General features: G+C 37.4%; 2 protein-coding genes, 1 long non-coding RNA gene and 1 pseudogene across 6 annotated transcripts; 3 read left to right on the forward strand and 1 right to left on the reverse strand.

Annotated features, from left to right (window-relative positions):
• The first annotated feature begins 5,673 nt into the window (after positions 1-5,673).
• On the forward strand, positions 5,674-32,503 carry LOC132269581 (glyoxylate/succinic semialdehyde reductase 1-like). 2 transcript variants are annotated; one of them, XM_059770817.1, is made up of 9 exons: positions 5,674-5,827; positions 6,671-6,836; positions 15,642-15,752; positions 15,847-15,948; positions 17,072-17,173; positions 28,973-29,088; positions 31,370-31,448; positions 31,526-31,696; positions 32,042-32,503. In XM_059770817.1, exons 2-9 carry the CDS (start codon positions 6,729-6,731, stop codon positions 32,138-32,140), a joined length of 888 nt encoding a protein of 295 aa, XP_059626800.1. In that variant the 5' UTR covers positions 5,674-5,827; positions 6,671-6,728; the 3' UTR covers positions 32,141-32,503. The 2 variants fall into 2 exon arrangements, with proteins under 2 accessions (XP_059626800.1, XP_059626801.1); XM_059770818.1 differs by lacking the exon at positions 15,642-15,752.
• Positions 32,504-36,702: 4,199 nt separating this feature from the next.
• Positions 36,703-51,855, forward strand: LOC132269582 (uncharacterized). 3 transcript variants are annotated; one of them, XM_059770819.1, is made up of 3 exons: positions 36,703-36,872; positions 37,695-37,860; positions 40,998-43,620. In XM_059770819.1, the coding sequence occupies exon 3, from the start codon at positions 41,794-41,796 to the stop codon at positions 42,763-42,765; it is 972 nt and encodes a 323-aa protein (XP_059626802.1). In that variant the 5' UTR covers positions 36,703-36,872; positions 37,695-37,860; positions 40,998-41,793; the 3' UTR covers positions 42,766-43,620. The 3 variants fall into 3 exon arrangements, 1 of the variants encoding a protein (XP_059626802.1); XR_009469535.1 differs by adding an exon at positions 46,010-51,855 and having other exon boundaries at positions 36,705-37,860; positions 40,998-41,240; XR_009469536.1 differs by having other exon boundaries at positions 36,705-37,860; positions 40,998-41,240; positions 43,265-43,620.
• A 51,521-nt stretch (positions 51,856-103,376) lies between these two features.
• Positions 103,377-109,187, forward strand: LOC132268439 (uncharacterized). The gene is made up of 2 exons (XR_009469296.1): positions 103,377-103,597; positions 108,127-109,187. It is a non-coding gene; the product is annotated as an uncharacterized LOC132268439 (long non-coding RNA).
• LOC132272042 (small nucleolar RNA R71) lies at positions 104,603-104,702 on the reverse strand (annotated as a pseudogene).
• Positions 109,188-144,179: the final 34,992 nt, after the last annotated feature.

Consider the following 144,179-nt stretch of genomic DNA (forward strand, 5'->3'; position numbering starts at 1 on the left):
CTATTGAGATGGGTGTTATCTGGGATAGAATTGCTACAGAGCTAATGCTTAGATGAATATTTGGTATTGTTAAATTAATGATGAGATGGCTCTTATCCGGGATAGAATTATTACGAAACTCATGATTGGATAAATATTTTGTTAGTTGATGCTATGACATTTTGCATTATTTGATTATATTAAATGGGTTGTTATTTTGTTAGTTGATACTTAATACAATGTAGTATTTTATATACGACATGAATTAATGAATTATTTGATTATATTGAATGAGTTGTTTGTATATGTCATGTTAGATTATTTGATTATACTGAAAGGGTTGTTTGTATGTGTTTATGAATGAGTTAGATAAAAAATAATAATAATAATTAAAAAAAAAAACATGTTAACTACTTTATGTTACCAAACACTCCAAAAAAACACTCAATTCATGGGCAAAATAGTTATTTTAGCATTAGAAGAGCTTCAACAAATGATTTGCCAAACATACATTGAAAACTCTTCTGGCCTTAAAAGCTCTTCTAAAATACAGTTCCAAACAATGACAGATAAGCTAAATAGAAGTGATAACTTATGATTCTCTTTTTCTTCTACTTACTACTCTCCTGAAGACTCAACAACAATAACGTTGCCTATCATAGGCACTGACAACGAGGATGACCGGATCAAATAAAGTCTCGGAAAGCAAACTGGGAGCTTATTAGAGGATGTTTATCGCCACCTATTTTCATGGCTTTAGATGATGTTGGAGATCGTTCATTCGAGCTACCACAACTCGCTAATGGTCCCAGAGCATTGACGATACAATCAACATTGTGTATGCTTCAAGTTGAAAAGGGCTTTGTTACTAAAGTTATTCTCAGAAGATACAATAAAAAAAGGTACAACCCATCTCTACCTTTCTTCTTGATATCATTATACACAAATGGTCATACTATGGAAAATTTTGGTTTAATTATTTCTATGGTAACTTGGTAAATTTTCAATACAATTCCATCTGGTCTTCGAAGTGTATGCTTTTTAATTGTGAAATAATTGGGAATGGGATTCTAACAAGTGCTTTTCCCGCTCTGTTATTTTTCCCTTACCATTTCTGTATATTGTTTTGGATTGGATTGGTTGTGTAAATTTCTAATATATATAATGAGCCATTAAGCTAACGAGGTCAAATTTCTAGATTTGAGACTTATTAATATTTAATGTATGAGTGAGATTAAATTGGTCAAACTTTATCAAAAATAACTTTAATCATATTAAAAAATTTTAGTTGGTGAATATCTTGTTCTATCAATTTGCTATTCCTATCTATAAATGAACACACCCTCATACTCGAGGCTTTTAGTAACCGACATAGAAGTTACAACTACATCCAGCTAGATTACTTCATTAGGACTCTTTCAAGCCACCAAAATTGATTGGGCGACTTTCTACAATTATCTTGAATTACATAGTAATCTTAACAATTAATTCTATTTCAGTTGACATATTAAAGTGATTACTCTTGTACAACTGTTTATTTATTATTATTTTGCTAACCTGCCAAAATAGGAGAGAACAAGGGCAGTCCGGCGCGCATGACAAACAAGAAGTTTGAGCAAGTTGACCCACGATTTTCCATATAATATTCTTGCAAAGTGGTTCATTTATCAAAGAAATTTAATTTGTCCGTCAAAAGCTACTCATTCCAAGAAATATCCCTTGCTCATATCCATTAGCAGATTCAAGGGATTCTAATATATTGCGGTGAATCATATATTATCAAACAGCTAGTTACAGTAATTTTTGGGGTCCAACAGAACACAAAATGGCAATAGTGAGCAACAGTGATCCATGATCCAAGGTTTGCCCTTATTCTCCATTGGATCCAACCGTTGTGAATCATTTGGTCAAACTGAGCTTCATCATCCAACGGCATATATATAACCGTTGTGGATAGACTCAAAGGTTTGAGCCTCTGTCCTCGGTCCTCTGCGCTTCATATATATATATATATAAGTGTGTGCAAGCTGAATAGTGCAAATAAAAATGGTGTTGTTGAAATAATATGTGAACAGATGCATAGGGGTCTAACGGATATAAAACACAGTGCCTCTAACGATTCAGTGATACAAATATATGTATATACGGTGTGCTTGATTGAAAAAGATAAAAGAGAGATATAGAGAGTGAAGTGCCCAAAGCTTAAAAGAAATATCATACGGTGCTTCAACGATTTCATCTCATCTCTAGTTGATTGGTCATAGAGCAAAGAACATTGGCGTCCATGGCAAATCAGTGTGACCAGAAGCTTCAATGTCCGATCCGACCAGAAAATTTCAACAAAGACCCAACCGGACCCAAAACCCATATTGAGCTTTGATATATATATTTAGTCTCTGAAGATAGGTATATATATAAAAGTCGAGAGAAGGCCAAGAGATTGGTGTGCTTCCAAGATGAAATTTCGGTGAGTTTGAGTTCAGTTCGGGTGAGCTATAGTTCCAGTTCCGGTGAGCTTTAGTTCCAGTCCGAAGAGCTTCAGTTATCAACTCTTCTCGTTTCAACAATAGCCCCAAAAAATATCCAACAGCTCCGGCAAACTCCTAACGGAAACTGTTTGAACCTATCTGAAATTCCATTAAAGATCGGGCCGAAAGCTTAACATCATCCCTCTGTTTACTCTGGGGTCTTCGTCTCCATCGAAATCTACAACCAAGGATATTAATTTTTGGCATGGACATGAGAACATAGAAAAGTTCAGATTAAACTCTTTGGGCTGATCTTTGTTGTTTTCTATCAATAATCTTTTGATTTATTTGCCCATGGTTTTCCATGTCACGAAACTGTTCGTTTGGGTAATAGCAAGGAGGAGAAAGCGTTTTCCGATAAGAGGAAGAGACGTTACCGCCCCATCAACAACGACTAAGCGGAGAAAGGGAATCAGTCATGCCACAAATCGTTTTCCCCGTGAAGTACTGATTGGCATACTTCCTACCATGCGAGGCAAGTCTCTGTTGCAATTGAGTACTTAGAAAGAAAAGTCTCTCGTCTTAGAATGATGGTTAAGGATTTGACAGATACATTGACCTAGGATTCTTCTTGTCTTATCTTGGACAGCTCTTACGAGCTAAGGTTAGGGGTGTGAGTATTTCCATGTAATTTCTTGCATTGGTGCAATCATAAGCAACTTTATATTAAATTTTAAGTTTGATTGGTTTTTACATTTGTTTCTACCATGTGTTATTAAAACATGAAAGAATACTATATCCAAAATCTACTGACTCGGATTGTCATAGAACTATATGATTCGTTTCTATGATCCCTTAACAAAGTTGTTCCTTGTTGATGGATCCACAAGGTCAAGCCATAACAATGTGAGGATTTTTCTTGGTGTATTGAAAAAGGAATATGCATCTTTAAAGTTTATGTGCTTCTCTTTCGGTAAATAATTTTTTTATAAAAACATAGAAATGCATTACTCCTCCTGCTCTTCCTGAAACTGACAATTATCATCCTGAAACCCAGGCATTTGCTGTCCTTTCTCCATTTGCTGACGCCACAAGCATTCCTGCTGCCTACATGCCGCTCTCCTCTATCGACTGAAGTATGGGCTGGAGTCTTTCATTGATGAAGAGTAAAAGACTAGTGAATTGCGCTTTTCCTTGGCCCTCAAGACATAAATTAATGGTTTTCTAAGTATTTTATTAGACCAATTTCAACTTAGGGCCCCATACAGGCACCAGTGGAGATGCGAAAGCTGAGGAATCAGATTCAACAATTACTCAGTCAGGGGTCTGTGGACTACTTTATAATGCTAACAAGGCGAGTGTGACCTTTGCAGATTTTTAAACTTTCTTTTTCAAACTTGACCCTAATTCTATTATTTGAATCAGTTAAATTGACATCCTTAAATACTAATTTCAATAAAAATAAGGGTCACGAAAGGACTAGAGAAAAAGAGAAAGCATTCAGACGTTGATTTGGAGAGAGAAGATGAATGTGAACTGACAACGTGGTTACTTTAGGGTTACTATCCCACGGGTCACGAAATTGTTGTCAAGACTGTACAAGAAAAGAGCATGATTTCTGAACATGAGAAAGTCTGTGCTAATAGAATTGCTGAATTGGAAGAGATCTTATGTTCAATTCAATGATTTGTAGTTAGTTAAAGGAGGGAGAAATCAAACCTAAAATCAATAGGTGGGGGCACTTTAGACTTGACCCTTTTATCATTCGGACAACACCGCTACACTTAGTTAAAGGTCTTATGTTAATGCTCAGAAATTATGCCGCCGTACTTGCGCAAACCACCCCCCATTGGCTTTCTTTCAAGCCCCTTTGCCGACCAAACCTAGATCTGGCATTGACAACCCAAAAGATGAAGGTGAAAGTCGATCTTCTCAATCAGCATCGCACATGGTTCCCGTAGTGCAGCCACAGAACATGGAGAGAATATCCTTAATTCAATGCTTCGTGTTAGAACATGAAAAGTCTTGAAAAAGAAAAGCGCGACCAATTTCCCCAATGAAGCCTCTTACTGAAACTCATCGAGAAATCACTCTACACAGATTATTATACTATGTTTGTTGATTTATATATATATATATATATATATATATATATAAATATCACAATCTCTTCGCCAGAGCAAAAAGAAAGTGATTGCAACTATGGATGACTACATGTGATTACAACATGAAAGTCTCCATATTATTGGAATATATATGATTATAATGTGATTTCAACTGCGTCATGTGATTGCAACCATAAGGTGACGAGTTATTAATGAGCAAAAAGTGATCGCAATTAAATATGGTACATGTGATTACAACCATGGAAGGCTATTTGCAATTACAAATGGAATGCTTAAGGTGATTTGTTGGTATATGATTGGTTTTCAATTCATGTATTAAAAGGGCCGAGCTGAATGAAGGTCATAATTATGGTACTTTGTATTAAAAGAGGTCAAAATTAAAGTGCCACTATTATAAAGGCCTGACTTGAATGAATTTCGTAATTATCATTTCTCGTATTAAAATGGGTCAAAATTAAAGTGTCTCGTACCATAAGAGTCTGAACTGTATGAAAGTCGTAATTATTGTCTCTTGTATTAAAAGAGGTCGAAATTAAAGTGTCCCATTCCTCTCCTATGTTCCTCTCTCTTCTCTCTTTCCTCCCCTCCCTGCCTAAAAAAAAATTAAATTGTAAGTCTTAAAATAAAAAATTTAATTAATATTATTGATTAAGTGTACAGTGACTTTTTCCAAAGAAAAAAAAGAAAAAAAAAAATTTGTAATGCTTGAAATAAAAAAATGAATGTAAGAACAAATTACACAGTATTAAAATTTTCTTAGCCATGGATGTTAGGAAAGTAAAAATTTGCAAAAGTAAAAAAAAAGAATAAAAATAATAAAAAAAAAGTTTAAAATGGGTTAATCCAGTTTATGACTCATTATTGATGAATTGAGAATGAATTAATGACCCATTAACATCCAACCCATTCCAAACTCGCCCAAATCCAACTGATTGCCACCTCTATTTATGGCCAAGATACCAGTCTTCTGAAATTTTTTTTTTTGGTGTGAATTGAAAGTTTTTATGTTCCGTAGTAAAGAAAAATAAACGGTCCGGTTTACAATGCAAAAATACCATTTTGTCCCCATAACTTATTTTATAACGTGTACTCAACTTAGAAAAACCTAGTACTTCTTCATAAGTTGTATAGCCGCTTCTAGAGAGTTGATCAGAAAAGCGATCACTGCTTCTCGCCAATCTCCGATCAGTGCCATCTTGGATTTCCGGTCTGTTCTGCTCCGACAATCTCCTTCTCCGATTAGTGAACCCGTCTGTAAGTTCTTATTTTTGTTCCGATCATCAGCATCTCCGATTAGTGAACCCATCTGTAAATCCTTATTTCTTTTTGCTACAAATCCTTATTTCTTTTTGCTTAGTTAGTCAAAATGATTAATTAATTTGAATAAAACTTGACTTCTGTGTTCTTATCAATGATTGAAGGAAAAAATGAAAAAGGATTCCAATTTGGCCTCTTAAATTGAATGAGCGGACTAGAATTAGGAGTATTCTAATATTTACTTTCTACCCTACTATCTATTAGTGTTGTTCTTGTAGTGTATAAAGTCGTACTCTATAATAAAGTTAAAGATAGTATTATGTAGATATCAATTCCATATATGGAATTGTAATCTACATAGTATCCAATTATATTTCTTTGGTACATCTATTTGTTCCGATCAATCTAAGATAATCTACAGGGAACTCTTATTCTTATGGTTCTAATTCCTAGATTTTTTTTTTTTTTTTCCAACATGAATCCCAATTTTTTTTTTTTAGCATTACGAAGGAAAAAAAATAAAAATAAATTTTTTTAGCATTAGGAAGAAAAAAAAAGAAGTCTTAAGTTCTTATTTTTGTTCCGATTAGTGAACCCATCTGTAAATCCTTATTTCTTTTTGCTCTTCTGAACGATCTGAACTGGCAAAAAAGGCAAAAAAGGCAGGGGGAAATAACTGTAAAACGCATATCAGGAACGACAATGATCTTTATCTATAATAAATAAAGAATGTGTAATGAAATAAGAAATCACTATCTTTGTTTTGTTGTATTGCAATGTTTTGTCATTGTGAGTGAAAAGTGTACTATGGTTATTTTATTGTATATGGCATCGGTACAGAGAGGATTTAAAGCAGTGCAGAGAGCATTGCCCACACCAAGACTGAAGAAAAATAAAAATGGAGGAAATTGGGTTTTTAGGGTTGGGAAACATGGGGAAGGCCATGTCCATAACCTTGCTCTGCCATGGCGTTAATGTGACTGTATGGAACCGGACCCATTCTAAGGTACCCTCTTTCTCTCTATCTCTCTATATACACATGTATGCATGTATTTGTATATTTTTGTATGCTTGGACGTGGATGGTGAGTTCTGTTGTTGCATTTGATGTTACTTGGCGCGAAACATTTGAAATTTATGTGTTTTCTGCCCTGAGTTTTGAAATAGAGGCTTTGCCTATTCCATTATTTTTATAAAGGAACTGTTAGCAATATCCTAAGGCTGCGGACATCTAAACCCCCAGACCCCTCAATGGAGGGAGACTTTAATTGATAGCAATATTCTGTCTGCAGTTTCCTGATTATCCATTTTGCTGAAAGTTCTTACATTGCTGTTCTTCCCCAAGAAGGAAATAGATTCTTCAACGTACTGGTTAATTTGTTAACGTGACTGTAACCATTTTAACTTAAATTAAAATGTTAAGTTTTCTTGTTTGAGTTTTAACATTAAAATGTTTGACTTTTCTTGCATGAGCTTTAATTTAATAATTAAAAAAAGAAAAGAAAATCACAGACAATTTTCAAAATTTGTCAAACATTTACCTCAGTCAAGAGTAATGAATGATGAATACGTTGTAGATAGAAATTGGAAAAATAAATGCACCAATGAGGAAGATTGACACGATCCACGTTGAGATTAATTAGGGAAGGGAAAGTACTAAAAGTTTGAGATATTTAAGAAAAATATGATAGCATGTGGTTCTATTGAATTTGTAGCATTAAATAGACTGAATAGTGAAGCAAGTTGTCATGTAATTGAACCCAAACTATTGAGTCATAGCTTTGTTGAGGCTGGGTTGGGTAACGTCTTCTTTAATTTGAAATATACAATACCTGCCCCATGAAAAGCAGTCACCTACGTGAATTATACCGAAAACAAGGATAGAATTCTCAATTTAATCAAAATTCATGCCCCTGGCAATTACCCCCAACTTCAAATTTAATTAAATTCCTGAAGGAAACTGCAATGTTTTTATTATTATTTTTCTATAAAATATAAATTCAAGTAAGTTGTGAGTTAATTGTCTACACCACTTATTAGCGGTCCAATACTCTCTTGGAAATCCACTATCATAGGTATGTTGTTTGTAATTATTTGTATTTGTCTGCACCACATACCTTGGCAGGAAGTCTCTATGTGCATGTGTGTGGTGCACACTCGCATTATTCTGTCAGTTTCAATTGTCTAATATCGACAACTTTTAACTGTCTTTTCCTCCACAGTAACGACAAATATTTTCTAATTGGAGGTGATTCTGCTCCAGCTTAATGTGTCAAGATCTCTTAAACAAGTCACTCCATAAAACGAATGCCGGTTGCCCTCATATTTTTTTCTTCCTTTTCGGCCCAAGTTTGTTCTTACCTTTTCCATTGCTTGCCACTTGGCTGAATTGAATCCTTTTCTTCTTAGCTTGATTACAGATTTCAATTGAGATTTAGTTGGTGAGAAATGTACTATGCTAGGGTAACTTCTATAGAAAGCGTCAGTCCTTCTATTCTGGCGGGTGGTCTCAGGTGTAGGAATAGTAGATGTCATGGGAAGGATCAAAGTCTGTTGGATAACTTGAGATAGCCATTACTTGACTAAATCAGGATATTCAGAGAAAGTAGTCCCTCTGGATTCGGCCATAGAGTCTGTCTCATCTTCCTCTAAAAGGCGATTTGAGGCCATAGAAGCAAGTGGATTGAATTCTACGTCTAAAATATTAAAATTCTTGGAATTTGTGCTCAAATTTGGTAAGAGAGTGAAAAGAGTTCAACTGCTTCTGAAAATGAGACCAAAAAAAAACATTGTTTAAACATATGGGAAGAAAAAGCTGAAACAAGGCATCAGCGGCATCTACTACATCCGCAGGTAAGGCAAAACAACTCGTCTCACGAGGGAAGAAAGAGGGAAACATAGTTTTTTTCGATGATCGTCAACACCACCGGCAACCATAGATCGGCAACGACTGCGATTTGGTTTGAATGGTAAATTGATCAGCGATGTCGACGAAGAGGGGGAAAAGCAGGATCTAGAGGTAGGATTTTTCTTTTTTGTGATGGGTTATAGATTTTTCTATGTCGATCTGTTCTTCTGGAATTTTATTGAGAATGAAGTCTTTTCAAGTGATTGCAAAGTTACCAAGTCTCTTACTGGGGGGTAATGTGAAGTCAGCGGTACCATATAGGGGACCATCACTGTACATTGATGCGGCGTCTGTTGAAGGGAGAAGAGATATGCTTGTCTTTTTTGGTAGGGTGTTTTGACAAAGAGGTGGGGGGATGTGATAGAATAGAGGAATGGGCGGCGTGGGTGTGGAATTGTTCATGTAGGGTGGGCGTGACACCATTATCCGACTCTCTCTTTTTGTTTTGGTTCCCATCTTCATCGGAGGCTAAACGGGTGCTGAAGGAAGGAAGACGTCAGTGGGAATCTGCTACCCTGGAAATTGATATTTGGTCCTTTAGGGTTGGATGTACCGGAGTGCTTAAGGAGAGAGGAGTGAAGAGGATCTGGCTGTTTGGGCTTCCACTCCATCTTTGGTGTTATGATCTTTTCGTTGAAGTAGGGAATTTATGTGGAGGCTTTGTGAGTGCTGAGGCTGATGAAACAAGAGATGCGGAGAGTGTGCGGATTACAGTGAGGGTTGGATCAGATTGTCAGAAGGTGGTTATACATGGCAATAGCTTCTGTTACAGAGTTTCGGTATGGGAGGAGGTTTCGCCGGAGCTCACTCCCACAACGGAAAGTTTGGAAGGAAGTAAAGGGGTTTTTCTTATGAAAGAGGAAAAATGGTACAGAATTCTAAGCAAAGGGGTGAAAGGTGCTCTTGAAATCCAAGAATGGCTAAAGGAACGGGAGTTACAGCAAACTGTGAAGTTCGTGGGAGGAAGACGACGAGGAGGATAAGCGCTGGACATGAGTGTGCAGAACAATAGGAGATAGGTTACATGTGGTGAGCGGCGATTGGCTCATTCAGATCGCACAACCGTGTCAAAGCAGGGGAATCACGTGGTGGTTTAGCCACATTTAAGGGAGATAATTTAAGTGGAAAAATGGGTTGGAGCACCGTGGGGAGGACCAGATTTGAGCCCATAGGGTACTGGGCTAAAGTTCATTGCCCTACTGAAAGAACGGGCCAGAGGAGACAAGGGCAGACTCGCGGGGATGGGCCTTCTCCTTTGGGTCTGAAAGGACAAATGTTTAGCAAGGCTCATCTCATTGGGCCGAGAGTTGAGGGAGGGAGAGATGAGACACATGGGCTGCTAGGGTTTAATTCTTTTGGGCCACTGAGGGATGATTGTGATGATGGGATTACTGAGGCCCATGAGGGGGTTATTTTGAAAGGCCTGGATCAATATGGCTACAATTTAAGGGCTTTTCGCAATTTGACAGAGAATGGTTTGGAAAAGGAAGCTTCGGCTTCGATGGTGGTCAACGATGGGGCTGATTTCGCATCTTCACAGAGGAGCACAAGCGAAGGGGAACCAAATCATGGGGCAAAGGGCAGACAGGGGTTCAAGAAGGTGCGTAAGGAAGGGGGAAGAAGAAGTGCCAGGGGACGTGGTTTCAGAGTTTATGTTCTTCTTTCTGATAGATCGGAGGTGTCGGTGATGAAAGTAAGAGATCAAGGTCAAGGAAGGGAGGATAAGCAAGTGAGAAAGCCGAGGGATGTATCAAAGGAGTGGCGTCCGGCAAGTGGAAACTCAGATTTTTCTGGGGATTTATGTGGTAGGGAGGTTGTTACAGACGATTAAGGTTACATACGGGGACGGGCAACGAAGATTCTGGATAATAACCAGGGTGGAGCCGGATCTTTTCGTCTGGGTTCCCAATCAGTCGGGCCGAAGCTTGTCGGGACTGATTCTGGGCCTGGGTTGACCACTTTTTTAAATCAAATGACCGGGCCTCTGTTAGGGCCCAAAAAATAGCCTTTCTGCTTCTTTTTTCTGTTTTGGAGCCCATGTGTCAAAAATGGGTATGTTTGAATAATGAGCTGATTGTCTCACAGAAGGCTTGGGCTCATGCTGACACCAGAGATGGCTCGGATATCTTGGCGAAGACGGTGAGGCATGATGATGGTTGTTGGGAGTGCGATAGTAATAGCTCTGGTACTGGGTCGGTATTGGAATGTGGTCCTGAACATAGGAAATCGAAGCATCTTAGAAGGTACAATGGGAGAAGATCTCGAAAGGAGAAGCAAAAATGGGTTAGTAGGGATGATATCCATACTCATCCGGGTAAGTCTTCCTATCATCAATCTCGGAGCATTCTTTCTGCTCCTCCTTCTTCTTCTTCTACCCCTTCTCGTAGGGTGTCGAGGAGGGGTGGAGGAGAAGCTGCTGATGGGAAGTTGGAGTGGAATGAGGTGTTGTCTCTGGTGACAGAAGGGACTGTGGAAGGGGTAATGGTTCATGCAGGTTCGAATTTTTTTTTTGGGGGGGGGGGGGGGGGGGGGGTGCACTATAGAGAACAAAGAGACCACAGAAGAGGTCTTCACGTAGAATGTTGAGGAGGGAGTTACGGCATGTGTGGGAAGAGATATGACATTCCGGCTAAGCACTGAGGCGGCATTAGTGTTGGTGAAGGAATTGCGGGATTATAAAGGTTTGAAGGGTTTGAACCGACATCTGATCTCCGACTCTTATTCTGTGTAGGAGATGATGCAGAAAGGGATTTTGGTACACCGGTAGGTAGCATGGGCAAAGATTTTTCAATCAAGGAGGTCCGAGACATGCTGGAGGTTGTTGATGGTGTCAATAGCAGCTCAATGGTTCCATGGGAGGAGATAGAGGTGATGGAGATGATACATCCATTAGCTGAGATTCGACCGGATGGGACACTTATGGAGTTCTCTACTTCAGGGGGTGAGGATAGAGGAGTGGAGTGGGTTAAGAATAATATCAATAGTGTAAGCAGTATGCTTGGCGTATCTTTTGAACCTAATGAGGAGCAGACGTGTCTTTTGTTACATACAATTGCTAAAGGGAAGACAACCTGGGTGGATCACTGCAGGGAGAGCGGAGTTAGGAAGAAGTTTAGGACATCCCCATGGGGAGGGGGGAGGGGGGAGGGAGATTCGGGGTCTGATTTCTAATGTGAACTATGATTAGAAGATGGAGGAGGGGCAGGGAAGGAGCAGAGAAAAGGGTAGAGGGAGACAGTTAGGGTAGGGGTTTTCTTCTGGTTTTAAATGAAGTGTCGAATCATATCATGGAATGTCCGTGGGCTAAATGACTTGGATAAGGGGAAGGTGGTGAAAATGGCTGCTAGGAAATGGGGGGCTCATGTGCTTTGTTTGCGGGAAACGAAGATGGTGACTGTTTTGGATACGGTGGTTCGGAGTTTGTGGGGCGGGAGGTTTATTGATTGGGAAGCTTTGAATGATGTTAGGACGTGAAGGGGAATTTTGGTGATGTGGGATAAAAGATGGGAAGGGTGTAGGGAATCCGAGTTATACTCTAGCCGGTAAACTCAGGGCTTTGAAGCTGGAGCTTAAAAAGTGGAATAAGGATGTGTATGGAAATTTGGAATGGAGGAAGGGTAGAGCTTTAACTGAGTTTGTAGAGATTAACCGGTAGGAAGGTGTGAGTGGTATTGATGAGGGACAGAGAGGCAGGAAGGTTGTGTGCCAAGCAGAGCTTGTTGAGATCGCCTGTTTGGAAGAGATATCCTGGACACAAAAATGTAGGGCGTTATGGCTAAAGGAAGGAGACAGGAATGCTAAGTTTTTTCATCGTATTGCCAATGCCAATAGGAGGGGTAATCATATTGGGAGGATCACTGTTAATGGGGAGCTTCTTGTTAGGGAGGAGGATGTGCACATAAGGATTGTTGGTTTTTATCAAGGTTTGTTTTCAGAGCCGGGTGTTTGGAGACCTTGCTTGGATGGTCTTCAGTTTGATTCTATATCTGATATCTCTAGAGAGGGGTTGGAGAGTCCATTTTTTGAAGAAGAAGTGCTGAAGGTGTTAAGAAGTTGTATTGGAGACAAAGCTCCAGGCCCGGACGGTTTGACAATGCGTTTCCTTTTGGAGAGTTGGGAGGTGGGCAGGGGTGAGGTGATGGGTACTTTTCATGCTTTTCACATGCAGGGGAGGTTTGAGAAATCCCTGAATGCTTCTTTTATTGTTCTTATTCCGAAGAAAGGGGGTGCCTCTGATGTGAAGGACTTTAGGCCTATTAGTTTGTTGGGGATGTATTTATAAACTGATAGCTAAAGTCCTAGCCTTGAGGTTGAGGGAGGTTTTGGATGATGTTGTTTTGGAGTCGTAGAATGCCTTCATAGGAGGTCGCCAGATTCTTGATTCAGTGCTTATAGCCAGTGAGTGTGTGGATGCTAGGCTGAGAAGCGGTATTCTGGTGGTTCTCTGCAAGCTTGATGTGGAAAAAGCTTATGATCATGTGAGGTGGAATTTTTTGTTATACATGTTGGAGAGATTGGGTTTCGGGGTGAGATGGAGGAGATGGATTGAATTTTATATCTCTTCAGCGAGATTTTTGGTTTTAGTGAATAGGTCTCCGACGGGCTTTTTCAGCAGCTCAGGGGACTGTGTCAAGGGGATCCTTTGTCCCCGTTTTTGTTCATTATTGTGATGGAAGCTCTTAGTAGGTTAATGGGGAGGGCTGTGGAGTTAGGATTTATCAGGGGCTTCAGGGAGGGGTAAGGTTTGGATATTTCTTATTTGTTGTTTGCGGACGATACTCTGGTCTTCTGTGAGGCTGAGGAATCCCAGCTGAGGTATCTAAGAGCAGTGTTGATATGTTTTCAAGCAGTTTCGGTGTTGAAAGTCAATGTGGGGAAGAGTGCTTTGATTTCGGTAGGGGAGGTACCAGATATGGAGAGGTTGGCTTCGGTTCTTGGATGTGGGGTTTACTCTTTTCCGATTTCTTATTTAGGCATGCCTTTGGGGGTTTCTTCTAGGACGGTGGGTGCTTTGGATCAAGTGGTTGCAAGGGTGGAAAGAAGGCTTGCAGGGTGGAAAAAGCAGTATCTATCAAAAGGTGGGAGGATCACCCTGTTGAAGAGTTCTCTGTCGAACATTCCTACTTACTTCCTTTCCCTGTTCTAGATTTCGTCCTTGGTTGCTGATTCTATTGAGAGACTTCAGAGGAACTTCTTGTGGGGAGGATCTGTGGAGGAGTTCAAGTTTCACCTTGTTAGGTGGGAGCAGGTGTGTAGGCCCAGCCAGTCCAGGGGACTAGGCTGTAGGAGAATTGGGCCTTTCAATATGGCCTTGGTAGGGAAGTGGTTGTGGAGGCTTGGTTTGGAGCGGCATAGATTATGGAGGAGAGTTCTGGTTGGTCGCTTTAGGGAGGAGGCCGGGGGGTGGGTTTCATGTGTGGTCTCGAATCCCCGCCGGGGGGGGGGGGGGGGGGGGGGGAGGTGTTTGGAGGTCTGGAAAGCTATTCAGAAGGGGTGGAATGAATTCTCCAAACGTAATAGATTCAGAGTTCAGGATGGAAGAGAGATTTGTTTCTGGAAGGATTGGTGGTGTGGATATCGTACTCTTGCTTGCTTATTTCCGAGTCTGTTCTAGATTATTGTGGATAGACATGCCTCGGTTGCTGACTGTTGTCGGCTTGATGATGGGAGGACGACTTACTTATCCCCAAAAAAAAAAAAAAGATAATGGGAGGACAACTTGGGATGTACGTTTTCGCAGATCTGTTCAGGATTGGGACTTGGGATGTACGTTTTCGCAGATCTGTTTAGGATTGGGAGTTGGTTGAAGTGTACAGTTTTCTAGAACTTTTGTATCGACAGGAGATGCGGGGTGAAGGAAGGGATGTTTTGGTTTGGATTCCCTCATATCGGGGCACTTTTTCAGTGAGATCTTTCTTTGTGTGCCTTTCTGTTTCAGCAGGGAGATTTCCGTGGAAGGCTGTGTGGAAATCCAAAGTGCTGCCTAAAGTGGCCTTCTTTACGTGGATTGCGGTGTGGGGTAAGATTTTGACGCTTGACAATTTGAGGAGGAGAAAGCTGATCATTGTAAATCGGTGCTACATGTGTAATCATTATGGTGAGTCGGTGGATCACTTTCTCTTGCACTGTTCAATGGCCATGGATTGTTGGAATCTTTTTTTGGGCCTATTCGGAGTTGCGTGGGTCATGCCTAGATCTACGAGAGAGTTGATTGAGGCTTGGAGTGGGGTGGTGGTAGGCCCCCAACCCAGAGGGTATTGGAGGATGGTGCCTTTGTGTCTGTGGAGGGAGCACAATAGTAAGAGCTTTTGAAGGAAAGGAGACCTTGATTGCATCTCTCAAGTATAGTATTTTGTCCTCTCTTGTTTTCTGGGGATTGGGTAGATATTGTGGCTCCTCTGAGGAGTTCATTGATTTTCTGTCTTCCTTGGCGCCTTAGGGCCTTTTGTATTTGGGATGCGTTCCCCTTTTGAACGCTTTTAATATAATCTTACTTATCAAAAAAAATAAATTAAACACTCATTTACCAATTGGTGGTGTGTAGCTTTTGTGATTCTTGTCCAATTAAAATTTTTAATTTAACTTTTGATGCATAGCTAATACTCCGTGATTACTTGCAACCATGAGGTTGCAATTTAGTAACTTTTCAAGGGGACAGTGCATGTCCCACGTCCCCTCAAAAATTTCTACTCTCCAAAAAGGACATTTTTTTTTTTTGGGACAGAGGGAGTGATTATCTGCAACCATGAGTCATATGCACTTTGATCTGTGGTTTTTGACTCAGCGGGTTGAAGTGTGACCAACTTAATCAAGCAATTGGCATTATTTATTTATTTAATTTTTTCCCTGTTTTTGTCATTTTTGAAGCAAAGCCTTTTGTCCTCAAACCACCTTCTGATTTCAGTGTGATGAGCTGTTGGATTATGGAGCTTCAGTAGCTAAAACCGCTGCAGCAGTAGTTAAGAAGTGCAAGTATACCATTGCGATGTTGTCTGATCCTTCTGCAGCTCTTTCTGTTAGTAATTCAGGTTGGTATTTTCTAAAATAAACATTTTAACTGACCTTATTGAATTTCCCTTTTTTTTTTTTTTTTTTTGCTTTTTGCTTAGGTGGTTTTTGATAAAGGCGGTGTTCTTGAGCAGATTTGCAAAGGAAAAGGTTACATTGACATGTCAACTGTTGATGCTGACACGTCTTCAAAGATCAGCGAGGTTGACTTGCCTGCCATTATTACTGCTTCCTTTTCCTTGTTTAATTGTCTTGCTTTCTATTCACTGTATTTATACCTTTGCTACAAAATATGGCGATTGTAAATGCTTATATTAAAATTTTTAGATCAACATTTTCTAGATTAAAAAATGCATCCACAAGCTAAAAGGATATCTGCTCTTTCATGTCCAAGATGATATCAGTTAAACTAAGTGGGGAGGCATATATATAATAGAAGTACTTTTCTTGAACATAAATTTTTTGGAACCATGCATTTAAATTTCTTTTTAAATAAGGTGGTTGTAAATACTTATATTATATCTTGTAGCTCAATGGTTTTAAATTTCTAAAAAGACTAAAATGCATCCACAAGCCAAAAGGATATCTGCTCTTTCCTATCCAAGATGATATCAGTTGAACTGAGGCATATTTGGAGGAAGTGCTGTTCCTAAACATTTTTTGTTTTTTTGGTACCATGCATATAACTTTCTCTTGAAATAAGGCGATTGTAAATACTTGTATTAAAATTTGTAGCTCAACGTCTTTAAGTTTCTAAAATGCTTGCACAAACCAAAAGGATATCTGCTCTTTTGTATCCAAGAAGATATCAGTTAAACTAAGGAGAGGCATATTTAGACAAAGTACTGTTCTTAACATAAAATTTTTGGCCCCATGCATTTAACTTTCCTTCTTTTAAATATTAATTTTTCTGAATTTGGACCTTAATGCTTATTTATTTCTTTTTTCTTTTCTTTTCTTTCGCCAATTACCTTCCCCCACCCAAAAAAAAGTAAAAAAAGAGAGAAAAGGATCAGTTTGATCCTATCAAACACGTGACAATAGATGGGTTGATAGTTCTCATGAAATCATATATAAGGAGTTTTTTGATCATCAATGGTATCCTCTTTTGTTGTTGATGAGCTGTTTGCTGAAGATCAACAGTATTTGCAATATCAGAAGCATTTTGGAATGGATTTTACGACACTTGATGTACCTAAATTTTTTATTGCAGAAGTTTACACGAAAAAATGATGTTTGTTTAGAATAAAGTAAAACAGAAAAGAAAAAGGAACCTTTATATGTGGAACTGATAGTCTGATACTTGCATGATTCTGATATATACAGGCAATCACGTCGAAAGGTGGTTCTTTTCTTGAAGCTCCAGTTTCAGGTAGCAGAAAGCTTGCCGAAGATGGTGAATTGGTAATTCTTGCTGCTGGGGTGAAGGTAAATTTACTTTCAGCTTTACAGATGCAGTTTGTAGGATTAGTATTTGTAGGCTTACTATGTTGCCTTTTGTCTTTTACTTTTCCTTTTTGATCGAAATACATATTGAGAAACTAAAGGAAGAACAATCATCAACATGACCAGGTGAGCATGGGAGATGGCCTAAATTTGTTGCCCAAGCAGTAACCTCCAAGTGTACATCATATATGTGGGATGACGTGTTATCTGTCAAATTTTGTTGTTCAATCATTCACCAAGTATTTGTTTTTGAGCAATTTACTATGTAAACTAAGAAGATCATTTCTAGTAATATTCTCTTACCAATAAAGTCAAAACACGATGAAAAGGAAATACAAAAGGTGTCTTTTTCAGTGCTAAACATTAAACTGCAAATTTGGTAATACTTTTTTCGAATTAATATAGGTGACTGACAGTCCAACTAGTAGCTATATTGTTATCCTATTTTAAAATTTCCCTATAGACTGCAAGTAACTTTTAAATAACCATATATTCTAGGGTTGGGTAAATTGGGATAGTTGGTTTCCAACACCTAGAAGAGCTTGGGTAAAAAAAAAAATTAGTTTACAAAGAGGTTCCGAATATTAAGAAGGAGGCTGTCTGGCTATATGTAAGCGGGCAGCGCTCCTTAAAAAAGTTATGTATTTGGATTTTTCGGGAATGGTCTGAGGAGACATTGTTTATGGTCTGAGGAGACCTTTTGATTTATTAATAGAATTTGTGGTGTTTTTGGAGTTCTTTTTATTGTCGTGTGACAGATTATGACAGATTTAGGGTCCTCGACTGTTAATTCTCTTGGCTCACGTTCAGTGGGTGGTGGTGCCATTTTTCCCCACCAACTCATCAGAAAATCCAGGACTTCAAATCACCACAGTGAAGTTGGATGGTTCCAACTATTTGATTTGGGCACAGTCTGCCAAGATGTTCATTGGTGGCAAAGGCAAGATTGGTTATATTACTTGTTCTGAGAAAGAGCCAGCTGAGTCAGAGAAGGCATATCCACAGTGGTTTGCAGATAACGCTATGGTTATGTCTTGGCTAGTCAATTCGATGCAACCAAACATAGCTGTTGGCTATGTTTATGAAGACTGCTAAGTAGATTTGGGATTCAGTTCAACGCATTTATTCTCAGACGCAGAATACTGCACGAATTTTCCAGCTGGGGCGAGATATCACCAGGATTTCTAAAGGTGACTTGATAGTTTCAGGTTACATCGCCAAGCTTCGCGCTATTTGGGAGGAGATGTCATACTATGATTCCTTCCACTCTTGGAAGGATCCAGATGATGCAGTTTTATATGTAGGAATTGTGGAGAAGAATCGAGCGTTTCAGTTTCTTGCCGGGTTGAACGACGAGTTTGAGTATGCTCGTGTTCATTTAGTGGGCTTATCTTCATTCCCTACTCTTGAGGATGCATATTTCTAAGTGTTGTCAGATGAGAGCCGCCAGACTCATCCATTAAGTGTTACTTCTGTTGATCGTTCTGCTATGGCAGTTCGGATTCCCAACCTTTCAGCAACTTCACCATCTGAGTCAGTTAAGAGCACTACCACCGGTCCTCCTCTTGGACGACAACATAGACGGTGTGACCATTGCGGAAAAATTGGTCACATCAACTCTCGTTGTTATGCTCTACATGGATGTCCACCGCAACAGAAACATCAACCTTGATCCTCTGCACATTCTGTTACACAACCAGTCTCGTTGTCAACTCCTGACAACCCTGCCTCTACATCTTCTGCCACAGTTACCTTGACTCAAGTTGATTTGGACAAGTTCAAGCAATTCTTCAACCAAATGGAGGCATCATCTCAGCCAACCTCCACTTATGCCCACTCAGGTACTATTGCGTCTGCACATAGCGTATCTACATCTTCAACACCTTGGATCATTGATTCTGGTGCTTCAGACAATATTACTGGTATGTCCTCACTCTTCCAATCTTATATTATCTGCTCTGGCCAACGCAAGGTCCGCCTTGCGGATGGCTCTCCATCTTCCATTGCTGGGAAGGGTCACATATCAGTTACTCCTTCATTAACTTTGTCAAATACACTTCATGTTCCAAAGTTGACTACAAATCTTATTTCTGTTAGTAGTGTTACCAAACAATTAAATTGTAGCGTAACGTTCTTTCCCTCTCATTGTATTTTTCAGGATCTGGTGTCGAAACGAACGATTGGCAGTGGGCGTGAAGTGGACGGTTTATACTTGTTGGATGCTCCTTTGTCACCTCAAGCACATTCAGCTTCATTTTCTAATATTGTTTCATCTAATAAAGCCCAGCTTATGTGTTGGCACATGCGTTTAGGACATATTTCTTTTGGTTATTTGAAACATTTATTTCCTTCCTTATTTTGTAACGTGGCAGTGTCAGATTTATCTTGTGAAACATGTCATCTGGCTAAACATGTTCGTTCCAATTATCCTGCTAGTAGTAATAAATCTGCTTTAAACCTTTTGATCTTGTTCATTCAGATGTGTGGGGTCCTTGTCCAATTACTTCTAGTCTTGAATTTCGATATTTCGTGGTGTTCATTGATGATCATAGTCGTGTTACTTGGGTTTATCTTATGAAAACCAACAATGAGGTATACACCATTTTTAAAAATTTTATGACAATGGTTCAGACTCAATATGGTCGTATCATTAAAAAATTCCGATCTGACCAGGGTACATAGTACACTTATGGGGAGGTACAACAGTTACGTACAGAATTTGGGATTGAGCATCAGCTGGCTGATGTTAAAACTCCTCAACAGAATGGTTGTTCTGAGAGAAAGAATTGCCACATCCTTGACTTAGCCAGAGCAATCTGCATTGGCATGAATGTTCCCCAGTCATTTTGGGGAGATGCAGTTCTTACCGCTGTTTACATCATTAATAGGACTCCTTCTAGGATTCTTAACTTTGCAGCCCCACTCTCAATCTTACATCCCAATTCATCTCTATTTTTGATTCCTCCGCGAGTCTTCGGGTGTGTGCTTTGTCCAGCAGTTGCGGCAAACTCGTACAAAGCTTGACCCCAAGGCTTTGAAAAGTGTGTTTTTGGGCTATTCTCACTCTCAAAAAGGTTATAGGTGTTACCATCCTCCTAGTCGTCTGCGGTTTATATCCATGGATGTTTCTTTCTTTGAGCATACACCATACTATAGTGGTTCAGTTGGTTCTCAGAGTGAATGGTTCCCATTGAATATAATGGATGATCACCTTCTTTTGTCTTCAACTCCTCTACCATTACCTGTTTCTTCTTCCATAATTCCTCCTCGTGGTACCCCTCTAGCAGGGGGAATTGTTCCTTTTTCACAGGTTTATAGTCGGAGACAACAGTTACAAGCTTCTACTCCCACGATCGACTGCCTTGTTCCTTCGGCACCAGCTCCGCCTTCTCAAGCTATTGTTTCGCTTGATGATCGCCCCATTGCTCTTCGAAAGGATAAACGTTCTTGTACTTACCCTATTTCTAATTTTGTTTCTGATTATGCTCTCTCACCCTCCTATCGGAGTTTTCTTGTTTCTGTTGCCTCGGTTCCAGTTCCTTCCAGTGTTGCAGATGCACTAGCACAACCTCAATGGCGTGATGCTATGACTGAAGAACTACAAGCATTTGAGAAAAATCAGACTTGGGATATGGCTCCGCTTCCTATTGGTCGAAAGGCTGTGGGTTGTCGTTGGGTGTTTACAGTTAAGCATAATCCAGGTGGGTCAGTTGCTCTTTACAAGGCCTGATTGGTTGCTAAGGGTTATGCTCAGACTTCTGGCATAGATTATCAAGAGACTTTTGCCCCTGTTGCCAAGATGAATACCATCCGTGGATTATTTTCCGTTGCTGCAATTCGATCTTGGCCTCTATTTCAATTAGATGTCAAGAAGGCCTTTCTTAATGGTGATTTGCAGGAGGAGGTGTACATGGTTCCTCCTCCGGGCTTTCGTTCTCCTGCTCATTCTGGTATGGTATATCATCTTCGTCGTTCTCTATATGGCCTCAAGCAGTCTCCTCGAGCTTGGTCTGATCGCTTTGGCACTGCTATGCTCAAGTTTGGTTTCCATCAAAGTGCAGATGATATTATTCTTACCGACGATGATACTACCGGAATTAATGAGGTTAAGAGCTATCTTGGCCGTCAGTTTGAGATTAAGGATCTTGGTCCTCTACAGTACTTCTTGGGCATTGAGGTGGCGCGCTCCAAGACTGGCATTTTCATCTCTCAACGCAAGTATGTTCTTGACTTGCTTTCTGCTTCTGGTCAGCTTGGCGCTCCGATTGAGCATAATCATCAGTTGGCTGATTATGAGGGGGAGTTGTTGTCAGATATTGGTCAGTATCGACGACTTGTGGGGAAGCTCATCTATTTATCCATGACTCGACCTGACATTGCTTATGCCGTGAGTGTCGTGAGTCAATTCATGCACTCTCCTCGTGCCCCAAACCTTGATGCAGCTATTCGGATTCTTCGCTACTTAAAAGGGTGTCCAGGCCGTGGTATTTTGTTTGCTAATCATGGTCACTTACGTGTTGAGGCTTGGACAGATGTTGATTATGCAGGATTAATTTCAGATAGGAGGTCTACTTCAGGTTATTGTACCATTATTGGTGGTAACTTGGTTACTTGGTGCAGTAAGAAGCAGGATGTTGTCTCTCGATCTAGTGCAAAGGCAGAGTATAGGGTTATGGCTCTTGGGGTAGGTGAGTTGCTTTGGCTAAAAACCTTGATGACAGACTTGTGCCTTCCAGTGTCGCTTCCATTCTCACTTTACTGCGACAAGAAGTCTGCCATTAGCATAGCAGCAAATCCCGTTCAGCATGACAGGACTAAGCATATAGAAGTGGACCGTCACAGTATTTGATAGAAGATCATCTCTGGTCAAATTTGCACTCCATTTGTCACAATCTCTCAGCAGCTTGCAGACATTCTTACAAAGGGCGTCAGCAAGATTGTGTTTGAGAATGCATTGTCCAAGTTGGACGTTTCAGATATTCACGTACCAACTTGAGGGGGAGTGTTAGCATTTACGATACCACGATTTATGGTATAACTTACCATAATAGCAGCGATTTGACTATGCATATAATAGTATATATATGATACCACGATTTATGGTATGACTTACCATAATAGCAGAGATTTGACTATGCTATAGAATATGCCATAGAATATGCTTTAGAATAAGTTGTGATTTGATTTTGATTTGATTTAGTTTCCTTTTTTGTAATATGAGCATGTACTCATTTTATCTATAAATACTAGAGCTGTGAATGAGTAACTCATCTCATTCAAGCCTTTACGTAATTCTCTCTTTTCTCTTCTTTTTATATATTTCTACTATAAGAGACCTAGGGTATAATCTTTCCTGGCACATTGAAGTACGTAAAACGAAGTATTACGTTTACAACTGTTGGCTTTGTTGTTTATTTCTCCCAGTCTCTCTTCTTCTTCAATTTTTTTAATAAAGAAAAAGTGTTTTGGAAATGTGCCACGCGGCCTTGTTCTATTGTTTTTCTTCACCTTCTTTTTTGGGTTTGTGCATGTTCAACAAGCTTTGTCATGCATTTTTTTTGTTCTCTTGATTTTCTTCCCTTTAAAAGTAGTGAACAAGTTGGTAATATTCTATAATTCTCAATTAGTATCTTTTGGATCTTAAATAAGCATAGTTTACACTTAGCTATCCTAAATTTTTTGATCACTTTTTTATGACAAGCTTGGTCAAAAGAAGAGTTAAGAGCATGGAGTGCCTGGTCCAATATTTCCAGAATCCCATTACCTAGTTGAAACAAAACAAAATGCTCAATCATGCCCAGTGTTGAGGGGTCTTGTCCCATATCGGATCTAAATGTGAAACAGATTGAGTATATATGGACTGGGTGGTAGCACCACCTAGTCGCTTAATGATGGGGAACGGGTTATGATTCGAATACTTGAGTTGCACATGTTTCAACATTACTTTTGGAGAAGAGCCCTGGAGGTTGTTGGGGGTTTGGAAGGCCATTCGGAATGGGTGGAACTAATTCTCTAAACATATCAGATTCAGAGTTCAGGATGGCAAGGATATTTGTTTTTGGGAGGATATTTGGTGTGGAGATCGTACCTTAGCTTGGGCATTCCCTAGATTGTTCCGGATTGCGTTGCATAGACATGTTTTGGTTGCTGACCGGTATCGGCTTCATAGCGGGAGGACGACCTGGGATGTTTCTATTAGGAGATCTGTTCAGGATTGGGAGCTAGATGATGTCTACGGCTTTTTGGAGCTGCTGTACAGCCAAGAGATTCGTGGTGAAGGTAGGGACTCTCTTGCCTGGATCTCTTCTTCTCGGGGTACATTTACTGTGAGATATTTCTTTGGTTGTCTCTCGGATTCAGCTTGGATGTTTCCGTGGAAGACCGTGTGGGGCTCCAAGGCACCACTTAAAGTGGCTTTCTTTACTTGGGCGGCGGTGTGGGGCAAGATCTTAACCATTGACGATTTGAGGAGGAGAAACCATTGTTTTGCTAATTGGTGTTACATGTGTAAGCATAATGGAGAATCGGTGAATCTTCTTCTTTTGCATTGTCCAATGGCTTTTGATTGTTGGAGTCTCTTATTGTGCCTTTTCGAGGTCATGTTGGTCATGCGTGGTTCTACGAGAGGGTTGATGGAGGCTTGGAGAGGGGGCTGCGTGGGTCCTCAGGCTAGAGGTTTTTGGAGAATGGCGCTCTTGTGTCTTTGGTGATGTTTGTGGAGGGAGCGTAATAGTAGAGCCTTTGAAGGAGTGGAATCTTCTATTGGCGTCCTTAAGTCCTCTATTATTAGTTCCCTTTGCTTTCGGGGCTCGGGTAGGCAGTGCTTTGCTCTCGACGCCATGATAGATTTCTTGGCTTCTTTGGCGGCTTAATGTTTGCTTTTTGCTCTTTTTGTTTTTATTTGTATTCGGGATGCGTTCCCCTTTTGAATGTATTCTATGAATTCTCTTATCAAAAAAAAAAAAAAAAAATATTACTTTTGGAGAAGAGGGAAAGAGAAATAAAATTGGGGATTTTAGTAATTTAGGGTTTTTATTTATGATTATTGTTATTTTTATCATGTTTGAATTTCAGGGTTATTTTGGTATTTTTATGTTTTAGGGTTTGTTTTATAATTTGCCTATTTAAAGGCTCCTTTGTAATTTGAGAACTCAGTTTTTGAGAATTATGGAATTATTACGTGAGTTTGCAAACTCTCCTCTCTTTGTATCTCTTCTCCCTCGTGTTCTTGTTGTTCTTAATCCCTCTGTCTATCTATCCTACCTCATTCAGTCTATTTTCTCACCTCCTTCGTCTAGCCTTATCTTCTCATTCTCATCCCCTTCTTTCTTTCTAGTTACTATAAGATAGCGTCAGTTGGTATCAGAGCAAAACGATCAAGTTCATCGGTGCAAAGTATCCAAGTAACTAGTGATCACAATCACCAAATCACCACAGCCATTACAAGTACCAAAACAAGAAACCCCTTCAGCCCTAAACCATTTAATTAGTTACTGTTCACGATCCCATATACTCTTTCCATCAACCCCCAAAACCCAAGCAAGCCTACTGCCTTCAACTTCACCCATAACCTAGTTGAAAACCATTATCAAACCCCAACCTGAAGATCCACAAAACCCAAAGCCCACTCCACAAAACGAATCGCTGGAATCGCTTCTGTATCAGTTTGGTAGCACTTGAACAATCACGTTGTCTAAAAAAAATTAATAAGAAAACATCACAGATCGTTATTTCCAAAGTTCTCTCTTGTCACCGTCACCATAGTTCGCCGTTGAGAATTTTTTATCCTGTATATCTGCTATATCTTTAGCCAAGAATATCTGCGATATCTTTGTACTTGATTTTGGGGTCAAAGAATTCAGTGTGTGATTTTGGTAAGTCAAATTTGGTTATTATCAGTATTGCCACTTCAGCACAGAATTTAGTGATTGATCTTGGAAAATCAACTTTGGATTATTGCAATCTTTGAGATCGTTATTGTTACCAAAATTTCAACCTCACTGATTTTGGGAAACTCAACTTTGGATTATTGCAATCTTTGCAATAGTTAGTTGTCACCAAAATTTCAGCGCTACTGATTTTGTAAAGTCAACTTTGGGTTATTGCAATCTTTGTAATCCTTATTGTCACCAAAATTTCAGCGCTATTGAATTTGGAAAGTCAAATTTGGATTATCCCGTCTGGTTTGGAAAGTTCAGATTTGAGTTTGGAAAGGATATATTTTGTTTGCCTTATAAAACAGATTTGACCAAACTCAAATTTAAATTAGTCAAATCCAGCCCATTTCAGGAAGTAGCAGATTGAGTATTCAGGCCCAAGCTTAGCCTGGTTCAGAAGATCTGACCTCAGACCAAATTTCAGAGCCACAGACCAAATTTCAAAGCCGCAACAGAATAGTTCAGCCTGTTCAGCAGTAGACTGAACAAAAAAAAACTTCAGAAAAATATTTGGAGCAGGATTTCTCTCTCATACAACTTGCAGAGCTACTTCCAAGCATCCACGGACACTCAAATCTTACTTTGTAAAGGTACACATACTTCATTGAGAATTGTTACAAGTGCTTTTATGTGTTTGTTGAAGTCTATAAATTTGCAAAAGGTCCTTGAATTTGAACCATTGATTGTGTTGATTGGCCTTTTACTACACTTTCCTCCAGTTCCTGCGATCACCAATACTGCCCCTAATTTTCATCATCTTGCATCAGTTCTCACAACCAAGTTTGCAGTATTCAACATGACTGACTTTATTTGCATTTTTGTTTCTTATGTGAGCATTGCAATAAGTCATAATTTGGTTTACTTAATTTAATTTGGGTCATATATTGGCAATTCTTTCCTAACAAATGTCATACCCACATTGTCGTCCCATTGAGACCACCATGGCCATTTAAGACGTGTCCAAGGCCTCACTCGCAATGGAATTGAGAATCCACAGAATAGAGCATGCCATGAGTGATATAAATGAGTCACTCAACCAACTCCGTGAGAACTTGGCATATATACATACTAGGGGTGACACATTTGCTTCTCCAACACCTCATCACCATTATCATGTCAAGTCCATGGACCACCATCATGACATTTTCTTTAGTCCAAAATCATCCAGAAGCCTAAGCATTCCATCTCTTCTTATAGGGAAAAATGATTGGAAGCACGCATACATATTTTGCATATTTCTTAAATGTACGGAAAAAGTTCGTCAAATCATCATTGACAAAGAAGTTCGATAAATGCTGTGTCTAAATCAGGTGTTCTTAGAATGAGACTTCAACCCGAGCCTCACCTGCATCCATATAAGATAGACTGGGTAAATGAGACATCTTTAACAGTCTTAGAAAGATGTCTGGTCTCTGTTAAAATGGGTGACTATTTCAATAAAATATGGTGTGACGTCCTACCTACGGAAGTAGCCCATATAGTACTTGGTCACCCATGGATTTGTGATTTAAGTGTAACTCATTGTTATAGAGAGAACGCCTATAGCTTCAAGTTAAATCCCGCAAAGCCATTTGAAAAGGACTCTAAGGCACAATATAGGCCCTCTCCTCAGCCTTGGGTTGATGAACTCATGTTAACAAGAAAAATGTTGGAAGGAATTTTTCAGGTTCCATCTAAAAATGTGTTCAAATGTCAACCTCCTAAATCTAATGTCCCACATAAGCCCATTTTAGATAATCATGTAGAGGAAGTTAGCATTCATGACACACACACTTCCATTGTTTCAGATAGGGATGTTAAATACAAAAGCCAATTTTGGAAAATACTTTGGGCATCTTTGGACACTAGTTTGAAATTTTCCTTTGCATTTTGTCCTCAAATTGACATAAAAAAATGTGGTGGTTAATCGTGCTCTTGGAAAGTTGGTTAATTATCTTGTAAGGGTGCCCTTAAACAATTCGGACTTTTTGTTATCTGCCATGGAGTTTGCATATAATAGCTTGGCTAATTGGTGTGCTGACAATTGCTCTTTTGGGATTATATATGGGATTTTCCTTCGCCAGCCCATTAACTTTATTTTGCTGCCTCCACATCCTTGGTTCATTTAAAATCTCTGATTCCTTTGTTGAGTATGCCCATGAGTTTCATGCCGATATAAGACGTCAAATTATTTTGAGTAATAAAAATTATGAATTTATTGCATATGCTCATATTAGGAATCAAAAATTTATTGAAGGACATGCACACCCACTATCTTTTCCTAATAACTCCTTCCAGCAGTTACTTGCCCAAGGGATTGGACCTTTTCAAATCATCCATTTATCTGGACCTTATGCATATTTATTTGACTTGACATTGGATAATAGTATTAGTTCAATTTTTCATTTGGAGTATTTAATGCCTAACCGAGGTACTTTTGAGCCTCTTGTGTTGTTGGCTTCTGTTTCTGCAGGTGAAATTGCATTTTCTTCAGCGGCAACACTTGTCCTCCCATCATGTCTGCTATCACATTTGAATTGGATTAAGGATATTATTAATCCCTCCGTCTATCTATCCTACCTCATTCGATCTGATTTCTCAACTCCTTCGTCTATTTTCTCAACTCCTTCGTCTATCCTCATCTTATCGTATCTTTTCATTCTCATCCCCTTCTTTCTTTCTAGTTACTATAAGCTACTACTTGTCCTGCGTCACTTAAGCAATTGAGTCGGACCGTAATTAATATATTGTTACTACAAAATTAATTCCATTCCATGAAACTTTAAGAACCTTGTTTGAAACTTGGGTACTGCTATTGTTAGTTTTCTTGTGAATAAACATTTTTAAGTAGACTATAGGTTTTGCCTTTTGAAAGTGAAAATGAGATCTAAAAAAAAATGAACACCAAGGCACTTACCTATATATAAGTTGATTTTTTAACACAACTATACATGTTGGCATGCTCAGAGAAGGACATTAGCAGTCATTGCTATTAAGTCTTGTGTTCAATGCAGGCTGCAAACATCAACGGGTTGGTGGCCTAGCAGTATTAGGCCCTTACTTCCCAAAGGGAGGTTTCAATCTTTAGTGGAGGCATGTGTGTGAGTACCAACTATGTGGGAAAAAAAAAAAAAAAAAATGCAAGCTGCAAACATTCTATGTTATTTTGGGGTGCATGGTGTCTGGTTCGGTACCGTTCCAAGCTGAATCGGAACCGAACCGATTCTAACGGCTCCTTAAAAATTGTAACCGGAACCATTAAGGTTTGAAACCGAACTGTGAAAGACTGGTTCATTTCTCTTCCGAACAACAATTCTTTTACTTCAAAAGAAAAAAAACTCAACATCTCTTTACCCCAACCACATGAATTTGTCTTATCAAAGAAAATACCAAGCTTAAACAACAAATGATCAATAATAAACCTCGCAATCAAGAAATAAAATATATTTGTAATCTAAAATCAAATGAGCTATTATTAATTTTTGTGAGACAAATATGAAATTTAGAAGATAAAAAACCCTTTGAGAGTAGCCTTGACATTGTGTGTAATCTAAAAAAACATATTATAGTGTACTTGTTTGTAGATTTATCTTCGTGGCAATTGCTATATTATTGTTTATTAATATTGTAATATATGCATATATATATATATATATTGTTCAAAGTCCATTGGAACCGAACCGTAAACTAAATATATATATATATATATTTAGTTTACGGTTCGGTTCCAATGGACTTTGAACAGGAAACGGAAACCGGAAGTGAACTGTAAAAGAAAAGAACTGAAGCAACGGTTCGGTACAGTTCGAACGGTTCTTTGTGCACCGATAATGCTATTGTCATCTCCGCTTATTTGTAATTGCAGGCACTGTATGAGGAAGCACACTCTCTTTTTGATATCATGGGGAAGAAGACATTTTTCCTTGGGCATGTTGGAAATGGAGCAAAAACGAAACTTCTTGTGAACATGTTAATGGGGAGGTAATAATTCATTTTTGCATGAAGGATATTTCTGAATTAGAGTGTTCTCTTCAGCATTTCCCACTTTCCAGATCAAGAAAACCGTTTCAGAATGTATATTTTGACGACTGAACATTGCCTATTTTGTTTGGGTAGATTAAAATTAAATAATGATGTTATGTGTGAGATTTTTTCCCATATATACATTTTTATTCTATATTCTGAAATGCTAAGAGCACTAGTATATATTGTTAGGTACATAAATAGATAAGGCAAAATTTCAAAATAGCCCCCCAGACTTTCACCATATGAGCAAAATACCACCCTTGGACAAATTAGTGGGCAAATCACTCATAGTAGTTCCAAAAGTGAGCAACTTGCTCCCCTGGCAGAGACCTCTGGCCACTTTCCGTCCAACTGTTGCATCACGTGACCTGTACTTTTGTATAATGCCAATATTGCCGTTCAATATGACCGTTGTACCCCTCTGTCTAATCCACCTTCTTCCTTCTATATTTTAGTACCTGCTCTCTCTCTCTCTCTCCCTCTCCAACTGACTGCTAAACAAAAATTTGCAATAAAATTTACACTTTTGGTCACTCCCCTCCCTCTTTGGTTGGTCCTATGTTGACTTACACATAGCCATTCGCAGGGATATATACCCAAATTCTCTTATTAATTGCCCTCTTCCTTTTCTTGGGATACTTGTATAGAAACCCAACCTTGCTTGCTAATACTAAGTAATTAAGGGTATGTCAATTTAAATATATATAGATATATCTGTATTTCACAATTCATCTTCTTCGCTACGGGTTGTAAATCTTCACACACTGGCCTACATTGATTTTTGAATGGTGTTATATATATATATATATATATGTATGTATGTATGTATGTATGTATGTATTACCGTTAAAAAATATATAATTATATATATATATATGTATTTATATATATGATCATCTGTCAATAAAAGGCCAAACTACTGAATAAATGCACTTGAAAATTTTGGAAGATGTAGTTCCCAGTACAAAAGCATACTTCAAAGGGTGAAAGAAAAAAAGACAATTCCGTGTCACAGTAAGAAACAATTCAAAAAAAAAAAAAATTTAATTTTACTTGGTAGTTTGGTTAATTTGCATTTTCGTCGGAAGGAAAATGGCCGGAGGTCTTTGCGGGGGGCAAGTTGCTCTCTTTTGAAACTACTATCAGTGATTTTCTCACTTTTTTTGTCCAAGGGGGTATTGTGTTCATATGAGGAAAGTCTGGCCGCCGGGGTGGGGGATTAAACTAGCAATTTGTATCGGCTCCCCGTGTTGTTGATGAAGAACCTTTCATCTACCATTTAATTTTTGTCTTGTACATTTTTATATGGAAATATATCAATCAAATTCATGAATGAAATCTCTGTCCACTAGTTTTTGTGCTACTTGATTTTGGCTTATCCCTTCACTTTTAGAGAGACCACTTTTAGTCTCATTTGGTAATTTGGCTTCTTTTATGGTGGCACCTGTTCGTTCATTTTTTTTTAAGCGAAACCTTTGGAAGGGTTATATTTAGTTTCATAATATCTACTTTCAAACTTCTTGTATGCTCTCGCTAGAATAACTACTTCCTATGAATCTGTACCCGTGTGTCCTGGAGCATCTTTACATATGATTCCTTGTGCACTGCTTTTTTCTACTTGGCACGAGATTCGTCTCTTTTTATTCATAGTTTATTCATATCTATATGAGCTGTGAGTTTCTTATCAGCCACCATTTCTGTTGTTTGTTACATGTCTGAAAACTTTTGGAGTGGTGAAAGTCTACCATATCCTTTTGCCCCAACTATACATAATCTTAAAATGTCAAGCATCTTATTCAGTTCATTTTCACACCCTGGGGCTTCTCTTTGTTAGGGATATTAGAAAAGATATCTTAAGTAACTTGAATCTTCCCACTGCAAGAGGGTAACAGAACCTCCTTTTGGTGGGCAATTTTTTTAAGATCTCGCTTAAGTTGGAAAGCTTATAATAATCTTATTTTCTCTCATCTGGATTTGGAAGGAATCCCCTTCAGCCGTCAGTGCCCCACTGTCTTCCATTATATACTATGTTACACGCTTCTATGCTATGCTAATCTGACATGTGAATCTAGTCTGTTTGTGCGAGAAAATAATTCTGAAATTCCTTTTGGTTTCAGAAAAGTGACATGCTTATTGCAAATGGTTGAATTCTACTTTATCAAGATGTTTAAAAAATATCACAGCATGGTCATGGGCTTTGTTTGTTAAATTGTAACAGTAGTTGAATTCTTTGCAGTGTGTTGGCTGCATTTTCAGAGGGAGTTTTACTGGCTGAAAAAAGTGAATTGGACCCTGAATCTATTCTCAACGCATTGGTGAGATGGCGTACTAGAATCTTTATTTAGATGTCTATTGTTGTTTAGCTAACTCTTGATATGTTGCTTTCTTGCAGGACCAAGGTAGATTTGCTAATCCATTGTTATTGACAAAAGGAATCTCCATGATTGAAAGTAGTTACTCTCACGCATTTCCTCTGGAACAGCAATTGAAGGATATGAGGTTGTCTCTAGCCCTTGCGAATGAGAAAGCAGTATCAATGGATGTGGCAGCTGTTGCCAATGAGGTAAGATTTTTCCTTCACCTCTGTACCTGCACCCAAATGTTATGCTGACTGTGACAAAGAAAAAGACTAACCCAAGGTCTATTATATATCCTTATAACTGATCAAGAAAAGCTTCAATGCATGAAGCAGGGGTGGCAACTTTTTACCCCACCTTAGATTAGGTGACCCTAAAGTAAACCTGATTTTGTTTGGACCCATTGATTCAGTGGGTTTATAAAATAACTGCAAAAATCACTTATCAAAAAAAAAAAAAAAAAAATAACTGCAAAAATCCCTCAAATCTTGCTGGTTATGGAAGTGTTTACATAGCTCTCTGATGATTGAATTCACACATTCATCATGTAGGCATTCGAGAAAGCCAGCAGCATGGGTTTTGGGGGCTTTGATTTTTCAGCTGTGCACGAGGCGGTGAAGGACCTATCGATACGACGCCATATAGATTAAGCATGATGGCTGTTATAAAACTTCTTTGGTGATTATGGAAGCCAAAGCTGTGCGTTCCATCTAAAAAGTACTTCCGTGATGATAACGACGACGTGCTTCTAATGAATTGCAAACGCTTACAACTAGTGAAAATTTGAACTGTTCTGCTGGTTGGAACAGTAAAAATTGCAGTAACAAATAACAAATATGAAATGTATCATGTGCTTTGTTTTAGTTTTGGTTGCAAACGTTTCTTTTTGTGTGCGTATTAAACCAACCTAAGAGACAAATAAATATAGGCAGTCCTTGGTTTTGTTGGTCTATGCCCCATGTATGTTTGCTCTTTTAATGTCAATTGCAAGTGTCTGCTTGACTCTTTCTGCATGATCAATTTCTACTAAATTATCTACTGCACTTCAAACATTGCATAAGCGGGTATACTAACAGTGACTATGAGCACCGGTGTCAAGTCATGTGCTTTGTCATGTGCCATCAATTTTAGATTGTTCTAGTCATCTGATAATGTTATTGCAATCCTCGTTGTGCTAATGTAATGTTTGAATTCAAAGGGCAACGGTCATATGTCAAATGTTGCCGACATTTTGAGTGAGAAAGGCTCCCTTTTGTGAGCTGTAGCGGTCAGAAAAAGGATACGGAATGTGCTGTCATAGCTGGCATCCTTGGCATCCTTATCCACTTGAGTCATCATCTTCAAACTATACGGGGGGTTCATCATCTGAACAAAAATTTAAGCAAGACATATTGAGAGCTACATCTTTTTAGAAACATTGTTGAGTGAACTGTGAATATTTACTAAAAGCAAGAATGACATGAGATCTATATGAATTATTTGCTGAGCTCTGCTGTACTCTCTGTCGAAGGAGAGGCCTAATAGAGCTCCGAGGTATCTTCACTTTGATCTTGAGCTAAAAAATGGTTTGAGCAAGTCGTGTTTCAGTGCCTGAAGCTGCAGAATCTATTTTCCGAAGACCTACCCACTGCAGCCCATTTTCACTTGTCAAACCAGATTACCGAGTTGTAAAAGCTGTTGTGTGCTTCATCTTCCACAGAACCGAGTTCCCTTGCTGCTCTTCATTTAAAATCCATCATGGCAAGTGTAAAACACTTGATAGAAACCATTTCAGCTGGATTCAAGCATGGACAGGTTGAACATCCTTCACATCTTCTATTCCTCTGTGCTGAATAAGCTGGAGTTGAACAAGCCCCGTTGCCAGTTTCTCTGATCTTGTTTTGCTTTCCATTCATATTTTATAGCCAAAGAACTTTGTATTCAATATATGTCCACTGTATTGTGAGTGTTTGCAAGAGACTCGTTCAAGCAAAAGTGTTGTGGCTATAAAATATATATTTTTTTCCTAGTTGGTATTTACACACACATGCCTGACCTTTTTTTGAGAAGTAGGGGTTTGATACCGTTAGGCCACAGGCCTGTTAGTGTTGTGGCTATAAAATATGAATATGGGTGTGTGCTTGAGAGTGTGATGACTGAGCGTGTAATCTCTTTAAAGCTTACATAGTGGATTGAGGGTGAGCACCATACCTCCAAGGTTTTTTAACCTCACATTAAGGTTTTATCTTGTAAAAAAAACTCAATGTCGAATGGGAACCCTACGTCAAACATTTGGTGGAAATTAGGGTTTCAACTTGAGCTGCATAGTTAACTACTTCAGTGCTAGTTTACTACTTAATTGGTAGTACTTTCACTTCACTCATACAGACTGAGTAGTCACTCGGATAAAGAATTTAGAGAACCAATTCACCCCTTCCCGTTTACATCAGGTTTACTATGTGGCTTTGGACAAACATGTGCTTCTTCACGGAGACATTGTTCAATAGCCTTAGTTCAGATATTGTTCAATAACAAGAAAAATATTGGATGTACGGAACAATAAGAAGACAATAACGGATGCATAGAGCCTTAATACTTTTAACATCAGCTACAACATGAGAAAAAAGAGCAGCCAAATTCGGCATATACTTATGCGAAAAGGTAGACACTTACAAGAATATAATAAAAGGAAATGTTGTTGAAAAAGAATTAATCCTTATGAAAAAATGCCTATTCATAAAATAGTCTTCTGTAGTCCTGCTGAAAAAAAAAAAAAAATCTGTAAGCATAAGGATATTAAAAAAACCTAATGAAAAAAATGCCTATTCATAAAATAGTCTTCTAGAGTCCGGCGAAAAAAAAAAAAAAAAATCTGTAAGCATAAGGATGATCACTGATTCTCTTTTATTGTCAGCGAATCATCTCCATCGTATTGGAGGCTACAAAATGAAGTTCGGTCTTTTTTTATTAGATTTTTTGAAGCGGAAATTGTTAAAAAAAGAAAAAAAAGAAAAAGAGATAACCGTAAAGGCGATCATTACTGATTCTCTTTTATTTATAGAGGACCATCTCCATCGAGGCTGCGGAACAGAGCTTGAAGGAGGTTCACTCCTTTTCACTTTATGAATTCAATTATAGATCTCAGTTTCCTATCCCAACCTGTTGACCCTATGGAAAAGAATAAGAGTAGTCATAGGATATAAGCTTGCTTGGTTGTCAGTGTTGAAAGAGATTGAAAGAGATGTTGTGGTCGCGGCGATTGGTTTTGGTCACGAAGAGATTGTGTTGGTGGGTCTCCGGACGAGAGAGAGCATTACAAGTACACAAGGAATGACTAAGGGCATAAATGACACTTCATGTTCTTAGATATTTGCAACACAAATATATTATTATTATTATAATATAGGGATCGAGCATTTAGCACCCCTATAATGCAAATAGCTCAAATAATAAGTTCTCAAAACTTAATTAAGTTTATTTTAAGGACAAATAAGAACCTTCCTTCAATTGATCAATTAATTAGGGATAATAAAAATATTAAAATTCTCTTTCTACAATAAATAAAAATAATAATAAAATTCAGTTAATGTTAAATTAACATTATATCCACCATTTAAACGACCCTGTTTTGGAATAACACATAACTCACCCTATATGATTTCTCATTCACTCGCTCACAAACCCTAATGTGTAATACGCCTCTCCGCCTCTCCTCCTCTTCTTCTGCGTGTGTTGTAACTTTGGGATTTCGCATTTGTAGGATCTGTTTATGTGTATGATTTCGACCATGTGCGTCCTCATGTTTGTAGTTTGTTTGATTTCAACACCAAAATTGAGACTTTTGTCTGTTTGATGTTCGTAAAGATAAACTAGGGGTTTTGTTTTGTTTGATTCCGACTATGTGAGTCCTTTGTGTTTGTAGTTTGTTTGATTTCAACACCAAAATTGAGACTTTTTTCTGTTTGGTGTTTGTAAAGATAAACTAGGGTTTTGTTTTATTTGATTCCGACTATGTGGGTCCTTTGTGTTTGTAGTTTGTTTGATTTCAACACCAAAATTGAGACTTTTGTCTGTTTGGTGTTTGTAAAGATAAACTAAGCTTTTGTTTTGTTTGATTCCGACCATGTGGGTCCTTTGTGTTTGTTCTTTGTTCGATTTCATATAAACAATCTATGTTTTTTCTTTGTTTATTGTTTGTAAAGCTTACAATTTTGTCATGGGTCCAAGTTTTAGAAAGTTAGGGTTTATTTATTACGATGTAGTGGACCACATTCGAATCTGACAAGTGATTAATTTGATTAGGGATATTTAATTTAGTTTTTAATTTGGTTTATGTGCTTTTTATTAACGTGATTAGAGTTTTGTATGCGATTAATCATTGATTGTGCATGTAAGTTTTTTGTCCCTACATTTTTTTGTCGCGATCTATGTTTTCTGGGCTTCGTAATGATCTATTTTTTTGTCATTATCTATTTTATTATTTAGTAAATTATTTTATTAAATAATTACGTATTTTATTTTATTATTTAAAAAATTATTTTATTATTTTATCTATAAATAATTAAATAGGTAATTTATCTGATAATTTTGAAACATTTTAATTAAATTTTAATTAAAAAATTACCTTTTTAATTTTAATTGATAATTTATTTTATTAAATTATTTTTTAAAATAATTAATTATTTTATTTTAATTATTTTAATAATGATTTGAAACATCTTTATTGAATTTTAATTAAACAATTACTTTTTTAAAAAACATTTTTATTGGATTTTGTTTTTAATAAAAAATATCATTAAACACCTGATGATCCATATCTAATTAAAGCACCTAATGATTCCTTCCTTCTGTCTTATAAAAAAAGAAAAAAAGAAAAAAAAATTGTAATGCTTGAAATAAAAAAATGAACGTAAGAACAAATTACTGAGTATTAAATTTTTTCTTAGCCATAGAAAGTAAAAATATGCAAAAGTGAAAAAAAAAAAAAAAAAGGGGTTATAATGGGTTAATCCATTTTGGCTCATTATTGATGGAATGAGATTGAATAATTGATCCATTAATATCCAACCCATTCCAAACCCGCCCTAATTCACTCATTTGCCACCTCCACTTATGGCCAAGATATCATTTTGGGGGTGAATTGAGAGTTTTTATGTGCCGCAGTAGAAAAGGATTAAACGGTCCAGTTTACAATGCAAAAATACCATTTTGCCCTCATAACTTATTTTATAGCATGTACTCAACTTAGAAACCCTAAATACTTCTTCACAAGTTGTATAGCCGCTTCTAGAGAGTTGATCAGTGAAGCGATCACTGCTTCTCGCCAATCTCCAATCAGTGCCATCTTGGATTTCCGGTCTGTTCTGCTCCGACCATCTCCTTCTCCGATTAATGAACCCATCTGTAAGTTCTTATTTTTGTTCCGATCATCACCATCTCCGATTGGTGAACCCATCTGCAAATCCTTGTTTCTTTTTGCTACAAATCCTTATTTCTTTTTTCTAGTCAGTCAAAATGATTAATTAATTTGAATAAAACTTGACTTCTGTGTTCTTAAATTGAATGAGCGGACTAGAATTAGCAGTATTCTAATATTTACCTTCTACCCTACTATCTATTAGTGTTGTTATTGTAGTGTATAAAGTCGTACTCTATAATAAAGAAGATAGGATTATGTAGATATCAATTCCATATATGGAATTGGAATCTACATAGTATCCAATTCTATTTCTTTGGTACATCTATTTGTTCCGATCAATCTAAGATAATGTACAGGTAACTCTTATTCTTATGGTTCTAATTCCTAGATTTTTTATTATTTCCAACTTGAATCCCAATTTTTTTTTAGCATTACGAAGAAAAAAAAAACATTAAATTATTATTTTTTTTATTTTTTACTTTTTTAGCATTAGGAAGAAAAAAAAAAAAAAAAAAAAAAAAAAAAACTAAGTTCTTATTTTTGTTCTGATTAGTGAACCCATCTGCAAATCCTTATTTCTTTTTGTTCTTCTGAACGATCTGAACTGGGAAAAAAAGGCAAAAAAAGGCAGGGGAAATAACTGTAAAACGCATATCAGGAACGACAATGATCTTTATCTATAGTAAATAAAGAATTGTGTAATCAAATAAGATATCACTATCTTTGTTTTGTTGTATCACAATGTTTTGTCATTGTGAGTGAAAAGTGTACTATGGTTATTTTATTTGTATATGGCATCGGTACAGAGAGGATTTAAAGCAGTGCAGAGATCATTGCCCACACCAAAACTGAAGAACAATAAAAATGGTGGAAATTGGGTTTTTAGGGTTGAGAATCATGGGGAAGGCCGTGTCCATAACCTTGCTCCGCCATGGCGTTAAGGTGACTGTATGGAACCGGACCCATTCTAAGGTACCCTCTTTCTCTCTATCTCTCTATATACATATGTATGCATGTATTTGTATATTTTTGTATGCTTGGACGTGGACAGTGAGTTCTGTTGTTGCATTTGATGTTACTTGGCGCGAAACATTTGAAATTGATGTGTTTTCTGCCCTGAGTTTTGAAATAGAGGTGTTGCCTATTCCATTATTTTTATAAAGGAACTGTCAGCAATATCCTAAGGCTGCGGACATCTAAACCCCCAGACCCCTCAATGGAGGGAGACTTTAATTGATAGCAATATTTTGTCTGCAGTTTCTTGATAACCCATTTTGCTGAAAGTTCTTACATTGCTGTTCTTCCCCGAGAAGGAAATATATTCTTCAACATACTGGTTAATTTGGTAACGTGCCTGTAACCATTTTAACTTAAATTAAAATGTTAAGTTTTCTTGTATGAGTTTTAACATTAAATTGTTTGACTTTTCTTGTAAGAGCTTTAACTTAATAATTAAAAAAAGAAAAATAAATCAAAGACAATTTTCAAAATTTGTCAACATTTACCTTAAGTCACATAATGCGGGAGCGGGAGCGAAAATGCGAGCGCGAGAGCGCCAATATCCAAAATACTTGAGAGCGGGAGCGTCTCGAGAGCGTCTATATTATTATTATTAATATATATATATATATATATATATATATATATATATATATATATATATTCTTTTTTTTTTTCTTTCCTAAATTATATATATTTAAGCTCTTTAATTTTAAAACCCATAGAAGGAGTATTATTCTACATCTAAAAGTTTAACCCTTATTATTCTAAGTTCGGCTCGATAAGCATTATTTCATTAATAAGGCCCAATGTAGTATAATTGTTCTCAACCCATCATCCAAATAAAACTTTATCCAATGTACTAGTATAATTGGTTTCCTTACCCTAAAACCTGAAACTAAAACCAGCGGCAAAGTCCTCCTCTGCAAATCAATCCCACCGTGACCATTGCATAATTCGCCGGCAGCACCAGCCCGCTTCATGCCAGTCACACAACTCACTCTATGTCTTTCATGGATCTGGTCACGTTGTATCTCTCTTAAATCTTAAGGTGAAGCATCGAAAGGTTTGATTTCTTCTTAAAAAATTGATTTATTCTTTCTTATTTCTTGTCAGAGATGGAGGAGCTAGGTCAGATTTCATGAAAGAAACGTTGATTTTTTGCATCGGTTATGCTTCGACAGTACATGTTGAATGGGAATGATTTGAATTAGCGTTCCAAAACATGAGTTCGCGAATTCTCAAAATGAATTTGCGAATTCCCAAAAATGAGTTCGCGAATTCCTGCCGAATCCGCTTTCAATTCGGAAATTCGTGCTCGGAACGCAAATCGCCGACCTTCTTTCGCGAATCGTGTGTCTTAGCATTTACCTCAGTCAAGAGTAATGAATGATGAATACGTTGTAGATAGAAATTGGAAAAATAAATGCACCAATGAGGAAGATTGACACGATCCACATCGAGATTAATTAGGGAAGGGAAAGTATTAAAAGTTTGAGATATTTAAGAAAAATATGATAGCATGTGGTTCTATTGAATTTGTAGCATTAAATAGACTGGAGGTGTGGGGGTTTGGAAGGCCATTCGGAATGGGTGGAACGAATTCTCTAAACATATCAGATTCAGAGTTCAGGATGGCAGGGATATTCGTGGTTTTTGGGAGGATATTTGGTGTGGAGGTCGTACCTTAGCTTGGGCATTCCCTAGATTGTTCCGGATTGCATTGGATAGGCATGTTTCGGTTGCTGACCGATATCGGCTTGATAGCGGGAGGACGACCTGGGATGTTTCTATTCGGAGATCTATTCAGGACTGGGAGTTGGATGATGTCAACGGTTTTTTGGAGCTGCTGTACAACCAAGAGATTCATGGTGAAGGTAGGGACTCTCTTGCCTGGATCTCTTCTTCTCGGGGTACGTTTACTGGGAGATATTTCTTTGGTTGTCTCTCGGATTCAGCTTGGATGTTTCCGTGGAAGGCAGTGTGGCGCCGCTTAAAGTGGCTTTCTTTACTTGGACGGTGGTGTAGGGAAAGATCTCGACCATTGACAATTTGAGGAGGAGAAGCCATTGTTTTGCTGATTGGTGTTACATGTGTAAGCGTAATGGAGAATCGGTGAATCATCTTCTTTTGCATTCTCCAGTGGCTTTTGATTGTTGGAGTCTCTTATTGGGCCTTTTCGGGATCATGTTGGTCATGCGTGGTTCTACGAGAGGGTTGATGGAGGCTTGGAGAGGGGGCTGCGTGGGTCCTCAGGCTAGAGGTTTTTGGAGAATGGCGCCCTTGTGTCTTTGGTGATCTTTGTGGAGGGAGCGTAATAGTAGATCCTTTGAAGGAGAGGAATCTTCTATTGGCGTCCTTAAGTCATCTATTATTAGTCCCTTTTTCTTTTGGGGCTCGGGTAGGCAGTGCTTTGCTCCCGACGCCATGATAGATTTCTTGGCTTCTTTGGTGGCTTAATGTTTGCTTTTTGCTCTTTTTGTTTTTATTTGTATTCATGCGTTCCCCTTTTGAATGGGAAAGGGAAATAAAATTGGGGATTTTAGTAATTTAGGGTTTTTATTTATGCTTATTGTTATTTTTATCATGCTTGAATTTCAGGGTTATTTTGGTATTTTTATGTTTTAGGGTTTGTTTTATAATCTGCTATATCTTTAGCCTAGAATATCTGCTATATCTTCGTACTTGATTTTGGGGTCAAAGAATTCGTGTGTGATTTTGGTAAGTCAAGTTTGGTTATTGTCGGTATCGCCACTTCAGCACAGAATTCAGGGATTGATTTTGGAAAATCAACTTTGGATTATTGCAATCTTTGAGATCGTTATTGTTACCAAAATTTCAATGCCACTGATTTTGGGAAACTCAACTTTGGATTATTGCAATCTTTGCAATAGTTAGTTGTCACCAAAATTTCAGCGCTACTGATTTTGGAAAGTAAACGTGGGGTTATTGCAAATTTCAACGCTATTGATTTTGGAAAGTCAACTTTGGATTATCCCGTCTGGTTTGGAAAGTTCAGATTTGAGTTTGGAAAGGATATATTTTGTTTGCCTTATAAAACAGATTTGACCAAACTCAAATTTAAATTAGTCAAATGCTGCCCATTTCAGGAAGTAGCAGATTGAGTATTCAGGCCCAAGCCTAGCCTGGTTCAGAAGATCTGACATCAGACCAAATTTCAGAGCCACAGACAAAATTTCAAAGCCACAACAGAATAGTTCAGCCTGTTCAGCAGTAGACTGAAAAAAAAAAAAAAAAACTTCAGAAAAGTATTTGGAGCAGGATTTCTCTCTCATACACCTTGCAGAGCTACTTCCAAGCATCCACGGACACTCAAATCGGACTTGGTAAAGGTACACATACTTCATTGAGAATTGTTCCAAGTACTTTTATGTGTTTGTTGAAGTCTATAAATTTGCAAAAGGTCTTTGAATTAGAACCATTGATTGTGTTGATTGGCCTTTTACTACACTTTCCTCCAGTTCTGCCATCACCAATACTGCCCCTAATTTTCATCTTCTTGCATTAGTTCTCATAATTAAGTTTGCAGTATTCAACATGACTTGCTTTATTTGCATTTTTGTTTCTTATGTGAGCATTGCAATAAGTCATAATTTGGTTTACTTAATTCAATTTGGGTCATATATTGGCAAATCTTTCCTAACAAATGTCATACCCACATTGTCGTCCCATTGAGACCACCATGGCCATTTAAGATGTGTCCAAAGCCTCACTCGCAATGGAATTGAGAATCCACAGAATAGAGCATGCCATGAGTGATATAAATGAGTCACTCAACCAACTCCGTGAGAACTTGGCATATATGCATACAAGGGGTGACACATTTACTTCTCCAACACTTGACATGACACTAGGAATAATCATCACAATTATCATGTCAAGTCCATGGACCACCATCATGACATTTTCTTTAGTCCAAAATCATCCAGAAGCCTAAGCAGCATTCCATCTCTTCTTCTGGGGAAAAATGATTGGAAGCATGCATACATATTTTGCACATTTCTTAAATGTAGGGAAAAAGTTTGTCAAATCATCATTGACAAAGGAAGTTCGATAAATGCTGTGTCTAAATCAGGTGTTCTTAGAATGAGACTTCAACCCGAGCCTCACCTGCATCCATATAAGATAGACTGGGTAAATGAGACATCTTTGATAGTCTTAGAAAGACGTCTGGTCCCTATTAAAATGGGTGACTACTTCGATAAAATATGGTGTGACGTCCTACCTACGGAAGTAGCCCATATAGTACTTGGTCACCCATGGATTTGTGATTTAAGTGTAACTCATTGCTATAGAGAGAGTACCTATAGCTTCCAGTATAATGGCAAAAATATCAAGTTAAATCCCGCAAAGCCATTTGAAAAGGACTCTAAGGCACAATATAGGCCATCTCCTCAGCCTTGGGTTGATGAACTCATGTTAACAAGAAAAATGTCGAAAGGAATTTTTCAGGTTCCATCTAAAAATGTGTTTAAATGTCAACCTCCTAAATCTAATGTACCACATCAGCCCATTTTAGATAATCATGTAGAGGAAGTTAGCATTCATGACACACACACTTCCATTGTTTCAGATAGGGATGTTAAATACAAAAGCCAATTTTGGAAAATACTTTGGGCATCTTTGGACACTAGTTTGAAATTTTCCTTTGCATTTTGTCCTCAAATTGACACAAAAAATGAGGTTGTTAATCGTGCTCTAGGAAAGTTGGTTAATTATCTTGTAAGGGCGCCCTTGAACAATTCGTACTTTTTGTTATCTGCCATGGAGTTTGCATATAATAGCTTGGCTAATTGGTGCGCTGACAATTTGCTCTTTTGGGATTATATATGGGATTTTCCTTCGCCAACCCATTGACTTTATTTTGCTGCCTCCACATCCTTGTTCATTTAAAATCTTTGATTCCTTTGTTGAGTATGCCCATGAGCTTCATGCCGATATAATACGACAAATTATTTTGAGTAATAAAAATTATGAATTTATTGCATATGCTTATATTAGGAATCAAAAATTTATTGAAGGACATGTACACCCACTATCTTTTCCTAAGAACTCCTTCCAGCAGTTACTTGCCCAAGGGATTGGACCTTTTCAAATCATCCATTTATCCGGACCTATGCATATATATTTGACTTGACATTGGATAATAGTATTAGTTCAATTTTTCATTTGGAGTATTTAATGCCTAATCGAGGTACTTTTGAGCCTCTTGTGTTGTTAGCTTCTATTTCTATAGGTGAAATTGCATTTTCTTCAACGGCAACACTTGTCCTCCCATCATGTCAGTTATCACATTTGAATTGGATTAAGGATATTATTGATTGTTAGAATGATTCACAATGGATGTATTATCCAGCTTCAGACGAGTCTTGCCACTTCGATCTGAGTTAATTAGAGTCGCTTTACTCTTTGGTGAAGAGTTTTTCTCAACCGAGGAGAATTGATGGGGAACGGGATATGATTCGAATACATAAGTTGCACATGCTTCAACATTGCTTTTGGAGAAGAGGGAAAGAGAAATAAAGCTGGGGATTTTAGTAATTTAGGGTTTTTATTTATGCTTATTGTTATTTTTATCATGTTTGAATTTCAAGGTTATTTTGGTATTTTTATGTTTGAGGGTTTGTTTTATAATTTGCCTATTTAAAGGCCCCTTCGTAATTTGAGAACTCGATTTTTGAGAATTATTGAATTATTACGTGAGTTTGTGAACTCTCTCTCTCTCTTCGTATCTCTTCTCCCTCGTGTTCCTACTGATATTAATCCCTTTGTCTATCTATCCTACCTCATTCGATCTGATTTCTCATCTTCTTCGTCTAGCCTCATCTTATCTTCTCATTCTCATCCCCTTTTTTCTTTCTAGTTTCTACTTGTCCTACATAACTTAAGCTATTGGGTCGGACCGTGAAACACCTGGCCTGTTACAGTAGGTATTAGAGCCAGGCCCAGTCCTTGGTCTGGCGTCACGCTAAGTGTGCATCTGGGAGTTCATCGGGTCTAGGACGGGTTTGGTAGAATGCAATGAGGGCGTTGTGAGTTCGGGTGTGGGAGAAAGTCAGAGGAGTCTTGTCCTACCTCGGATTCAAATGGGAAAGTGATTGGGTATATATGGGTTGGTGTTCGCACCATCTTGTTGCTTAAGCTTTTGGGGTGCCTGTGACACCAAGGCGCTTACCTAGGTATGAATTCAGCAACACTAGGAGGGAGCTAAAATTTTGAACTTGAATAATTGTGGTGGACAAATTTATGTTTTGGGTCTCATTTTATCAGTAAAAAAGAAAGAGAGAAAGAAGAGGTAGAGAGCTACCTATGACCACCCTTCAGAGTGTAAAAATTTGAGGAAAAGTAAGAGGAAAGAATAGAAACATAACAAACTTGGTCTAATAACCCAAGGAAGAATTGGTCAAGATAAAATAATATTCTAATCATTTGATTTTTCTTCAATGGTCGGATGCATTTATCCTTGGCTCTTATTTCGAAGAGAGTACAACTACAGTCCAGAAAATTTGTGCATAATTTTACATACAAATGTAGACTCCCTGTAGACTTGAACTTAATTTTTTAAGGCAGTATATTCCCTATAGTCTACTTAAAAATGTTTATTTACAAGAGAACTAACAATAGCGTACACATGTTTCAAACTAGGTTTTTAAAGTTTTATGAAATGCAATTAATTTTTTTGTTACAAAATATTAATTTTTTTTTAAATCTCACTTTCACTTTCAAAATATTAAAAATGTTTATTTACAAGAGAACCAACAATAGCTGTACGTAGGTTTTAAACAAAGTTCATAAAGTTTCATTAAATGCAATTAATTTTGTTGTAACAATATATTAAATTTTTTTAGATCGCGCTTTCACTTTCAAAATGTAAAACCTATAGTCTACTTAAAAATGTTTATTCACAAGAGAACTAACAATAGAGAATCCCAGTTTCAAACAAGGTTCATAAAGTTTCATGAAATGCAATTAATTAACCTACAATATTTTGAAAGTGAGAGTGAGAGTGAGATCTAAAAAAAATTAATATATTGTTACAACAAAATTAATTCCATTTCATGAAACTTTGTTTGAAATTTGGGTACCGCTATTGTTAGTTCTCTTGTGAATAGACATTTTTAAGTAGACTATAGGTTTTGCCTTTTGCCAAGTGAAAGTGAGATCTAAAAAAAATGAACACCAAGGCACTTACCTACATATAAGTTGATTTTTTAACACAACTATACATGCTGGCATGCTCAGAGAAGGACATTAGTAGTCATTGCTATTAAGTCTTATGTTCAATGCGCGTTGCAAACATTAACGGGTTGGTGGCCTAACGGTATCAGGTCTTTACTTTCCAAAGGGAGGTTTTAAGCTTTAGTGGAGGCATGTGTGTGAGTACCAATTATGGGGGAAAAAAAAAAAAATGCAGGCTGCAAACATTCTATGTTATTTAGGAGTGCATGGTGTCCGGTTCGGTACGGTTCCAAGCTGAATTGGAACTGAACCGATTCTAACGGTTTCTTAAAAATTGTAACCGTAACTGGAACCATTAAGGTTTGAAACCGAGCCGTGAAAGACCGGTTCATTTCTGTTCTGAGCAACAATTTTTATTTTTTATTTTTTATACTTCAAAAGAAAAAAATCTCAACAACTCTCTACCAACCGCATGAATTTGTCTTATCAAAGAAAATACTTAGCTTATATAACAAATGGTCAATAATAAACCTCGCAACCAAGAAATAAAATATATCTGTAATCTAAAATCAAATGAGCTATTATCAATTTTTGTGAAACAAATATGAAATTTAGAAGATAAAAAACCATGTGAGAGTAGCCTTGACATTGTGTGTAATCTAGAAAACATATTATAGTGTACTTGTGTGTAGATTTATCTTCGTGACAATTGCTTTATTATTGTTTATTAATATTGTAATATATATATATATATATATATATATATATAGTTTATGGTTCGGTTCCAATGGACTTTGAACGGGAAGCAGAAACTGGAATTGAACTGTAAAAGAAAAGAACTGAAGCAACGGTTTGGTATGGTTCCAACGGTTCTGTGTGCACCGCTAATTTTATTGTCATCTCCGCTTATTTGTAATTGCAGGCAGTAAGGCACTGTATGAGGAAGCACACTGTCTTTTCGACATCATGGGGAAGAAGAAATTTTTTCTTGGGCATGTTGGAAATGGTGCAAAAACGAAATTTCTTGTGAACATGTTAATGGTGAGGTAATAATTCATTTTTGCACGAAGGATATTTCTGAATTAGAGTGTTCTCTTCGGCGTGACTTTCACCATATGAGCACAATACCACCCTTGGACAAAAAAGTGGGCAAATCACTCATAGTAGTTCCTCATACTAGTTCCAAAAGTGAGCAACTTGCTCCCCTGGCAGACCTTTAGCCACTTTCTGTCCAACTGTTGCATCACGTGACCTGTACTTTTGTATATTGCCAATATTGCCCTTCAATATGACCGTTGTACCCCTTTGTCTAATCCATCTTCCTTCTATTTTTTAGAACCTGCTCTCTCTCTCTCTCTCTCCCTCCAACTGCACTGCTAAACAAAATTTCGCAATAAAATTTACTCTTTCGATCACTCCCCTCCCTCTTTGGTTGGTCCCATGTTGAGCTTACACAGCCATTTTCGCAGGGATATTTGCCCAAATTCTCTTATTAATTGCCCTCTTCCTTTTCTTGGGATACTTATATAGAAACCCAACCTACCTTGCTAATACTAAGTAATTAACGGGATGTCAGTTTAAATATATATAGATATATCTGTATTTCACAATTCATCTTCTTCGCTACGAGTTGTAAATCTTCACACACTGGCCTACATTGATTTTTGAATGGTGTTATATATATATATATGTATTTGTATATATGATCATCTCTCAATAAAAGGCCAAACTACTGAATAAATGCACTTAAAAATTTTGGAGATGTAGTTCCCAATCACAAAAGCATACTTCAGAGGGTGAAAGAAAAAAAAAGACAATTTCCATGTCACAGTAAGAAACAATTCAGCAAAGTAAATGATTTAAATTTCTTCTACAACTAAATTCATCTCATATAAACAGAAAATTAGCTATAATTACAAAATCAAATTGCCTAAAAAACTCGAACTTTATCAGTGTAAGAAAAAATTGAGAAGGTTATACGGTTTTAATTTCTTTTGTAACATTAATTTCATTACCCTTCTTCTTCTTCCCGAATTCGTAGCGAAGAGCCAGAAATCTCGGGAGAAAGAGTTCTGCATTCTCGACCTCTACGAGTCCATCTCTGGCTGAAATTGATGTTTTCATTTGAATCAACCTCTGCCGTCCGATCACATGCCATCACCTCTCTCTCCATAGTGCCGGTACCAGGTGACGGTTTACATACTCTCTTTATAGTCGTTGACCGGGCGTTGTCGGCACAGAGTCCCATACCGGAATCTTACTTCTCTTGCCAGTAAACATTAAAGTTTTTAAGAAAAATTTATTTTAAAACATCAATATTTTGGGCGGGTCGGTTGGGTTTCACGGGTTAATTTTTTTTTTTTATTAGTATTTTTTTTTTACAAATTACATTTTCATTTTCCATATTTTTAAATTTTAAGAAAATTTTATTTTTTAAACATCAATATTTTGGGCAGGTCAGTCGGGTTTCACGAGTCAAATTTTTGAAACTATACTAAGTATGAAATGTATCCTAACCTTTTTAGATTCATTCCTAAAGTGTCGTTTTTACCTTTTTCATTCATAGTAATTTTGAACAACCTTTCAATTCCGCAATTGCTGTCGATCTCAATATAGTAACTTGAATTTATAACTCGACTAGGATTTTTTTTGACACCGAAAGTTGCTAATTACAGAATATATATTTTTTATAATCTTTCCAAAATATATATCTCACATAAACTTGTCAATGAGATTCAGTCAACTGCTAGCACATGTTCAAGTACAGAAAAACAAGCAATAGGAGCTCTTTGCTAAAGCATTCAGCTAGGAACTTATCGCCAATATTGAAAGTACAATTTGTTTATAGCCAAGATTTCTAGCTATGCCTAAATGTATGATAAAGGCCTCCATTATTTTGCCAATTTCAACTGGGGCTTTCCTGACCCTGCCTTCTGATTGAAAGAGATTCGGAGTCCTTACTATGAAGGGGTCCGGCTTGTTATGTTTTTCTGGGTGTGACTTGGTTATGTTGAATGGGCAAGAGAGGGTGAAAGCAAATACGGTTCATGTGAAATGCTACTCTTTGAAAGCAGTAGCTGAGCCACCCACCCAAATGTCCACTATGGGGTTCGAACCCCTCATCTCTTCCTTTGAAGGAGAAGAGGTTATACCAGTCGGTCCAGTAATTAAGGGTCTATTTCTGCACCTTCCAAAAAGCTAAAAATTTGAGTGTTGACGATGGACAATCTAAAACTGTTGTTGGAGATATTCAATCTTGTGATACAGATGGATTGGGGTATGTGAAGATGGTCAATCTTAAATTTCAATAAACAAGGGTAACTTTTTCCACAGGTAAAAGTTGCAAAACTGTTCCGAGTGTTGGACATTATCTTTCCATAACTTGGTTCCAGAAATCAAAATCAACATTCTGCATTTTGATCCTATCGGTCTTTTTTAGGCCCAAGGACTGCACATTTTTAGCCCAACCAATTTTTAAGAATATAATGTATGTGGATCTAGGGAGCACAATTAGAGGAATGATACGGACAGCATCAAAAAAATATACTCCGTATAATATATATATAATATTGTTTTTATCATTTTATTTATAGGATCATAAATAAATCACTAATTTTACAATGTTTGTTATTTTTATTTTTTTAAATTTCATATTATATTTCTAATTAACTTATAATATACTCCATCTGTACCAAAATAAATGTCCTATTTTTGAGAACTAATGTGAATCACGGTTCTCAACATATTTAGTAATTAGATTAGAATAGAGAGAGTATTATATTTCCAATTAACTTATAATATATTTTAAATCTTATTGAATTTCACTTTTTTTTTATATATATAATTACAAAATTACCCTGATCTGCAAGTGTCGAAAACATTTCCTTATGGAGTCCATGTCTTTCAACCAAAAAAATAAAATATTTACCATTTAGGATGCTTCTAAAAGAAAAGTGTCAGCTTATAACAACCGAAAAAAGCTTATATTTTAATAGTGCTGTCTTTTTCCTTATGGAATAATACTAATTTCCCTTCTTCAAATTTAACGTAGTACTAAACACAGTTATGTCACGGACCAGTTTCACGCAATATTAGATAATAGCGACTTTCCTTCTAATTCAATTAAAATTTCCAGAGTCTATAGCATCCAGTACACTTGGATCTAAATATACAAAAAGTATAATAGTATCTAAGTCCATAGTCCCTACCATACATCATCACTATCGATACGAGCAAAATACATAGAATTCACCATTCATTGAGCTTAGATGCTGAGTAATATATGGACGCAAAAGATCTCATCGGATCCAAAGAACCATCAAATGCCTACCAAGATGCTCCTTCCTCAGCATTCCAATTTGAAGAGAGTGACCCTGATTCCAACGCGCTACATCTGCTTTTCAATTGTTGAATTTCTATGTTTGATCTAACCTGAATTGCCAGAAAAACAATTTCAATTCATTAGGTCACAAAGAAGAATAATTAGAGAAAAGCACGAACTTGGACCAACATGATTCAAACACAACCTAATTTCATTCTTGTAAGCAACGGTAAGAAAGGTAAATTGAAGGCCCTTTTTTTGGAGAATGACACTAAGAAGACCAAGTAAAATCAGTGATGTGATTGGTAGCATGAACACCATGCCATAGAATTGAAAAAAAAAAAAAAAAAAAAAAAAAAAAAACCATATTAGGTCAAACTAAAAGAAAATTTCATTCAACTCTATGTTGTTTTACAAAGTGCAACGTCGTTTATTGGCTATAAATTCCCTTCCACCAACATAGAAAATTTTACCTCCAAATCAGGTAACAAATGTATTTGTATTCAGTTAAGTAATTTTTGTAATATATTGAATTTGTTACGTCTTACCATCTATTAGTGATTTTTTGTTATAGACACGGAGAGAAGTAAGAGAGCTAGTAAACCAAGATGGCATTTGGGAATCTGACCCTTGCGTGCCAGCAGCTACAGTACCGTAATAATGTTCAATACATACCTAGAGTTTGCAGGGCACCCATTTTAAGTTAATCTCAATTCAGGAAGCAGTAGTAAAAAGGTGCAAACAAAACAGACATTAGTTACCTTATCTATAACAGACTCTGTATCATTGCATGTTAGACAGATCTGAACGACCAACATACGCCTCTGAAACGGTGGTCCTAATGTCATCACCGGCTTGACTTGTAATAGTTGTGGTCCGACATCTTAATGTATTCTGGGAAAGAGAGGTATTTCCAGCAACCGGTGAGGATGAAAACAAGGAGATCAAGTTGCGGGTTTGAGCTCGGTCCAGCTCAAAATAAAAAAGATTATACCCATAGTTGTTCTCAGCAATTATTGGCTTAAACTGAGCTTCAGACAAGGGCTGTCACTGCATCTGGATTTGGACCTGAACCTTAGACACAAAGAAAGCATATGATTCACAGTTTTATACACCCAAATCCTCAAAGAAGTTAAAAAAAGAGTGTGATAGTAACATGCATATAGCTGTGCAGGGTATGGTGTGTCCTTTGAACCATCTTCCATCCAACCATATCAATTGATATTCATTTGTCCAGGGCTGACAGCCTCAAAGATACCATAAAGGTTCCGATCACAGTTGTTGAATAAGAATAATGGCAAACCAGGAGTGACGTTCTTTACATATGAATAATGAGCAACTGGTATACCTGTTCAAAAATATGAAAAACATTTAATGAGTCTGAATAGCTTAAACTGCATATATCAAAATCTAGATATAGTAGAAAAAGAGAAAAGCATGCAGAAAAAGGTAGCCAACTAACCAAACAGCAGCCTGTTATAACATTCATCGATTGTGTGATGCTTGCATCCAAAAATAACTACACCAGGATCACTCTTACTTGGATTCCTAGCAGGTGCACTGCAATTTGCCGACCAAGAAGATTGAGATTTGTCCTTGATCGCAAGTGCCTTGTTCTTCTTGTCATTCATCGCAAGTGCCTTGTTCTTCTTCCCAACTATAAATATGAATCCAAAACATATATATTTGACACAAACATGAAATGGTAATTAGTTATAAATTGCACCAATGTGGCACTAACCAATTTAAAATACCGCCATAAGGCAAAAAGCCAAAAACAGTAACATCAATATTCAATAAATCACATCTTTTGAAAAATTAGAAATGTTGCCAATATTTGAGGGTTTGACATTAGAACATCATAAAGAGAAAATATGGCATGATAAGCATCTAGAGTTCTATATTTAAAAAAGAAAATCAGAAAGCATGAATTCAACAACTCAAGCTATTTTTGTTTAAAATCAACTATGCCCTTTTAATCATTAGAGGACTGTAACATATTGACTAACAACTCGGTTTTGTACGGAAAAAATGAACTTTTTAAAAAACAGGAAACTGAACTCTCATTTTAGTTCAGCATTCAATATAAACAAATGTTATACCAACTCTCATTTGAAAAAGAAGAACTGATTAGTTCTTAATCGAGCCGATAGAGCATTAAAAAGGAGTAAATGAGCATGTGATATTATGCCTCCAGCAAGAGAATAGTATACACTCAATCTTCTTTTTTTAAGAAAAAAAAAATAATACTTCATGAGAACATATATCACAATTTGACCCCACATTGTGAGTTTTTAGTGAACATTAATAAATATAAATAATAAAAAAAAATCAACTCACCAAAAAATAAAAAATAAATCAACTCACCAAAAATAAAAAATACAGTAAAAAAATTAATTCGACCCTTCCATAAACAACAGGATAACAAGAAACAGAGTGGGGCACTCGTGGGGTGTGTGTGTGAGAGAGAGAGTATTTACATAACCAAAAAATAAAAATAAAAAATTAACCAGAAGAAACACACAACAAAAAGGAAAGAAAAAAAACAATGTTAACAAAAATAAATACAATTAAAATGGACTTCAAGGTGGATCAGGAGTAGCCCTTTTTTTGGGGAAAAGAAAAGAAAAAAGAATACATTAATACATATTTTTTGATGTTTTAACCAGATAATTACATGATATTATGCCAAAAACATGATTACAATGCTACTACAAGGAATTTTGCCTTATAACTTTCTATAAAATGCTTCCTTTTTTTAAAAATGCTACCATAAAAGGATTGCTAATCACAATTCAACAGGTTTATCATCATAAAAAATAAAAAATACTACTTCTATAACATGTTAAACATCTATGGCAGATAGCGAGAGAAATAAAACCACATTGATACAGCAGATGGTATCACACTATCACTAAACTCATAAATTGCATTTTTAAAACTTAAACATTCTTAGGCTGCTTCACAACCACCAGTGGACACTTGACCTGCTTGGAGCAGTAATCACTTACACTTCCTAGAAGAGCCCTACAAACACCAAAGTAGTAGACACTCTAAAATTAATTAGATAGTGTGACTTTAGTCTCTCTGTGTGTGTGTGTCTCTCTCTATATATATATATATTTATTTATTTATTTATTTATTTTAGACTATTCAAAAACCATTCAATCAAATTCAAAGGCACACAACCAAGAAAACTAGAGTAAAATTCAAAATATATAGCAGAGAATCAGAGATGGATCAATTCAAATTAAAGTGGCAGAGGAAGAAGTTTCCAAGGAAGAACATGCTGGAAGAGGGGTTTCACATGGAGGATGACCAGAGTACTTATATGAATTGACCATTTGAAGAAGTAGACCCAAATCGATGGGGGTAGTTTTGGTATTAAAGATTCCATAACACTGTTTTTCCTCATTATATTTAACAGCTTGTTAACGAAAGTTAGGCTCATTGTGTGAACAGTGGTGCAATTTGGCCTCAAGAAATTAATTAATGATCCACAATCAACAATCCGATCATATCAGAGCTCACTCAACCGAAAAGAATAAAAAATTAAAATGATACTCTTTATATACTCGTATATAAAATATACAGAGAGAGAGAAAGACATACAAACACACACACACACATATACATAAGAAAGGGAGATGATATTGGTGATGAAGAAAAGCATAAGAACTCTAAGCTACTTTACTCCATAAAAATTACACACACTTCTGATGAAATGCCGATAGCATCTCTAAAGAGCAACAATCATCAATACTCACAAAAAATCAACCATTTCTCACTAAATAATGATACATTTGAATCAAAATCATATGAGCATTTGAAGAAATTCGTAGACTGAAATGGAAAAAGTGAGAGATGTGAAAATACTTTTTCTGATTTCCGACCGGTGATCGCACAATCCACTGAGAACAACTGCAAAACGGAAAGAGAAGAGCTTCTACAGTTGTGGATGTGGTGCAGCCACGTCACCAAAGGTCAAGTCAAACAGTTAACACTTTGACAAAGTCCACCTCAGCAATAATCGATCACTGGGTATCTAACTTTGGGCCAACATTCTGTCGATGGACCTTGGGCCTTGAGTAATTTGTCAATCGACGGGCCTTGAACCTCGATCTGACCTCTACAAAGCTTGTCGATCGACAGGCCTTGAACCTCGATCCGACCTCAACAAAATTTGTCAATCGACGGGCCTTGAATCTCGATCTGACCTCTACGAAACTTGTCGATCGACGGGCCTTGAACCTCGATCCGACCTCTGCAAAATTTGTCAATCGACGAGCCTTGAACATCGATCTGACCTCTACAAAACTTGTCGATTGACGGGCCTTGAACCTTGATCCGACCTCTGCAAAATTTGTCAATCGATGGGCCTTGAACCTCGATCTGACCTCTACGAAACTTGTTGATCGACGGGCTTTGAACCTCGATCCGACCTCTGCAAAATTTGTCAATCGATGGGCCTTGAACCTTGATCTGACCTCTACGAAACTTGTCGATTAACGGGCCTTGAACCTCGATCTGACCTCTGCAAAATTTGTCAATCGACGGGCCTTGAACCTCGATCTGACCCTTACGAAGCTTGATGATCGATGGGCCTTGAACCTCAATTCGACCTCTGCAAAATTTTTCGATTGATGGGCCTTGAACGTCTATCCGACCTTTGCAGAATCTGTCGATTGACAGACCTTGAGCCTCAATCTGACCTCTTCAAAACTTGCCGAGCGACGGGTCTTGAACCCCGATCTAACCTTGATCAACGAGGAGTTGTGGTAGGATTCTTCGAGTAACTTTGGGATGCAAAAGGGATTTTGGAATGGAGGATAGAAAATTAGTAATGTCCTGCCATTAAGGCAAGACCTAGTTTGAGGATAAGAGCAAAAGACAGTTGGAATAGTACAATTGCCTTTATAGCCTGCCATTTTTTGGATTATTCAGCAGGAAAGGTACATTTGGCAGCCGATCCAAAAATGTAAGGATTAGGGTAATATGACCCAAAAAAGGGGATGGTTCTGACCCGTTCTGAGTATAGAGGCCCAACAAGGTACCACCTGGATGACCTAGGGCTATAAAAAGGAAGGCAATGACAAAAGAGACAGGTAGAACGATGGCAACCTCTTCCCTACCATTGCTTAAAATTCTCTGACTTGATTGGTTTTCTCTCCATTCTTCCACCTCTCTGCATTCCTCATATTGTCTTAGTGATATATTCCCAGGCTCTTACAGCTACTTTCGGGACCCACGAGAAACAAGTATCTACATTTGGCGACTCTACTGGGGATTATCCTAGCAAAACGATGAATTCAGATAAGGTTCCCCCTCTGGTGTAAGCAGAAGTATCTGTAGTTGAAGCCATCGGTGCTAAGGTTATCAGTACTAAAATCGCTAGTCATTGAGCCATAAGTGCCAAAGCCAGTAGCGCTAGAGACACTAGCGCTAGGGCTGCCATCACCATATCTTATTCCTTAAAATCCAGACATAAATCCAGTGCCAATGTTGTTCTGGAAGCTATGCAGAACATGAATCACCAGCTGATGACCCGAATGGAAAAGTTTGAAGAAGCCCTCCATGTTATTGATAAGAGGGTTTCAGCAATGCCAACGACGATTCCTACAGAGATCCCATCAGTAACCCAGTTGGTGTTTGCTAACAGTATCCCAGCTGGTGTGACCTTGCCCTTATTGCATAAACAACAGGTTGCGAGGTCACCTAAAGGTCAAGATTGTAGTGCAGACTTATCACAACCCACTCCAGAGCCCTACAACCCTGCATTACAGGTAACCCCCATGGCTCCTCGTGCTTTTTTGTCTCAAGGCAAAGAGCCTATGTTTTGCTCCCCTCCCACTTATGCTCAGGTAAACCTTAAGGCACATCGTTCTCTCCCCTCCTACTCCTACTCCGCCCCAAAAGAAGTGTTCACACACTCTGAGGTGCGTGACCTCTTTAAGAAGGGCACACCAACTTCTCGCGCTTTGGATTTTAGCAGTGAGCGTCCTTACCCTCTGGCTATCACACAAACCCCATATCCACGAGGGTATTTGGTTCCCAAGTTCCCACAGTTTAACGGCAGAACTGGTGATCCCAAGGAGCATGTCATACGTTTTGTGGAGGCTTTGGGTCATTTTGGTGACAATCATGTGGTTTGCCTACGTGAATTTTCCAAGTCTTTGACTAATCGAGCATATCGTTAGTATTTCAATCTTGAGCCAGACTTTATCAACACCTGGGAACAGCTTAAAGATCGTTTCCTTACCAAATTCTTCCAGGCTGAAGAACGTGTTACCACCTTATCTTTCACAAGGGAGACTCAGGACGACAATGAGGATGTCCTTGCCTTTATCGACTGATTCAGTGATCGTGCAGGAGAGTGCTTCAAAAGCAGCAATGAAATGGACTTGGTTGATATATGCATCCAAGGCATGCTGCAGATTTACAAGCTCCATCTTGTCAACCTAAGAATTATTAGCTTTGGTGAACTTAAGATCGCAGCTTGAAACCTTAAAGATCTTAAGCCACTTGTTGCTAAGTATGAACCTACAAAATATGATACTCCCAAGTTCAAGGCTCCAAAGTCTTTAAACCGCAGGCCTGCTCCTACAGCAACCATTGAATAGCGTCCACAAAAGCGGTTCGACAAGTCCCAATTCAAGCCGCAAGGTGAAGACCCACCACCTTTCACCATTCGTATTGAGGAGGTCAAGAATATTCTTGTTTAATGGGTCAAAGATGGTGTCGTTGTCTTACCCACTCCACGTCGCGAGCCCACCCCAGTAGATAAAGCTAATGCTGATTTCTGCATTTACCACCAGAGTGTCACTCTCCCCACTACTAATTGCTAGGGTTTGCGCCGTCTCTTCCAACGACGAATGGTAAATGGCGATCTCAAAGTCACTCCCCCTAAGGATGTTCGCCGTTTCCCATACCCTGATCATCGCGTGGCTGTTATCACCTGTTATGATTAGCTCACAGAGACGCATTCAGGCCATAATGTTAAACTTTCAGAACGGGATGTGTGTCCTTTGGTTGCCTCTGCTAAACCTTACTCTTTTGCACCAAAGACAACCTTATCTTTCTTTGATGCTAACAAACAGAGTCAAGGTGCTCAAAATTGACCACTGTACGTGTTGGCTTCCATCAAGGGGGTGGAGTTCAAACGCGCCTTCCTTAATAATGGTTCCTCCATCAATGTCATGCCCCTCTCCACTTTTCGCAAAGCAGGCATCCCCGAGGATCGCCTGATCAAAGATCTAATCGAAGTTGCTGGGTTTGGCAATGATCTTCGTCGCATTATAGGCTACGTTAATGTCGATCTAGCCGTTAACAAATTTCAAGCCTCCATAAAGTTCCTTGTTATTGATGGCGATACATCTTATCATATCCTGTTGGGGCGCGTATGGATGCACCGCGTTGGCATTGTTCCATCTACCTACCATCAATGTTTCAAAGGCATTTGGAACAACAAGGTTGTCACTGTCCCGTGTTCGGATCGTCCCTTTGTAACCTTCGAGGCTCATTATACCGACGTTTTGTTCTTCAATGATCTTGATGACTGCGTGCAAGATTGTGATGCGACCATTATCAGCACCCCTTTACCTACTTGGGCAGACGCCCAGAAAGGCATTTTTTATCTGTTATCTCTAGTTCAGACCAGCGATGCTCCACGTGAATGCACGCGTGTTCGCCTCCCCAATGGCCGTGTCATCTACCGTTTATGACGGTGTCAGGGGTCAGTCGAGGTTCACTCTACTGACCCAGCCCCGGATTCTTGAAAAGACGCCATTGCCAGATTTTGTTGAAGTTAATCTTACCCACTCCAATGAGCAGCCTCGCATTACGTTTCTCTCGGGTACACTCAACTCTCAAGATCATTCTCATCTTGTCTCCCTTTTGCAGGAATTTTGCGATATATTTGTACGGACATACAGCGAGATGCCAGGGCTCCACCCGTCGCTGGTCTCTCACCATCTTAATGTTTTGCCCAATGTTCGCCCGGTTAAGCAAGGGTCACGAACTTTTCGGCCAGAACTCGAGCTGTAAATCAAAGATGAGGTCCAAAAGTTGTTAGCCGTTGGTTTTATCAAGCCCATCATTCACCCCACGTGGCTAGCTAACATTGTCCCTGTGTAGAAAAAGAATGACCAAATCTGAGTGTGTGTTGATTTCCGGGATCTTAATAAGGCCTGCCCAAAAGATGATTTCCTTTTGCCCATTATTGACACTCTAATCGATGGCACTGCAGGCCATGAAATGTTTTCCTTCATGGATGGTTTTAGTGGTTACAACTAAATCCGGATGGCTGAGGGCGATGCTGCGAAGACTGCCTTTCGAACTCCTCTTAGTAACTTCCACTATACTGTCATGCCTTTCGGTTTGAAAAATACAGGTGCCACCTACCAACGAGCTATGACTGCTATCTTCCACGACTTACTTCATCACAATCTCAAAGACTATGTGGATGATTTAGTCGTGAAGTCCAAACAGGCAGCCAACCATCTCCATGATTTACGCTAACTTGAACCTAAGATATCTTAAAAAACAGAGCTTAACTGTTGACCACACTGTCCGAATCCATTTTCAACATAATCTCAACACGAACACTGTCTGAACAAGTGTGGGAAGACGAATTATACCTGTGTCAATCTTCAGAATCGACCTCAGAAGCTTGAGACACCAAGTCACTTTTCAATACAGCCCTTGCATCAGCATATTTGACTACAGCCTCATATCAGCAAACAGAGCACGCCTCATAGTTGATTCAATGAGTTTTTCTTGCATGGATCATCATTAAATAGCAGAGAAAAACTTGCTTGACATAGTATACTGAGGGTTTTCACAACAGCTCAATGTGCAATTTAATTTCAGAGGCTTAAACCCTAAAAAGCCTTATAGCAGCATATTTATAGTGACTCTGAATAACACAAAGCCTCACACACCACGAATAAACACCTGTCAATTTTCACCAATAATTGGGATAGCACAATTCAGATCTTTTTAGAGCAATGGACCAATGCAGGAGTGCCACCTCAGCTAAAATTGTCACTGATTTACCAGCCATAACAGGTTACAGGTTTGAGTGCTTAATTCCATTTCTGTCCAAACTTAGCCTCCAAGAAAAGCGTATACTAGCTTTTTAGGACCACTGAGACGTGTCACATTCTTCTCTAGGACCACATGGCATGTGTCATAATTTTGAGCATGGCTTCATTGTCTGAGGTTGAATCGTCACTGTCCGAGGCTGAGCACCTGAGCAGCTGACCATCACTTTCCGAGGCTAAGACATGGTATGTCCGAGGCTGAAGTGCTGAACTTTCACTTTTCCGAGGCTGAGGCATTGCAATGTCCGAGGCTGAAGTGCTGAAGGGCCGAGCTGAAGGGCTGAACGTTCACTGTCCAAAGCTGAAGTGCTGAAGGGCCGAGCTGAAGGGTTGAACGTTCACTGTCTAAAGCTGAAGTGCTGAAGGGCCGAGGCTCAAAAGCTAAGCTTGAGGCTGAAGCAATACTGATCTGAAGCAATACTTTTTGACATTAAAAGACAAACATTCCTTAAGGCAATTTAGGACCAACAAAAATATATATGTGATGGCTAGAGTTTGGCTCTAGTACGGAGACAAGAGTTTCCTAAGTCATATAAAGTGTGTAATAGGTAGTACCTTGTGAGTCATAATTGCCTAAAAAACCTATACACGCGCGCACTAGGTAGTTCCTTGTGCGTCGTAATTGCCTAGAATAACTTGCTCGGTCTATGACCACGTATCCTAGTCTTTCCACTCATTGATTTCGCATTAAATTGCAAGTGGTTAATCATGGATTACTTGTAGCTTATGAATTGATACTTGCCTTGCATATTTAAATCTCATTTAGTATACTTGAACTTGTATACTTGCTTCGTTTGTGTAAACCTCATTTTGTATATTGAACTTGTATACTCGTTCTGTGTATTTAAAATTACATTTAGTATACTTGTGAATGTATACTTGTGAATATGTATATATATATATATATATATATATATATATATATATATATATTACATTCTGTTTCAATATTGATTTGTGTACTTGGGGACGTATACTTGCTTATATTGAATATTTAGCTTCATATTGTTTAGTGTACCTAGCATGTATACTTGTATATTGATGATGTAGCTTAGAGATAACCTAGTATACTTGTACCGTGTATATTTATCTTGTGCGTGTTTCATTTAGCTTAGTATATTTGTGCTTTTATACTTGATTTACGAGGTTCTCCATATTAATTGTATACTTGTGTTTGCGTATCTTGTTTTATTATGGTTTAGTATACTTGTAAGTGTATGCTTATATGTCATGCTTTGTGTTTAAACATTGTTTTGTATACTTGAGCATGTGTACTTGTATATTGTATTTCATTTCAATTACTAGTGTAGCTTGAGATGATCACCTAGTTCACCTTAGAACATAGACATTAGGAGGAATGATCCCTTGTGATAATCAATGTTAAATTTGCATGGCATTTGAAACTTTAAGGTATACGCATTCCCTTCTCCCTACGAGTTACTGATTTACTCACCCTAAGTTGTTGGGTTATTTTTCAGGTACGGATACCTTGGTCTGGGATGCACAACATTCTTAGGTCCCCTTTTATATTTTGATATGATTTGATGTATTTTAACAAGCATGCACGTGTTAGCATGCATCGTTTTTCCTTTTCAAGTTGTAATACATAGTTAGATTAAAAATGTCATTTTTACTTTGAGACTTGTAATGTGTGCCTAAGCACATTTTTTGACATTCATTTTATGTATATGATATGTGGGCAAGGGCCAAACCTTATTTGAAATCACATAAAAGTAATAAATGTAGAATTTTGCCTTTAATGAGAATAATATGAAAATCAATGGTTTTCGCATGTCATTTTTGCACCGGAGTGTGCATTGAGTATGTAATTTGTTATTTGACATTCATTTAACATGTATGAGGTGTAGCCAAGGACCAAATACCATTTTGTTTTCATTTTTGCATTTTCGTTCCAAATATTGCTTTTTAGGGCAATATTAGGAAAACCCGAGGTTTTAACGGTTCATTTTCAATTTGGGTGGTGCAAAGTGTGCACGAGCACACTAACTAGCACTCATTTATTGTGCATGACATGTGGCCAAGGGCCAAATGGTCTTTTGATGGCATTTAGGTCCGGTTGTAACATCGTTTACCTTTAAAAGGCGTTTGTCACGCATTGGGGTTTGGATAGGTCATATTTTGCATCGGCAGTATTTTTAAGTCGTGGATCATTGTAGCACGTCCTAATAGGTAAGTTACATCTGCATGCATGATCATTTTTGGGAAAACCTCTTCCTTAGTGATTTGAGTACCCTTTGGACTCATTTTGCATTTTTCTTTCCAAATCTGGTTTAAAGGGTATTTTGGGTATTTCTATTGAAAAATAAATTCCGGACTTGACATGGTTGACTAAAAAACATGATTTTAGGAGGGGTCACTTTACAAATTTTTTTTCCAAAAAAGTCCCTTAAAGGCCTCAAAACTGAATTTCAAGTTGGTTGATCTGGTGTAGCCTTAAAGGGACGAGCGCTCATAGGAAAGGGACGAGTGCTCGTAGGAAAGGAATGAGCGCTCCAACTTTGGGCAGTGAGCTCAGGCCTATCTATGAGTGCTTCATGAATGTTGGATGAGCACTCATCCAATATGATAGCTTGGACAAGTGCTCGTAGCTTTTGGACGAGCGCTCTAAGCTTTCTTTTTCAGGTTGACTCAGCTTTAACCCTCCGACTTCAAATAGTCACATCTCTTTCGTTTTAACTCCGAATTGGTCTGTTCTTGACTCTAAATTAACTGAGTCAAAATAAGATTTACAATGATACCTTTTACAATTTTAGATTCCACTTATATCTGGAGATATTCAAGTTTTAGTGAGGGAATGTCAGGATTTGGTTCGAAACGGGATAGAGTTCATTGGGGTTTCTCTTCCTTTGACTTCGGGACTTGATATCTTTTCCGTCCAGACTCTGAATTAATTGATTCTTGAGTCTATCTTTGTTATTTTTTTGTTGTATTTCCAATGTTGTGCACAGTGGCACCTATTTCAGTTTAAAATGACCATTTTGCCCTTGGTCTATTCCTTAGAGGGTTTTGAAACCTTAACTTTGGTCTTGCTTCCGCTAAGTTACGGGACTCCTCGGAAGGCCATTCTTGTGTCTTAGGGATGACCTATATCTCTAAAGATTTGTTTATGTTTTGATTCTGCATGTTAGATCCATTTCAGGTCATCACAAGAAGCACTGGGTTTGTAAAATTCAGGGTCTTCACATATCATATTGCATCTTGATCTCTAACGCACAGATATTTAAGATTGCGTCTCTTATATATAATTAGATTGGCAATTGTTCATTGATATAACGATCAAAACTAATAATTTATGTGACTCCAGAAACAAAAATAAAGAAAGGAATTTAAAGAAAAATTTCAAAGTATTGAAAAATTGAAAAATATTGCAGTTTTTATTCTAGATTTTGTACCAATCAAAATTTTCTATTTGAGTACCATGAAAGATACTATGAAAATGAAAAAGAAAATGATACGGTTATGGAAAACTGAAAAGATAAGGAAAGGAGATGAAAAACTGAGTAGAGAAAGAAATAAAAATTGATGTATTTTATGGAAACAAACATGAGTAGTAATGATGTTTATTTATGTTGAAATTTTATAATAACACGTCATATTTTTACCTTAGTCGGTTTTAAGTTGGGGTATTAAATTCGTCAAAAACATCATTTCCCAAAAAATATATAATAATGCAAGCATTTAAGGAGCCTTTGGGATTTACCTTTAGAATTAGGGGGAAAAAATGTTAAAAGTCAACAGAGATAGTAAAAATTTATGGTCGGTAACAAGCATGTTGTGTTGTGCTTGGTGTGACGAATGAAATGGTGTTGGTCCTTCCAGTTCTTTATGTTTGCCTTTTTAATGTCAAAATTGTGTATTTTAAATAGGGGTGGAAAATTACAACACGATCGCCAACATAACTCGAACACGACACAAGATAAGCGGTATTACCTAAGAATTGACACTTGAGGGGGGTGAATAGGGTCAATGGCCAATTTTCGTAATTTATAGAAATATAATTTCTAATTAACAATCTATCTAATTATGCAATAATCAAGATATGAAATTAAGATATGAAAGTAAACAATTTATAGCATAATTGTAAAAGAGATAAGGGAAGAGAAATTGCAAACAATGACTTGGCAATTTTAGCGAGGTTCGAAAACTCCTACTCCTCAGCTCAAGATCCCTCTTGAGACTTCATAATCCACTATGGCTTCTTTTTACGATGGAAAGCAAATTTTTACATGAAGTGGTGTGGCATCCTCGAGTACCGACACCAGATCCTCCAGCAACAACAGTAAATAACCACTCTACTTCTAAAGTAGATAACCAATCTACTTCTAAATCCACAATAAAGGTAAAAGACCTTTACTATGGAATAGAGGATATAATTGTAATTCATGATAAACCATCAAAGAATTATAACAAAGAGGAGTATAACAACATCATAGATTTCTTAAACTGTCTAAGAAAGATGTATGTTATCCCCAACCTATCTATTGATGAAAGTAACCACATCATCAATCAGATACGAGAGACTTCTCTACAAAATAAAGATTTCCTTACACACTTTGGATATCAATTAAATATATCTAACAATGATAGTGAATAAGACGAACAAATCAATGTTCTTATTGATCAATCTGACTCCGAAGAATTTAACGATTCCAAAGATTCAGACTTTGTTGATGAAGAAATTCAAGCTGAACCACATCTAGAATCTTCCTCTCAAAATAGAAAGAAAAGAGTATCTGACACTGTTTTAGATGAATCATTTTACAGTGATTTTCCTTAAATAGAAGAGATTCTCTCTGCGGAAGAAACCTCTAACAAAGAGGAACCTTCTAAAAAGACTGACGGTCAATAATCCTCAGTTAATGATCCAAGTCCATCTTTTACTTTAAAAGATTATCTTAATAAGTATCCAATTGCTCAAAATGGTACAATCTAGATCTTACACATAAACCGTATAAAGATTATTTAAAGACTATTGATGAATGGGCACAATCCTTTACTATTCTACCACTACTAACTAATAAAGAGTAGCTAGAGTAAGTAGGGACCGTCCCAACGGATTCGGAGCATGTTGTGGAATCAATTTATTGGATTAGTAGGTCGAATGATAAAAAGATGGTTTGTTGGTTGAATTATAATGCACTTTAAACTAAAGAAATGTAATGTAAAATAACTAAAACAAATGAGGTGTAGAGAATATGAGAGAGGAGTCTTGGGTCATTGAGTTCACCACTAAGCATAACCTTCCTAGACATTCAATATTTGATGGATAAAGGGGATTGTGTGTTGTAAATGAAAGTGTGTGCCATTAATTGAAATATTAGCATGGATGACCAAGTAAACATACATTGTCTAGTCAATCTAGTGAATAGCATAACATATCAAATTAAGCCATTAATCCTTCCATAAGTCCACAATTAATGCACACTCAACAAATTAAAGAAATATACTACTTGCATTCATAAGTATGGAACATCAAACAACAAGAATGGATTGTCCACCTATCTAAGAAAGTAAGGCAATTAGACTACAACTAAACTAGTGACGTGAAAACTAAACTAATTAAACTAAAGATATGGCATAATCCATTAAAAAATAAGTATGAACCATCAAATAAACCACAAGAGTAACCTATTTAAGCACCATGGCTTGACCATCACTAGATTCATAATATCAACACACATAGACATGCATCAATGTCACAAAACCTAGAAATAAACACATGACCATCCATTCTAGCGTACATTGACATATGGATAAAATCAAATGATCAATTGGAAGTATTGAACAACACAAATCATTGTAGAAACATGATTTATATATATAAGATGTTAAGACAATAAATACAACACAAATCCCCATTAATTACAAAGCATCAAAGTCTAGGAGGCAAGCTTAAGGCTATTTCTAGCCCTAAGAGAATGGTTTAGCCACTCATTGATGTTGTCATCCAACCCTCAAGGGCTATCTCTATGGTAGAATTCATTATCCTCCTCTTGTGTTCTTAGTAGAAACTCTAGATGAGTGGAAGAAGTTTCCTAAATTGTATGTTTTCTCTATCTAATCTTTAGCCAAGCCTCTCTAACTAACCAACCTTCTTACTCAAAATAGCCAAAATCCTTATATAGGTAGCTCAAATGTCACACCCAATGGTCAGACCTCATGCATTAGGACCTTCAAATGATTACACCATGAGCACATATTTTAATTTGGCTAGAACTCTATTTTTACATTACTTGAGGCAGTTCGATCGATCACAAGGTAGCTCGAATCAATCGAACCATGGCGGCACACTTTTTGGATAATGATAAGGCTGAGATATTTTTGGAAAAAGGATAAAAGTGGTAGGTGGGGATAAGATCAAAAGGGTTCGATCGATCGAAAGAAAGGTTGGATCGATCGAACAAGATATTTTTCTGAGAATAAGGACAAAAGGCTCGATCCATCATGGCATGGTTGGATCGATCACAATGTGATCGATCGGAGCTTGGATTCGATCGATCATAGAAGGCTTCTTCACCACTTTGCTTCCGCTTCACTCCTTTCTTCCACTAAGCTTGAGATTGCTTCTTTTAATGCTCTAATTCAGCTGAATTGACTTATTTTGGGGATAAGTGCCTGAAAAAGTAAATAACACGAAATTAGACTAAAACGGGAAAATAAGATAGAATAAGGTCCTGGATCATTCAAGTTTAAGGGGTTTAAATGCGCACTTTGCAGCGCTTATCACACCCTAAACTTAAATATTGCTAGTCCCTAGCAATGAACTTCAAAGAAAAAAAAGAAATGAACAACTATATAACTATGAACTAGAAAGCAATAAATGGATAATGCCACTTTCGTAGGGAACATGATTGTATTTAGCATATGCAATAAGCCTTTTAAACCCCCAGGTTACCTTTAGTGGACGAGTCTCGTGAAGGTTTCCAGAAATGATACCCACAAACATTAAGCTCTTTTTCACTAAAGAGGCACTAATATTCCAAACAAGCATTAAGAGAAAATTACCTCAAGTATGCAATTTTTTAACCATTTTCAAGCAATCTCCCAAAATCTCAACATCAAGCAAACAAGTATGGTCCTTCACACATCAAAACAATGATCATGCAAATCAAAATAACTCTAGAATCTTTTTTAAATGAACCGACATCAAATATGTTGCTATCTAAGCCAACTAAGGAAATGATTACATCCGGCCTCAAACTAGTACATAAATCTAGTACCGACCATTAAGACAAAGAATGAACCTTTTATTAAAGCTTTATTCACTAGGTGCGCTTATTCTTTTCACTCGATTTTTTTTTTCTTTTGTAATCCTAAGGATTAAAGATGGAAGCATAGTGTAATGTGTTGATCTATTAAGCTTTCTAGTGATCCATGGGTCGAGCGTTAGGTCAATGACTCCCAAACTGGACAGCTTTAGGGCATTAGTTGTTTAAACACCCCTAAGGATTGATAATCTCAAATCAACTAGGCTACAAATCAACACTACCTCTATCTAATCATTTCCCACTTCTCACCTTTGGGGAGAAGTCTTCACTTTTTTATTTGCTTTTGCAACAACATTTTTTTTTTTTTTTTTTTTTTTTTTTTCCAGTTGTTAACCTAGAGTTTGGGCCTTCCACCTTTCGGCGCGAGAAATTCAATGCTTGATGAGGTTAGAATCTCGGCTACTTAGTGAAAAGGGTTTGTTATCCACCTTTATCAAGAATGAAAGCTTTCAATGCACTACTAGCTCAATTGGCATATAACCAAATCAATAGTCAACAAATCATGTACCCGCAAATGAATGCTAGTGTGCGCCTATGCTAGTGTAGAATCCTAGAGTGAATATCAAAATAATCACAAAATCAAGATGATGCGGACCATAAGTGCAAGCAAAATATCAATCTTTCAAAAATTTACTACTAAATGGCATCCACAAGGCATACAAGGAGTATTGGACTCTCAAGTCAAGCAATTTTTAAATTCTAAGTAATATAGTCCTCAAAAAATCAAAATCATAGCTAACACGGATCTCAAATCTCCATCATGTATCTAAAGATCAAAACTTTAAATAAAATGCAACAAAATCACCTTACCCCAAACTTAAATGGCACATTATCCTCAATGTGCAATGAGAACAATGGAAAAGATAGAAAGAGTGTAATGTGGTGTCAAAGACGATGAACCTCAGTAATGATCCATTGGGAAATTGTGCACTCCCAAACTTGGAATCAACAACGTATTTAAATAACCACATTAGCAAACTTTCGTCAAATATCAAATGGGATAAAGATAACCAAATCAAGCATTCTAAGACAATATAACACAATATGAAAGAGAGATATGAAATCAAGCCCAATATAAATCATAAAGTATGCATGACGACACAAAAGGGCACAATGGTGAAATAAATTTTTGGATTTTGTGTTTTGTTTGTTTGTTTGTTTGTTTTTGTTTTTATTTTTTATTTTTTATATGAAAACATCAAAGAAAAACAAAAAATGCAAGAAAAATGCAAAATGTGTGCTAAGTTTAATGTCTCTAGCAAGACGGAATGCCACTTTGAAGAATTGTTTTTTTTTTTTATAGAAATACTCTGATCGATTGGAACTTGATCGATCCAAGATGTGAAAACCTGCAAACACATTCGAACGATAGACAGAGAGATGAAATTTTCAGAGATTCTAAAATTTTCTAAGTATAGAATTGAGATAGATCGAAGGGATAACTGGATCGATCGAGGAGTACTCAGCGGTGGACACAGGGGTAGGCAAAGGTGGGCTGTAGCCCACCCAAAAAAAAAAAAATTTTTTTTTACTATACTAATATGTTAGCCCAGCCCAAAAAATAAAAAGAATTAATAGTATTAACCCACCCCAAAAACCTAATAAAGCCCAAGTAAACTCAGCTACCATACTAAAATAAAGGCCCAAACCAATTCCTTAGTTTTCATGTTTCATGTTTGCCTACCCCACCTAGAAATCTTGGATCCGCCCTTGGGAGTACTTAGATCGATCGAACATAAAGTTCGAAGGTGGATAGAGAACTGAAATATGTAGAGAATGTTCAAACGATGGGACAGAGACCTGATTTTCTACGTGTAAAGAGGTTTGATCGATCGAGAGAGCCCTGCGATTGATCGAATAGGCAAGAAACCTTTCATTTTAAGATGAGATCACAACTAATCCAAGCAAGTTTATGATGATGAAAACAAAAAGAATGAATGAGATTCTAGGAAAAACAGTATAACATTCCTAGTTGACGCCAAACAAACTTAGCACTAAATCTTTTCATAGATAGGATCCACCAAAAGAGCGGCTTCCATATGTCTTTGAAAAACTTGCCCTTCAATGTAGGGCTTCAACCTTTGCCCATTCACTTTGAATATGTTGCTATCTTTTAATCTTTTTATTTCAACCGCCCCATGGGGTGCAACAGAAATGATCTCATATGGGCCTTCCCATTTGGTACGTAACTTCCCGGGAAAGAGATTAAGCCTAGAGTTAAAAAGCCATGCTTTTGACCGGGTTCAAAAGATTTCTTTACAATATGTTTGTCATGAAAAGCATTAGTTCTTTCTTTTTAGAGTTTGGCATTCTCATAAGCATTGTGTCTCAACTTTTCCAACTCATTTAATTGAAGTAAACAATTCTCTCTGACTTTGTCAAGGTCAAGATTGAGCTTTTTAACCGCTTACATAGCTTTGTGTTCTAGCTTAACTGGAAGATGGCAATGCTTTCCATATACAAGTCTATAGGGAGACATGCCTATGGGAATCTTATATGCTGTCTGGTAAGCCCACAAAGCATCATTCAACTTACGTGACCAATCTTTCCGGGTTGTGTAAACCATATTTTCAAGAATTTATTTAATTTCTCGGTTTGAAACTTCTACTTGCCCACTTATTTGAGGATGGTAAGGGGTGGCGATTTTATGAGTAATGGAGTACTTAAGAAATAATTGCTTCAAGAACTGATTGCAAAAATGCTTTCCTCCATCACTAATCATGGGTCTTGGCATACCAAAATGAGTAAAAATGTTAAATTTAATGAATTGAACAACCACGGAGTGGTCATTCATTTTGGTAGCATAATCCTCCACCCACTTAGAAACATAATCAATGGCAAGTAAAATGTATTAAAAGCCATAAGACATAGGAAAAAGACCCACGAAATCAATACCCCAAATATCAAAGATCTCAACAATAAGAATATTCATCATGTCTCTTCTTGACATCGATCCCATCTTTTGATATCACTCACACTCCTTATAAAAATTGTAGGCATCTCTATGGATGGTAGGCCAAAATAGCCCACTTTTAAGCACCTTCAAGGCGATCTTCTTTGCACTAAAATGTCCACTACATGTAAGGGTATGACAAAACACAAGGACACTTGGAATTTTACTCTCCGGAATGCATCTTCTCACAATTTGATCTAGACAATATTGAAACAAGATAAGATCTTCCCAATAGTAATTTCGGATATTGGCAAAGAAACGTTTTTTTGCTTGCCGTGACCAGTTAGTTAGAAGCTTGCCAATTATAAGAAAGTTCATAATGTCGGCAAACCAAGGCATTTGTCCATTAGAAATTTGGAAGAGTTGTTCATCTGGAAATGAATCACGAATTGGTGGACTTGGGGAAGATTCTACCATTAACTGTGACGACCCTAGATTTTACAAACCCAGTGTGTCCTGTGATGACCCGAAACGGATTCAAAATGCGAAAGCTAAAACATAAAAATGGTCTTTAGAAATGTACGTCATCCTTAAGGCACAAGAGTGGCCTTTCGAGGAGTTTCAAGACTCAACGGAAGCAAAACAGAGACAAGGGTATCAAAACCCTACAAGAGAAAGACCAAGGATAAAATGGTCATTTAACCCTAAGAGGAAGGAATTTGACTTCCAACAAGTCAAATAAGATCAAAAACACCCAAAAACATTAATTAGTAACTTCACATGAAGTCCCAAGGCCAAAGGAAGAGAAATCCCAAATGAACCATATCCCGGTTCGAACCAAATCTGACACACTCTTACTAAAATAAGGATATCTCAAGCTAGTGGAAGAATCTGAAGGTAAAATTTATACCATTGGAAATCTTACTTCGACGCGGTCTATTTAGACTCAAGAACGGACTAATTCGGAGTTAAAACAAAAAAGTTACGACAATTCGAAGTTGGAAGACCAAAGCTGAACCTGCAAAAAGGGTTCTGGAGGACTTGAACTGGTTTAGCACCCCTAAACTGGTTTAACATGGACAAAACATCCATGTTGGACCTAAAATACACCTTAAACCAGTTTCGCCCCTCTGAACCGGTTCAACCCAACCTGAATTGAACCCAAATAGCAGAAAACCAGAAAAATGGCTTTGAAACGCGGTTTTTGATACCAAGACAACATTTTTTAGAAAAATACCGTGAATCACATTTTCTATGTGACAAAGTCAAGACTAGAATTTATTTTAAGAAGTACAACCCCAAAATGCCATTAAACCGGATTATGAAGAAAAATGTGAAATGAGTCCATAGGAGGCTTATTTCACCAAGGAAAGAGTTTTTCTCGGAAATGATCATGCACGTAAACGTAACTTACCTATTGGGACATGCTACAATGATTCATAGCTTAAAAATATGATCAATGCAACATTTGACCTATCCAAACCCCATTACATGAAAAATGCCCTTCAAAGGCAAAAATTTCAAGAACCGTACTTAAATGCAATCAAATGACCATTTGGCCCTTGGCCACACTTCATGCATATAAAATGAGTCCTAATGGATGTGCTCGTGCACACTTTGTATCACCCGATTGGGAAATGAACCCTTAAAGGCTCGGATTTTCCTATTTTAGCTCAAAAATGTAATATATGAAACTAGAATGCAAAACCTAAAACAAAATGGTGTTTGGCCCTTCGCCACACCTCATATATGGTAAATAAATGCCAAAGGATAAATTTCATACACAATGCACACTCCGTTGCAAAAATGACATGTTAAAACCCTAGTTTTTCATATTATTCATATCAAAGGCAAAATTCTACATTTTCGAATATATATGGATTTCAAAAGAAGTTTGGCCCTTGGCCACATATCATATACATAAAATGAGTGTCAAAAAGTGTGCTTAGGCACACATTACAAGTTTCAAGGTAAAATTGGCATTTTGACCTAACTACGCATTCTAACTTTAAAAGTGAAAATTAAACATGCTAACACTTGCATGTGAACAAGAACATACTTAAAAGAATTTTAATCCATCGAAATGACCTAGGGATTTTGTGCATCTTGAACCAAGGCATCCGTACCTAAAAACAGCCCAATAACTTTGGGGTTAGTAAACAAGTTGCTCGTAAGGAATGAGCATGTATCGACCTAACTTTTTATAAGGTTAATATATTAACATTAAAAAATTCAAAAGGATTATGTTACCTAACGTCTATGTCATAAATGAGACTCAGGGATCATCCTAAGCTACTCATGCAATTGAAATGAACAACGGCATACAAGTATACATGCTCAAGTATATTAAACAATGTTAAAACATGCTGCACGGCGAATAGGTATACATTTCTAAGTATACTAACCATATTAAGACAAGTCATGCAATGTCTAAGCATATTTACATAAGTATACTTTTAATATAGAAATCTCATAAATCAAGTACACAACACAAGTATACCTTTAATATAGAAATCTCGTAAATCAAGTACACAACACAAGTATACCTTTAATATAGAAATCTCGTAAATCAAGTACACAACACAAGTATACTAAACTAAATGAGTTGCGCATAAAACAAGTATACATAGCAAAATGATACTAAATGAAATCCACACACATGAAGTAAGTATATGAATTCAAGTACACCGAAATAGATTCGAATACACAAACAAGTACACTAGTCCTAGTATACTAAATGAGATCTAAATACACGAAGCAAGTATACGGTTCCAAGTATACTAAACAAGATCCAAATACACAAAACAATCACTAATTCACAAGCTACAAGTAATCCATGATTAATAACTTGGAATGGAATGTGAAATCAAGTCAAATAGTGGAGGACTAGGAATACTTGGTTACTAACCAAGCAAGTTATTCCGGGCAATTACTCCCACAAGGTACTACCTAGTGCACCATGTATAACTGATTCTGGGCAATTACTCCCACAAGGTACTACCTAGGCGCACTTCATATGACTAAGGAGACTTTTGTCGTCGTACTAGAGCCAAACTCTATCCATCATATATTCCTTTTCTTACAAGCCTTCTAAAATCAAAAGTTCAAAATTTATGCAAAATTAATAAGTTAGACCAAACTTATACAAACTCAAATAATGTCTAGGAATCAATTTACATGCACAAGTAAAGTTGAATCCACACAAACCATGTCTTAGAGTTTCAAGTCTACAATGACCTTCATAATGTCGAATCTTCAATGTGCAAATCGTTACACGCTATGACAATATCATTTCAATATCGAAAGCGTAATCTCATCTAAACGATCCCTAATTTATATACATGTTAAACAACACAGTATGGTCATTACACAAACCAACTAAAAAACTAAATTAGGTCATTGAATCAACAAAATAGGATTTAATTAAAACACGGCAATTAAATCTCTAGATTCTGAAGCATCTCCAAATGGCTCTAAATTGGTATATACAAGTGAACAAGCCCTAGTCACTACCATTATCAAGTTAAAAACTCAATCAACTAATGGAACCATTAATTAGATTTTAATTAATTCAATTAATTCAAAATCTCTAGATTTCTAAACTTATCCAAATACTCTCAATTTAACATAGGTTAAAGAACATATTAAGGCCTATTTTGATATCATACTACAAGTTGATTTCATGTTTGTTACAACTATGTGAATTAAACTTTCATAAAGATAATTATTAAATAAAATTTGCAATTCTTATTCAAATAATCCCAATTTAATATATATTATTAAACATATCAAGGCCTAATTTAATAGCATGCCACAATTCAATTCTATGCTACATACATCCATTAGAATTAAATCCTATACAAAGAAAATAATTAAATTAAATTCTAGGATTTGAACAAAAGCATGCATACAAGTTGTATAAGTTTATAAAATAATCAATACAACTCAAGTATAAACCTATGACATTCCATACCTCAATTGAGATGAAAATCTCAAATCCCCACCAAAATGAAACCGCTCCGCATCCAATGAAACTCCGGGGTTTTGTCGGGGACAACACAGTGAACATTAAACCCCAAGGAAGTCATACCAAAATCTTAACTTGGCTTCAAACCCGAACTCAAAAAATGACCAAAACAGGATTCCAATCGGTTGGAATCGAAAGCCTCGCCAAGGTGAACATTAAAGCCTAAGGCATCACGACATTTCTCAAAGAGGAAAAAGGCTTAAAGGGGAAAAAGAAGTATGGCAGCCATGGGAGAAGCTTGTCCAGCCATGGGAGAGAGAGAAGAGAGCTTTAACTTTTTATTTTTAACATCCCCTATTTATAGAATTTCAAAAAGTGCCCCGAGCGGGTCCCGCCGAGTCCAGAAAAGTGGAATTTGAGTAGACGAGCTCAAACAGCAAAACACCATGAATGAAAAAGAACCAAAATGAGAAAAAATGAACAACGGAAGAAACGGCATTGAAAACTGAGTCTCGAGGAGAGAGATATGACTCAAACAAGTTTGGCACTAACTAGGGCTGAAAACCCGAAAACTGTAGGGTTCTACCGCAAGATAATTCTAAGAGAACACGACTTGATGAAATATGAAAGTAAGTCCTGTACAAAGATTCAAGCCCCAAGGAGACACCTAGCAATTAACTTTCATTAATTGCATAGAGGCCCTTGCACAAAAGGATAACTGCGCAAGTGACCCGAAATGAAAATATCTTCCAAAAGATATTTTCTTAGAAACCCCTATTTCAAAATATCTTTAAAATATATTTGTGAAAAACACCCCAAGAAATAAAAATGTTTCTAAAGAATCTCTTCGTCCACGCCCCTACGGGAAGAAGAAACGACCGACGAGCTTTTCTCGAAAAATAGGGCTACGCCTTTCAAGGAAACCAACAAGAATGGAAGTATGTGAAGTCAAAAATCAACTTTGAGCACGAAGAGTGAGGTTACGCGAAGGGAAATTTTAATAAAAAAATTAACCCGTAAAAATGGAGAAAAAAAGAAAGGAAGGAAAATGACCGGGTTATTACACTAACCTCGAAAGGTGATCGGCAACCACATTTTCGGTGCCTTTCTTATCATTGATCTCGTAATCAAATTCTTGAAGAACCAAAATCTATCTTATCAAACAAGGTTTGGTTTCTTTCTTAGTCAAAAGATGCCTCAAAGCAGCATGATCAGAATAGATAATGACTTTAGACCCTAAGAGATAGGACCAAAATTTATCAAAAGCGTATACTATGGCAAGTAATTCTTTCTCGGTAGTGGAGTAATTCAATTGAGCTCCCGAGAAAGTCTTGCTTTCATAATATACAGCGCATGGAAGTTTTCCTACTCTTTGTCCCAAAACTACTCCCATGGCATAATCAGAGGCATCACACATGATTTCAAACGGTAATGACCAATTGGGAGGTTACACAATAGGGGCAGATGACAACAAACCATAAAGTGTATGAAAAGCATCAAGGCATGCTTGATCAAAGACGAATGGTGTCTTGTTGGCAAGAAGATTGTACAAGGGTCTAGCAATTTTACTAAAGTGTTTGGTGAAGCGGCAATAGAAGCTGGCATGACCTAGAAAGGAGTGAATCTCTCTCACCATATAAGGTGGAGGCAATTCAGAATTGAGCTCAACTTTTGTTTTATCAACCTCAATACCCCTTTTTGAGATGACATGACCCAAAACAATACATTCTTGAACCATAAAATGGCTTTTTTCCCAACTAAGAACTAGGTTTGTTTCACGACATCTTCTGAGCACCAAAGATAAATTTTGAAGGCATGTATCAAATGAAGACCCAAAGAAAAGAAAAACCATTCATAAAAACCTCTAGATACTTTTCTACCATGTCCAAGAAAATTGACATCATACACATTTGGAATGTGGCTGGAGCATTGCACAAACCAAATGGCATCCGTCTATAGGCAAATGTGCCAAAAGGACAAGTAAATGTGGTTTTCTCTTAGTCTAAAGGGTCAAGGGCTACTTAATTGTAACCCGAATAGCCATCAAGAAAGCAATAATGTTGTTGCCCAGCTAATCTGTCTAGAATTTGATAAATAAATGGCAAAGAAAATTGATCTTTTCTAGTGGCGGCATTTAACTTTCGGTAATCAATGCATACACGCCATGAATTGGCGGTACAGTTAGAAATCGCTTCACCTTTTGAATTTTTAACTACCATAACCCCCGACTTCTTGGGAACTACTTGAGTTGAACTCACCCATTTGCTATCAAAGATTAGATAAATTATACCAGCATCTAAAAGTTTTATAACTTCCTTCTTAACCACTTCTTTCATGTTTGGGTTCAATCTCCTTTGGGCATCTATAAAAGGTTTCTCATCCTCTTCTATAAGAATGCGACGCATACAAATGGAAGGGTTAATTCCCTTTAGATTGGCCACACTCCATCCAATAGCTTCCTTATTTTCTTTAAGCACATTCAAGAGATCATTCTCTTAGTCTTTTTTCGAAAGAGTCTCTTTTAGGCCTAAGAAGGCATGCTTAAGATTGGAAGGAAGAGTTTTAAGCTCAAGAGTGGGTCAGGAAATTAAAGATGGAACAGGTGGAGTGCTAGAAAGTTGACGAAGAGGTTCTTTTAGAGCTTTCCAAGGTGAAAAATCCAAGCTTGTAGCGGATTCCATTAAATCACTTACCTCACTCATTGATCCCTCATTGTCAAACCCACAATTCCTATACATTTCAAGGAGACAAGATACAAAAGGATTATTAGAAAGGAGAGATGAAAGATTGTTCTCTGGCCGTAGTCGTCGTCCTACCATAAGCTTAGAAGAGTGCAATAAGGTGAGGGCCAAGTTTTACATTTATAGAAGCCACTAATACCTTCACTAAAAATATAGTTAGGGTGAATAGGGATCATCCCAGGGGATTAGAGGGTCGTATTAGGTTGTGGAATCGAGATTAGGGTTAGTAGGTCGAGTGATCAAACAAGAGTTGCTTGGATTAAACTAGAGAGCAATTTAAACTAAGTATAACAATAGAATGCAATAAAGAGTAAGTAAGAGAGAGAAGAGTCTTGGGGTTTAGAGATCACCACTAAGCATACTTTTCTACACCCTTAACAAATGATTAATGAGGGAAACATGTGTTGCAATATTGGTGTGTGTGTGTATTTGGTTGATTAAATTAGCAAGGATGACCAATTAAGCATATATTGTCTAAACAACATAGTGAAAAACACAATATATCAAACTAAGCCATTAATCCTTTTATTAAGCTCACAATCCAAATACACCACAAGGTTAGACACATATGCTACTTGCATTCAAAAGTATAGAACTTCAAATAATAAGTATGGATTGTCCTCCCATTTAACATCTACATTACAACTACACTACAACTAAGCTACTAGCATGAAATTAAACTAATTAAACTAAGGGAGATGTACAATCCATCAAGAAATAAGTATGAACCATCAAACAAATAACAAGAGCATTCCATTAAGCACTATGTTTTGACAATCTCTAGATCCATAGCAATAACACACATAAACATGCATCAATAACACAAAATCTAGAGACAAGCACATAAACATCTATTCTAGCATACATAAACATATGGATAGAATGAAATGATCAATTGGAAGCATTAAACCATATAAATCATTGAATAAATAAGATCTATGTATAACAAAATGTTAAGACATGTATTACAACACTAATCCCTCAATAATACATAAAATCAAGATATACAAAGCATGCTTAGGTCTAACTCTAGCCCCAAGAGGATGTCTAGCCACTCATGGTAGTGCTTTTCCAACCCTCAAGAGCAAGCTCCATGGAAGAAATATGCTCCTTGGTTGATGAAGAACCACCAATGGTGTCTTTAGCCTCCTCCTCCTTGCTTCCTCACTAAGAATAGCCTCTATCAAAGTATATCTAAAAATCTCTAAGAAGCTCCCTCAAAAAGTGTATCATATTCCTTATATAGGTAGGTCAAGTGACACACAAAATGAACTAGGGTCATACACAAAATATTCCCCAATGATTGGATAGAGGACAACTTTAATGAGTTGGAAATTTAACTTTTTCGCACTGGAGGAAGTTCGATCGATCAAACCTTGATCTTGGATCGATCGAACTTGGCTGAGATCTATCGAACTAAGGCTGGATCGATCCAACTTGCGGTGCCTTTTTGGATAAAAACAAATCTGAGATATTTTGGAGATATTTTTGGGAAAAGGACAAAAGTAATTGGTAGGGTGGTACAACTGGATAAGATCAATCATTTGGATAAGGACAAGAATGTTCGATCGATCAGAGAATGAAGTTGGATCAATCAAACTTTTGGGATCTCTGAATGGCTTGGATCAATCTTTGAAATACTGAGATCGATCATGTTGGATCGATCGAACTTTTCACTGAGATCGATCGAACTTTGCTAAATTTCCACCTTTTGCTTCTTTTTGCTTCTCTTTTGCTCCTTTTTTTGGTTCATCCCAAAATTGCTTCCTTTTAGCTCTTATTTGGCTAAGTTAGCTTATTTTGGGGATACGTGCCTGAAAATGGAAATAAAACGAAATCAATACAAAACGGTAAAGTAAGATAGATAAAGGTCCTAAAACACATAAGCTTAAGGGGTTTAAATACACACTTTTCAGTGCTCATCACACCCCCAAACTTAAATATTGCTAGTCCCTAGCAATGAACTAGAAAGTAAAGGAATGAAATGAACAACTATACAAGTATAAACTAGAAAACAATAAAATGATAACACCACTTTTGTAGGGAACATGATTTCACTTAGCACATTCAACAAGCCTTTTAAACCCCTAGGTTACCCCTAGTGGATGAGTGAAGTCTCGTGAGGGTTTCCAAAAATGATACCCATAACCATTAAGCTCATTCTTTCTAAAGAGGCACCAATATTGTAAATAAGCATTGGGAGAAAACTACCTCAAGTATGCAATTTTTTTAACCGTTTCTAAGTAATCTCCCAAAATTTCAACATCAAGCAAGCAAATATAGTCCTCCACACATCAAGAAAATGATCATGCAAATCAAAACAACTCTAGAATCCTTTTGAGTGGACCAGCATCAAATATGTTGATATTTTAGCTAACTAGAGAATTAATCACATCCTTACCCTCAAATTAGCATACAAATCTAGTACCAATCACCAAGACAAAAAGTGGACCTTTTATTAAAGCTTATTAATCTAGGTGCACTTATTCTTTTCACTCTTCTTTTTTTATTTTTTTATTGAGGATCAAAGATGGAAGTATGGTGTAATGTGTTCATCTCTTAAGCTTTCTAGCGATTCATAAGATCGAGCGTTAGGTCAATGACTCCCAAACCAGACGGCTTTAGGGCATTAGGTATTCAAACACCCCTACGAACTTACAAGCTCAAATCGACTAGGCTATAAATGAAGACAACGTCCATCTAATCATTTCCCACTTCTCACCTTTTGGGAGAAGTCCTCACTTTTTTTATTGCTTTTGCAACTTCTTTTTTTTTTTTTTTCCCAGTTCAATTATTAACCTAGAGTTTGGACCCTCCACCTTTCAGCGCAAGAAGTTTAGTGCTTGATGAGGGTAGAATCCTGGCTACTTAGTGAAAAGGGGTTATTATCCACCTTTATCAAGAATGAAAGCTTTCAATGCACTGCTAGCTCAATTGGGATATAACCAATTCAATAATCAACAAAGCATGTAACCCACAAATGAATGCTAGTGTGCGCCTGTGTTAGTGTAGAATCCTAGAGTAAATCTTAAAACAATCACAAAATCAAGATGATGTGGACTACAAATGCAAGTAAGATATCAATTTTTCAAAAAATTTACTCCTAAATGGCATCCACAAGGCATACAAGGAGTATTGGACTCTCAAGTCAAACAATTTTTAAATTTTAAGCAATATAGTCCTCAAAAGATTAAAATCATAGCTAGTCGTGGGCCAATCATAAAAAAAATCCCTCAAATACATAAGTCATGTTCAATATTTGAATTTAAAGCTAATACTGCAACGCACACCATTACCTCCAAACTTAAATGGCATAATGTCCTCAACGTGCAAAGAGAACAAAAGAAAGAGTATACCAGTGCAACTAAGGCATAGAATGGTCGGGACTGAAGTATCCGAAGTGGGTGGCATAGCCCCCCCAAACTTGGGATTAACTATGGTCCTGAAAAGATGGCACTTGGATAAACTCATTAGATAACAAAAGGGATAATCAGTGCACAGTGGACATGTAAGTGTAAATGAAATAAAGTAGTGAGAGAGGTATAAGGGTGGTCTTGAAAATTGGATAGCACTCTCTCACTGAAGTCACTGTGATGCCCCTGATGGAGTCAAACATACAGATATAAGAATATAAACATATGACATCCAAAAATAAAGCATATAGAAAGAAAATAAAGTACTAGGTACATTAGAATATCAAAGCCGACAGACCGGCTGTAAGAATAGTATACAGTGACAAAAAAAAAAAAATGAAGTATAAATCATAGAGACGGAGTATAAGAGATAGAAGGACTGAGAAGCTCAGGTGGATGAGGCAGGACGGGCAGGTTGTGCTCGGCGGATATCGCGAGATAAGTCTCGAAATGCTATCAGGACATCCGTACGGAATGCAACAAAATCAACGCGAGAGGCAACAACATCAGCTCTGAGGGCGACAGTATCTACTCCAATAGCAACCACTGCATCCTCGAGAGCTTGAAGATGTTCTCCAAAGCTGGGGATCAGAGCAGGAGCCTCAGGTATGAAAGAATCTGAAGAGTGATCCTGAGTCTGCTCCTCTGCATGAACTGGTGACCCAACTGGAGAGCGCTGCTCTGCGTTATTTGTAGGCTGCTCCAAATCTATATCCATGTGAATGGCAGCCGAATCGACTGGTGCGTCGTCCGCTACCGGGTCTGCTACTGCTGGTGCGGTCTCAAAGTCTAGGTCCTCTGCCGTTTGGGCTGCATCTTCCTATAATCTAAGGATAATAGCATTATAGCTCTTATCCCAATCCTTTTTTTGGAAGGTACATGCTCCTCTCTCTGGGCGCTCCCGTGGATGGAAGGGATAACGCTGATCTATCAAAATCTGGGTGATGAGGTGACCAAATGGAAGGAACTTGGTCCTTTTGGGCCGCTCCTTGCTAATGTAGTCATCATAGAGCTTCCTCATCACACTCCAGATGAGCGCGGGAATGGATAGCCAATGCCCCGTGTAAAATGCGCACAGGGCTGTCAGAAAGTCGCCGCGCCTCTGGATCTTATGGCCAGCCATAAATACGTTCCGAAAGAGAATGGAATCAAAGAACCACAGGTAGTCTGGAAGATAGGTGTGGGTGGCGAAGGTCTCGCCATCGGCATAGTGACCTGTAAGAAACACAGCCATATCCTCATATGAAGGCTTGTATAGTCTCGGATATGTCTCCTGTAGCTCTGAAGGGCATCGATGTAGACAGTGATAGGATCTTGAATAATGTGTCCACTGTGATAGAGATCTGATGTCCATCGATGATGGTCTGTAGCTCTGCCCTGTTATGCAGGGCAGAGCGGAGGTTTTGGAAGAACATCTGTACAAGCCTCGGGTACATGGGGTCAGTAACTGGTGCAAGAATAGCTGCAAGGCCCCTCTAGATAATGTCATCATAAGCTGATCGGGTCAGCACCGATCTGGAGAAGTAATCTATGTCGAAGAACGACTCGTGGGCCATTGATAGCTATGTATATTTGGGCAATGACCTGTCTAGCTCCCGGACTGGTTAAGCTGGCGGAGGTGATGGAGATGGTGATGGTGAATGCTCAGCCTCAGCCTCATCCTATGATGGAGATGCCTCTGCATCAGAGTGTAATCTGTGGTCGGATACTGGAGATTGATGGGGAGTAGGCTCTACTGGCTCCTCCTGTGCATGAGAGGGCTTTGCTAGTTCCTCTATCTGTTGTCTCTGAGGGTCATGTTACTTTTTGGCAACTGTCTTGTATCGAGGCATATCCTACAAAAAAAAAAAAAAAAGAAAAAAAAAGAAAAACTTGTAATGAAAGTTAGTGCCAGAATAAAGAATTTAAAGCACAATATAGAAACATGTATGTCAAATAAGATAGACAAAACAGATAAATGACATGAGTCTATGCAAGTGACAGGATATGACATGCTAAGCAATAAAAGTATGAAATGCATCCAATATGGAATATCACAAGCATTGGGCATATATAAGATAGCATGGACTCAAGATAGCATGCATAAAAAAATGGGCAAAGTATTGGTTAAACTCCCTTGCTGCAAATTCCATCACCACATGGGCTCAACTACAGCAAGAATTCTTAAAAAAATATTATCCAGTGAGTAAAACCAATTTTGTGAGGTGTTCCATTCTTAGCTTTTCACAAAGCGAGGGGGAACAACTCCATGAGACTTGAGAGAGATTTCAAGACCTCTTAAGGAAATGTCCGCACTACTTAATTCCAAAATGGCAATTGGTGCAAGCCTTTTATGCTGGGTTAACTGACCCACATAGATTCATGGTTGACTCATTTGTGGAGGGATGTTCATGTCTAAAAGTGCAGATGATACATGGACCTTTTTTGCGAATTTGAGTGAAAACTCGTTACAGCATAATTCTCGTAGTGGTCTAACCTCAACCAATACAAAGAACAATAACGCTTGTCGACAAAAAACACTGAGGAAGGAATCCTCCCAGATGGATGCCATAGCTCATAAATTCTATCAATTGATGGCACCACATCTCTCCCCCTCTTTGTCTTAAAATTCAGCAAGTGCAGTTTGTGCATCATGTACTAGTCCATTCCATCTCTCGGAAGATTGTCCCACACCGGAACAATTTCCTAATTCCAATCAAGAGCAAGCAAATGCAATGTTCTCAAGGCCCAGAAATAATCCATATTCTAATACTTACAATCCGGGATGGAGAGATCATCCGAATTTTTTGTGGAGGCAACAAGCCCCATAAAATTCGAGTTTTCAAAATCAAGGGCAACAAAATCAGCCCTCTTCTCAATTTCAAAATAGGCAATTTCAGGCCTCATCAAGCTATCGTCCTCTATACCATCCAAATGTCTCCAATCAACCCCATGTGTTCCCAACTGACGAAATCGTGGCTGCAAACAAGCAAATGATGGAATAATTGAATAAGCAAATGATGGATTCTAATAAGCAACTCTTGTCATTTTTGCAACCCACTCTCCAAATGGTTCATTCTCATACTCAGTCCATAGCTAAGCTTGAGAATCAAGCGGGTCAAATAGCTAACTCTATGAACCAATTACTCCAAAAGGACAAGGGTAAGCTTCCCTCTCAACCATTTGAAAATCCTAGAGGGATGCATGTGATTGACGAGACCCCTTCTCCGAGTGGGCCAATTCATGAACAAGTCCAAGCAATCACCACCCTTAGGAGTGGTCGTGTTGTTGACAACAAGGTTGATGGAAACAAGGATGAGAAAAATTCTCCTTCGAAAAATCTAAATCCAAGTACCATCTCTTCTAATCCAAATCCTACTCATGAAAATCCCAAGCTTGTCACCCCAAATGTGAAAACTTCTTATGAGCCTAAAGCTCCATTTCCTCAACGTCTCCAAGAGTCGACACATATTGGGAACAAGAATTGCAAAAGTCAAGACATGTGGGAAGTTTTCAAACAAGTAAAGATCAACTTGCCTCACTTGGATGCTATAAAGCAAATCCCTCCCTAAGCAAAATTTCTCAAGGATTTGTGCACTCAAAAGCGCACTTCCAAAAATCATTTGCCAAAAAAGGTGAGATTAACTGAAAATATGAGTGCAATCATTAAACACAGTACTCTTCCAAAGTATAAGGATCCGGGCGCCCCAATTATCTCGTGTGTCATTGGCGATAACAAGATAGAAAGGGTCGTCCTTGACTTAAGAGCTAGTGTAAATTTGATTCCATATTCAGTTTACTTACAGCTTGGGTTGGGAGATCTAAAGCCAACGTTCGTGGTCTTGCAGCTTGCCGATAGATCGGTCAAGCACCCACGAGGCATTCTTGAGGATGTTATTATCAAAGTGGACAAATTCTACTTCCCGATAAACTTTGTGGTTCTTAACACGGAACCGGTCCATGAACCAAAGAAACATATTCCCGTGATCATCAATAGGCCATTTTTAGCTACGGCTAACGCTTCAATTAATTGCCGAACCGGGGTGATGGATATCGCCTTTGGAAATATGCAAGTGAAACTCTACATCTTTCATGCAACTCAACATCCTTCCGATGAGGATGATTGTTTCCTTATCGATGTGGTAGATGAAGTGGTCGAAGAATCTCTCCCCTTCATTCTAAGCAAAGATCCTTTGGAAACTTGCATGTCTCATTTTCACTTCTCAAACTTTAATATTGACCAATCAATCCAAGAAGTAAACTCCTTGCTTGACATTAATGCTGTCATGGATACTCCTCCTTAGAAAATTCCAAAAGAACCACTTTCTCAACTTTCTTCAACTCCTCCGGTCCCTTCCTTGAAGTCTCCTCCAAAACTTGAGCTAAAGCTGCTCCCGACTCACCTCAAGTATATGTTTCTTGGTGCAAATCAAACTCTTCCAGTCATCATTACTTCTGACCTTTTAAAGGATCAAGAAACTAGCCTTTTAGTGGTGCTACAAGAGCACAAAGAAGCTATTGGCTGGGCAGTGGCTGATTTGAAAAGAATCGACCCTTCTATTTGCATGCATCGCATCCATATGGAGGAGGATGCTAAACCTTCTAGAGAGGTGCAGCGCCGGTTGAATCCCAACATGAAGGAAGTGGTCAAGAAAGAAGTGATCAAGCTATTGGATGCAGGAATCATCTATCCTATCTCTGATAGCAAATGGGTGAGTCTCACTCAAGTTGTTCCTAAGAAATCCGGCCTCACCGTCATTGAAAATTCTGTGGGAGAGCTCATGCCATAATGCACCACCACCGGGTGGTGTGTGTGCATTGACTACTAGAAACTTAACTCTACCACTAGGAAAGATCATTTGCCACTCCCATTCATTAATCAAATCCTAGAGAGGTTAGCTGGCCAAAGCTTCTATTGTTTCCTTGATGGTTATTCTGGTTATAACCAAGTGGCAATTGATCCACAAGATCAAGAGAAGACCACATTCACATGCCCCTTCAAAACCTTTGCTTATAGACGCATGCCTTTTGGGCTATACAATGCACCAGCCACGTCCCAAAGATGCATGATGTCCATATTTTTTGATATGGTTAAAAAATTCTTAGAGGTATTCATGGACGATTTTTCCGTCTTTGGATCCTCCTTTGACTCGTGTCTCCAAAATCTATCTCTTGTACTTCAAAGGTGGAAGGAAACAAATCATTCTAAGTTGGGAGAAAAGTCACTTTATGGTCCAAGAAGGCATTGTTTTAGGACATGTTGTTTCAAAAAGGGGAATTGAGGTTGACAAAGCCAAAGTGGAGTTAATCTCTAATCTCCCTCTTCCGAATTCAGTTCGTCAAATCCATTCCTTCTTTGGATAAGCCGGTTTCTATCGCCGCTTCATCAAAGATTTTAGCAAAATCTCTCGGCCCTTGTGTAATCTTCTTGCCAAGGACGTTCCATTCAATTTTGATGAAGCTTGTATGGAAGCTTTCGTGAAACTACGCACTCTTCTCTCATCTACCCCAATCATGAAACCGCCTAATTGGTCTCTTCATTTGAGATCATGTGTGATGCATCCGATTATGCATTAGGTGCGGTTTTGGGCCAACGTGTGGAAAAACTTCCATACGTCATCTATTATGCTAACAAGACTCTCTCCAATGCTCAGTTAGATTACACCACCACTGAAAAAGAATTACTAGCTGTGGTGTATGCCTTGGATAAATACCGTTCCTATCTTCTTGGATCGAAGGTCATTGTCTTCTCGGATCATGCCGCTCTTAGGCATTTGCTTGCTAAAAAAGAGACCAAACCTTGTCTAATTCGATGGATACTCCTACTTCAAGAGTTTGACATTGAGATCTGGGACAAAAAAGGGACCGACAATGTTGTCACAGACCATCTCTCTCGTTTACTCAATGAAAAATCTTCTGAATTTGCTGCAGTCCGTTATTCCTTTCCGGATAAGTAACTTTTTTAGATTTCCCATTCCAGTCTCCCTTGGTATGCGGATATTGTCAACTATCTAGTGATAGGCAAAATTCCATCCAATTAGTCCAAACAAGATAAAGACAGGTTCTTCTCCCAAGTTAAGCATTTCTTTTGGGAAGATCCGGAGTTGTTCAAATATTACCCGGATCAAATCATCCAGAGATGCATTCCCGACAATGAAACCACAAGTGTCCTAAATTTTTGCCACACTCTTACTTGTGGGGGACACTTTAGTGCCAAAAAGACCACCGACAAAGTCCTTCAAAGCGGATTTTATTGGCCATCCTTGTTTCGGGATGCATACATTTTCTGTAAATCTTGTGAGTGATATTAATAGCTCAGATCCATGTCCCGGAGGGATATGATGCCCCTCACTCCCATCTTAATCATAGAAATTTTTGATGTGTGGGGGATCGACTTCATGGGACCATTTCCATCTTCTTATGGCTATGAGTACATCCTTGTAGCGGTGGATTATGTTTCTAAGTGGGTTGAAGCCGAAGCTACCAAAACCAGTGATCATAAAGTAGTGATCAACTTCATTCAGTCCAACATTTTTTGTCATTTTGGTTTGCCTTGAGCAATCATTAGTGACGGTGGATCTCATTTCCGAAATTGTTACCTTAAATCCGTCCACTCCAAGTACTCCGTCCTTCACAAGGTTGCCACACCTTACCATCCTCGAACGAGTGGTCAAGTGGAAGTATCTAATCGCGAGATTAAACACATCTTGGAAAAAATGGTTCGACCGGACCGCAAAGATTAGTCATTAAGACTAAATGATGCGCTTTGGGCTTACCGGACAGCTTATAAGACACCCATTGGCATGTCGCCATATCGACTTGTCTTTGGCAAGGCGTGTCATCTCCTCGTTGAACTAGAGCACCATGCTTATTGGGCCATAAAAGGCTCAACTTTGATCTCAAACAAGTCGGCTCTACTCGTAAATTGCAACTCAATGAACTTGAGGAACTTCAAAATGATGCGTATAAAAGTGCCAAAATCTATAAGGCAAAGATTAAAGCTTTTCATAACAAGCACATTGTCAAAAAGTCTTTTGCCCCTGGACAAAAAGTTTGGCTTTCCAATTCTAGATTGAGACTCTTTCCCGGTAAACTCCGTTCACTGTGGGATGGTCCATATATCATCACCGCCGTCTTTCCTCATGGTGCCATCGAACTCCAAGATCCTACCAATGGATCTCTCTTCAAGGTTAATGGTCAATGGCTTAAGCCTTATGTTGATGGCATAGTCCCTATCCACAAAGTAGAGAAAGTCCTATTAACGGACCCAATTTACGAGGATTAATGCGCCATGCAACGCCTGGTTCGTCTAGTTATCGACATTAAACTTAGCACCCATGGGAAACAATTCTTCCATTTTTTGAGCTTCCGTCTTCTACATGTCCAGTACCAAGCATTTCCTGGGACTTTGTTAAGTTTGGCTAAGGATATGCATGCTTCCGAAATTGTTTCATCGGGCATTCTGAAGGTTCCAATTAGTTATCTTTATCATTTCCAAATCCTTGTTCAGTCTTTGGACATTTTCAAAGTCATTGGGCATGTCTCCCATTCCATCCAAAGTTCTTTTATCATTTGGTGCTCATAGATGTAGCTTGTGGTTTTGCGCCATACTCAACTCTCTAACGTGTCTCCATCCATGTTTGAAGCCAAGGTGCTCAATCCGGAACTGGCTTAATTATTTTAAGCTGCACCAAACAGCATTTCAAGAGCTCCCGCAGGCGCCCGCGGATTGTTCTAGTAGCCTCAGCCAATCGCTGGGCCCCGCCGAGACTCCGCGGGCCCCTGTGAAACCACCCAGTGCTCTGCGTAGCACTGCGGGCGACCGCGGATGCCCCCCCTGCTATTTTAAAAAGGGCTTTCAAGCCCATTTTTCCCTCTTTTTATTTTCCCTTCAACCCTTCCTTCTTTCCACTCTCACCCTCAACCCTTTCAAACACCTTTCTTCACCTCTCAATCTCTCACTCTCACATCAATCTTATCCATCCTTATCCTTCATTCATCTTCCTCATCCTCATCATCTTCCATCCCTAAGCTCCAACAAAAGAGCTTTTGGTTCATCAACTTGGGGTAAGTTTTCTTCTCCCTTTCTTTCAATTTGTGAATCAATAGAGGACGAGATTGATTATGTGGAGGCTTTGCAATTGTTTAGGGTTGTGTTTTGTTGATTATAGGTTAAAATTTTGGGGTTTTCGCATTTCTAACCTTATTTTTGCTCTCTTCCCAATTCTGCTGCACACCAGGTGTTCGATAGAAGTCCCGAACCAATTTTCTTCCTTCTAATGGCTCCTAGGGTCATTTCCAAGCGTGCTCGTTCATCTGAGGGCCCTTCTAATATGCCTCCGACCCCAAATTGGGATGAATGGCCAATTGAAACTGAAGCAAGATTTGACATTGCACATACTTTCGAGAACAATTCAGAGACCGCATGGTCCGTTCGCGAATTGAGGGCCCAGGGCCTCGCCTCTCTTTTCAAACCACACGTTCATTCTTACCACCCGCGGGTGGTCCGTCTGTTCTACGCCAATATGTTCCACTCATGTGCGGAACCGGACAAACTCAAAACCACCATTGATGGCTATGATTATGAATTCAACCTGGATGACCTTGCTATGGCTATGGATTTCCCCTTGGTTTTGCGGGTGGATGAGATTGGCCTCCCCCTTTATGTTGAAGGTCCCGATCAGCTTACCTTGGCAGACATTATGGGAGAAATTTGTCATGGTCTATTCACCCGCAATAGAACCACAAGCACCAATAAATCCTTCTTACCATGCCAGCTATGGTTTCTTGATTCGGTCCTGGCCAAGAACGTCCTACCCGTGCCAGGCCATTTCGAGCGTAAGGGGGATTTTCTGAAAACCCTCTACTATGCTGAAAAGGAGTGTTGGTTTTGTGTCCCACAACTTGACTCGGACTAATTGCTAAAAATCTGCAATGAATTAATCTTGGTTCGGTCGCGCACCACCACTACCTGGGCATTTCTATTTCCATACCTTATTACAAGGTTACTTAAAAATGCGGGGTTCCGAGCTCCCCATGGTGAGCAGAAAGAGAAAGATATGTTGAACTTCAACCTTGGGGTCTGGAAGTCCAGCACAGCTCAGCTTCAGACGTCCCGTTAGGCTTGCATTGGTGGCAAGTTGGATTAGGGTACTCCGGCTCCCCCTGTGGCTCCTGCCCCTCCTGCTCATGATGCCCCACTACTCCAGCTGCCCCTTTTGTACCACCATCGGATGTCATGACTCACGCCGACTATCTCGCCTTGAATGCTCGTCTCGATGCCTTTTCCTTGTGCTTTGACGCCATAGAGGGTGCCATCCAGAAGACTCAGGAGAATCAAGAGATTCTACAAGCTATGCTCCAGTCATTGATTGACCATGCACCTGGCCCACCTAGTGCTTCCTCCTCTACTCCAATGGTGGAGTGATTTCATGTTTTTCATTTTATTTCCATTTTCAGTAATACTTTTTAGACTTATTTTAGGCCGCGTTTGGCATTTGCTTTTCAGTTTTTCTTTTGCAATGTAAATTAACGATAAATAGCCTCAACAAGGGCTTCACAATTTAACTATTGCTTAACTAACACATGCAAGATATTCACAATTTTGAAACTAGAGCTTCGAAAACTTACCTGAAGTCGTCTAGACTTACAAATTTGTTAGCTTTCCTCAGCAAGCCTTAAATACCTAGAATCTTACAGAAACACTTCAAACACAGGTTATCGAAATTGATAAGAAAATATTCACAATATCACAATATTAATAATCAAACCAAAGTTAACTCTAGAACCTCAGTTGCTAAACTGTTTGCAGTCCCCGGCAACGGCGCCAAAAATTGATCGACAGATCGATTATCAATTATAAATCAACCCATTTGCAATAACACAAATCATTGTAAAATAGGGCTATTGGTCGGGTAAGTCGAACCACTGGGACTGCTAGTTTATGGCAAACTAAGTATCTAGAATCTTTTTAGAATGATAAGGAGGTTTATAGAGGATTTGTTGGATTGTCACTAAAATTAAGAATGTAAATTGCATAAAACAAAAGTTTGCGAGAATTAAAAGAGATAAATTACGAGTAAAGAAAACTAGGGAAGTGAATCTGCTTCTATCCCTATACACATGCTAGATTAGAACTACTTTGGGGGAAAAACTATATATAATGGTCAAGAATTATATAGCAACACATGGTTGCCATATAATTAACAAGAAGTACATTGAATCACAAACAAGAATAATCCATCAAAGGTGAATATGTTTAGACTACCTAAACTAGAGTGCAGCTTAAACCTACTTACTTAAATGAAAGATTATCAAGCCCTTGATAAAATGATGAAGCACATGAAGCTAGAGATTAAGCATAAACCACCAAAGGGATTACCTAAGCAATGGCCTATCAAAGATATCCACCAACATGCCATTAAACCATTTCATAACCTTATTTCCATTGTCACCATGAAAACATAAGCAATATGATTAATGTAAGAAATTATCTAGAACAAGATAATCAATTTAGAAAAATCATTCATTTACATCAACAACCATTACAATAAATGAAATGCTCTTGATCATGAAAAGACTATAGATTATACATTGTAATCCCCAAAATAGACTAAGCTAGAACATGCTTACAAGGGAGGGCTTTATCACCTCCCTACAGGAAGAGTTAGTTACCCATGGATGCCCGAGAAGAAGGAAGAAGCTTGGATCCAACCCCCATTTTCGAGCTCCCCTTTTTAGCCGCACAAAACTCTATCTTCTCCTCATTTCTCTCTTTAAAAATCTTGTAAAATGATATATGATATCTAATTCATGGTTTCCCCTTTCTTTTGTAGACATGATGTCTACCAAACCCCCTCAAAATAAGGCTCAACTCCCACCAAAAGACATCTCCAACCAACTCATAAAAGAGAGAAATCCGAAGTTGAGGGAATCAAGGCACAAGTGGGTCTGCATGTTCCTTCGAGCGCTTGAAGAATGGGTTTCGAGCGCTCGAAGAGTCCTTGGGGCATTCTGCTCTGATTTCGAGCGCTCGAAGCTTCTTTGAGTACTTGAATGACATGGCATAGCATACGTGGGTTTGTCATTTGTGCCGCACGAGCGCTCAAAGGTGGTGCTTCGAGCTCTCGAAAATGCATCAGAATGCATTTTCTCTTGCTTTTGCTTTGAGCTTCTTCTTCAAGGATTTATCATTGGCCTATTGAGAATCACTTGCTCCTTTTTCATTGTAGAAGGGCTTCATGGACCTATTTTAGCGGATTCTTCTTGGAAATCTCCGGATGTAAAAGCCTGGATTGATTTGCTCTTCAACAAGCCTTCTGAGCTTCTATTTTATTCCCTTTTTGCAGACAAACCTGAAAAATGCACAGAAACAAAGAACTAGAGAAAATATATACATATTAACCAAAAATGGACTTAACTAATGCAAGTAAGGGCGTTTGAATATGCAATATTCGGCGCTTATCACACCCCCAAACTTACATTTTGCTAGTCCCATAGCAAAACCAAAATGAAAAACTCAACTAACGATAACTATTGGATTGCTTCCTAAAGAAAATAATATCAACCATGGCAAAATGAAATACATAAATAGCTCAAATACAACTTGAAACAGACAAAGAATTGGAGACGGGGATATTAAGCAGACTATCTTACATATATGAAGCATTCTTGAATGGAAATCAACTCTAATTTCTGTGAAAGTGGATTGGATTCTCAACATGCAGCTTTTACGTGCTTTTTCCAGGTTCAAGACACAAGTCTTCAAATCATTGAATTTCCCTTTAAATGAAGTCACTAAGGCATGAATTTATTTACAAAACAACTTTTGTTGCTTGCTGACAATTTATTATAACTCAAAAATGATACACAAAATGGTTGTGCAATGCTGAAGTCCTTTAAGCTTTCTAACCAATCCATTAAGCAAACGTTAGGCCAACAACTCCCAAACTAGATGGCTTTAGGGTGTTGAGTGTAGAAACACTCTTAGGGCTTAATAGCTCGAATTGGCAAGGCTACGAACTCCAACGGACCATGTTTATTATATTTTTTAAATGACCGTGCAGTGCCTAAGTCTTTTAAGCTTTCTAGCCAACCCATATAGCAAGCGTTAGGCTAACAACTCCCAAACCAGATGGCTTTAGGGTGCTAAGTGTAGAGACACTCCTTGGGCTTAATAACTTAAGTTGGAAAGGCTACAAACTCAAACTGGTCATTATCTTTTTCTTTTTTTTTTCTTTTTTTGTTTTTTTTTTTTTTTTTTATATCATGCCAAAGGTATCCATCCATTAGGTTCATCAATTCAGATTAACTAGGTCAAAATCAAGGTCAATCCAGTTGCATGCCTCGCAGTTAAGTTTCCGGTGTGCATTTGTGCATTGTGAAGCATAAAAGAGTATAAGATCTAGCGAGAATCTAATTAAAACAAAAATTTCTCAATTACTTCTATACACAAGGTATTAAACATATGCTTTGTCTCCGACAAGTGTCAAGTTATACTATCATTGCTTAGCAAAAATGCAAAACCAAAATGTCCTAATGCACCCCCAAACTTGAATGTCACATTGTCCTCAATGTGTGAAGACAAGGGAAACAAAATAAAAGCAAAGAAGGTAAAAGAACAATAATACCAAGTGGAGTGACGAAGACAAAAGATATCCATCGATGTGAATGCGCAGAAGCGTCCCCCAAACTTGGACATGAAGACCTATCCAAACACAACTAATGTACACAGGTAAAAGCACAGGTCTTTTAAGAAAAATCAAAACGTAAATAAGAATACAAACATGAATGTTAAAGAAAGACAAAAATCTATACAATTTTTTTTTTTTTGGCATGCATGCATGGTTAGAGGGAGGGTGAGTTTGGATTGGTTGCATAGAGGAGAAGTTGATGGCTGTCGAGAGGAGTAAGGGGTGAGGTTGGTTGGTTTGAGAGGGATGGTTTGGGTAGGTTGCAAGAAATGGGAGTTGGGGGAATGGTGTTGGTTGGTTGATGTGTGGAGAGAGATGCCGAGGGGTTGGCATGGGCATGGGGTGAGGTTGGTTTGGCGTGTATGGTGTGCATGCGTGGAGGTGGTGAGGGTGGTGTTTGGCATGGTTAGGGAGGGATGAGGGTTGGATGCCGAGATAGAGAGAGGTTGGAGAAGTTGAGGAGGTTGGTTGGTTGCGAGAGGGAAGTGGGTTGTGGTTTGTATAGGTTGAAGAGAGTGGTTCGAGCACTCGAGCTAGGAGCGACGAGTGCTCGAAAAATAAGCAGAGGGCTCGGCTGTTGTGGGATGGTGTTGGTTTGCATGGTGTTAGGATGGTGGAGTTGAAGTTTTGAGAGCACTCGGCATGCATGGTAAGAGTGGGCTAGCAGCTGCGAGCACTCAAAGCTTGGCCTTTGAGTGCTCGAATTGGAGACAATGGCTGCGGGATGTTGGGCTGAAAATTTAGAGCAATCCAAATGGAATTTAGAGCGCTCTAAAATTGGGCAGTGGTGCATGCAAGATTGGTTCACAATTGGAGCACTCTAAAATGGAGCTAGATTGCTCGAAATGAAGGCAGTGACTTCGGCAAGTTGGTGTGGTAATTTAGAGCAATCCAAATGGAAGCTAGAGTGCTCCAAAAATGGGTAGTGAGCTTGGGATTGATGGTGAAGACATTTGGAGCAATCCAAATGGAATTTAGAGTGCTCCAAAATGGGTAGTAGCTCATGGAATTTTGGTTAGATCATTCAAGCATTAGAATCTTGGCCCAGTGAGCATTTTGAGTGGATGCAATTGCTGAAACAAATGTGTCAAACTTTGCAACATCTTGCTAATGCATGAATATAATTGGAAATTTTTTCAAAATGTACCACATTTCCAATGTATGGATGAATTTTAAACTTTGCAAATTCATTCCATTCCAATGCATGGATGGAAAATTTTTAAACTTGGCATGCCATTCCCATGCATGGAAAGATTTTTAAAGCTTTGCATGGCAGTTGGAAAAATATTTAAAAACTTTGCATGCCATTCCATGCATCGAAAATTTTTCATGTCATTCCCATGCATTGAAAAATCATTGCAAGCAGCAGCTTCAATTCAAGCCATGCATGGAAAATTTTAAAACTTTGCACATTATTCCAATCTAATGCATGGATGGATTTTTGAAGCTTTGCATGCATGGAAAGAAATTGAAATTTTGCATGGGACAATGCATGGGGAATTTTGAAAAATTTTCAAACATTGCAAATGCATGGAAAAATTTTAAACAGTGCAAGAATTTCAATGCATGGATGATTTTGCGAAAATTTTCAAGAATGTATTACAAATGAGACATTATGCACATGAGTAGCATTCCCAAGATCCGATGCAATTGGTAGGAAGCGATGGAAATTTCTGGGAATGAAAATTAGAGTTGAGAAGGTCTAAGAAAAATCAAATTTTTGGCTTTTCTAAACCGTTTCCCAGAAAATTTTGCAAGGCACGAGCAATTTCAAAGAGAAGGATGCTTGGAAATTGAAAGAATTGCTTCCCTTGCTTTGCTAAATTTAATGTCGATAGCTAGACGAAGTTAGAGCAGGTACTAATCCTCAAAAATCTCGATAGCTAGACACACCGAGATCAGGTTAGTCCTCCTTATCCTATACCATGTCTCTCAAGAGATTCAAGCTTCCCCAAATAGGATAATTCTTTTAAAAGCGAAGGAGGAAGAGCTTGAAGACAAAAGTGGAAAAGAGGTAGCGGAAAGACCTCAACCCACTCTTCATCCTCAACGAAGAACTTTGGATTATGGGGCTTATTTGGATTATGGGAAGATGGATTAGGTGAAGGTGCACCAAGCAATGACTTATGAAGGGTCATATTGAGCACGAGAATGCTCAAGAAGTTATCCTTCAGACTTTCAACATCCTCCTCACACTTATCCGGCGGTTCGGGCTCAATAGCTTGAGATAACTCAGGAGAAGGAATGAGAGGAAGTGCAAGCTCCCAAGAGAGGGATACATTTGATGTTGACAAAGGAAGAGAATGAATAGGAGGAATATCAAGCAAAGAATTGACCTCGCAAACAGAATTGGCAACATCAAAATCCTCATAATTAAAATGAGCTAAGCATGTTTTTAGAGGATCATCCATTAAAGGAGGTGCATCAAGCAAGGGATTATGTAGGGGGTGTGCTGGATTTTTATAGGATACAATCTCATCATCATTAATTTCCTCATTTTGAACCACAAATTCTTCAATTTTTTGTGTGGCGACAATTTGATCTTCACCCACTATTTCTTCATTTTCACATGCGGTAACCACTTGAACATTCTCATGATGAAAATTACTAGAAGTAAACTCATCATTCATAGAATTCTCTTTTGGATTGACCACAAGTTCAATTGGAAATTCTTCTTCCTTTTCCTGATTTAGAACATCAACCATTTGTTGAATTTGGGCTATCTGGTCATCTAAATCAACTCTAGATTGGGAATGAGAATAGGCAGTGGATTGCATGCTAACAATGTCATCCAACATTTGCTTGTTGGACTCCATTATTTGCGTATGCATAGACTCTATCATTTGTTCGTTGGCAGCTATTAACTCATCCAATGGAGACGGTAGAAAAGGAGAAAAAGAGGGCTGGAAATAATGATTATTGGGTTGAAAATTGGAGTGAAAATGTTGCCCAAGAGATTGTGGGACTGAATTTCCTATGTCATGCCACAAGAAGTTTTGATGATCTCCTGAACCCGAGTTATAACCATTGAAGTATGGATCACTACCCGGTTCAGAGAAATTTGCATTTGGTTGCTTTAGATAAAAATCCAAGAATTGTCTCGTTGGAAGACAATCTCTTGTATGATGTGTATTACTAGAGCAAAAAGCACAAAACGCATGTGGTGTGTAGAATTGAGTTAGGAGATAATTATTCTCCATCTAGGAGTAATTCAACAACATACAAAGCAATCAACACAACACTTCATCACCATAACCTCCACATATGATATTCCCTTTCTCCTCAATTATCAAGACAAAAATTAAATTGGCCACGACAAGGACCGATGCTTGAACACGAAATTAAAACAGGATAAAAGCCTCAACAAGGGCTTCACAACTAAACTAAAACTAGATTTAACACATGCACAATATTCACAACTTGAAACTAGAAGTCACGAGACTTACCTGGGGTCCTCTAGACTTACAATTTGCTATCATTCCCACGGCGAGATTCGAGTCCCTAGAATCTTACTTTCAACACAAAAATGGTTAAACCACACAAGAAATATTCACAAAACACAGTATTCACAATCAAACTAAAATTAACCCTAGAACCTTGGTCGCTAAACCGTTGCAGTCCCCGGCAACGGCGCCAAAAATTGATCAGTTGGTCAATCATACATCAACCTTCGCAATAGCACAAATCATTGTAAAATAGGGCTATTGGTCGGGTAAGTCGAACCACTGGGACTGCGCTAGTCTAAGGCAACCTAAATGTCTAGAATCATTCTTAGAATGATAAGGGGTAATAAGGGTTTGTTTGTTTGTCACTAAACTAGAAATGTAAAGATGCATAAACTAGTAGATTGCAAGGAATGTAAAGAAGTAAGATACAAGTAGAAAAGACTAGGGAGATAAATCCATTACCTACTCTATTAACATGCTAGTATGTGGTTAACTTGGGAAACAAATTAGATATATGGCAATGATATGTAGCAATACAAAATTACTACACTATCTCCAAGAATTTCATAGAATCAAGATTTAAGCATAATCCCTCAAAGTTATACATGCTTGACTACCTAAATGAAATTGTAGCTTCACATATTCACTAAGCTAGGGACTATCAAACCCCTCAATAACTATGGTGATAGCACATGGTGCTAAGAATCAAGAATAAATCCATCAAAGGGGGACCCTAAGCTATGGACTAACAAGATTCTCAAATACATGCCAATAAAAACACTTTCACAATCTTGTTTCCATTGTCACTATGGAAATGAAAGCAATACAACCATGAGAACATACACTCTAAGAGAAGATAATATATTCAACATGATCATTTATAAGAGTTTATGTTCATTACATCAAATACAAGCTCTAGACCATGAAAGTGCCATATATATACATATTTCCCAAGATTAAACCAAAACTAAGACATGCTTACAAAGTAGGGCTTCATCACCTCCCTAGATAGGGAGTTAGTTACCCATTGCCAAGCTAGAAGAAGGAAGAAGCTCCATCTTCATGGCCATTTTCGTGCAACCTTCTTGGAGCTTGAAGAACACCTTTCTTGCTCTCTTCTCTCTCCTCTATCTTCCCAAAAATGAAGCTTAATGTAAATGTATGGCTCTCCCCTCTTTATCTAGATAAGAAATCCACCCAAAAAGCCCTCTCTCTCCTCCAAGAAACATCCCCAACCAACTCATAAAGGAGGGCTTCCAAAGTAGGTAAAATCTGAGCACAAGTGGGCTGAGTCGTGTAGAATTCTGCCCTAATTTTGAGTGCTCGAAATAGGGCCTCGAGCACTCGAAAATTGGGCAGAATGCCCTATGCTTGGTTTGCTCCGCCCGGACCTACTTTGGTAAAATGGCCATAACTTTGCCCTCCAAACTCCGAATGATGAACTGTTTAAAGATTTAGAAAGCTGATTCAGAGATATAAAAACTTCATGTTTTGGTGGAGATCCAAATCTCAAGGATGGTTGGTTGAAAATAAAGATCAAGGCAGAATTTCATTGCTGCCAGGCAGTTCTGCGTACCTCTGGTAAAAAGGCCATAACTCTCTGCTCCGAGCTCCAAATGACAAACCGTTTGAAGATTTAGAAAGCTAATTCAGAGTTCTAAATCTTTTATGTTATGAGAGAAGTCCATTTCTTGAGTTTGCTAGGTTGAAATGGCGAGCAAAGTCCTGACTCCACTGCTGTTAGAAATTCAGCCTTGTGCCTTTTGATGGTCTAAAATCCACAAAGTCTTATTTGTACTCCTTTTTGGCAAAAGGACCTGAAAATATATACAAACACACAAATGGGGATAATCTACATAAAATAAGGAAACAATGGACTTAAGTAATGCAATTAAGGGCGCTTGAATATGCAATATTCGGCGCTTATCAGGATGGATTAACACAAATGCTAAGTCCTACCTATTCTAGAATAAGGGAATGGATTGTAAAAAATAAAATCCTACTTATATTTAAGTCAGCTCAGCTGAATAAGCTGAATGACCAATTGGATTTCTTATGGATGGATATGATAGGATTTTTAAATATATATTTATGGTACCGTGATATGAGCTTGAGTCTCAGGATCATGGTTAGGGTGCGTATATTATGATGGACAATTGGACATAGTTGTTATTCCCTGGTAGGTCTAGGTATACATGCCTACGTGATGCGCGATTTGCATGTTACCTTCTATTCAGGCTAAGATAGAACTACAGGCTAGTAAGCATCCTATAGTGTGTATCTATACATATATGGACTATTTTAGCTATTGTTGAGTTGTTTAGGATGTACATGCATATCGGGTCTCTGTTTGGATTTTAGTAGTATAGAATTTGCTCGTGGGTCTGACCCACTATCATTTTTCAGGTGTTCGTCAGTTCTAGGCTTAGAGCTTGTTCGTGCTGAGCAGAGACTGTCATTCATTCTTCCGATGACGTAGGAGTTATCTTCATAGTTTAGCTTTGGTTTTTAAGTAGTTTAAGTATTGTGGGTTTTAAAAAGTATTTGGGATTGTTGGATTTTAATTATTTAATTTTAAGGATTATATTTTAGTAAAGTATTTGGGATTGTTGGATTTTAATTATTTAATTTTAAGGATTATATTTTAGTATTCTTTCAGCTTTTATTATTTTATTTTTTAATTCATTTTGTAATCCGTGTTCATTTAAATATTAATTGCCTGGTATCTTTCAGATCTGCGCTCGGACTTGATCACCCGTGGCTCTAGAATCGAGGGGTATCATAGTTGGTATCAGAGCACTCCAGGTTTAGTGTCTCTAGGGTATTTCATATTAAGACTTCCGCGTAGCATATTTTCTTGGTTAGAGCTTAAGTTTAGGATTCGTTGTATTTCTTTACGATCTATTTAAATCATACTGATGTCTGTCTTTCTGTGTTAACAGAATGGTTAACGCTAGAACCAGACGGAATAATCAGCGGCGAAGGGAAGCGGCACATAAGCAGTAAGATCTCCTACGGCATCAGCAAATGGAGGAAGAATAACAATTGCCAGGGTTTAGGGTGATGATGGTCAGTTTCACGAAGAGCAGGAGGAAGTTCAGTAGGCTCAGGATCAGGTCAGAGATCCAGAGTATCCTCCAGATCTCAATGACCTCATTGCTCGGGCTATAGAAGCAGGGGTAACAGCTGCACTTCGGAATCAGCCTCAGGTATAGCCAGTACCTGTACCTGCACTAGTGGTTCAGACTAATCCTTGGGAAAAGGCTAAAAGTTCTTTCACAAAGGGGAGCCGACCTGAGTTTTCAGGCTCCACTGATACGAAAGCAGCTCACCAGTGGAAGAAGGACGTTGAGCGACATCTTCATATGGTTCAGTGCACAGAGGTTTAGAAATAGATGCTTGCTATCATCAAGCTGGTTGGAAATGCACTGTAGTGGTGGGAGTCAGTTACCATCACTGAAGAGAAGACTTCACTGACATATGATTAGTTCAGTGTTCGCTTCAATGAGAAGTACTTTCCTTATGTAGTTAGGGCAGCTATGAAAACAGATTTCCTTAATTTGGATTGGGAGAGCATGACAGTGGCAGAGTATGAGCAACAGTTCACGCGCTTATCTCTTTTTGCTCTAGAGAAGGTGGATACAGAGGAGAAGAAGCGCAATAGTTTCGTTAAGGGACTTATGTGGTCTATAAAGCGAGCTATTACGCATATACCCAACTGGATAATATTTAAGGAAATTGTGTTTCCCACAGACGGCACCAACTGTTGGTGTTGAAATTCGCCGCGGCCTGGTACGACATCGTTTCCTACAAAACGAAGATGGCTAAGTCAAACACCGGTGTGGTGCCGGCCGTAAACTCTCCGACGATCAAGGTAGTAGGGATTTCTAGATAAAGAATTTCTATCGTAATCTTTCTAGTAGGAGTTTTTTGTGTGTACCTTATTCCCGAGTCATCTTCATATTCATGGTCACCTCCCTTATCCTTGATAAGGGAATATCATCATTCTTATCCCATGAAGATCTTATCCTTGGTAGATAAAATGTCATCATTCTTATCCAATGGAGTTCTTATCCTTGATAACGAAATATCATCTTCGAAAGTCGAAGAGGTCTGGTGGCTGGTCAACACTTAGTTGCCTCTATCATTAGGTCAAGGTAAGTTAGGTTTATTTTTCCCTATCAGTACTAATGTCTGTCTTTCTGTGTTAACATAATGGTTAATACTGGAATAGGACAGAACATGCAAGGAAACAGGAGGCAAAGGAGAGCGGCACGTAGGTAGCAATATCTCCTACGGCATCAGCAAATGGAGGAAGAGCAGCAATTGCCTGGGTTTCAGGATAATGATGGTTAGTTACATGTAGAACAGGAAATAGTTCAGCAGGCTCAGGATTAGGTCAGGGATCTAGAATATCCTCCTCATCTCAATGACCTCATTACTCGTGCTATAGAAGCAAGGGTAACAGCTACACTTCAAAATCAGCCTCAGGTATAGCCGGTACCCATACCAACACCAGTGATTCAGACTGATCCTTAGGAAAAGGCTAAGAGTTCTTTCATAAAGGAGAGCCCACCTGAGTTTCCAGGCTCCACCAATGCGAAAGTAGCTCACCAGTAGAAGAAGGACATTGAACGACATCTTTGTATGGTTCAGTGCACAGAGGTTCAGAAGTAGATGCTTGCTATCTTCAAGCTTGTCGGAGATGCATTACAGTGGTGGGAGTCAGTTACCACCGCAGAGGAGAGGACTTCATTGACCTATAATCAGTTTAGGGATGGGGCACCTATTCAGAGGTAGCAGAAAGGGGAACCGTAGGCAGGATAGGGTTAGCCACAAGCTAACCCACAGAAGAGGCCATTTGGCACTTTCCAAGGTAGTTGCTACACTTGTGGAGAGTATGGTCATATTTCCAGGCAGTGTCCTAAAGTAGGACAGGGACAGGGACAGCATGTGTACCAGGGACAGAGGGCACCATTACTTTTACCCATTCCACAAGTTCCATATATTCAAGGACAGACATATCCGGCATTACCAGCACCGCCACAGCCTCAGGGATAGGCACCGCTGATAAGTGCCGAATATTGCATATTCAAGTGCCCTTATTTGCATTAGTTAAGTCCATTATTTTATCATATTGCATATTCTAGCTTTATTTGCATGCTTTTGTTTATTTTCAGGTTGGTTCCCCAAAGAGAGTTAAAACAGATGCTTTGACGATTTCTTAAAGAATCAAAGCACGCCGTTGCCAGGGACCTTCATTTTGGCCAAGATTAATGATCCATGGGACTCATGACGCTCTATGCAAAATTTTTTAAGAAGAATCGCCATGTCTTCGGGCCGACCCAAATCATTTCAGGTTGCAAGTAGCAAGTTGGTGCAAGGCTGTAACAGCGCGGGCGTCAGTTCATTTTCCATCAGACTTTGGCCTCCAATTATGACCCTTTGGTTATGCAAATTTGGTCTTTAGTAAAACATGAAATATGAAGGGCTATAAGTCAGCTTTCCATAGACATAAATTTTGCCTCATTTGGAGTTTGGAGTAAAGGGTTATGTCATTTTTACCAAAGGTGCGCAGAACAGCCTGACAACAGTGAAGTTCAAATTTGCTCTTCATTTTTGACCTACCAAACTTGAGAAATAGACTTTTATTAAAACATGGTGTATTTATAGCTTTGAATTAGCTTCTTAAATCATCAAACGGTTCATCATTTGGAGTTTGTAGCAGAAAGTTATGGCTATATCTTGTTGCCTTGTATAGCATGCTTTTATGTGGTTTGAATTGCATGAATGATGTGATTTATGCTAGAAATGATCTAGGGTAGCTTAGGATGCTCCCCGAGTCTCATCCTTAACATAGACGTTAGGTGGTATGAGCCCTTTAACATGTTTCACCTTAAGGTGATAAAATTGTAAAATGCTAGGTCGATGCATGCTCATTTCCTACGAGTAGCTTTATGTTACTCACCCACGTAGTGGGGACATTTTTCAGGTACATGAATCAAAGTTGAGATTCTCATTATGCTTGGATGTTTTGTGGACTTGGAGATTTCCATTTTTGTGAAGGTTGGCTCAAAATGCCAATTGTAACCTTATTTGTCAAATGTCTATATTCGATTCTAAACTTGTAATGTGTGCCTAAGCACACTTTTTAATTCTCATTTTATGTATATGACATGAGGCCAAGGGCCAAACTTCTTTTGGAATTACATATATGTCATGGATGTTAAATCTTGCCTTTAATGAGAATATATGAAAAATCGTGCGTTTTAGTATGCTATTTTGAACCGGAGCTTGCATTGTGTATGAAATTCATCCATTAGCATTCATTAATCATGTATAAAGTGTGGCCAAGGGCCAAATGGTATTTGAAACCATTTCATGATTTTGAGTTCCAAGTTTTCATTCCAAGCTTCATTTTCGCCTTTTTGGCCGTTGGGGGGTCATATTTTGTATCGGTGATATTTTTAAACCATGGACCATTGTAGCACATCCTATTAAGTAAGTTACGTTTGCGTGCATGATCATTTTAAAGAAAAACATCTTATTTGGTGAAGTGAGCCTCTTACGGACTCATTTTGCATCTTTATTGCATAATTCAGTCTAAGGGCATTTTGAGATTTTTCTTCAGGAAATAAATTCCAGTCTCCACTTAGTCACTTAGAAAATGTGAGTTAAGGGAGGTTTCTTCTTCGTGTTTTTTCAGAAAATGTCGTCTTGGTACCGGAAATCCCTTACGAAGTTTAGCTTTCTGATTTTCATTTAGTAGCTTTTTGACCTTCATGACCTGATTTCATGGAAGGGAATTTTGGGCATCTCACAGCGAGTATTTTTCATTTTCTTTCATAAGGTTAAGTAGAAAACTCGATTTTGAGGGGGGTTTATTCTTTGTGTTTTTTCAAAAAATGTCATCTTGGGCCTCAAAAACCCATTTTTTACCGAAAAAACCCTGCTGCCAGGTTTTTGCTAAGTTGTTGTACAAGTGTGCGAATGGTAACCTTCTCGTAACCAGTTAGATGACTTGGGGCAGATTTCGTGACCTCTATTTTTGCCTCCTAACCGGTTAGAAAGGTCTCATAACCGGTTAGATGTTCTTGGGTTGGCACCTTTTGACCTTTTTGCCCTTTCTTCTTCCGTTAGCCATATCTTCTCCGTCCGGACTCCGAATCAAGTGATTCTTGAGTCTAAGTTCATTAATTTTTCGTTGTCTTTCCAATGGTGTACTCAGTAGCACTCATTTACATGTTGGAAATGACATTTTTGCCCCTAAGTTCATTCCTGTTCATTTTTAAAACGTTGCTTCCGCATTTGATTCCTTTAGGTTCCGGACCTCGTTGAGGGTCACATTGGTGTCTTAGAGACGTGTTGTATATTTAGAAACCATTGTTTCATCTTTTTGCTTTCGCATTTCGGATCCGTTATCGGTCATCTTTGGATTATCACTGACGCACCGAGTTTATAAAAACTTGGGCTGTCACATTGCATCCATCAATCATGAGTGGCTGATTTTTCAACTTAGGGTTGGATAAACCCTAAGCATGTAACCTAAATCTTAACTTTTTAAATTTTTGGGGATCAATTTATGTAATTGATGTATAGGCTTGAATAACATGATTGATTTCTTTCACTTGATTATCTATGTAAATCTCATATTGTCTTATGTGTGTTTGATTTATAATCAATTTCTACACTTGAATTCTTTGTTAATTGATTCTTGTGATGTCTATGCATGGTGATAATTAATTATAATTGCAGTTCAATTTGATGGATAACGCTCATATTAGATGGGTTGTACTACATAATTAGGTTAATTTCTTGCCTAATTAGTTTAATTGCAGGCTTAGTTAGTTTAATTTAAGGTTAGTTAGTGTAATTACAATTTAATTCCTGGGTAAGTAGACAATCCATACTAGTGTTTGAAATTTATGCTTATTGTCATAATTGCATTATCCTTTAGATTAATGTGTGTTAAAATTGTAACTTGAATTGATGAATTGCACTACACTTAGTTTAATTGTTATTAAGTAGTTAATTCATGCTTGAAATTGATGGTTTACATTTTTCATTACAATTGTTAGCCACATTTAGATTACATATTATTATTTCCCCAATTAGTTAAAAGTTAGTGAGTTAGGGAATGTGTTAAGTGGTGTATCCTACACCTTAAGTTTCTTTCCCAATCTCTTAAACTCTATTCCTTAAAGCTTTAATTCCATTGCATTACTTAAGCTAAAATTAGTTCTAATCACAAAAAAACCTCTTTTTAACAATCACATAAGTACTAAAGTAGAATTCAATTCTAAAAACCAACATATTTTAGATCTCTTAGGACGATCCCTAATTGCTTGACACTCCATAGTATAAGTGTTTAGTGGTTTTATAAATTATAAAATATGATGCCCACTTGACATTATTTCTAAACCTAAAGTGTTGTGTATTGTGTTGTGCACATGCTCGGTCGCATCATAGTTTTGGCGCCATTGCCAGAGATTTAACGGTTTAAAGAATTGAATTAGACATTAGTTCTTTATTGATTGTTTATTTTAAATTCATTTTATTTTTATCTTCTCACTTGATATTTGTCAATTAGGTACTTGAAGCAAAGTGGAGCAAACACAAGACCTTGAAGCAATAAATTTTTTTTTTTGAAGTTATTTAAGGACTATTTGTGAGTTTTTCTTTGAATTCTTGAATTCAATTGTATATTATCTTGCATGCTTTGGACAACCTAAGTGGAGGCTTATTGAATTGTTTTATTTTAAGTTTAAGCTGTGGAAGCTTTTAATTGTTTGTGCATTGATATTATTGAGGAGTTTGGGAACATCGTATGTGGAGATTGAAAATTGTTGTGTTGGTGTGTTGACTTAATCTAGTGCATGTATGGTCGTAGATCACTTAGTCATCCTCTTGCTCCTGTAAATCAAAATGTCGAAGTTTCTCTTCAGCGTGTAAGAGGTAGTACTAGGGATAGTCATCCTATTCTTCCCATTTTTGATCTTCCACCACCCTTAATGGAAGACCCAATTGAAGATCCCATTGAAGATCTTGGTCATGTGGATCACCAAGGTGTACACTACCTATAATAAGTTCATATTATGGATCCTCAAGGTGTGCATCCACCCTTGGGAATACCACGACTAATCAATCATGTTGTACAACAACCTAATCTAGGGATGCCAAGGCCAAATGTTGTTCCCCCAATTAGTGAGCAACAACGTCAATATATTCAAATGGCATACCCACCTCAAGGTTAAATGGCATACCCTCTCCAAGGTCAAGAGGTATACCCACCTCTCAATCCTCCAATGGTCCTTAAGGATCGTTGCACTCCAAATTAATATAATGCACCCACTTGCATTCAATTACCAAATTTTCGTGCTCATCATTATGAGATTAAGGCTTCCACCATTAACATGTGCTCCATTTTCTATGAGTTGAGCAATGAAGAGCCTCATAAACATTTAGATGAGTTCTTAGAAGTTTGTTTCACTATGAAAATTAATCACAGATGTGCCGAAAGAAGTCCTTAAAATGAAAATTTTCTCTTTCACTCTTCGGGATAAAGCTAAATATTGGTTTAACAACTTAGGGCCAAATACAATCAACTTTTGGGCACAATTGCAACAAGAGTTCCTAAAGAAGTATTACCCTATGAGTCGAACCGATTCCATGAGAACTTCCATTCATGAATTTGCACAAAAAGAAAGAGAACCCCTTTATGAGGCATGGGAACGTTTGAATAACTTGCTATAGAAATGTCCACATCATGGCATTTCTAAGTGGCAATTAGTTCAATGTTTCTTTTCAAGTTTATTCGATGCCAATAAGGGCATTGTTGATGCTTCATGTGGAGGCAGCTACATAGAAAGAAATGAAGATGAAATTTGGCATATTTTCGAAAAAAATGAGTGAAAACTCAATGCATAGATCTTCATCTTCTAGGGGGGTCACCTAGAAAATTTGGGAGGAAAGAAAGCTCTATGTCAAATAGACACTTCCACGGAAATTGCCGCCGAAGTCAAAAATCTTACTCAAAGATTCGATAAATTCCTTTTGAATCAAGGTCCGACATTCAATCTTATTCCCATCATTCCAATGAAATGCGCATAACTTGTTCTAGTTACACTCACTATACTTTAAATTGCCCTCTTGGACAAATCATACCAAGTGAGTCTTAAGAACAAGCAAATGCCGCTTTTATTCATCAAAGGAACAACCCTTATTCCAATTCTTACAATCCGGGGTAGAATAATCATCTAAACTTTACATGGAAAAATCAAGGAGACGATGCAAACCTTCCTCAAACTCAAGGTTACCAATAAAAGTATGTTCCCTCACATCTCCAAATCATAATTCTCAAAGTTATCATCTTTTATTCTATCCTCAAAATGTGAATCAATATTCTCATCATCAAGCATCAAATTTTCAATCCTATTCTCATCCTTAAGCATCAAATTCTCAATCTTACTCTAATCCAAATCAAGTACCTCCTAAGAGTCCTGCTTTTAAGGATAAGGTCTTGGAAGCCTTAGGTAATTTTCGAAAAGATAATCAATTGTTTCATTCTCACTCTCAATCAATTGCAAAGCTTGAAGCTCAAATTGGGCAATTAGCTAATTATTTAAATGTGAGAGAGAAATGTAAGTTACCTAGTCAAACTGAGACAAATCCTACGGGGCAATTAATGGCACAAGCAAGTCTTTCATTGGGATTTTCTATAAATGAGCAATTTCAAGCAATTACTACCTTGAGGAGTCGTAGGAAAGTAGACAATAAGGTAGAGGTACCAAAAGAGGATAGTGAACTGACGCAACCAAATGATTGCATCCATCCTATTCAAAATCTAATTCCTACTTCCTTGGATGCTAGTGGTTCCAAAAAGGACATTCCATCATCATCATCATATAATACCCATACTTTTAAAAGGATAGTCTCGGTGTTTATTTATTTGTTTTAATTGGGTTTTTAATTGTTTAGTTGATTATTTGGTTAATTGTTATATGTTTAATTGACTTAGTTTTGATATAGGATTAGGTTAATTATGATAAGGCCGATAAATATATATATATATATATATGTGTGTGTGTGTGTGTGTGTGTGTGTGTGTGTGTGTGTGTGTTGTAGTCTATAGAGGAGGCTAGGTTTTATATTATGTGATATTATATACATAGAGAAAGAGAGATACAAAGAGGGTTTTGGAAAGGAAAACTGAGAGAGAGAGAAAGAAAGGATCAGCCAAAGGTTATGGCTGGACCAAGAAGGAAGGAAAGGAGGCTATTCGAGGGTTTAGGACTGAGAAGCAGTGGCTTCAGTGGTGGCCAAGGATCGCCGAAAAAGCTAGGAAGAAGAGGTTAAGGTTTCAATCCGAAACCGAGAGGCGAGTTTTACTTCTATCTCTTTCCCTTTGGTCTGTGTTCTATACATGCCTAATTAATTTCAGGGGTTAATCAGATAATAAATTAACCTTATATGCATGCTTAAACTGAATTAAAATGGAATATATATGTTTATAGGGGTTTATACGTATTCTTTGTTGATCTTGAAATTTATTGTATGAAACTTAGTTTTAAGTTATGTTTCGGATGTGTATGAACTTTATAAATTTATTGGGATCATCTGGGACTTAGAACAGAAGGTTAGGAACCTTAAGGGAGATGGTTGGAATGATCAGAGGACGTCGAAGATAATGAAGACGGAGAGTAACATGAATGGAGGCGGCTCCATTGTGAGTGGAAGTGGTTCCACTGTGGGCAGAGCCTGCTCCTTTTGGATAGAGACTGCTCCTTTCAGAAGGGAGCATGCTCCATGGCTGGGACTTCAACGGGATGAATATTTTTGACACTATTTTGGGGTTTTAAGGTTCTAGTGATGGTTTGGATGATGCTGGGGGTTTAAATTAATATCAATTGACATGATAAAATCCCAGAAAGCATAGTTTATATTCTTGTGCTAATTATTTGAACAATATGGCATTTTAAATAGGTCTGCATATTGTTAATGGATGATTTAATTGCTTACTATTATTTAACAATTTAAATGGATGAATATTGGCATTAAACTAATTTAATCAAATAATTAGATTTAAATAGTTTAATTACGTCCTGGATGGAGGTTAAAACAATCTATTTGAGATACATGTTAATTACAATATTGTAAAAATTAAATGCATGCTACTTAGAGATGTTATTTTGCTTAAGTATATGTAAGGATGATATATGTGATTTTTATCATGTTATTTTGGATTATTTGATGTACTGCTTTATTTGTTGGATCATGTATTGGATTGTGTGGTTTAATGAACCGGTATGGAACGGTAGCATTCTAGGGATGGATTAACCAAAGAAGTTAAGTCCTACCAATTTTTATATAAGGGAATGGATTAACTAAAATGTTAAGTCCTCCTTATATTCAAGTCAGGTCTGCTAAACAAGTTGAATGACTTATAGAGGATTACTTATAGAGGATTAATTTTAGAGGATTACTTTTTACTAAATAGGATGGTTACTGGATTATATATATATAATTATGGTGCCATGATTTGAGCTTGAGTCTCAAGATCATGGTTAGGGTGCGTATATGGCCTAGGATGGATAACTAGATATAGTAGACATCTGGGTGCCCAGGTAGGTCTAGGTACTCATGCCCACTTTATGTGCGATTTGCATGTTGTCTTCTATTCAGGTTGAGACAGACCTATAGTCCAGTGAGCGTCATATAGTGTGTATCTATATATATATACAAACTACTAGTTATTGTTGGATTAACTAGGATGTATATGTGTATCGGATCTCTGCTTGGACTGTAGTAGAGTAGAACTTATTTGTGGGTCTGACCCACTATTAATTTTTAGTTATTCATCAAAAGTAGAGATTGTTTGTGCTGAGCAGGAATCAGTCTATTCCATTCTTCTGATTCTATATAGGAGATTCTTTTATGCGTTATTATTCTGTTGTAGACAGTTATTGCCGTCACTTGTTCAGTTTGGATTTTCTAGGGGTCCACATAGTATAGATTCCCGAGTTGTATTAATGGAGGGTTAATTGTATCATAATGATTTTATTATTAACGAAAATTTATTCTGAGATTTAGTTATTGGATTAATATTTTAGTTTTTTTTCAGCAAATTATTTATTCCTATTTTTTTTATTCTTTGTACTCTGTGTTCGATTATTACTGATTTATTTTTTATTTCCTCAGGTATTCGGGTGTGGGCCAGGCCAACCCATATCCAAAAATCCAGGGGTATCTGATAAGCGCCGAATACTGTATATTCAAGCGCCCTAAATTACATTAACAAAGTTCATTAATTGATTATTTTATGTAGATTATCTCCATTTGCATGTTTTTGTACATTTTCAGGTTAAATTGCAAAAAGGAAGCAAAAATGATGCCTTGTGGAATTTTGAACAAAAAGGGTGCCAATTCTGAAATTCTGGCAGCAGTAGAACCTGACTTTTGTCGCCATTTTTGACCTAGTAAAATCAAGAACTAGACTTCCATCATAACATGAAAGATTTAGAGATCTGAATCAGCTTTACAAATCTTCAAGAATTTCATCATTCGGAGTTCGGAGCAGAGAGTTATGATCTTCTTAACAGAGGTACGCAGAACTGCCTGGCAGCACTGAAGTACTGCCTTTCTCCCCATTTTCGACCAACCAGACTTGAGAATTGGGTCTTCATCAAAACATAAAGTTTTTAAAGCTCTGAATCAGCTCTCCAAATATTCAAACAAATCATCATTCAGAGTTTGGAGCACAAAGTTATGGTCATTCTTCCACAGTGGGTCAGAGATGGGCAAGAATTGCATGTTGCTCATTACACTAATTTAGAGTGCTCGAGACCACCCTTCGAGTGCTCGAAATTCTGGCAGATTGCACTCAGAAATGGCTCAATTTCAGCCACTTTCACATTGGTTTCCTCAATGCCATCTTCCTTCTTTATGAAGCGGTTAAAGGTGTTCCTTGGAAGAGAGAGAGCCTTGACTTGAGCTTGATAAGAGAGAGGGAGGACCACACAAAATCATTTATCCTTCATTCTAGAAGAGTAGAGGAGAGAGAAGAGAGCAAGAAAGGTGTTCTTTAAGCCTAAAGAAGGGAGCTCGAAAATGGCTTGTCCATCCATGCTTCTTCCTTCTTCTAGCTCACTCATGGGTAACTAAACTCCATCTAGGGAGGTGATGAAGCCTCCCCTTTTGTTCATGTTCTAGATTAGGTTCTATTTTGGGGATTATAATGTATAAACTTTGGTCTTTTCATAGTTTAAGAGCTTATTACTTCTTGTAATGAATATTCATGTTTAAATGATTGATATGAGTTCTTTAGCTTGTCTTGATGATTCTTACATTAGTCTTATTGCTTTTATTTTCATAGTGACAATGAAGATATTAACTATGAATGGTTTTCAAGGCATGTTGATTTTGAAACTTGATATTCCATTGCTTAGGTACCTCCTTTGATGGACTATGCTTGATTCTTACCTTCATGTGCTTCATCATTTGATTGAATGCTTGATGGTCTTTTGCTTAAGTTAATGTATTTGATACTACACCCTAGTCTAGGTAGTCCAAATGTGTTGTCTTTTGATAGACCATTCTTGTTTTAATCTCATGAACTTTTTATTGGTTATGAAGCAACTATGTGTTGCTACATAATTCTTGATCATTACTTATATAGTGTTTATCCCCAATTTAGTCTTGATTTAGCATGTATTTAGGGCGTAGGTGGATTCACTTCCCTAGTTTCCCCTTTTATTATCTCTAACTCTCATTTACTAGCATTCTTGTTTTATGCACACTTCAATTACTAGCTTAATGACAAACCAATCAACAACTCCTTATTACACCTTATCATTCTAAAATGACTCTAGATACTTAGGTTGTCTTAAGACTAGCGCAGTCCCAGTGGTTCGACTTGCCCGACCAATAGCCCTATTTTACAATGATTCGTGCTATTGCGAAGGTTGATGTATGATTGACCAACCGATCAATTTTTGGCGCCGTTGCTGGGGACTGCAAACGGTTTAGCAACCAAAGTTTAGGGTTAATTTTAGTTTGATTGTGAATATTATGTCTTGTGAATATTCCTTGTGTGTTTTGACCATCTTTGTGTTTTAAGTGTTGTAAGATTCTAGGGACTCGAATCTCGCCGTGGGAACGCTAGCAAAGCGTAAGTCTAGAGGACCCCAGGTAAGTTTCTTGACCATTTAGTTTCACATTGTAAGATATCGTGCATGTGTTAAGCTTAGAAGTAGTTAATTTATTTGCAAGCCCTTGTTGAGGCTATATTATTGTTTTAATTTCGTGTTCAAGCATCAGTCCTTGTCGTGGCCATTTATTTTCTGTCTTGATAATTGAGGAGAAAGGGAACATCATATGTGGAGTTGTGGATAATGAATTGCTTTGTTGATTATATGCTGTGCTGTTGATGTTCGGTCATAGGTCACTCTCTCTACCCATAATCGATTCGCCCATTGATATCAATTCTCTTAAAAGAACTCTTAGAAGAAACCTTAGGGAATCTACTCTTACAAGGGATCTTGAAACTGAATTTAATACAATGGGAGATAATATAGGAAATCCGGGGAATGAAAGGGCTGAAATTCCTAATATCGAGCCAATGACTCTTAGAGATCATTTCATCCCTACCACCTATGCTTCTCCTTCTTGCATAGTAATGCCAAACATCGATGCAGCTCAATATGAGATCAAATCAAGCACCATCCAAATGCTTCCATCATTTCATGGCTTTGATAATGAAGATCCATATAAGCATCTTGATGAATTCCTTGAAATCTGTTCGACCATCCGGTTGAGAGGTTTTCCGGACAATGCACTCCATCTCCATCTTTTCCCATTCTCCCTAAAGGATAAGGCAAAATATTGGTTGAACTCCCTCGCTCCTAATTCCATTACAACGGAAACTTTTTCATTTATTGTTTTCCAACCACCTGCAACAGCTATATTAACCATTGTTTATCTATAAATACAGAGGTTGGTCTACATCATAAAGTACACCATTATAGAGAGCATTCTACCATTCTTGAAAAGCATTAAGAAGCATTCATTAAGGTTTCATTCCCTCTGCTTTCATTTCCTCTCTTACATTTCATTCTACTGTAGTAATTCTAAGCTTCATATATATATTCATCTTTACTATAGTCGTGAGCAGAACTGTGTACTTCTATCTTTGAGAGATTTATTGTACAATTCATTTTTATTCCAAGTTATTGTAAAAGGGTTGGTGTGACCCAAAAGAAAGCCTAGGAGAAGGGTGTTCTCTTAGCAAGGAAGAGAAACAAGGTCTTGCTTCAATTGAAGGTTTGCTCTCCACCATTAAGGAGAAGCTCTAGTGGATTTGGGAAGTCACCTTGAGCCGAAGAGTAGGAGTTTCCGAACCTCGTTAATTCGCTGAGTCATAGTTTGCAATCTCTCATCTCTATCTCTCTTATACTTATGCCATACACTGCTTGAATATTTCAATTTCTCTATGCTTAATAGTTTGTTAGATTTAATATTTTTTAAATTGCAAAAATTGGCCCTTGACTCTATTCACCCCCCCTCTAGAGTCAATTAGTGACTAACAATTGGTATCAGAGCCTAATCTCTAGAAAAAGATTTAACCATCTTAGAGAACGACCATGGCCAATACAAATTTTCATCAAGAAGGTCAATCTAATAATAGACCTCCTTGGTTTGATGAAAATGACTACAACTATTGGAAGATCAAAATGAGAGCATTCCTAAGAGGTGTAGATATAGATGTTTGGAAAGCCACAGAAAAAGGAGACCATGTTCCAACCAAAATAGTAAATGATGAAACTGTTCCAACACCTGATATTGAATGGACCTTAAATGACTGTAGGCTTGTACAATGTAATGTCAAGGCTATCACTAATCTCTATTGTGCCTTAAGCAAAGACGAATTCAACAGAATTTTAGATTGCGAAACGGCCAAAGAAATTTGGGATAAACTTGAAGTTACCTATGTAAAGACTAGTCAGGTAAAGGAATCCAAAATGAATATGCTTGTCCATAAATATGAACATTTCACCATGAACAACAAAAAAACTATTAGTGAAATGTATTCTCGTTTTACTAACATTGTGAATCCTTTGAAGGCTCTTGGAAGATCATATACATCGTCCGACAATGTGAGAAAAATTCTTAGGTCTTTGCCTAAAAATTGGGAAGCCAAGAAGACCGCCATCCAAGAGGCCAAAGATCTCAATACACTCCCCATAGATGAACTCATTGGCTCATTAATGGCCTATGAGTTAGAGATGAATGATAGAGATGAAGACAAAGAAGCTCAAAAGAAGGATATAGCTCTTCAAGCTACTACCAAAGAAGTCACAATTGATAAAGCTCCTAATGATGATGATGAAGAAGAAGAAGTTGTTCTCATTACTAAGACCGTGAGAAGAGTTCTTCAAATGAAAAAGTTCCGAAAGAGTAACAACTTCAAAAGAAATGGTGCATCAAGTGAGCAAGGAAAAAGAGAAGCACCTACATGTTTTCATTATGGAAAATCGGGGCATTTCAAATCTGATTGCTATGCCTACAAAAATGAAAAGGAAAGGAAAAAGAAAGACAAAGCCATGCGAGCTACATGGGAAGATGATGATTCAAATGGATTCGAAAGTGACGATGAACTCAATGAATTGGCTAATCTTTGTCTCATGGCAGATGAAGATGAGGTAAATTCTAATCATGACTCATTTGATTTAGAAACTTCATATGATGAATTAGTTGAGGCATATAATTATTTACTAGATGCTTTTAAAGAATTACATGATAAATTAGGCAAAATGGTTCAAAAGTGTACTAGCCTTAGAAGAGAAAAGCTTATCATCTCTCAAAACCTTGAAAAATCTTAACTTGAAAATAAAACCTTGAAAAAGGAAAAAGAATTAGCTAAAGAAGCGGCCTCAATTGAGTTAATTTCTGAAAATGAATCATTGAAAGTCATTATTGAGGATCAAGTTGAAACCTTAGCCAAATTCACAAAAGGTAGAGAGAATTTAGGCATCATTCTTGGAAAGCAACGAAATGCTTATGCTAAGGATGGGCTTGGATTTGATCCTCATAACAAAGATTCATGTTTATTGAAAAGGAGAAAACCCTTGAATAATTACTTTGTTAAAAATTCCTCCTTTTATCTAACATGCAATTATTGTAAAAAGATAGGACATAAGATCAATCATTGTCCGATTAGGCCATGTAGGACAAAAGAAGTTTGGGTTATTAAAGGGACTTATATGCTTCTTCCTAACTCTCATGGACCCAAAAGAATGTGGGTACCAAAAGAAGATTACTCAAATTCATTTTGTAGGTTTGCGTGAAGTCTTCATATTCATCCAAGGACAAATGGTTCCTTGATAATGGATGCTCAAGACATATGACGGGAGATCAATCAAAATTTTGCTCCATCAAACCTCACAAAGGAGGAAATGTTACATTCGGCGATAATTCAAAAGGTAAGGTCATTGGCATTGGAACTATTGGTATCTCATCTTCCTTATCTATTGATGACGTTTTACTTGTTAAAGGCTTAAAACACAACTTATTTAGTATTAGCTAACTATGTGATAAAGGATATGATGTTTTGTTTAAATCGGATAAATGCATTGTCAAAAGGGATAATAATGAAGTTTTTCATGCTCTAAGAAATGGTAATGTGTACACTTTACTTTTGTGTGAATTACATGATCAAGATGTCAAGTGCCTTATATCCTCAAATGAAAACAGTTGGTTGTGGCATAGAAGGTTAGGTCATGCTAGTATGGATTTGATTTCAAAGCTATCTAGAAATGAATTAGTCAAAGGCCTCCCAAAGACTAATTTTTCTAAAGATAAAACTAGTAGCGCATGCCAAATAGGCAAGCAAATCAAGACATCATTTAAAAGGAAAAAGGACATAACAATTACAGGGCCACTTGAATTAATTCATATGGACTTATTCGATCCGGAGAGAATTGCTAGTCTTGGTGGAAAACTCTATGCATTTGTCATTATTGATGATTACTCTAGATTCTCTTGGGTATTTTTCCTTACACACAAAAATGAGGCTCATGCAATCTTTACTAAATTTTGTACGAGAGTCGAGAATGAGAAAGAGTGTAAGATTAAGTCCATTAGAAGTGATAGAGGAAGAGAGTTCGATAACCAAGATGTAAAAAGATTTTGTGATGAAAATGGATACAATCATAATCTTTCAGCTCCTAGAACTCCTCAACAAAATGGAGTTGTTGAAAGGAAAAATAGGTCTCTCAAAGAAATGGCTAAGACTATGTTAAATGAACATAAATCTCCTAAAACTCTATGGGCCGAAGCTGTTAGTACCTTATGCTATGTCATAAATAGAGTCATCATTAGAAAACTTCTTAATAAGACTCCTTATGAACTTTGGAACAAAAGGAAGCCAAATATTGGATACTTTAAAGTTTTTGGGTGTAAATGCTTTGTGTTGAATGACAAAGATAGTCCAGGAAAATTTGAACCTAAATTGGATGAAGGTATTTTTCTAGGATATTCAACTCGTAGCAAAGCATTTAGAGTGTTCAACAAAAGAACACTAGTGGTTGCGGAGTCTATACACGTCGTATTTGATGAATCGCCATTACCCCCTCTTAGGTGCTCATTGGATGATAATGAAGATGTGATTGAGAATGAAAAGAACATTGAAAATCTTGATTTAAATGGTTCGTCTATTGAAGATCACTCCAAAGATGTTCCAAAAGATAGTCACTCTCATGAAGATACTCTTCCTAAGGCTTGGAAGCAAGTGTCTAATCATCCAATAAATCAAATTATTGGCGATCCATCTAAAGGAGTAAGCACTAGATCTCAAATAAGTAATGTTTGCAACTATGTAGCTTTTGTTTCCCAACTTGTACCAAAGAATATTCTCGAAGCTGAAAATGATGAATCTTGGCTCTTGGCTATGCAAGAAGAACTTAATCAATTTGAAAGAAATGAAGTTTGGCATTTGGTTCCAAGACCTAAAGATAAAACTGTCATTGGCACAAAGTGGGTATTTAGAAATAAAAAGGATGAATCGGGAACAATTGTGAGAAATAAGGCAAGGCTTGTTGCTCAAGGTTATAATCAAGAAGAATGAATTGATTATGAGGAAACCTTTGCCCCCGTAGCTCGACTTGAAGCTATAAGAATGCTCCTTGCATTTGCATCTCATAAAAACTTTAAGTTGTATCAAATGGATGTAAAAAGTGCTTTTTTAAATGGCTTCATTGAAGACGAAGTGTATGTTGAACAACCACCTGGCTTTGAAAACTATAATTGTCCAAACCATGTTTTCAAATTGACAAAAGCATTGTTGGTTTGAAACAAGCTCCAAGAGCTTGGTATGAAAGACTAAGTGGTTTTTTACTTGCTAATGGGTTCATTCGAGGAAAAATTGACAATACTCTTTTCACTAAAACCATTGATTGCAACTTGTTGGTCATTCAAATTTATGTTGATGATATTATCTTTGGATCAACCAATAGTGTATATTGTGAAAAGTTTGCCTCTAGTATGCAAAATGAATTTGAAATGAGCATGATGGGTGAACTAACCTTCTTCTTAGGGTTGCAAATCAAACAAACACTTGATGGTATTTTTTTTTGCCAATCTAAGTATGTTAAGGATTTGCTAAAGAAATTTGGCTTGGAGGAAGTCAAACATGCCATTACTCCAATGAGCTCATCTTTGAAACTTGACAAAGATGAAAAGGGCATTAATGTGGATATTAAAAAATATATAGGTATGATTGGTAGTTTCTTATATTTAACCACAAGTAGACCGGATATCATGTTTAGTGTATACTTATGTACTCGTTTTCAATCTTGCCCTAAAGAATCTCATCTATGTGCTGTTAAATGCATCTTTCACTATTTAAGTTATACTACATTCTTAGGTATTTGGTATCCTAGATATACATCATTTGAACTTGTTGGTTACTCGGATGCTGACTTTGGAGGATGCAAAGTTGATAGAAAAAGCACTAGCGGGACTTGTCACTTCATTGGACAATCACTAGTATCTTGGTCCTGTAACAAACAAAACTCTGCAGCTCTATCAACGGCGGAAGCCGAGTATATTGCAGCCGGTAGTTGTTGCGCTCAAACGCTTTACATCAAGCAACAACTTGAGGACTTTGGACTTCATTTTGATCATGTTCCTATAATGTGTGATAATAAAAGTGTAATTTGTATTTCAAAAAATCTGATTCAGCATTCTAGGACAAAGCATATGGAAATTAGGTACCACTTTCTTAGGGATCATGTCTCTAAGGGCGACATTGAACTTATGTTTGTTAATATGGAGAAACAATTAGCTGATATTTTTACAAAACCACTCCAAGAAGATAGGTTTTGTTTGCTTAGAAGGGAAATTGGAATGTGCTCAGAAGAAGAAATACAGCAGTAAAGCAAAGCAGCAGCAAAGCCAGCTCCATTCAGAAAAAGAGTCATTTCTTTGAAGAAAAAGAGCCGTCTATACACAAGGCAAAGTAGTCTCCATAGATGATATCAAATTGCTTGCTCTCGGGATCTCAAAAATTTTAAGAAAGAGCCTGCTCTATAAAAACAAGAGCCAGCTCCCCAACCTGCATACAAATTGGAATAGGAAAAGCGGTCTCTAGAAAAAGGTAGAGCCGACTCTTTCAGTGCTATTTTTTTTCCAACTCTCGGGATCTCCTCTACAGACAATTGAGCCTGCTTAACAAAAAGGAAGAGCCGGCTAATCCAACTCTCGGCATCTCTAAAAAACCCAAAAGAGCCAACTCTAAAAATAAATTGAGCCGTCTCCAAAAATTATTTAGAGCCGTCTCCAATCTCTTCCTTGAGCCGGCTGTTATTCTTTTTTTTTTTTTTTTTCTGAGCCGTCTCCAAAAAATATTAAGAGCCGGCTCCAAGACAATTAAAGAGCCGGCTCCTAATTTTGGCCAAACTCAAGCTCTCGGCATCTTCCTGCAGCATATAAGAGCCGGCTCCAAAATTTCTAAGAGTTGGCTTCAAGATCCCTTCCAGAGCCGGCTCCAAATTTTCTATGAGCTGGCTCTCACATATGCTATCTACATGAGTGGTCTCGGTTTTTCCTCTGTGTAAGTGTTTTAGATTACATCAATTCATAATTTTTCTAGAGAGCATCTCGGCAAGAGGCATCCCTTCCTCCTTCTCGGGCTTTTTCACAAGCAAGCATCCCTCATCAAATCAACTCTCAATTTACTGAGTTCATGCCCTTTAACTGTATCTTCAGTCTTTAATTTCTATATTCATTCCCTCCAATATATCATTCATTCACTAAATTTATCCAAACATATAATCTCTCTCTCCATCTTACAAATGATAAGTTCATCCTTTAAGGTAAGAATTATGAATTTATTCTCTTTTATTCATGCCTTTTGTTGTTCCCAATTAATATTATTTGAGCATAATCATCTCTTTACCTCTTTATCCAACTCATCTTTGTCAAACCCTCAAAACCCTAGAAATGTCATGTAGTAATTTAAACACATTTTGGGTTTGCTCTGTCAATCTATGCTTTAAATTGTCAATTTACTATTAATGTTTTTCTAGAATTGATTTTATCATCTCAAAATCCTAGTCTATTGCTCAAAAATAATATTGGGAGTTTTTCAAGCATAAATTACTCCTTGCACTCAATATTCTGACTGAATGTGCAATTTTAACTGGACATTGTCAATGGTTCAATTTGTTTTATTAATTCTTATATTAATGTTCAGTATAAACTAATTTAAGACTAGAAATTTTCATTGTCTTTTAAATTGCATTTTTACTCAGAGAATTCCTTCTGTTATTTTAGTTTAATTTCTTGAAATGTCCACGGCTTCATCCTCACGTAGAAAGAATCCTTCTCGTGGACAAAAACGGTCTACTCAACATAGTGATGAATCAGGCACTAGTGAACCAAATCCTCCTCCACTTCAAATCTCTGCCACCATGCTATATAAAAACCCCACATACAAAAACATATATGACAAATTCTTTCAGCATAGAAAAATGGCCACAACAATGGTGTTGTCTGACACAATTTACAATGATCTTCATCTCAACACCTATAGATTATTTGATGCAATTGGCCTTGGATCATTTGTTGGAATGAATGAAGGATACTATCCAAAATTAGTAAAGTTATTCTACACTCATCTTGAAGAAATGCCTGGAGAAGAAAAACTTAACTGCCATGTGGCTGGAATATATTTTCATCTTGATACAAACAGCATTGCTCAAATCCTTCATCTTCCCCCTATAGATGGAATTCAATTATATTCTCATTTCAACTGGTTTAAAGGACAAGGTTTTGACAAACTCACGGCTATTCGGCAAATGAGTTATGATTCTAATGTAACCAATACCAAAGAGATCAACACCAAGCAATTAACTATGGAAGCCCGGTTGATTCACAAGATCATCATGTACTCTATTCTTCCCAAATTTGGCAGTCAATCCAAAGTTTCCCACATGGACGTCTTTCTTATCTGGTGTGTCTTAAATGGCAAGCACTTTGATCTTGCATACATAAAATTTCATCACCTTCTTACATGCAAAAGAAAGAAAAAGGTCTCTCTATATTATCCCATGGTTCTCTCTCACATATTTATAGCTAAGAAGGTTCCGCTTGATAGTCGTGAAGTAGTCAAACCAGGGCCAAGACACATTCTCACTGCCTCAAATCTTACGTCAATGGGGCTAAAAAGGGATTCCAATGGAGTGTGGTTTTATCCTAGGCAACGCAGGTTCGAAGAGGCTAGAGCTAGAGGAAAAGAGTTGGGGATGTTAATGATGGGGATGAAGACGAACATGAAAGTGATGACGATGATGAAATTGAGGAAGTTCCAGTTGAAAATCATACCAATCGTGCTCTCTTGTTGGAAATTCTCAAGGGGACTCATCAAAACCAAGCCACTCTTGAAAAACAACAAACTCAACTTGACAAAGTGCACATGGCAATCGCTCATCTTAATGAGGATTTTACAGAATTTCAAAACCAATATGAACCTTCTTCTCCTTAGAACAGTTTTTCTCCATTTCAACCCTACTTTTGTGTGCTCGTATTAGCTTTATTTGCTTTAGAGAAGCATTTTTTTTCTGTGTTTTATAAACTATGCTTTTATCTGTCATATGGTAATCGTGTTCCCAGTCTCTTTCTGTTATCTATAAAATGCCATATTTGCTCATCTTTTGCCCTTTAATTCATTCTTCTCTGATATTTCCTGAAATGGCAAGTTATTTCTCTCTATTTATTCATTTTGTCTCCCATTTTTTTTTTTAGATGACAAAGGGGGAGAAAGATGTGTTATTATGCTAATATGCTATGTGTCTATTCTATTGCTTTTTAAATATCTTGATAGATGCATATTGATAGGGGGAGACTTCTAAAAATGTCTGTGAAATTTAAATGCTTTCAAATTGTCAAAAATAATTGTTATAGAATCAAGCATGATATGATTTTCAAGATATGCTTATTGATAGAGGGAGCATTCTCTCTAATGCAACTCCATGTTGACTATAAACACATCAATGTTTTGTCATCATTAAAAAGGGGGAGATTGTTGGCCTAAGGATTTATCTAAAGGTCAATCTTATGTTTTGATGATTACAAACCATTAATGATGTTTATGTACTAATTTTTTCATTGAGTGAAGTATAGTTCAATCCTCAATGATGAGCTAGAAGATCCATTCCAAGCATCCCAGACATTCAAGCAATGGATTCAAGGAAGCCTCAAAGTTGCAAGAAATTAAAGAAGAACTCAGACTTCAAAGATCATTCAAGCTTTTCAGCAAATCTTCATCGAGCCTAAACGATCATGGTCAAGAAATGAAGAAAAGGGTAGATAGGATGGTGAGAGCTTAAGGTTTAATGTCAAAGTTTAGTTAAATATATTTTGAAGCTCAAAATTACAGTTCATGCATATTATTCTCATTTCATCTTTCAAAGAACATAAAATTAGCTCATTAGGTTTTTGAACACATTCACACATAAGCCTCACATCATACTGGAATTCATTTTAAGTCTCCTACTGAAAGTAGAGAAGGCTCTACAAAAATTAGAGAAGGCTCAGGGAAAGTGGAGAAGGCTCTACAAAAGTAGAGAAGGCTCTACAAAACTAGAGAAGGCTCAAAAAATTAGAGCAGGCTCTATTTCAAATAGAGAAGGCTCCACAAAAATAGAGACGGCTCTCAACACTCCTGTAAGCTATTTTTTCAACGAAAAATGAAGTTTCCATCCAAAGAGCAGGCTCCCAAAATGGAGAGCCAGCTCTCAAGGCTAGGGAGCCGCCTCCTCTTATTTACAAGAGCCAGCTCCTTCTAGGGTTTTGATTCACAACGGAAACTTTTTCATTTATTGTTTTCCAACCACCTGCAACAGCTATATTGACCATTGTTTATCTATAAATACAGAGGTTGGTCTGCATCATAAAGTACACCATTACAGAGAGCATTCTACCATTCTTGAAAAGCATTAAAGAAGCATTCGTTAAGCTTTCATTCCCTCTACTTTCATTTCCTCTCTTACATTTCATTCTACTGTAGTAATTCTGAGCTTCATATATATATTCATCTTTACTATAGTCGTGAGCAGAACTGTGTACTTCTATCTTTGAGAGATTTATTGTACAATTCATTTCTATTCCAAGTTATTGTAAAAGGGTTGGTGTGACCCAAAAGAAAGCCTAGGAGAAGGGTGTTCTCTTAGCAAAGAAGATAAGCAAGGTCTTGCTTCAATTGAAGATTTGCTCTCCACCATTAAAGAAAAGCTCTAGTGGATTTGGGAAGTCTCAAGGGGGACCTTGAGCCGAGGAGTAGGAGTTTCCGAACCTCGCTAAATCGCCGAGTCATAGTTTGCAATCTCTCATCTCTATCTCTCTTATACTTATACCATACACTGCTTGAATATTTCAATTTCTCTGTGCTTAATAGTTTGTTAGATTTAATATTTTTTAAATTGCAAAAATTAGCCCTTGACTCTATTCACCCCCCTCTAGAGTCAATTAGTGACTAACAAAAATATTTTTGGATTTTTGAAAATTGAAAAAGTTAAAACAAACCAAAACAATGAAATGGAGAACTGAGATCGATCAGAACAAGAGTTCGATCGATCAGACAGAGAGCAAAAATATACAGGTTTTTGGCTCAGAAAATTTGGCTGAGTATTGGAACTTGAAGATCGATCGAACTTAGAAGTTAGATCGATCGAAGAAGTTCAGATCGATCTCGGAATGTTTCAATCGATAAGACAGAGAACTGAAATATGCAGGTTGATGCAGGCTCAAAATTTTTCTAAGTGTTGAATCATGAGATCGATCGAACTTTGAAGTTGGATCGATCGACTGTCACCTGATCGATCTAAGAATAAGTTTGAATGATGGGACGGAGAGGTGATTTGGATGCAGGTTTCTGCAAGTCGAAAAATTTTCTAAGTGTTAGATGCAGAATGGAGTTCGATCGATCGAACTCAGGTTTGAGATCAATCGAACTATGCAGAATGCTCAATAATGACATGAAAGCTCATGCAATCCTCACCAAAGTTCCTTTTAATGCATATGAACCAAAAACAAGTATCTAGACTTCGCAAGAAATGAAATGAAAGATAGAAATAAAGGAGGAATAGGGTTTTTACACCCTATGAATGCTTTTGCTAGTTTTTAACATCTCTAGCAAGACATTGGGCTCTTTTAGCCCCGGATCAAAGATCTTATAATGTATCCCCTCCTTGTTGGGGTGATAGATGCTTTGAACTCCACCCAACAAATGGTTATTTGAAGAACTTGTTGGATTAAGCTTAAAAGAAACTTTTGATCCTTTGTCTATGTAATCACAACCTTTGGGCTTCCATGCCTTTTCAAAGTGAGAATTTGAAACAAGACTTTGAGAATGCAAGGTTAAAGATGATCCCTTTAAAGTTTTGGTCTTACACAAAAGCTCATTTCCTTGACATTGAAGATCATGACATTTATCTACAACATTAACCTCTCCTTCATATTTGTCAAATGAATTGGGTGTGGGATTAAAGATATTCAACTTCACCTTCATGTGACCAAATGAGATCTTCATTATCCCCGTCCTACAATTGATGTTTGCATTAGCGGTTGCCAAGAAAGGATAGCCAAGGATAACGGGAATTTGGCTCTTAGGATTAGGGATCGGTTCCGTGTCTATGAAAACGAAATCAACGGAAAAGAAGAATTTTTCAATCTTTATCAAAACATCCTCAATTATACCCCCTAGGCTTCTTGATAGATCGGTCGGCAAGTTGCAAAACTATTAACGTCGGTTTTAATTCACCTAGGCCCAATTTGACATAAACCGAGTATGAAAGAAGGTTAACACTTGCTCCTCAGTCAAGAAGCGCCCGATTAATGATATGATCACCAATAATGCATGATGTAGTGGGTGAACTGGGGTCCTTAAACTTTGGCAAAGTGTTATGTTGCAAAATTGTGCTTACTTGCTCGGTCAAAACCACTTTTCTTGGTGCTTAGCTATTGTTCTTCCGCTTTTAGGTGCACAAGTCTTTCAAGAATTTGGCATAAGTCGGAATTTGCTTAATTGCATCCAATAGTGGAAGATTAACTTTCACTTGCCATTTCCATAATTTCATTGGTTTTTGCCTTTTGCTTGTCTTTTGAAATGGATCCTTTTAAGGCATCCGGAAATGAAACTTTTGGTTCAAATTCTTTTTCAGAATTTTCTTTTGAACTCTCTTCAACACAAGAAGTTTTAAATCATTTTGTTTCAAATCATTTTTCGGCGCAACTTTTTCAACATCATTTTTCAAAACTTCTTTTTTAAACACATTTTTTAAAACTTTCTCATTTATAAGATCATGTATATACAATGAAGGAGAAATGGGATGTGAAACAGGACGGGTGACAACTTGAGGTTGCACCAGTTCACTCTCTTCATTGGATATTTCTACTTGATTGTCCATAACCCTACCACTCTGTAGGGTAGTCACCGCATTAACATGTTCAATGGTGTGGCCTTCCGATGAGGAATAGGTTTCCACAACACATTGTTGCTTAGGTGGGGCATTAATAGGCATGTTTCCCTTCTCTCTTGCATTGAGAGTGCTTGCTATTTGCCCTACTTGGGTTTCTAGCTTCGCAATAGATTGAGAGTGAGAATAAAGCAATTGTGTGCTAGCCTCTAAAGTGCCCAAAGCATTTAAAACTTTTTCTTCAAAGGCGGGAGTTCTAGTATTTCCTTGGGAATAAGATTGGTTGGGAAAATGAGAATTAGCAAATTGATTCCCTTGTGATTGATAAGGTCTATCACCTTAGGATCCTTGGTTTTGAAGTGGAGGTGCAATGTACTTCCCTTGAAAACCGCCTTGGGAAGGGTTTGAGCCATCTCCTTGGTTTTTCCAAGAGAAATTCGAATGATTCCTTCAACTTGGATTATAGTGAGTACCATAAGGATTGTTCCCTTGGTTCACAAAAGCTGCATTGACTTGTTCATTAGGTTCATTTTACACTTGTGAGGACAATGAGAAGTAGAATGAAGAATACTAGAACAAGTCATACATGTTTCATTTGATGCACGATGAGAATGGTTAGGGAAGGAAGATACTTAGTTCGCCGAGTTTTGGTAAATCAAAAATTGATCAAACCTTTGAGATAAAGACTTCATTTCGGCGGCTATTTCATTTGAATGGTTGACTTGATGTAAGCCAACACTCTTCCTACCTTGTGAATTTCTACCATTCTTGGATGATAATGTTCTTTGCAAAGAATTTTCACTCATGCTCTCATAAAGACGCCACACGTCATCCTCATGCCTATCAATATATGAGCCACCCATGGAAGCATCAACCATACCCTTATAGTTGTCTTATAAGCTCTTAAAGAAATATTAAACTAATTGCCATTTGGGCATGTCATGATGTGGACACTTCTTAAGCAATTCATTGAAGCATTCCCATACCTCATGAAACGTTTCTCTATCCCCATGTGAAAATTCTCGAATTGAGGTTCTCATGGCATTGGTCTTTGAAACCGGATAGTACTTCTTCAAGAACTCTTGTTGTATTTCTGCCCAAGAAGTGATTGAAAAAGGCCTAAGATTGTTAAACCAATACTTTGCCTTATCTTTTAAGGTGAATGGAAAAATTTTGAGTCTTAAAACCTCTTCCAGCATGTCCGTATATTTTACGGTGGAATATACTTCAAGAAACTCATCCAAATGCTTGTAAGGTTCTTCACTTGGAAGTCCATGATAGTTAGGAAGCATTTGAATGGTTTGTGACTTAATTTCATAATGATGTGCTCTAAATAGAGGCAATTGGGTGCATGTAGGTGCATTATACTCATTAGGCACATAATGGTCTCTTAAAGCAAGAGGTAGATTAGCTACTTGAGGTGCAACATGAATACCTTGGTTTTGAATTCCTTAATTGATGATGGGAAGTTGTGGAGCATACATTGGCCTTGGCATTCCATATGGAACTTCGCCTTGTTGTTGTGGTGGTTGGTGAATGTATGGCCTAGGCATGCCTAATGATACTTGTATGTTCTCATTGTGCATATTAGGATGAAGGATACCTTGTTGGTCTATGTGACCAAGGTCCTCAACATGATCATCATTATGGTCATCCATTGATAGATTGGTTCTATTTGAACTTCCTCTTCCCCTAGGATTGCTAACGATGGATTCAAGATGCAAATCAAGACGAACAAGAGTTGGTCTCAATGAACGACGTCCATGCATGCATAATGCAAAATATAACAAGCACAAAGAATGACAAACACTATGCCTTCACAACAATGCAATTAGACTTCTTCCACAAACACTTAATTCATACTCCCATGCTTTAACAACAATGATGCAAAGAACAATTAAGAACAAGCCTCCACGCGGGCCGACGATTTAACTAAGGGATTGAGTAAAGAAAGTCTCACAAAGGTCCTTTAGCACTTCAACTCCAAATTTAAAGCTTAGCTTAGCAAAAAAATTTAAATTTTTAGCTTTTTACTTTCTTTGCTTTGCTTGAATGCTCCTTTGCTTGCTTCCTCTCCAACAATGCACCTAGTTAAGTAAGAACAACACAATAAGTAACCAAAAAAAAAAAAAAAAAAAAAAAAAAGTAAAGACACAATCAAAAGAGTACTAATCCTAATCAATTCCACAAATCCGACGTTACCAAATCAAATCAATCAATCCCCGGCAACGGCGCCAAAAACTATGGTCGTTGTCCTACCATAAGCTTAAAGAGTGTGAATTTTAGGCGAGGGCCAAGAGTTTTACATTTATAAAAGCCACTACTACCTATCACTATAAATATAGCTAGGGCGAGTAGGGATCTGTAATACCCCTAGTTTTCAAAAGGATAAAATGGGAATGGGAATTTAATTTTCAATTTTGATTTGTATTTCATTTTTTTTTTTATTTAATAATTGGACTTATTTGTTATTTGTTTAGCTTAAATGTTTTATTTGCTTAATTGGTAATTGTGTTTGTTTAAATTGTTTGTAATTGTTTTAATTTAATTTTTGGTTAATTTAAATATTTGATTATTGTTTTAATTTAATTTTGGGTAGCTTATAAAATTATGTGTGTTGTATTTATAGTTTAGGGTTAGGGTTTTATTTCATATAGTAGCCGACATATCATTAGCCTGGATCTAGGATTAGGGCTTCTAGAAGGCTATATATATATAAAGTTATAAGCAGACTTAAGATTGGGGACGGCAATATATATATATATATATATATATATATATATATATATATTCTTATATGTCTGCAACCCTATTCTCGTAATATCTTGAAAAGGAAAAAAACAGAGGCTCTGGAATGTGAAGAGAGATACACAGTGAGGGTCTTGAGAGGTGAATTAAGGGGATTGTGCGTGGGTTGAACCAAGACATAACAAAGGTAGAGAACAGTGATGAGATGAGGGAACAATCTTGGAGAATTTAGCAACGGCGTTGAAAGGTTTCGAACCGAAACCTAAAGGCAAGTTTCAGTCTATCTCTCTCCTATAAACTTATGTTCTGTGCATCTTATATAGACTCCAAGAACTTAATTAAACTTTTAAAAATGGACTTTATGCATGCTAGATTATTTCTGTAATCAGTTCTGCGTTTTTAAAAGTTTAAACTTATTGTTGCATAAACTGTTCTGTTATGAGTTTAGTTTCTGTAGATTGATTTACACTGGAGTATGAGGGGTTCTAGGACTGTAAGAAACTTAAATAGAATCCTAAAGATGCTACAAAGGTTTGGGGATACGAGAGGAAGCTTCGCCGGAAGCACAGACATCAACCGCACGAGCAGAGGTGAAGCAGAAAAGTGGAGAAGGCTCAAAGTTGGGAAAGAGAAGGCTCCAGATTTATGGGAGCCATCTCCCCCTTCAAAGAGCTGGCTCCAAGGGGTTAGGGAGCCAGCTCTAAGTGGCAAAGAGCCTGCTCTTTGATTTTAGAGCAGGCTCCCTTGGTTGGGTTATGTTTGGACGTGGTTTGGACATTGTTTGGATATTTTTGGGCACTGTTTGGGATTTTAAATGGTTTCAGGGACTGGAATGAGAATTCTAAAAGTAATTATAATGGATTTTAATCCCTTTAAATATATAATTTGGTCCATAAGGTAATTGGAAGAAATAGGGTAAGAATAAGCAACTTTGTATGCTACTAACGGATAGGACGGACTAAATTGCTAAATCTTCTTTTAAAAATTTAACGGATTATAGCATGGAATTTAAATATGTTATTATGCTAGGTTAGAGCCACATTAAATAAATTAATGTCTTTCTGCTCATAGATTTAACCATAATAAAGTATACAGCGGTGCAAGCTGTTAACGGACAGAAGGAGTTTAAATGCCTAGTTTAATTTTAGCAATTTAACGGAATATATATATTTGATTACAAATCTTATTTTAGTTGTATGCTAGGGTCAGTTATATATCATGTTTGATCTATGCATACCTCGGATGGTAACTGTGAAAATACTAAATTCTTTTCTTCAACACATGGATTTGAGCTTAGGTTTTAATTGTTGTAATATTACGCACTACCCTGAAATTATTGAATTTTGGTTTGGACTTAAATTGCTGAACTAAAACTTAAGTTCTGTCGATCTAATTGGATGTTGGCCTGGAATTAATTGCAGAATTAATTATATATTTTCTGTTGAATTATCCGGATGAATGCTGGACTTAAACTTGATGAACTATTAAACTTTGTCTCGTTAGTTACATGGATGGATTCTGGATTTTTAGTTGATGACTTGTTTAAAATCTGTTTTTATCAACTATATGGATTATGTGGACTTTATTTGATGTACTGCTCATAATATTGCATCATTCAAGGATCATTTGCATTATATGTACCGGTATGGGACGGTGACATATCAGGGATGGATTAGATCAAAAAGTTAAGTCCTACCCCTTCATACATAAGGAATGGATTAACTAAAACAGTTAAATCCTACATGGATGCATGTCCTGTCAACTAAAACAGTTGAACGACATAATGGATATTTGTTTTATCTTTCTGCACTAGGAAGGAATTTATATATATATTTATGGTACCGTGATACGAGCTTGAGTCTCCTGATCACGGTTAGGGTGCGTATATCGCAAAGGTTGAGTAGCTAGATATAGCAAATGTTCCCTGGTAGGTCTAGGTACTTGGCCGCTGAAAAGCGTGTTTTATAGGTCACCTTCTACTCAGGCTGAACTATGTTATAGGCTAGTGAGCATCCTATAATGTGTATATATATATATGGACTATTGTAGATATTGCCGAGCTATCTAGGATGTATCTGCGTATCGGGTTTATGTACGGATTGTAGTAGATTGGAACTTGCATGTGGGCCTGACCCACTCCTATTTTTCAGGTGTTCGTGAGTACCAGGCTTAGAGTTTGATTGTGGTGATGCAGATACAGTCACTCACTCTTCTGACTACATAGGATATTCTTTCTTATTTTGGTTTTGGATTTTGATTCTGTAAATGTTTTACCAGTTGGAATTATTAGGGGTCCACTAGATGGATTCCTGAGTTATACAGATTTGACGGATTTAAATGTTATTAATTTATTATTTAAGGTTCGAGGATTTTCATTTTAGTTTCTTTCAGTGCATTATTATTTTATTCTTAATTCAGTTTTATTCTTGCTTGGTTACATATTGATTGTTTGGTATCCCTCGGATCTGTGCTCGGACTTGATCACCCGTGGCTCTAGAAACGAGGGGTATCATAGGATCGTCCTAAGGGATTGGAAGGATCGAACAAGGTTGTGGAATCACAATTAGGGCTAGTAGGTCGAATGATCAAACAATTTGTTGGTTGGTTGGAGCCGCCTCCACCTCCCACTTCCTCTGTTCTCTCTTCTTCGTGCATCAGTTTGATCTCCGGCAATTTCCCACACTTCTGTCCCTTACTACTCAGGTTTCTACTATTTTAACATTAGGTTCTAGTGTTCCAGAGAGGTTTAAAACCATCCCACAATAATCAACATCCAATAGAACAAGAGGTAACCAAAAAAGAATCAAAACGGAACAACCACAGTTCATGCAAATATACAGTTTAGTGCAAATCAAAACATGTAAACCAGATTACTTCCAACATTTATTTACTCCTGGAATTGCATTAAAGATGTAAAGAACACAAGTCTAAGGGAGGGAGTTAGGTATAGAACTTGCCTTACACTGATGTCGCTCTAAAATTCTCCGGTGAACTATGTAGTTGCTCTTCCAGTTTCTCTCTGTCTCCATAACCGTAAACAAGGTTCCTCCAAACCCTAGACAACATACACTAGTATATTTATAGACTATCCTAATCCTAGGCCCTCTCTTAAACCCTACATTAATTTACTCGGCCCATACATAATATAGGTTAAATTCCCACGTCGGCTAGAAACTATGTATACCATATATGCCACCAACCCTACTGTAACATGAAGTTAGAAAAACAATTAACTTTAATTTACTTTAATTACCAATTACCCAAAAACTAAAAAAAACATTTAACAAATAATTAAATAACACAATTAAGTAAATAAAAATTAAACCAAGTAAAACAATTAAATAACTAATTACAATCAAACCAATGAAAGCATTTAACGAAAACAATTAAATAAAAGAAAACAATTAAATAAAAGAAAACGATTAAAACATTAAATAAAACAATTAACTAATACCGAGACTATCCTTTTGAAACTTAGGGGTATTACAGTTGGTCAGGCCATTCTCATCCTCAATCCGACCTCGACACAGACATTGTTCCTGTCCTCAAGTCCAAACCTCAAACGCTGTCTCACACAGTCCATAAAACAACCATGAGATCGACTCTCTAGTCAATCTGTCACTCCAAATAACCTCAACAACTATACAATCACATACCAGAACTAAGAATCTCAATCATACAACTCGTAACAGGCTAAAAACAACACGACACCAAACGTCATAATCCTCAACTAGCATGAGAGATCTCTAACTTCCTCATAACACCTATACTAGGTAAACAACTCATAATATTACTTGATCCAAGTCTTACTTCGTCACAATAAACACTACGACCATCTCATGCCTAAAACCTCAAAACCAAAGTCAATTATCTTATAATCATGCTCTAGCTGCAAAACATTCAAACAATACCAACACCTGTCCTCAAGACACTGTTAGAATCAATCACCTATAAAAAAATCCGAATACATGAGTCACATCACATCACCTAATCATCCTCAATCTGTCGTTCACAATATATTCCCTAGCCATCACCACCAGTGCCAAGCACCAGAGACAAAATACCTATTCAATAATTCGTGCCTCACACACCACCTGTCAAGAACACTCTCAGAATAAGCACCACAAAACCAAAGACTCCACCTCCCTTTGTGGGAGTAAGTCGACCAATTCAATCAAACCTTTACCAATGAACTCTAACGGCAAAAACACAAGTCCGCCCATTCACGGACACACACGACTCCTAAATGGAGAACAAAACTCACGACAATCGATATCCTTGCCAGGGCTACAATAAACAGAAAGGGTAGTGAATCCCACACCCACCAAAGAATGACAATTCGTACACTAATGCACCCGATAGCCTATTACATGCTACTCACCAATCGTCCAACCATGGACACCCAATCTCACTTGAAATAAAATGAACTCCCTACACAAAGAGAAAAACCAACTGGACACACATATGGAACTACGACCTCGATTCTAGGCGACCTCGTAACAACGAACAGTCACATACTCTATTAACACAAATACCTTGCATATGATACACCGCGTCTTATCCTACCTAGAATCAGTCACTCCCAAATGACAACCTCAAAGCCACAAAATAAAATTTTACCACCCATTCCACCTTCTCCCTTCAAAACCACATTACCTCAAACACAGTGCATACAAGACCCGTGACCACAGTCACAATAGTCCACTGACTCATCAAAAGAAAGAGGTGCCTACATGGCAACACCGCTCTCACTAGTTCTAAAAACTAAGCCATCCACAATTGCCTTAACTGGCGTGCAATCCCATCACATACATGTCAGCACACAACAAATAACTTATAATCCCCAAACCACATTCGAATCATACCTTAAACCATCAAGCTCATCAACATTAAACAACATACCATTACACCTTCACTGTCCTTCATTCTGACAACAGTTCATACCTATCATTCCACCGGACCATCAAGTCATTGTTAAGCTATTCTTCCTCAAACATCCTTGAGACATTACCATCCTAACAAGAAAATAACCATTATTCTTGACACTCCCCTACAATAACCATTACATGCCATTAGAAAAAAACATCCATATGGTAATGCCATGTCGACAAATCCTCAGAACAAAAATGAGCATAAAAATCCAAAATGCTCGACATCCATTTATTCCTTAAAACCATCAACGATGAAGTCAATCACTACTTCCTTCCCGAATATTGGGGTTAATCCTAAACTGACTTACTTTTTAATACAAGAACCTCAAGTTCCAACACCTCATGATCATCATTCCCAAGATAACCACGCAATCTTCAATCCTTTGGAAACAATGAGCCTTCACTAACCAACCTTTCATTAAAAAGTGACTCTACCTCAACATGGAACACATATTATTCATGATACCTAACACCATAATCAATAACCCGCTACAAGAAAAAGAATCATACGTGGCACACTATAGAAACAGTCCCTAAGAGGAAAACAAACACTACGCTAAATGGTCAATCACATAAACTACACTCTACAACAACTACAAAATAATGGTTTCTCATTGGTATCTAACTCGATACTTAAGTCATACCTACAACTGTCCTATCCGACCAAACAAAGGGTATACAACTCCTATACCCCTAACACTGTCATTTCCCAACCAATCACTAAGACAACCATCCAACACAATGGAATGTTTACATCGATTTCATCTGAGTTGTGTGCCCACAGCTCGCTCAGTGTGGTAGGCTTCTGGTGCCACCTGCACACGCTCACGCACACCCACCTACAGGGCCACAAAATAAATAAATCAAATAGAACAAGCCACTAAACCCAAGAGGTCACTCTTTATCTTGGCTCAACATAATCTGTGACCAACACTCTATTATCACCGAATAACATCACACTTAGCTTCTACCTTCCTCACTGGGAATCAAAACAAAAGGTGCAACCTACCCATTTCGTCGCCAACCCCAGGTCAACCTCTATTCTTACATCCAAAATAGCAATCTAATAGATAATTTCCCAACCTTAAACATTAGTGAACTTCTAAATAAAAACCCAAATACAAATCTTGTTCAACTCGTACAACACCTGAACCTCACAAGCCATACACTACATACATCACCTCACGTCGTGTGACATCTAATCAACTTTGCTTACATGAAAGGATCCCATAACTCACACACCATACCCTACTAATCCATCATCCCAAAATTCCACTCACTACACCAAGGAAACACAACATAAACTCTCGCCCATACAAGAAAATGAGGACTTCCGTCCCTAAAGACACCTAAAATCAAACCCTTTCACCGTTGCCAGTCTCTAGGAAAAAGACTCCTAATGAAATGACACATTTAGATCAAACCAAACTTAAAAGATCGTGCTATTCACATCACCCTTGCTCACAATGTTGATACCTTCCCCAATCATAGGTGATAACTTACAGAACTAATACAACATATAAGCGCGCATGCTAAACAATTACATACTGAAACCATAACACCTACCTATGGATCATTTAAGTCAGTGCTACACACTTATAACATATAAGCATGTGATCATATAAGCAAAAAAATAGGTAAGTAAGTAAGCAAATAAGCATGCGTCACAAATATTTAAACACTTTAACACGTAGTACATAATCATACAATTCAGCTTCCCCATGCAATCCCAAATAGGCCTCTACCCATCATCCTAATGCTATTTAAACCATTAGTCTAATACCATTCTGTAACGACCCAAACTGAGGGTTCAAATCGCTAACTAGGTCCTTAACCAAACTCGACGACACACTAAGGGCAATTTGGTCATTTTATGATGTGAGAGGGTAATCCATCCTTAAACTAATCAAATGAGGTCTAAAATATTCATTCATAATCATTTTATGACATTCGGTGAAGTTCTACGGTCACCGGATATGAATTCCCAAAAGCACCCTTACCGGTTCAAGGCAAATCCTGACACTATCCCACCAAAATGACCATAACTTTCTACATGAATGTAATTTGAGGTTAAAATTGGTATTATTGGAAAGATAACTTAAAATTCTTGAAAATGGGCTCAAAAATGACAATATTTGGGTTCTGAACAAAGAAGTTATGACTATTTGAAGTTCGGTTATCAAAGCTGTCAAACTGTCAAGAAAATATGGCGCACTGGTGGACTTGAACCAGTTCAAGGTGTCTTAAACCGGTTCAAGATGGGAAGAATGCTCATTCTTGAACCTTGGACCCCCTTGAACCGATTCAATGGGGCTGAACCGGTTCAAGATGTCCAGAATATCATATCCAAAGCAAATAACTCAAATTTAAACAAGCCAAACAACAATTAATAAGAGTAACTCACAAAGGAATAGGAAAAACATGAATTAGGAACCCCTACCTCAATCTAAGCCAAAAGCCCCAATTTGTGCCCTAAATCCCAAACCTCCTAGAGTGCACCAAACACAAAATTGCTCCGATCAATTCATAGAGCTCGTCATGGGCTTCAATTTGCCACAAACGGCTCTTAAAAATACTAAGTAATGAGGGAGAGATCAAGATTTAGAGTTTCACTTGAAATGAAAAAGAAAAAAGTGAGATGAGAATTGAGAGAGAGAGTCTTGCGGGAGAAGAAGAGAAATGAGACGTTCCAATGGCCTTTTGGCCTTAAAAGTGGCTAATGGTGGACCCCACCAAAAATTAATTTATTTACTTTTTTCTTACAAATTCCCACCATAATTTATATGTACCAACCATACAATAACCACATATAGCATTTTCAATAAAAATGTATGTGATGCAAATGAATCCAACTAAAATCCCAGTGAGCAACAATTTCGGTAGTGGGTCCCACACGGAACCGTCAAACCTGAAAAAGCTAAAAAAATGCAAATATGATCACTTCAAAGAGTTTTAGACTCAATGAAATGCCCACAAACAACTTTAGGACACAACCGGCACATTCCACAGTGTCCGGCACGCAAAACGAGAAAAGAAGAAAATTCCCTTACGTAAACGGAAAATTCTAGAAATTAGAAAATGGCAAAAATTGGAAACATCACAATACCCTTTACATCACAATAGCTTTCGAACTCTCTCATTGTAAAATCATAACCAAAATCAGACCTTAGTCTCTTTATAGTGCAACCCCTTTCATTTTCAACCAGATTTCTAAACTTAATAAAGTGTGTAATAATATCAGATTTCTCTTTTAGAAAGTAAACCCACACCATTTTACTGAAATAATAAATGAGTAGCATAAAATACTTACTTCCACCAATGCTTGTAGTTCTGGTAGGACCACAGAGATCTATGTGTATCAAATCAAGAGCTCTGGAAGTGTTGATTTCTTTGGAAGGGAATGCCACTTTTGTTTGTTTTCCTTTTTGACAAGCTCTGCAGAGATGATTATCACTGAATTTTAGATCAGGTAAGCCTTTCACAACTTTCAGCTTCAGGATTTTGATTAGATTTCTTGAGTGAAAATGACCTAGTCTCTTATGTCACAGTATAGCTTCATCTAAAGTGGTCAAGTTACATTGAGTGGCTTCTTTAGAGACTGTGTACACATTTCTAGAAGATCTACAGGCTGAGAATAGAACCTTTTTTGATTCAATGTCAAAAACATTACACTTCTCTTTATCAAAACACACCTTCTTCCCACTGTCACACAGTTGACTTACACTTAGAAGATTATGTTTAAGGCCTTCAACAAGTAACACCTCTTTGATCTCAGGCAATTCTTCAGATTTATTCAAAGTGTCAATTCCAATTATCTTAGCCTTTTGGTTATCTCCAAAGATAACATTTCCTCCATCAAAGTTTTTTAGAGATACAAAATTAGAACTATCACATGTCATGTGCCTAGAGCAACCACTGTCAATATACCATTTATCATTGGTGTTACAGGCTTTAAAGGCTGTATATACCAATATGCTCACTGCATTAATTCTTTTAGATATCCACATCAACTTGGATTTCACAAGAGATCCTTTATCTTTGACTTTCTGAACTTGAGCTAAATCAGATTTCTTCATATACATCTTGGTAACTTTGAAATTTCTGATGGATAATGTGACAAAATCACTTCCTTTCAACTTTAGATTGTTGTAAGTGTTGTCAAGTATATCATATTTTGATCTCAAGGATTTCATAATTGGAAATCTTGCATAAACCTCACTAGAGGAGGCCTTGACAAACACTGAGCGATTTTGTTTAAACTTAGCTGTAGTGTCACAAACATAACCAATACCAGTCTTCCCAATTTGCTTAGTGGATTGCTTCCAAATTTCAGCCATCTTCAAAGACCTTTCTTCAAGAATTAGTGAGAGTTCTTCTCTACACCTTTTATTAAACCATTATGTGGTGAATTGAGGCTTCAGTAGGCTTGAGAAGATAAGAGTAACTGAACACAAAGTTAACAGTTTAAGCCTAAAGTGTTTTACAAGAAGTTGTTTGGATTTTTACAGTTCTGAATTGAAAGTCTTTATCTGAGATTTCTGTTGATTGCACTTCATAGCAAGTCTTTCACATTCCTCAAGTATTTCTTTTATTTTTGAGTCACTGTCTTCTTTAACTTTTGATACAGCTTGTGAAGTTTCAAAAGTAGCCATGAACAAGCACTCATCTTCTTGTGGTTCAGGTATAGAGTCCCAATCTGAAATAAAATCTTCATTCCAAATCTTCCTTTAAAGTTTTCCCTTTCATTCTTTCTCTGATGTTGCCCTTTGGAAGATGGACAACTCAAGACATAATGGCCAGGCTTGCCACAACCATAGCAGGTTAGATTTTGAGACTGATTTTTCTTCTTAAACATGAATTTCTTTGACAAATAGGCCACTTTATCTTCTTCAAGATCATCTTCCTCAGACTTTGGTTCAGATTCTTCTATAACTTATTTGGCTTTCAGAGCAGCTTCTCTTCTTTGAAAGGTTGGAACACTAATTCTCATTTCATAGGCAGTGAGGGAGGCTTAAAGTTCATCAATCTTTATTTGAGATAAGTCTTTGTCCTCAAGAATTATAACTTTTGCATTGAACCTAGGTGTAAGTGACCTAAGTATCTTCTTGCAAACATCAGAGTCCTTAATGTCTTCACCAAGAGATTTCACATTATTAACAATATCATTGATCCTAAACAAGTATTCAGCCACAGTTTCCCTTTTTTCCATCTTACAAGCTTCATACTGAACTTTGAAGAGCTGAATCTTGTTTTCTTTGATAACAGTGCTTCCTTCATGAGCGGCTTGAAGAGAGTCCCACATTTCCTTAGCTGTTTTGCAATTCTTAACTCTGGTAAATTCTTGTTGCTTCAAAGCACAATAGAGGACATGTTTAGCTTTACCATCATTAGTAATAACAACTTTGTCAGCTTCAGTAGGATTTTCAGGACTAACAATCATAATACCATGCACAGCAGCATGCCAGACATCATAAGAATGAGACATTAAGAATGCCTCCATTCTAAGCTTTATTTGTAACTTGGTCTTCATCCATTGCAAAGAACAACTACAGGCTTATTAGAACCCTACATAGTAGACCAAAGCACTGATACCAATTGTTGGACCAAGAAGGGGGGTGAATTGGTCAAATCCTTTTCAAATACAACTTGAAATCAAATTAAAACAAGTAGAATAAGTATTATAACAGGTTTTACAAGGAAACCCTCTTAAGTGAGTTATTACACACTCAGATATCTCACTCTCTACACACACCCTTGTATCAGAAGTAAACACTAGCTTTCACATACTTCACTCACGCACTAGCACAAAATAGTGTAAATACACACTCCCTATATCTTAGGCAACCCTGCCAGGACCAAACAAGCTCTTAAAGCTCACCAAATACACCATAGCAGATATAAAACAATAAACATAAGTCCTTCTTACAATTGAAATGGAGAAGACAACTCAAAATACCAAATTATCACTTCGAAACATCAATCTGCAACGTTAAGTGTTTAAGGGGTAAAATTAGAATTTCCTCTCGAGATTCATTCAATAGTATCATACTCAGTCTTCATTCACTATGGTACTCAAGATCATAGCTTTTAAACACTAAAGTATAGCATGAGAAAAACATACAAAACAATAGCAACATTTGGTTCAACAAAATACACCTTAAGTCTTAGGGTTTGAAAACTCAAAATATAACCAAGCCAATATTTAGTCACAAAACCAACTTCAACATTCTAGATTTATCAAAATATACTTGCTAGCAGTTAAGAAACTTATAAAGTAGCTAAGTATGGTCAATCAGTGCATGAATCCAAGAATGAACTAGTAAAATAAGCATAGCAGGTGACCTTACTGTCAAAATTTAATTTCAGCATGTTTTTGACAAAACTCAGTACTGAGCAAGTGTATAAAGGTGATTTATACCTGTGTCAACCCTCAGAATAGACCACAGCACCTTGCAACTCTAATCCAATACTCAGTCTAGCCCTTGTAGCAGTGAAAACAATAGCAGCAACCTCTTCTCTGCTACAACAATCACATAGCTCAAATCAGTGGGGTTTTCTGGCTTGAATCATCATCAAAACACTCAGAAAAACTTGTTCAATCAATACTCTCGAGAGAATATAGGCTACAGCACAATTTTTTATATATCTCAAAAGGCTTAAACCCTAAAATAGCTATAACAGCATATTTATAGAGTCACACAATGCACAAGACTTCAAACACCCTTAGAATACACCTGTCACCTCTAGCCAATCATTGATACAACACAATGAAGATATTTTCAGGAGCAAGAGCCAATGACAGAAGGCCACTTCAGCAATTTTGTCACCATGCACACTATAATTCACACATACACACTACAAAGCTGTGCATTCTATTCAGCTAAAGACCTAGCCTCTAAGAAATGCAATATTCTTGCATATTCACTTTCTTTAGGACCACTAAAACATGTCACACTCATGAGCATAGTAAGAAAGTACCAAAATACCCTTGCAACAGATTTTAAACTTCTCAGCTAAAAAAAAGTCCTGAGACTGTTCAAAGAGCAATGCAGATTCAATAAATCCAATCTAGTGCAATGCAGCTACCTGAGAATACTTATATATATTGAATACAGCTGAAAAATGACAGTGTTACCCCTAGAACCATCTGCAGTAACTTAGAATGAACTGAATCCACACTTAACATAGCAGTTTCAGCTAAAACAGGTACACACACTGTGATTTACACACTAAGACTACTTTGCAGGATTAATCGCTGATAAGAAAATGACCACACTGCCCTTGAACTTTACTTCAAGTAACATTGAGAATTAATAAGTCCTTTAAGCCCACTGATCAACAGGTTTTTGACATTAATGAGGCAAACAATACCTAGGGGACCTTAGGACCAACAAATTATTGTCTTGGTTTATCCCAATTGAGCTAGTATACTTTGAAAGCTTTCATTCTTGATAAAATAACCTTGTAAAGAAAAGAACTAAAAGCACTCACCAAAGGTGAGAAATAACAAATAAAAAAAATAAAAAATAAAAAATAAAAAGAATGTTTGATTGAATAACAAGGTTCATTCAATGTCTTGAGGAATGGTACTATATCTGTATGCTAGTTTGAGGGTAAGGCTATGTTATTACTTTGATTTGCTAGGATAACAAAACATTTTGATGCCAGTTCACTAAAAAAGAATGACAGAATTGATTCAATTTGCATGATTAACTTACTTGATGTGTGGGAGACCATTATTGCTTAAATGATCTTGAAATGTTGAGAATAGCTTAGAAATGGCAAAAATTTGCATACTTGAAGTAGTCTACTTTCAACGCTTGTTTGATATGTGTCCTTGTTTCTCAAGTAAGAAAGAGCTGTTGATGTTTGTGGGTACCATTTCTAGAAAACCTCACGAGACTTCACTCGTCCACTAGACGTAACCTAGGGGTTTTAAAAGGCTTGTTGCATATGCTAAATGCAACCATAATCCCTACGAAAGTGGTGTTATCTTTATTTATTTTATTTGTTCATAGTTGTATATATGTTTGTTTCATTTTCATACTATAGTTCATTGCTAGGGACTAGCAATATCTAAGTTGGGGGCGTGATAAGTGCTTAAATGTTGCACATTTCAGCACCTAAACTATGGTATTTCGGTCCTTGCATCTATCTTATTTTCATGTTTCAGTCATAATTTATGTTTATGTGTATTACAGGGCAATAAAATTAAAATGAGCTAAGAACGGTCCATTATAGAGTTTTGAAGTCAAGCTAGAGCAATGGAACAAAATTCAAAAGGAAGCAAAAAAAGGCAACAAATTACACTGCGTCCGGACGCAACGTCCGGACGCCATTCCTTGCGTCCGGACGCAAGTCTTCTATACACTGCGTCCGGATGCCAAAAGATGCGTCTGGACACCATGCTACTGGCAGCAGTTTTAGTTACGGGTTTGACCTTTTTTTATGGCTACGAGTTTTGACCTTTTGAGTTGATTTTTGTAACCTATTGGCTCTAATAGGTTTGGTATAAAATGGAAAACAAGGCCTTTATTTTGGGGGTTAGTTTTTATTTATATTATTAAGTTTTATATTCTATAATCAATATATTGTTCTCTCTGGAAAACGCAAAAAAGTGAAAAGCTAAGGTTCTTGAGAAAAGTTTAGAAAGAAGAAGAAAAGCCAGATGAATCAAATGATACAGCTTGTTGACATCTTGCATCCATCAATCATGAGGGGCTAATTCTTCAACTTAGGGTTGGATAAACCCTAAGCATGTAAACTAATTCTTAACTTTTCAATTTTTAGGGATTAACTTATGTAATTGATGTATAGGCTTGAATAACATGATTAAATTCTTTCATTTGATTATCTATGTCAATGTCATATTGTCTTATATGTGTTTGATTTATAATCAATTTCTATGCTTGAATTATTTGTTAATTGATTCTTGTGATATCTATGCATGGTCATAACTAATTGTAATTACGGTTCAATTTGATGGATAACGTTTATATTAAATGGGTTGTACTACATAATTAGGTTAATTTATTGTTTAATTAGTTTAATTGCAAGCTTAGTTAGTTTAATTTAAGGTTAATTAATGTAATTGCAATTTAAATCCTAGGTAAGTAGACAATCCATACTAGTGTTTGAAATTCATGCTTATTGTCATAATAGCATTATCCTCTAGATTAATGTGTGTTGAAATTGTAACTTGAATTGATGAATCATGCTTTGAATTGGTGAATTGTACTACACTTAGTTTAATTGTCATTAAGTAGATGATTCATTCTTGAAATTGATGGTATACACTTTTCATTGCAATTATTAGCCACATTTAGATTACACATTATTATTTCCCCGATTAGTTGAAAATTAGTGAGTTAGGGAATGTGCTTAGTGGTGAATCCTACATCCTAAGTCTCTTTCCCAATCTCTTAAACTCTATTCTTTAAAGCTTTAATTCTATTGCATTACTTAAGTTAAAATTAGTTCCAATCACAAAAAAAAAAAAAAAAAAAAAAAAAAAAAAAAAAAATCCCTCCTTTTAACAATCACATAAGTACTAAAGTAGAATTCAATTCTAAAAACAACATATTTTAGATCTCTTAGGACGATCCCTACTCGCTTGATACTCCATAGTACAAGTGTTTAGTAATTTTATAAATTATAAAATATGATGCCCACTTGACATTATTTCTAAACCTAAAGTGTTGTTCATTATTTTGTGCACACGCTCGGTCGCATCAGGTTAGAATTTAAATCCGTAGATGAGGTATTTGAATTTTATAATGGATATGCTTATAACAAGGGATTTAGTGTTCAAAAAAGTTCTTCTTGAACATTTAAGAAGACTGGAGATGTAATTGGCCGTCGATTTTGTTACTCACTTTAAGGTTTTAAAGAACCAAGATTCAAGGTAAATGAAGGGGAAAAAAGCAATTTGCTGAAATAAGAGTGGGTTGCAAAGCAAATATATCAGTTATTTAGAGAGAAAATAGATGGGTTATCTCTAAAGTTTTTGAAGAATATAATCATTTTCTTATAACTCCAAGTAAAAAACATAAGTTGCCATAGCATAGAAAGGTAAAAGAAGGCCATGGTCAAATGTTATCAAATATGCGCGAATCTAGTGTAAAGACAAATTTGATGATGAGTTTTTTTTGGCACTTGAAGCAGGTGGATATTGTAATATTGGTTATACTTCAAAAGATGCAAAAAACTTTTTGGGTTTTAAAAGAAGAACAGAGATTCAAAATGGAGATGTGTAAGTTGTTCTTATTTTCTTGAAAGTCAACAAACCAAAAATTAGTCATTCTATTATTCAATTCAAGTTGATTCAGATGGTAGGATGACAATTTTTTTTTTTTTGGGCAAATTCTAGATCAAAAATGGACTATCACTATTTTGGGGATGTTGTTTGTTTTGATCCATCCCCATCTTCTTGAAGAGCTCCTTCTAAAACCTACCTATAAAGAGTGGGTCTCTATCACTGACAATGTTCTGTGGAACTCCCCAAAGCTTGACCACATGGTCAAAAAATAGCTCTGCTTCCCTCTCTGTCGTGCAATCTACTGGTGCGGGTATGAAGGTGGTATCTGCTGGCGCGAGTATGAAGGTGGCATACTTGCTGAACTGATCTACCACCACTATAATGCTCTTGGAACCCTCTGACTTGGGAAGCAAGTGATGAAATCCATAGAGACGTTCTCCCATGGTCTCTCTGGAATAGGTAGTGGCTCTAGTGGGCTTGCAGGATATTGTTGCTCAATCTTGTCTTGTTAGCACACAAGATAAGTCCTAACATATGTCTCCACATTATCGCGCATTTGAGGCCAATAAGATGAATCTTCAAGGAGTGCTAGTGTACCTAGATGACCAGCCCATTTGGTGTCATGGCTCTCCCATATCTGCTCCTTTCGCAAGTTGCCCTGCTTGGGCACAAAGAGTCGATCCCCTGTAGTGAGAAATAAGTCATCCCTTAGCCAAAAGCACCGAATTTTCCCTTCCTTAGCCAACTAAATAAGGCTCTTGGCTAGAGCGTCATGCTGCAACCCCTTCTTAATCTATTCCATAAGAAGGTGTTAGGGCCTACTAACAGTTGCAAGCTGGCTTTGTGAATAAGTGCATCCGCCACAACATTGGCCTCGCTCGGCTTATACTCAAAATGATAAGTAAACTCTGTTAGGAAGTCTTGTAATTGTGCTTGCTTGGGGCTAAGCTTCTTCTGTGTTTGGAAGTAGCTAGTGGCAACATTATCTATCTTAATCACAAACTACGCCCCAAGCAAGTAGTGCCTTCAAGTACGTAGGCAATGGATAACTGCCGTCATTTCTTTCTTTTGCACCGTATAGCGTCGCTCAGTGTCATTAACCTTGCGACTCTCATAAGCTATAGGGTGCTCTTCCTGCATCAACACACCCCCAATGGCAAAGTTTCATGCATCCATGTGCACCTCATATGGCTTGGAATGGTCGGGCAAGCTAAGTACTGGCTCCTCCGTGACTGCCCTCTTAAAGTCATCAAATGCCCCCTGGCATGACTCTGTCCAACTCCAAGCATGTGCCTTCTTGAGAAGGTCTATCAATGGGGCTGATTTTGCTGAGTAACCCTTAATGAAGCGGCGGTAGTAATTGACAAGCCCAAGAAAATAGCATAGCTCTGTCACCTTAGTGGGCGGCTCCTATTCTTAAATGGCTCTCACTTTTGCCTCGTCCATTATGTAATATCTCTAATTTTAAAAGGATAGTCTCGGTATTTTTTTTATGGTTTTATTGAAATTTTAAATTAATTATTTGTTTAATTGGTTAATTATTTAATTGCTTTCTTTGTTTTAATTGAATTATATGTTTATGTGGAATTTCATTAATTGTTTTAATTGATTTATTTGTTTAATTGAAAATATAGGTTTAAATTGATTTATTTGTTTAACTGAAGTCATGTACTTATGTGGATTTAAATTAACTATTTATTTTTAATTTAAGGATGGACTTGGATAGTATGGATTTCTTGGATAGGTGAATAAATGGTTACGGTTAATACCCATGGATGGTTATATATATATATATGTGTGTGGGTATATATGTATATAAGTTTGGTTTAATTATTATTTATTATTAATAATTAAATTAGTATCATTATTTATTATATATGTATTATATTATTTTAGGGTTTTATATATATTTATGAAGTCGCCGACTTATATACATATAGTTATTTTAGATTATAATTTATGTTCTGTTTTGTTTCTGATTTCTCAGTTAATTCAAATTAGGTTTTAGAAGCCTATAAGTATATCGTTTAACTCTGCTTGGGTTTAAAACATAAACTCTATTCACGACAGAAGAGTTTTGAGATAAAACTGAGAGAGAGATAAAATTAGGATTTGGCTAGGAACAAGGGCTAAACCAAGGAGAGGTGATTGACACTTGCTCGTGGGTTAAACCAAGAGCAATGGAGGGTTTTTGAAAGCAACCAAGGTCGTCGAATTTATCAGTGAAGAAGGTTTAAGGTTTCAAAACTAAAAATAAGAGGCAAGTTCTATCTCTTGCTCTTTCCCGTAGACCTTTGTTTTGTGCATGCCTGGATAATCTCCAGGATTTAATCGGACATTAAATTCATCTTGTATGAATATTAAATCAGAGTTAAATTGTATTATGTGTTATAAATTTAAACTAATTCATCATATCAATTATTTTCACAAATGTGTTTTAAATTTCTGTTAGTGATGCATACTGGAGTTTATGGGATACAGGGATAATTTGGGGCATAGATTGAACCCTAGGAACTTAAACTAAACAGTACAAAGGGTTCTGCACATCACCGGAGGTGAGGACGATGACAGGTTTCGGAAAATGGCTCTCAATGAGAGAGAACCGGATTTCCAAAGAAGGGAGCCGACTCTCACAAGGGGAGAGCCTACTCCCTATGAGGGAGAGCCAGCTCCACCAAGTGGAGAGCCGGCTCTTTTTGTAATAGAGGCGGCTCTCTTCTTCAAAAAAAAAAAATTTCGTAGTCTGGGTTCTGTTTGGCCATTTGGAGTTTTCCTAAGTTGTTTAAGTTGTTTTCAATGATTTAAATAACTGTTATGGACATATAACAATACTTAGAAGCATGATTTACAGTAATATGCTAAGGAATGGAACAAGAGGAGTAAACAATAAAACTGCATTTTGAGGATTGAATAAAGGATTTAATTGCTTACTAGTATTTTAGCAATTTTTCTATGCATAATTAAAAAGTGTTAATCATCTTTCAGCAATGTAATAAGTGTAGTTGATTATATAAAAATTATTATGTTTATATAGGATTAATTGGTGTTTTAATTTATTATTTATTTCATCAGTTAATGGATTTGTGGATTATATGCATCGTGATAAGCGTCGAATATTGCATATTCAAGCGCCATTATTTGTATTATTTAAGTCCATTAATTAATTAGAATGTATAGATTAGCTTTATTTGTTTATTTCCGTCTTCTTTCAGGTTGGTTCCCCCGAATATAGTTAAAGGAACGATTTTGACAATCTCTAGAAGAAACAAAGCACGTCGTTGCCTGGGACCGTCTTTTGGACCAAGTTTCTTGAGTCATCATATGTGTTAAGTTTGCGGCATAGTG

This window comes from Cornus florida, unplaced genomic scaffold (assembly GCF_030987335.1).
Source record: "Cornus florida cultivar Cherokee Brave unplaced genomic scaffold, ASM3098733v1 CherokeeBrave_3.0.0_Hap2_Chr08, whole genome shotgun sequence".
Lineage (NCBI taxonomy): Eukaryota > Viridiplantae > Streptophyta > Magnoliopsida > Cornales > Cornaceae > Cornus > Cornus florida.

What these genes read in the sequence shown, in the direction of transcription:
- LOC132269582 (XM_059770819.1), top strand. Translation starts at nt 41,794, where the DNA reads ATGGACCACCATCATGACATTTTCTTTAGTCCAAAATCATCCAGAAGC.
- LOC132269581 (XM_059770817.1), top strand. Translation starts at nt 6,729, where the DNA reads ATGGAGGAAATTGGGTTTTTAGGGTTGGGAAACATGGGGAAGGCCATG. An exon ending in TTCTTGCTGCTGGGGTGAAG is followed by an intron (nt 17,174 to 28,972) that starts GTAAATTTACTT and finishes TTGTAATTGCAG; the next exon opens with GCACTGTATGAGGAAGCACA. An exon ending in AATCTATTCTCAACGCATTG is followed by an intron (nt 31,449 to 31,525) that starts GTGAGATGGCGT and finishes GCTTTCTTGCAG; the next exon opens with GACCAAGGTAGATTTGCTAA.